This window comes from Cetorhinus maximus, chromosome 12 (assembly GCF_964194155.1).
Source record: "Cetorhinus maximus chromosome 12, sCetMax3.hap1.1, whole genome shotgun sequence".
Lineage (NCBI taxonomy): Eukaryota > Metazoa > Chordata > Chondrichthyes > Lamniformes > Cetorhinidae > Cetorhinus > Cetorhinus maximus.
In genome coordinates this window covers 20151806-20277890 of record NC_135890.1, presented here as the reverse complement: position 1 = coordinate 20277890, position 126085 = coordinate 20151806, and the positions used below count along the sequence as shown (strand labels likewise).

General features: G+C 43.6%; 2 protein-coding genes across 4 annotated transcripts; one reads left to right on the top strand and one right to left on the bottom strand.

Annotated features, from left to right (window-relative positions):
* Window positions 1-4522: 4522 nt before the first annotated feature.
* Window positions 4523-26410, bottom strand: LOC144688033 (Golgi-associated RAB2 interactor protein 1A-like). Of its 2 annotated transcripts, none has more exons than XM_078554685.1 (5): window positions 25748-26410; window positions 11064-11233; window positions 9091-9570; window positions 7439-7518; window positions 4523-4811 (listed from the first exon to the last, which is right to left on the bottom strand). In XM_078554685.1, the coding sequence occupies exons 1-5, from the start codon at window positions 25937-25939 to the stop codon at window positions 4537-4539; spliced, it is 1197 nt and encodes a 398-aa protein (XP_078410811.1). In that variant the 5' UTR covers window positions 25940-26410; the 3' UTR covers window positions 4523-4536. The 2 variants fall into 2 exon arrangements, with proteins under 2 accessions (XP_078410811.1, XP_078410812.1); XM_078554686.1 differs by having other exon boundaries at window positions 4763-4827.
* A 4109-nt stretch (window positions 26411-30519) lies between these two features.
* On the top strand, window positions 30520-74049 carry rbm28 (RNA binding motif protein 28). Of its 2 annotated transcripts, none has more exons than XM_078553115.1 (19): window positions 30520-30801; window positions 37119-37262; window positions 39374-39468; window positions 43373-43448; window positions 45128-45220; window positions 45365-45436; window positions 46117-46264; window positions 48908-49017; window positions 49166-49241; window positions 49769-49878; window positions 51155-51228; window positions 61694-61829; window positions 62630-62694; window positions 63230-63385; window positions 64536-64685; window positions 66432-66506; window positions 67339-67559; window positions 71747-71864; window positions 72535-74049. In XM_078553115.1, exons 1-19 carry the CDS (start codon window positions 30558-30560, stop codon window positions 72670-72672), a joined length of 2301 nt encoding a protein of 766 aa, XP_078409241.1. In that variant the 5' UTR covers window positions 30520-30557; the 3' UTR covers window positions 72673-74049. The 2 variants fall into 2 exon arrangements, with proteins under 2 accessions (XP_078409241.1, XP_078409240.1); XM_078553114.1 differs by having other exon boundaries at window positions 30522-30801; window positions 67336-67559.
* The last annotated feature ends 52036 nt before the right edge of the window (window positions 74050-126085 follow it).

Sequence of the window (126085 nt, the reverse complement as noted above, 5' to 3'; positions counted from 1 at the left end):
AGAGTGGCTTGGTAGCACCACTACTGACTGAGCTGGCCGAGTCCTAAAGGACAAAGCTACTAGACTAGGTCTGCAGCAGGTGGTGAGGGAACCAACAAGAGGGAAAAACATACTTGACCTCATCCTCACCAACCTGCCTGCCGCAGATGCATCTGTCCATGACAGTATTGGTAAGAGTAACCACAGCACAGTCGTTGTGGAGACAAAATCCCACCTTCACATTGAGGATACCCTCCATCGTGTTGTGTGGCACTACCATCGTGCTAAATGGGATAGATTTCAAACAGATCTAGCAACTCAAGACTGGGCATCCATGAGGCACTGCAGGCCATCAGCAGCAGCAGAATTGTACTCGAAAACAATCTGTAACCTCATGGCCCGGCATATCCCCGACTCTACCATTACCATCAAACCAGGGGATCAACCGTGGTTCAAAGAAGAGTGCAGGAGGGCATGCCAGGAGCTGTGAATGGTGGTGGACAATTAAACAACTCATTGGAAGAGGAGGGTCCACAAATAACCCCATCCTCAATGGAGAAACCCAGCACATCAGTGCAAAAGATAAGGCTGAAGCATTTGCTACAATATTCAGCCAGAAGTGCCGAATGGATGATCCATCTCGGCCTCCTCCGGAGGTACTCAGCATCACAGATGCCAGTCTTCAGCAAATTTGTTTCACTCCACGTGATATCAAGAAACGGCTGAAGGCACTGGATATTGCAAAGGCAATGGGCCCTGAGAATATTCCAGCAATAGTACTGAAGACTTGTGCTCCAGAACTTGCCGCGCCCTTAGCCAAGCTGTTCCAGTACAGCTACAACACGGGGCATGTACCCGGTAATGTGGAAAATTGCCCACGTATGTCCTATACAGAAAAAGCAGGACAAATCCAACCCGGTTCGTTACCGCCCCATCAGTCTACTCTCGATCATCAGCAAAGTAATGGAAGGGGTCATCAACAGTGCTATCAAGCGGCAATTGCTTAGCAATAACCTGCTCACTGATGCTCAGTTTGGGTTCCGTCAGGGCCAGTCAGCTCCTCATTACAGCCTTGGTTCAAACGTGGACAAAAGAGCTGAACTCCTGAGGTGAGGTGAGAGTGATTGTCCTTGACATCAAGGTCACATTTGACTAAGTGTGGCATCAAGGAGCCCTAGCAAAACTGGAGTCAATGGGAATTGGGGAAAACTCTCTGCTGGTTGGAGTCACATCCAGCACAAAGGAAGATGGTTGTGGTTTTTAGAGGTCAGTCATCTGAGCTCCAGGGCATCATTGCAGTAGTTCCTCAGCGTAGTGTCCTCGGCGCAATCATCTTCAGCTGCTTTATCAATGATCTTCCTTCAATCATAAGGTCAGAAGTGGGGATGTTCGCTGATGGTTTCACAATGTTCAGCACCATTCGCGACTCCTCAGATACTGAAGCAGCCCATATCCAAATGCAGCAAGACCTGGACAATATCCAGGCTTGGGCTGACAAGTGGCAAATAATATTCACGCCACACAAGTGTCAGGTAATGCCTATTTCCAACAAGCGAGAATCCAACTGTCACCCCTTGATGTTCAATGGCATTACCATCACAGAAGCCCCCACTATCAACATCTTGGGGGTTACCATTGACCAGAAACAACTGGACTAGCCATATAAATACTATGGCTACAAGAACAAGTCAGAGGCTAGGAACCCCACAACTAGTAACTCGCCTCCTGACTCCCCATAGCCTGTCCACTATCTACAAGGGACAAGTCATGAGTGTGATGGAATACTCCACACTTGCCTGGATGAATGCAGCTCTCACAACACTCAAGAAGCTTGACACCCTCCAGGACTAAAGCAGCCCGCTTGATTGGCACCACATCCACAAACATTCACTCCCTCCACCACTGACGCACAATAGCAGCAGTGTGTACCATCTACAAGATGCAATGCAAGAATTCACCAAGGCTCCTTTGACAGCACCTTCCAAACCCACGACCACAACCACCTAGAAGGACAAGAGCAGCAGATAGACGGGAACACCACCACCTGCAAGTTCCCGTCCAAGCCACCCACCATCCTGACTTGGAAATCCATAACCATTCCTTCACTGTTGCTGGGTCAAAATCTGGAGAGGCATTTACTATTCCAATAGCAACTATCCTAATCACATTCATACCTAGTCTGTTCCCACATCCCTTAAACTACCTATCAATTCCTACTCTTGAATATTGGCAGTTTCTGCTTCATTCACTAATCTTGGAAGTAAATTCCATCGCCTAATTACTCTCTGCCTTCAGCATTAAATCTCTTTCATTCAACCTTCTGTCAATAGCTCCACGTTCTTGATCTCCCTTGAGCATCAACTAAATACAATCGGCTTCTAACTACCCTGTCCCAACCTTTCATAATTGTAAACATTTTTATATCACCCTGTAACCTGTGCTATTCTAATAAAAAGAGCCCACCTTTCATGTCTGTCTTTATATTTCTATGTAAAGGGTCTAGACACAGTGAATAGAAAGGACCCATTTCTATTAGAAATAAGGTCAAAAACCAGGGAGCATAAACTTAAAGTAATTGGTGGAAGGGTAAGAGGGGAATTAAAGTGTATTTTTTCCCATCTGAGGGTGGTAGGGGCCTGGAACTCATTGCCTGAGAAGCTGGTAGAGACAGAAACCCTCATCACATTTAAGAGAGACTTGGATGTGCACTTGAGGTGCTGTAACCTACAGGGATATGGACCAAGAGCTGGAAGGTGGGATTAGGCTGACATGTTCTTTTCTGCCTGACACAGTGGGCTGAATGCACCATGGATCTTCCTATATTTTTTACTTTTACTAGGCAGTATCCTAGGAATTTGCGCGATACCGTTATTAGAATCTCAATATCCTTTCCAGAATGCGGGGCCCAATACTGCCCACTACCCTATCTGAGGTCACATTTAGATTTTATATCAGCTCATCGTTACCTCTTGGCTTTTATATTCTACACCTCTCAAGATAAAATATAGGTTTCCATTAGCTTTTTTGATGGCTTTATCAGCCTGTTCTGTGAATCTGTAACCCAAAATCCCCCTGCTTTCTCAGAGCACGTAGTCTTCTTCTATTCAGAGTACTATTCAAAACACTTTTTTTTAACTAAAGTGCACTTCCTGACATTGAAATCCATGTTTCATCTGTAGCCCATTTCTCCCTCTCATCAATATCCCTTCACAATTTCCTTGGGTCTTCAAAAAAAACTAACTAGATATCCATCTTGGTATAATCTAAAAATAAACCACATTAATTTTATCAAAAAGAATCAAACGTGACATTTTATCTTTTGAAAAGTCATACACACAACATCCACCTCATTCTTTTTTATCAACACACTCCATTATTTCCTCAAGGAACTGCATTATGCTTTACCCTGCATTATGGCCTCTAGAAGTTCAATAAGTTAATGCTAGGCTGACTGGCCTATAATTATCTGATATATTCCTTTCTTCTCTTTAACTGATATGTTCCATTAACAAATCTCCAATACTCTAGCACAACTTACATATCTAAGGATGTTCAAAAAGTTTGCTCAGTGTGACTTTTTCCAATGTACAGTACCTTGCATGTGTCTGTACTGGATTTCTAAATGTAAAACAGACATCAAAGAACCTAGTTTTAAAATGAAATGCAGTTTTCTCACAAAGTATGACTTTGTGAAGGCATTTGTGGTTAAGGTAATTGATTACATTTTTATCAGTACTCAAACTTTAATCCATCCCCGTAACTGTCCTCTTGCCCTAGCATTTCTTGTCCAGTTTTGAACTTGGCACAAAAAAGGATCAAGGCACACTATGGGGCAGTGTACAGGAAGCTTTACTTTGCATATACTCAGTTCCCAACCTGACCTTGGAGAGTTTGGTACGATAATGTAGAGGGAGCTTAACTGTGGTTCTAATCTGTTCTGCACCTGACCTGGAATGTTTGATGGAACAGTGGTAAAGGGAGCTTTAGACCACTAGAGCTATCTAACCAATGCTTTACCTGATTTGGCTATATTTGATGGAACAGTATTGAGGGAGCATTACTATACATCTAACCCGTGCTGTACCTGTCCTGGAAGTGCTTGATTCACTGTTGCCATGAATTTCCTTGGGTTTTCTCCCGATAGGCAACTGGAACTTCGGTAAATACACCAGGTAAACACTGATTTACACTGAAGTTACAGGGGCAGATTAAGAGAACTCCTAAGGAAATTTCCAGTGTATTTTGAACCCATACTGTTTCAGACCTGTGAGTGTTTGATTGGACAGTGTAGAGGGAGTTTTACTCTGCATCTGGCCCATAATTCTATCCTAGGAGTGCTTGATGGGACAGAATGGAGGCAGCTTTCTTGTATATTTAATCTATATAATAGTGATCTGAAATTACTTGACAAACTGGGAAAAATGTCCAGCACTGAAATTACTGACTGTGATGGTAGCAAAAAATTGTCAATATATAATATATGTGAAAAATGTCAGATACAGATTTTTTTAATATAAATCAAACAGAATTTGTCTTCCAAAAAACATAAATTCAAAACTATCTGAGGCCAACAGCAATGAGGCTGCTCAGCCTAGAAAGTGGCATCAATGTTGGTCTGTCACGTTCCCAGAGTCCGAAGTATGTACGATCTTCATCTGCCTCAAAGGCATTAGGCTCTCCTTCTCCTCCTCCTCCTTCCTCTTCCTCCTCCTCTTGTTCTCCAGTCCCAGCTTTCTTTTGTTTACAGGGCAGGGTGTGTAGCGTAAGATCTTGGTTACACGTTTTGCAGTGGTCACACGAACATCTTTCAATAATCTGTTCCCACTCGTCTCCTACACATAAAACGAACTGATGTCATCATGAAACACACGAGTGTCAGATAATAGAGCCTCAGATCTTATTGTTCATTCTCATTACTGTCCTAAGTCTAGAGCTTAGCGTAATTACAGGGGAAGGCAAGTCTAGGAAGGGATGTGCTCAGTTTAATGTTCCACCCCATTTATATATAAAAAATACAGATTAACCCAAGTCAATGGGGTGGTTTCCCACCCTACCTGTAGAATTGGCTTGCTGGCCTGCCTAATTTGGTATCCCTACTGCTTTCAATGGAGGTGGTCCAGTAAATATGGAGTGACCCCCCCACCCCCCGACCCCATCCCAATCCTGATTGCCATCATGGACCATCCTAATGGAGAGAAAGACCCAATAGGGACTGCTTCTAAGGAATTCCAAACCTGAAGTTTTATTTTAATAAATTTTGGATTTTTGTGAGTATATGGCTTTTTTTCCCACAGGAGACATGCTTTGAATAAAATTGTTTTTCCTAGACTCACCGATTCCTTTAACAAATATTTTGATCACAGACATGCCTAGTTCTGGAAATAAGTTTAATATAAATAGTGAATGTGAATTAAAACTTTACATGTAGCCATGGAGATACATGTTTATGGAGCCCATAAAGTCAAAAAGGTTGGCGGTTGAGATATTCTGAATGGGGTTAAGAACAGCTCTAAATTCTGTAAGACTCGGAGAAACTGGCATGCCTGTGCTCATCATCTTATTACAGTCACAATCTGTTTTTGTATAATATGCAAAACAGTATCATAGTTTCTAGTTTATTTTACTTGACGATTAAGACAATTTTCAGTTTTGGATGGCTTGCTGGTGAAGGGGACTAATGCTCCTTTCCACAGAATGCTAGGTTTGTGTTAGTAAATACCATGAGCTTCCAACTGCAATCATATTATCAGGGTGGGGAAGGTGATGGTGAGGTACTGGATGATTAACATAGATTCAAGCTTTGACCCATCCCTAAAAGGAATAAATAGACAATGTGAGGGTAGATAGTTCTGGTTGGCCTTGTTCACCCTGCCCCATCCAACACTGTTGTTTCATTCTAGACATAAACTCAACACAGGAATTCCTGATCTGACAAAGAAGCTACCACAGGATCAGGAATTTTCACTGTCAACATGTGGATATGTACAAGTTTCACCTTGTACCTAAGCTGTCTGGATCAGGTCTTGGAATGCTCAATATTAACAAAATAATTTGTACACAACCATAATAAATTATGCATAAAGTCATTATGGCAGAAGGAGGCCACGAACATGAGCATCATGAGCCACAGGTACAAGCAATGAGGTGCTTGTGAATGTGGCCTGAACCCTGGGTCTATGTTACATCTTATAACTCACTACAATACAACCTGTTTTAATAACATACCTGACCATATTGACTTTGAACCAATAAAAAGGTTACAGTAATTAAACTCTAACCTGCTTCTATTGTCTGTGATTGTCACCATGACAGTCTTCAGAGGTAATGGTGGTTGTGATGTGACAAGATAAGCGATCCAACATCCAGTTATAATAAACAATCATCAGTGAATCATGCCATGTGACAGAAAGTAGCAGTAAAACAGGAAGAGAGTTTGTGCTGGCTAGCAGGAGGATTCATAACCACCATTCTGTATTATATGTAATATTTTAATATATTCTTATATGCACACAAAAAATACTTTTTACCCCGAGCATTCTCTTCTCCTCTCTGGACACTGGGCCATTGCTGGCTTACTGGGGAGGCAGTGGCGTAGTGGTATTGTCACTGGACTAGTAATCCAGAGACTCAGGGTACTGCTCTGAGGACCTGGGTTTGAATCAGACAATTGAACTGTAGATAGTACCAGAGCAGAACTTGATCTGGTGTTCACCCATACACATGCTGAACTCAAGTCTGATTGATTCCGTACTTCCAGGGTTGCTGAGGCTAATTAAGTGAACTGGACTGAGTCTGTGTGGCTCAGTATCTAATTGGTTATTTGAAGAGCCATTGGAAGAAAAGCTGATGACGTTATTTAATATTCTACACACGTACAATGCCCACTAACTCAACGCAGCTTAAGCAACAAACAGTTATCCCATTTCATCTTCACAACAGCCAGTAAATAATCCAGATTGAAGCACAGATACAACCCTGTATTTGGGAATAGGATTATAAGGACCCTTAGTGTACTGGCATGGCTGGGTGGAATATGACTAAGCAAAGGAGTGGTACAACATATACCCTCACATCCACCCCGTTGGGCATACTTATAATCATTTTCACATGTGAACTCAAACAAGTAGCCTCGTATATATTCACAGTGTCTTTTACACAAATAAATTTAACCGAGGTTAAAAAGGGTAGGGCAGAAGATAAAATACATTAGGATATAGTTTTAAAAGCCTGTAAATTGTTGGGAGGAAGAGAAAATGGAGGGCGGTGAAAAGTTGCACAGCGTTGAGGCCCTGGGAAAGTATGAGTTAAAGTAGAAAGTAGTATGTAAGTCAGAACAGCGTGCTTCTGACTTGTAGCTATGCACACACACAGACACACAACTATTCAGCTTGCATCCTCCCCTTACAGATCTCAGAAACATAAAGCAAAGTTTAGACATAAACACTGTCTTCTTTGGTACCTGGGCTTTTCTCTTCTTTCACATCAAGCAATTGTTCGGTTCTTGTCCGTATTCTTTGAACCTCCTGAGTATCAGGCATCCTGATGGAAATACATTCTATTATCATCTGACACAAGTTGATTGGGGAAGACTTTGTTAACACTTGTCTGGAGTGAGGCTTTCTGAAATTAAAGCTCATCAACACTAATGGGTTCTCATTTGCAGTGCCCATCAATCGGTGCCAGATTGGTACCATTTGTAATGTCTATCAGTTTGGTACCATTTCTTACATCAATCAGATTGGCAGCATTTGCAATGTCTATCAGATTGACACTAATGCATATCAGTGCTAGGCTGGCAGCTATCTGCAGCATCTTTTGTACTGTCAGACTAGAAGTAATTTGTGCTGTTTGTTGCTTGTTTTCCCATTTAAGAAGCTCTTCTTTACTATTAGGTATGTTTAATCACCTGCTTTATATACAGATGACTGCCATTCCATGAGGAATGAGGCACTGAGTTCGGAGCTGTTTATGCATGCCAACTCCTTTTAGCATGCACTTGTGAACACTGTGTAAACATTTATTACTTAATTAACTGGCATCTATCTATTTTGATGTGGAAAAATGTCCCAGGGTATTTCACACAGGCATGAGGTAAAATGTACACCAAGCCAACGAAAGAGAGCTTAACAGGTGTGACCAATTGTTTCTAATACCAATGGTTTGTCTGGGTATTCAGAAAAAACATCTCTCACCATTGCATTTCGATCTCTATTGGAGTGAGAGGGACAAGTGTTTTTTTTTAAAGTGACAATGACTTTGAAGACCTGAATAAAGGCATCAATGAGTAGTTTAGCTTTTGGAAACTCTTTCGAGTTATCAACAGTCACAGATTGCAACTCTTTTGAGTACAATCACAGTTCTTGGTTTCCCGGAGTGGGACATGAACCCACAACCCTCTGATTCAAAGGCGAGGGTGCTATGAACTGAGCCACAGCTGACACCTCTTAGCTTTTGGAAACAGAACATTGCCCAGGCAATCAGGCAGTGGTTGTGTACTGGTACTGTTACTTGATTAGTAATAAAAACAGGAAATACTGGAAAAACTCAGCAGGTCTGGCAGCATCTGTGGAGAGAGAAACAGAGTTAATGTTTCGAGTCCATATGACTCTTCTTCAGAGCTACTGGATTCAGACTAATGCCCTGGAGACACAAGTTCAAATCCCACCACGGCAGCTTCTGAAATTAAATTCAATTAATAAATAAATCTGGAATAAAAAGCTAGACTCAGTAATGGTGTCCATGAAACTACTGGATTATTGTAAAAACTCATCTGGTCCACCAATCTCCTTTAGGGAAGGAAATCTGCCATCTTACCTGGTCTGGCCTACATGTGACACCAGACCCATAGCAATTTGACTTTTAACTGCCCTCTAAAATGGACAGCAGGACACTGTGTTGCTTCTTCTCTGGCTTTCATCAAGTCTTTCTCAGTCCACATCTCAATATTATTCACCCATCCAATTGGTGCCATAACCCACTTTATATTTCAGGGAATGTGAATCTGAAATCAGCCAAGAATTTGTTGTCTGATTCTAAATAGCTCATGGAGAAAAATACCAGTAAAAGGCCTAATTTTTTTAACTGGAACATTCTATTCTGTGGTTTCCTTACCAGTCTTTCCTGACAACTTTGACGTGGCTCTTTCCGTAAGTTGTCTGTGATCTGAGAGTGCTTCCTGAAGATTCAGTACTGTGAACATCATCAGAGCCATCACGAATCTCCTTCCCAACCAAGAGCTGGTTCTTTTTCCAAAATCCTATTTTAGAATTTGCTGTGACATTGCTCTTGATGGGAATGTTTCGGCAGGATTTCTGAGCATCATAGGCAAATTTCTCAGAGCTGATGACTGAGGTCGAGGAGCTCCTTGAGTCACACACACAGGCCTGGGGGAGGTTGACATTAGTATCTTTGAATGTTATAGAGAGTCCAGCATAAATGATGTGAATAAGTTCTTGCCAGAGCTTGAAGACATGGTTGGAGTGCTTCTCCTGGAGCTGGAGGTAAAAAGTGCTTCGATTTGCCAGGACCAGCTTCAAACATCGACTGACCTTTTCATGGACACTCAATCTGACCAGCTTCATGGGAAGCATCCTTTCAAAGAAAACAAAGAACAAGGAATTATTTCTAAAATCCTTCTCCTGATACTTTTTCACTTCATTTTCTAATATAGATTCATGTTTTGCCAATTCTAACAGAAGGGGAAAATTCCATAGTGTTGGACACCACCAAGGTTGGAAATGGTAGGAGAGATGATGAGGTAAGTCAAGAGCTCAGCTGCAATGGGCAGCATCTGGGGGTATCTAGAGATCTTGTGTCTTGGGCTACCCAAGACATCCTGCTCATCAGCCCAGACAATGCCTGCTGAGAGCAGTAAAGGTCCAAGTACTGAACAATGTAACTGTGTGGGATTGATTACCATTACAGGTTGGCCATTATGTTCCTTACTCAGTTGGTGGATACAGTACTCTGCGCAGAATTGAGCCACATGAATTAGCAAGGCACCATTTTGTAGAAACAAAAAATAAATTGGAGACTTTATCTTCTGCCTTTCCAGGCCTCTGGCTTGGTGCCATGTCAAAATTTCAATGATTATGCAGGGCAGGGGCTTCTGTTGTGTCATACAGATGTGGCTGCTGTCCCTGTTATTTAAATGGCTCCATCCCCAGGTTGTGGGACAAGGTTAACGGTAGGTGCAAGTTCTTCCTTGTAATGCTGCTAGAGGATTACTCCCCTTATATATTAGATTGAGAGATGTGTGCCAAGAATGCAGGTCGGTTTGGTGTCCCTCATTTCCTCTGCTTTAATGGGAGAGATAACCTGTTGAAAAGTGAAGCAAAAATTTGGAACTATCACCTCCCCTCCAAATGGCTGTCAAGGCTGGAGGTCAATTAAAAATTTAGAAAACTGAGATTGATAGATTTTTGACGGGAAGGGGTATTAAGGGTTACAGAACCAAGGTGAGTAAATGGGATTAAGGTACAGTGCAACCATGACCTAATTGAATGGTGCAACAGGCTCCAGAAACTGAATGCCTACACCTGTTCCAATGTTTCTTTGCATCAACAAGTTAATGCCCATGTTAGTATGGACAAACAAGAGCACCAGGGAGATGGTGGCGTAGTGGCAATGTCACTGGACTAGTAATCCAGAGGTCCGGGCAAATTCTCTAGGGACATGGATGGCTGAATTAATAAATCTGGAATTGAAAAGCTAGTTTCAGTAATGGTGACCATGAAGCCATCATCGATAGTTATAAAAACCCATCAGGTTCTCTAATGTCCTTCAGGGAAGGAAATCTGCCTTCCTTACCCTGTCTGCCCTACATGTGACTCCAGACCCATAATAATGTGGTTGACTCTTAACCTAGCAAACCACACAGTTCAAGGGCAATTAGGGATGGGCAAAAAATGCTGGCCTTGCCAGCAATGCCCACATCCCATGAAAGAATACCCTATTCCTTGGAGAATCAGAACCTTAACCTTGTTAATCTGCACAGCTCAGTTCTGCACTGAGTACGCCACTCACCAATTGACTTATCAGAGAGCTAGCCATTAATTTGGGAATACCATCTGTGTCACTGTCACCTGGTTATCTTCATGCATCCTTCTTCTCTCTCTTTTCCTTTGGATTCACTATCTCTGCTGGCAATGATCAAGATATTTGGGAGGGGTAAGAATGGAACGGAGGCTGTTATTCCCAGGGTCAGGAGAGTTGGGATGTTGTGGATGTCCACAAGGTTTCCTCGTCTGGTCACCTGGATTTGAACCAAATTTTAAATTGTCAAAATGCCATCTTCCTGTCCGGATTTTTCTTCCCTCCCTCCCTCCTTTCCCTGGCTTTTCTTGCAGTATCAAGTGATAGAGTGAGACATCTGAAGTGCCACTCTCAATACTGCTTCTAACCAGCGTAAACCAAATGTTAGCCAAACAGCATGAAAGAAACTTCTTCACTCATGAAGAAACAAAGAACTTGCAACAATTACATTTACGGAGTTCTAGGTTCTGTACTGGACACATTTGATAAATGTAATAATATGACTGGATTAGTGCTGAAGATTTTGTTCCTATTCTGTGTAAATTAGCTGAATTCAACCAACATCAGAACAGTAAAACAGAATGTCTGGTAATTTATTATATTGCTGTTGTGGAAGCTGTGCACAAATTGGTTGCTATATTTCCTGCATTGTAATAGTGACTACACTTTTCAAGTGCTTTGGGATGAGCTGAGGTAATGAAAGGTGCTATATGAATGCAATTCTTTTCTGAAATGCAATACAAATTGGTCAAGTTGACAAATGATACTAACTTAGGGAGGATAGTTAAGTCTGATGTAGTAGCCAAGGATCACAAGAAAGATTTGGAAAATTGTGCAAGTAGGCATAACAATAAATAATGTTCAGTGGAAAGTGTTCAAGATGTTGCACATTGGAGGAAAACTGGAGGACACACTTAGTGAATGAATGTGTTGAACTGGCAAAGGGAGTGGCTGAAAGATGTGGAAGTGATAGAATTCATGTTTACTAAGCCTAGTTATTGCAGAGCAGAAATCAATAAAGGAAGCAGAATGTTGAGCTGCATTGCCATTACAGTTGAGTGTATGGCCTGGAGGTGGGGATGGTATTATTACACATTAAAAAAAATCAGAAATTAGATCAGGAAAAGTAGCATTTATGAATACGTGTGTAACCTTTACAGCAACACTCATGATCATTGTCACCATAATTCTAGCTGGCTCACAGCAAGGTCACATGATATTGTTTAGGGAAGTATGCTTAGGGAAGTATCAACTGTGGAAGCCTTTATACTTGAGCACAAGAGAAAGGAAGGATAAGCAAAAGAGGAATGAGTTAACAGATGAATTAAAAACAACAACGAGAGAAAGCATGACAGAACATTGCAGGGAGAAAGACAGAGACAGAAAAATTTAGTGTGAAAGACAGGAAGAGGCAGTAATAGGAGACCTAATTTTTGTTTTTACTTTTGTCCATGAGCAACACAATGGGAGATCAACTAGACGTGGATTTAAAAAAATGAATGTAAATTACAGCCTACATCTCCCACACTGTATTAGTGACTCTGGGTTTTCAGATCACCTGACTGGGACTGGTGCAACTCAACCATCCAAACTAGGTATTCCAGTGATGCTGGTGTTGTGGGCAGAGCCTGTCAGTTTTTCAGGAAACATAGGTCAGGGCAACTGTAAGGGGAGAAGTAACCATAATTTTCCTGACCTGGTCAATTATGGCCCAGCACTCACCCAGCACAGGCTGCACATTCTGTATAATTCAGTGACTGTAGGCACTCTTGATTTATTGTCAGTCTTTTCCAAGCCTTTAATTTGCACATACTTATGTTGTGTGGTACTTTGGGAAATCCTGCAAAAGCATGTTAAGTGCAAAGAAGATGAAGAACCAGTATCTCTGCTCCAATTTCCTCATCCTAACTGTGTGGAGTGTAACTCAATTGTTCAGGGCATTTGCTAGGCTTTAGCTTCCAGCAAAGCTCATAAAATATTCAGAATTCACCAGCCAGGAGCAGACATCTGTGAATGAACATGAGCACATATAGAACTCCCTCCTGCCCTTGGTTTGCAGCCCACAGTACAACTCAGGTGCAGTTGGTGGTTTCAACTAGGTAGGTAGGTAAGTACAGTGCAATTAGAGCATAACATGTCCTATTCCTGTTAGGGGTGAATAGTGAATTTAAAAATGTATTGCATCATAAAATCAATTTTATTTTGTCCCTGTGTGCTTTGTAAGTTAGCATCTGCAGAGACTGTAACATTCAGGGCACAGAATGTTCCCATACTTGTTACATTTGATCCCACCTAGTAACAAGAGTGGGACCCTCTTGGAATGTTTTTCTAGGTCACCCAGATAACTTCACGGGTCAGTGAAGAGCAGTTCAAGAGTCAATCAGTTTTAGTCAGAGAGAGAGTCAGGAGCAGGAGAAGAAGCTCCGTGCAGCTAAAGTACTGCTGTTAGTTCTGAGGAGCTGTGTTGGCAGGCTTGAGAAAAGCACTGGAGAGCTAAAAAGGCAGCAGAAGATCAGTGATTCCGTGCTGCTGGCTTTTGGGGAAAAGGTAACCCTTTGGAGCAGTGGTGTTCTGCTCGGTATGGCTGAAGAGCTGGAGTTATGTCTGTTAGTTGGTGCTGAAGTGCAGTCTAGGTGGGAAATCTTGCTGAGAAATATTTGGGATTTGTCTTGGTCGCATCTGCCATTTATTGTGCAGTGCAGTGTGTTTGACCACAGTTTACCTATTTTTTCACATTTACCTCATGTTAATTCTTAATGTTAAGAGTATAAAATAGATATTGCAATTTGTTTTACTTTTCTAACTTTGAATAGTAATGTTTATTTTGTTTGTTCAAAAATGGTGGAATCTTGTGGCTTTATTCTCTTAGCAATTATCTTGGATCTCAAATTTTGTCTACTTTAAATAAAAAGTTACTGGTCTCTAACCAGATTGTACCAAAAATTTGGGCTCTGGTATGGGATCATAACAATTGTTTGGAACACCCACTCTGCAATTCTTTCTGTGCCAAGCCCTCTCATCTTTTATTTGTGTATCAATCATGGAAGACTACTTTGTGATGTCATGGGGAGAAGCTGCTGTGGACTCAGGGCACTTGCTATTGCATCATAAAAACAGTGCACTTTGTAAATTATCTGGTGCAGTCTCACAGATAAAATGTAACCCCCAGTGCTTTATTAAGGAAGGTAAGGTGTAAAATGAAATGTAAGATCCGTTGAGCCTATAATGGTTTCCATGCTGGATTAGTATAATCCTTTGGAGGACATTGAGTTCATACAAAAAATTGTATTTGATAGAAACATAAATATAAATTGTGTCTCCCTCTGGCTCAAGGGATTTATGTGTAGTATAAAGCTATCTGACAGAGCAAGGGTTAATGTGGGACTGGGAAATAGTACCATCCACAGTATGATGTAAAGAGTCACATGACCTGAGACTAGAGTCAGTTGTGGACTGGACAGAGACCATTGTAGGAGAAAGCATGGAGTTAGCTCATAGCTTAGGCTATACCCTGCACATGGCTGTGTGTTATCAATGAACAGTTAATGCCCAACCATACAAGACTCAGAACCTCTTCGTGAGACCAACTGAACACACATCATGGTGACAGCTAATGGAAAAACCCAGAACCGCAGAGAAGCTGGAGCAGAAATTCAAAAGCTGGAAAATTAAGGAAGCAGCATTCTTACCTGATTGAAAGCACCTGAAGTGAAGACATAGAGGGAGATTGCCTGAAAGAAGCTCTATTGCAGAACCAGAAGCAGAAAGGCAGAAGAAAAATTCCACTGTGCAGCTGAGGACCCCACAAGATCTCGTGGACTTCCACTGTGAATGCCCACAGAGTGCAAAATCAAAGGACCTAGCAGGTGTGAGCAAGAAATTCAGTTCTAAGCCAGAACTGGTTTAAAAAGCCTCAGTGCTGTAAGAAAGTCAGAGCAGCCCGTTTCCAAAAGCATCATGGCCAGGCCAGGTTCAGAGTCAATGCCATGCCACTTGGCGGCTGAGCTTGTTGTAAGAAAAACAATCAAAAATGAATCGGAAGATTTAAAAGCCTCATGCAAAGCCGGAAATCGATCAGAAAAGACTCAAAAATCCTTTGATATCACAGGAAAGACCCAGAATAGTTGATTGAATAAATCGCTGCACAAAGTCGTTGAAAAGTTTGGGACTGCATTGCTGCGGGAGCCCACCAAAATGCAAAAAGCACGGGAAGACTCTTTGAAAAAAGGATTACTGTGGTGACACCTTTAAAACGTGCACAGCATTTAAAGCTGTACTCCGATGGACTTCAAAGCAACTATGGACAACAAGTCAACATTACCAGACCAATTTGGACTGATCCAAGGGCCAGACCAAACACAAAATTGAGGACTTTGATGGAAAAGATTCTTAAGATACCTGATAGCTTCTGGATTAGATAAAAAGACAGGAGCTGAATAAGTGAATACACTACTTTATTCAGTAGGTCCGATAGCCAATGATATTATTGCGAGGCAAGTGATAAACAAATCCTCAGATAAATCTGATGAAGTTCTAAAATCATTTGATACATATTTTAATCTAAGAGGCAACAGAATTTTAGAGAGAGCGAAACTCAATAAACGTCTTCAACAGCCTGGAGAACCGGTTGACTCTTTTATAATTGAATTATACAGCTTGGCTGAAAGCTGTGATTCTGGTGACCTTAAGTCAGAACTCCTAAGGGGCAGAATTGTTGTCGGAGTGACTGACGATGCCCTTTTAGACATACTACAGGCCGAGGACGTTCCAAATAGTCAAACAGTCTGAAGTCTGCCAACAGCACCGAGCCATTGTACAGAGCAACCCCAAATGTCCAGCTGGTAAAGCAACAAAGGGGAAGAGAGTGTCCAGGCCAAGGAAGGCAATACCCAAACAGACCACAAGCTGGTGGGCAACCATGTCAGCGCTGTGAAGTCAAATGACCTCAAAGGGGAGAGCAATGGCCAGCAACCTCAGTGCAGTGTTTCAACTGCAATTACCTGGGACACTTCAGAAAGCTATGCAAAGCTAAGACACCCAAATGGTGGAGGATCCCAAGACAATTAATGAGATTGAGGTACCACACCAGGAAGAGAACCAACCGTGCTTCTTGGATGAGGTCAAGGTTCCTGGATTCTCTTTTTGGAGTGCAAACAACTCAGTAAACATTTGCATTACCAACTTCAAATTGGACACGAGCCAATGGTACGGTCCTCTCGGATAAGGAACCGTGGCTGAGAGACCGCTGGCTAAAGATGTCAGACACATCACTCTTTGGGCCTGGAGAAATCTGACTTCCAGTCATATACATGATCCTAGAATGACTAAGGTATGGCGACAAGCCTAAGACTGGCTAGCCTAACATCAGTAGTAAGGAAAATGCTCGAGTCTATTATAAAGGATGTTTAACAGGACACTTAGAAATTATCAACAGGATTAGACAAAGTCAACATGGATTTATGAAAGGGAAATCATGTTTGACAAATCTACTGGAGTTTTTTGAGGACGTAACTAGCAGAATAGATAACGGAGAACCAGTGGATGTGGTGTATTTGGATTTTCAGAAAGCTTTTGATAAAGTCCCACATAAGAGGTTAATGTGTAAAATTAAAGCACATGGGATTGGGGGTAATATATTGGCATGGATTGAGAATTGGTTAGCAGACAGGAAACAGAGTAGGAATAAATGGGTCTTTTTTGGACTAATGGGGTACCACAGGGATCAGTACTTGCACCCCAGCTGTTCACAATACATATCAATGGTTTGAATGAGGAACCAGTGTAATATTTCCAAGTTTGCTGGCAACACAAAACTTGGTGGGAATGTGAGCGATGAGGAGGGTGAGGCTTGATTGGCACCATATCCACAAACATTCATACCCTCAACCACCGTCGCACAGTAGCAGCAGTGTGTACCATCTACAAGATGCACTGCAGGAATTCATCAAGGCTTCTTCAACAGCACTTTCCAAACCCACGACCACTACCATATAGAAGGATGAGGGCAGCAGATAGATGGGGACACCACCATCTGGAAGTTCCCCTCCAAGTCTCCCACCATCCTGACTTGGAAATATATCACCGTTTCTTCACTGTCGCTGGGTCAAAATCCTGGAACTCCCTTCCTAACAGCACTGTGGATGTACCTACACCACGTGGACTGCAGCAGTTCAAGAGGACAGCTCACCACCACCTTCTCAAGGGCAAATATGGATGGGCAATAAATGCTGGCCCAGCCAGAAAAACTCACATCCCGCGAATGAATTAAAAAAAAGAGGCTTCAAGGCGATTTAGACAGGTTGAGTGAGTGGGCAAATACACGGCAGATGCAGTATAAAGTGGATAAGTGTGAAGTTATCCACTTTGGTAGGAGAAACAGAATGGCAGAGTATTATTTAAATGGTGATAGATTGGGAAATGTTGATGTACAAAGGGACCTGGATGTCCTTGTACACCAATCACTGAAAGCAAGCATGCAGGTGCAGCAAGCAGTTAAGAAAGCAAATGGTATGTTGGCCTTCATTGCGAGAGGACTTGAGTACATGAGCAAGGATGTCTTACTGCAGCTGTACAGGGCCTTGGTGAGACCATACCTGGAGTATTGTGTGCAGTTTTGGTCTCCTTACCTAAGAAAGGATATACATGCCATAGAGGCAGTGCAGCGAAGGTTCACCAGACCGGTTCCTGGGATGGCAGGATTGTCATGTGAGGAGAGATTGGGCCGACTAGGCCTGTGTTCACTGAAGTTTAGAAGAATGAGAGGAGATCTCATTGAAACATATAAAATTCTGAAGGGATGGCAGACAGGATGCAGGGATGATATTTCCTCTGGCTGGGGGGGTTTAGAACAAGGGGTCATAGTCTCAGGATATGGGGTAGACTATTTAGGACTGAGATGAGGAGAAACTTCTTCACTGAGAGGGCGGTGAACCTATGGAATTCTCTACCACAGAAGGCCATGGAGGCCAAGTCACTGAATATGTTTAAGAAAGAAATAGATAGATTTCTGGACTCTAAATGCGTCAAGGAATATGGAGAGAGCACGGGAGTACGGCATTGAGCTAGAGGATCAGCCATGATCATATTGAATGGCGGAGCAGGCTTGAAGGGCTAAACGACCTACTCCTGCACCTATTTTCTATGGCCAGGATTTTCCCGTTGGTGATTTGGGGGCGGGGCCCGCTCACCAACGGAAAAATGATGCGGGATGACGTCGGGAGGATCCTCTAACGTCATCCCGATCCATTTAAATTTTAGGAAGGCGGGCGGACAGCTGATTTCGCTGTCTGCCTGCCGACCTGTCAATGGCCAATTGAGGCCATTGACAGGATAATTAAGATCATTAAAGACCCTGCCCGTCCAACCTTAAGGCTGGTGGGCAGGCCAGGAGCCCCAGAGGGCTTCTGATAAAACATGAAACCTCATCCACTGAGGGGATGAGGTTTCATGTTCGTGTTTAAAAACTTAAATAAAGTTTCAGTGCTTCTTATTAACGTGTCCCATCTCGTGTGACATTGTCACATGAAGGGGACATGTTAATAATGTTTTTATTTTTCTATTTTTAGAGTTTTTAAACCTGTCACAAATCTCCCTGAGACAGCACTTAGTCTCAGGGAGCAGTGCGCTCTTTTGTGCGCATGCGCGAAAGAGCGCACTTTGACAGTTGGGGATTCCCTCTCCCCACCCCCGCACAGGAATCGCATAGCGCTTCCTGTCGGACAGGCCACTGGGAGGGCCTTAATTGGCCCGCCTCTCAAAATGGCGGCAGGCCCCGTTTCGGCAGCGGGGATCGGCTGCCCGCCCGCCACCGAGCCAGTGGGGCCCGCCCGCCCACCAAGGGCAAAATTCTGTCCTATGTTTCTATGTACATCATCCAAAAACAATCTTTTTCTCTCTTGAGCAGAGATGCCTGTGTTGCACTTAAGCTTCTTAAAACAGCAGAAGTTGCCAAGGCAACCTCTGTCATCAACTACACGGAACTGCGAGTTCCTGAGAGGCCCTCCAGTAAAGAGACTCTTTACTGGGACTTCAGCTCTGAATTGTCCTCACTCTTTGCAGAGCCGGTTTGTCCAATTTCTTTGCTGGTGGCAGCAGCTCCTCTTTGGTCAGACCAGCCAAACCTTTCTTGCCTTTGCTTCATTCTTCTCAGCCAGCTGTGAACACAGAGATTCCTTCATGAAATGCTGTATGAAGGCATGAGTTTATGTCTCATATACGGACTCGAAACATTAACTCTGTTTCTCTCTACACGGATGCTGTCAGACCTGCTGAATTTTTCCAGCATTTTCTGTTTTTATTTCACCACTGTACAATCGAGTGTATCTTTTATTGCCCAAATGTCTAGTTAAACAAAAACTTAGCCTGGAAATTAGAACACAGAATCCTTGCCCCATGTACCAGCTACCAAATTATCAATGGTTCAGCCACGAGCATTCTCTACTGTTCAAAGAAAGCAGGCTGAAAAGCACTCTGTTGACACCAGGACACAATTTCAGACCAACAACAGGTTAATTTTTTCATGAAGTATGTGAATGGAATGGAATTTTTCTAGTGAGAGCAATTAATTTTCCTGTGCCCTCAAATGTGAAAAACAATAGCCATTTACTAATTCTTTGAACTTAGCTCACTTCTTCTAACTTAGCTAATTTACAGCTTCTTACCACAGCTATGCCTGAGAGGGAGAGCTTCTCCTTAAATCTATGAGATGATGGGCTTGACCCACTAAGTTTACAATTCTTACTTGTCCTTTGATGTGTGCATGAGCCGGAGGAGGCTCCCAAATGTCTGTTCCAGCCAAGTCCTCAGCTATTGTGAATGGAATGAAATCCCACCTGGGCCCTTTAGGTGGCGCAAGGAATACGAGGAAGAAGTGGCCTGAAATATCTGAGACTATCACGAGCCTACTTTTGTCTTCTCATTAACCCTCTAATTCAGTGTGGTAGTTGACCTGATTTCAAGCTTATTATGGAGAAAAATCCTGAATTTAATCGTACAGAAATGTTACAAGTTAAAAAATTCAACTTGGGAATAATCCTAGCTGCTGCAGTAGACAAAACAGTCATGGAAAGAGATGCACAAGCTTCTTATTTGTCAATCAGTAAAGCAATTGAAGATCAACCAGTGTTTAAAGTAACATATTCTGCTAATGGGTATAATGCTCCCGTGTTCATCAATCCCATGGCAAATTGTATTGGTTATATTTCTGCTTTATATACATATTGGCCAGCATTTTCTGTTCGGCGTGTGGGGGTGGGTCCCGCACACCAACGCGTAAAGTGAAGTGCGGTGATGTCGGGCGTGCGTCCCGACATCGCCGCACGTCATTCCGATCTTTCATTTAGCAGGCGTGGACCAGAGTTGGCTGCATGCCCGCCGAACTGTCAAAGGCCTGTTAAGGCCATTAACACACCAATTAAACAATTTGACAGGGCTGCCTGTCCAACCTTAAGGTTGGTGGGCAGGTAAAAAGCCCAGGCGGCCTTCGCATTTTTCATGAAACCTCATCCACGTGAAGGGTTTATTAAATTGATAAATATTTATTTAACATTTGATAAACATGTCCCAGCTCATATGACGCTGTCACATGAGGGGACATGTGTAAATGAATTTTAACTTTTTTTATTCTGAAGCTTCACATTGAACTTAATCTCTCTGAGGCAGCTCTGTGCCTCAGGGAAATTTTTGCATTCTTGCGTGCATGCATGAAAGAGCACAGGCCCCGACTCTCCCTCCTCCCTCCCCCGCCCGCACAGGTAGCACTGAGCCTTAATTGGCCCGCCCACGTAAAATGGCGGTGTGCAGCCGATCATGGGCAGCGATCGGCTCCACGCCCGCGCCCACTCCCGACTGGCCCGCCTGACGGGGAGAAAATTTTCCCCATTCACGTGTGTGCATAATATACACACACCTAGAATTATTTAAGAACCAATTGGATGTTACAGTGGGGCAAGCTTAGGGCTATTCTGGATGGATGAACTAAGGCCCCTAATGGCCTTCCTCTTCCAGACTAATCGTGTGATCTTGAGTGTGTTATCCTCAAGAGGGAAATTGGTGAGTAAAAGAAGAGCTGTTGTGATCTGTAGCTGTGGTCACTTGAAATACTGAGGTAAAATGGCAAATGGGATGCATAATCAGAAAAGCCAAATTAATTTTTTGGAAAAGAAAAGATTGAGATTGTACAGGGCAAATATCTATATATGTATCGGTCTTGAATGTCACTGTGTGTCTTTTACACATTCGGGTCTTCTGTGGACATCATTTCTGGTTCAGTGGCATCAGTCGTTCCTGCAACTGGTCTAAGCATCTTACATTTGTAGGAGTTGACTCACACTGCCCAATAGCTACTTGTATATTAGCCTAACCTGGAGGGGAGTTGGAGAGGTGGTGTAACAATAGAACATTCATGCAATAATACAAAGTAAAGACCAAACTGCTCCTCTCCACATCAGCAGGATATCTTACCTGACAAACATGATCAGTTCTGATTATTTTCTTCTGCACGACAACCTTCTTGCAGCCTTTTGCTTTTTTTCTCCAAAAGTATACTTTATTCATAAAATTTATAAAAATACATTACAAAACATTTCAACTGAAAATTACAGAAAATGCCATAAAATTGGACTTGTCTCCGTACAGTATGTTCCACTCCTAGGTGCCTCTATACAACTGTATTTCTCCTGGTATTTACAATTTTTAGGTCAGTGGGCAGGTGTGATCAGCAGGCCTGGGATCGGTCAGGAAATGGACCACGATCGGCCCCCGACCACGATTTCATGCTGGCCGGCCGATTAACGGTCAACCAGCGTGAAGCGCGTGCTGAAACGCTCAGTACTGCCGGGGTGGGGGCAGGAGGAGGGTGAACGATGACATCAACATGGGCGTGGGCATGCGCTGAGAGAAAGCTCCCTGAAGGCAGAGAGCTACCTTGGGGAGCTGCAGACCTGAAAATGTTCCAATAAAGTTTTAAAAAGCAGAAAAAAATGTCCGAGCGTCACGATCAGGCACCTGAAAATATAGATGATAAAATTCTGTCCACAGATTTTTACTTTTATTTTGTTTCATTATGGAAGCCTCATCCCGCCCTTGGATGAGGTTTCATGAAAAATGTAAAGGCTGCCTGGCCAATTTGCCCGTCCACCAACCGCAAGGTTGGATGGGTGGTGAAAAATAGCAGACAATTGTGCTGTTAATGGGCTTAATTGCCCTCTTAATTGTCGGCGGGTGAGCTTCCAACTTTTACGTGTGCCGGCCGAGCGAAATATCGCGCGAGTGCGCAATGACATCAGGACGCTCGCCTATTATCATCTTGCGTGATTTCATGCCCACCCGATCAATGTAAAATTCAGCCCAATATATTTTCCATATCAGGCATACCTAATTACCTTGCAGCATTCAGTCTTAGATTCCTCTCCTTGCTGCCCTATCTCTCTCTGTTTTATCTCTAAGTTCACAGCCAGAAAAAGCCAGATCTACTTAGACTTTCCAATACAATGGGTTTGGGATATTTATTGATTACTGAGACAAGCTAACATGGCTTCTATTACTTACTATCAAGTCTATCAAGTAACAACATCATATTAGCATCTAAATTACCTATTGTCTCAAACACACTTTGAAAAAACCTGCGTATGAAATCAGTGGACTCTATAATGGCACCATTTAGAGGGAATTCTTCTTCCCTGCATACATCCAAGAGAACCTCCCGCTGCTGCAGCTTTTCTAATCGTTTGCATATTTGGGGTTCCCAAGCTCGACAGAGCATTGTAATTGTGGCCTTATAAATGTTGTATAGATGTTCAAAATTACCTCCTTCTCTGCCTGTAGATATAAAACCAAGATTCATTTGTCTTTTCTCATGACCTTGTATACTTACACTACCATCCCTGCACATCAAGATCCCTATAACCATTTGAACCTTTACTATTTATTTACAATGTTTTAAATTAAACTGGAATCTGCCACCTATGTGCTCTTACTGCTGGTCCATTTATGCCCACCTGCAATCATTCGGAATCCTTGTCAAAATTTCCCCTACCCTCAAAATGTTCCCATCAGAAGATTTCAATATTATTCCAGAACAATTATATATTGCTGAAAGAAGAGACTTTTTTTGTCAAAACTTTTCATCTTGCACTCATCAAGACAATTCACAAGAAAGTACCAATGTCAGGGGAAACAACATATTTATACTGTATGAGAAAACAGTGCTGATTGGTTGACAACTGGGCTCTGATTGGTAGAAGTGTTGCCATGGAGAAACACACCAGTTGATAGTGACTGACAGTTAACTGCCAAACATTGTTTGAAATTTAAACCACGCAGCTTGAGTCTGATTGGTCAAGACATTGCCCTGGGAAATGAACCAGCGAATGGCTGTCACTTAATTTGTTTAGCTGAAACAGGCACAATGTGTGTACATGTTCTTCCTGTCTGCAAACACAGCCCAGTGTATTAATATATGTAGCTTCCAATACATGCAAATGCACCACTGTGAGTCCATCTGACAATCTTAAATTAGTTGTCAGCGTAATTCTTAGCTCAGTAAGGATTATTTAGCAAATGCTGCCCAATCGCGGAATCACATCCGATGTTGGATACTGTGTTTTGAGTTTTGCAAGCACAGGCTGGTTGGGTACCTTGCCCAATGCGAGCAGCAGAAGGGACATGCTGTTTGACACGATCCACCAGTCTTTGTGACGCATGGCCTACATACCTCGCATCACACTGGCACTGAAATTCATACAACACATTATTCATTTGTGTGATAGGCAGAATGTGTTTTTGGCTTGACGGCAGCATCCTGTTAGTGGTGAATACCACTCATGTTGTTGCTGCATAGTAGTAGCATGAAAAGCAGTTGCTCAACTTTTGATGCTGAACAAGGGCACATCAAAGATATCCTGCAGGATAATGGCTACCCTGATCATATCATTTCACGCTTTATATCACACAAATTCTGAACAGGCCCAAAGCCATCACTTTCGCCTCTGAAAAATGCCCAGTGCACCTCAGGTTACTCTGGAAATGCAAGATAGCTCAAAAAATTGAGCAACAACTGAAGCTAGCTTTTTCACCCTGGTGTTTTGAGGGGAGATGGTGATGTAGTGGTAATGTCGCTGGACTAGTAATCCAGAGACCCAGGCTAATGCTCTGGGGACAAAGGTTCAAATCTCACATGGCAGCTGGTGGAATTTGAATTCAGTTAATAAAGCTGGAAGTGAAAGTTAATCTCAGTAACAGTGACCACGAAGCTATCATCGATTGTCATATAAAAAAAAAACCCATCAAGTTCACTAATGTCCTTTAAGGAAGGAAACCTGACATTCTTACCTGGTCTTGCCTACATGTGACTCCAGACCCACAGCAATGTGGTTGACTCTTACTGCCCTCTGAAATGTCAGTTCAAGGGCAATTAGGGATGGGCAACAAATGCTGCCCTTGCCAGCGACGCCCGCATCCCATGAAAGAATAAAGGAAAAAAATCCCCAACAGGTCCCTATGGAACACTAGTTTTCACTCTACAAAACTTCCCTTTACTTCTGCCCTTTGCTTTCTGCCCTCCAATTATCTATTATTCTTGAAAGCAAATCCCACAAACCTCTATCTGCCATTATCTTTGCTACAAGTTTTTAATGTGGAACATTAGCAAATGATTTTTGAAAATCCATGTGCCTGACTTGGAAGTGTTTGATGGATTGTGGTTGAAGCTTTACTCTGCACCAAACCTGTGTTATACCTGTCCCAGGAGTGTTTGATGGCACAGTGTGAAAGGAGCTTTATTTTGTATCTAACTGTATTGTAATTGCCCTGAAAGTGTTTAATGGGACAGTGAGAAAGGAGCTTTACACCGAATCCATGCTGTACCTGTCTGGGAGTGTTTGACAGGACAGCAAAGTTGGAGCTTTACCCTGTGTCTAACCCAGGCTGTTTGATTGGACAGAGGAGTTGGAGCGATGAGTGCTTGATGTGGCAGTATGGAGAGAGAGATGCTGACCCAGGGTGCCTGGAATGGGAGGCGCTCTGTTTAAAAAAAGTGACAGGAATCTGTGCAATGAGCACAATAGGTTCCCAGCCACTCGTATTCAGTAGTTGGAAAATCCAATCCATTTTATTATGCCATATTGCAATCTAGAATGAACATAGAAAGAAAGAACTTGCATTTATATAGCACCTTGCATGACCTCAGAGCACTTTACACCCAATGAAATACTCTTAAACTGTAGTAACACAGGAAACATTCAAGCAATGTTGCACAAACAACAATGTGATAATGACCAATATTTTTAGTGATGTTGGTTGAGGGATAAATATAGAGAACCCCCCCACTGTTCTTATTTGAAATAGTGTAATGGAATATTATATGTTCACTGGAGGACAGATGGTGCTTCAGTTTGAATCTCATCCAAAAGACTGGGACCTCCGATTCCCTCTGTTTTGCACTGGAGAATCAGCCTAAATTTTGTGCTCAAGTTGGACTTGCACCCATGATCTTGAGATGAAAATGCTACCCACTGAGCCACGGCTGGTACCTGTTTCGTGCACAAGGTAAATACTAGAAAGATGCTGGAATTCTGAAATATAACCAGAAGGTGCTGGAAATACTCAGCAGGTTTGACAGCATCGGTGGAAAGAGAAATTAGGTTACCCTTTCAGGTCGATGGTCTTTCATCAAGGACCTTTCACACGTTTCATATAACCTGTTTCACATTGTGGATTCTTGTCTGAATGTTTGTACCTGAATAAAATCACTTTCAAAGACGGCGGACTGAGCAAAGAGGTTGTATTCCCGGGATCGCAGGAGCTTATGTAGAGATCCACCTTCCACACCGAGCTGTGCAGGGCTGGGTCTTGGAGGTCCAGTACCAGAATCAATGGCTTGTGTTATACCTGTGAGGAAATCACGTCCGTATTGTGTCGACTGATCCATCTTTACTCCTTCTCTCCTCCCCTCTTGATTTTCAGGCCAATTCTCTTTCCAAGTTACTACTCTTCCGTCGTGCACCTGTTGGACTGGTTCTGCATGTAGGGTCCCATTTCAACTCTGCCGTCACTCCTGTAATTGACAGCTGAGGCTTGCACTTGCAAGGATTGCAGACACCAGGAATCAAAGACCTTCTGATTGGATCAGGCTATATCCAACTGGGACCAACTGCATATCAGTATGTGGTACCCAGATTGACTTAATTCATGAGACAACAGCAGATGGAGGTGTCATAATAGTTGTCAGGGAGTGCATCACTTTTACAGTGAGATCACAGACCTGAAGCAGAGTGAAAAACTTGAAACATAGAGCCTACTTCAGATAATGGTTTCCTTCAACTTTATCCAATTTTTTGCTGTTCTTTTCACTTTACATTAATTTCCTTCAGGTGACACGTCACTGATGCACTCAACTTCCATCCTTTTGGCATTGTAGTGCCTGAATCATTGTGTCTCTTCCATGCCCTGCAAATGGGGTAAAGAAAATCTTGGTTTTTTTTTTTCAATTCTTCAAAGCCACAATTTATTTATGCCTCACATAAATGTAATTTATTTTTGCTCTACCTTTGTCTATTTTTAATCTGTTGATATTCTGGGCCCCATTAGCTCCTCAATCTCAAGTAGAACTCTTCTGCTAAAGTTGTGTTGTAAAAAAGGAAAAAAACTTGCAATTACGCAAAAACGGCCTTTACACCCTCAACATCCCAAAGCATTTTACAGCCAATGATGTAGTTTTAATGTTGTAATGTAAGGAAATATGACAGACACTTTGTGCACAGCAAGGTTCCACAAACAGCAGGGCCAAATAATCTGTTTCAGTGATGTTGGTTGAGGGCAAATATTGGCCAGAAAACTGTGGAGAACTCTTCTGCTCTTCTTTGAATAATGCCATGGGATGTTTTTACCTGAGAGGGCAGATGGAGTTGAGGTTTAATGTCTCACCGGAAAGACACCTCTGACAGTGAAGCACTCCCTCAATATTTCATTCAGAGGGTTACTCTGGATGATGAGCTCAAGCATCTGGAGTGGGACTTGAACGCATAACCCTCAATGAGTCTGTAACCCATTGATCCGTGGCTGACACTAGAAAGGTGCATAATGGAAGCTTTCTTTTCTCTTTTGTATCTAATGTTTTTTTCTTACCCTGCCAACTCTTATAAGGGAAAAATAAATCTAAATAAGAACATAAGAACTAGGAGCAGGAGTAGGCAATTCAGCCCCTCAAGCCTGCCCCGCCATTCATTGCAATCATGGCTGATCTCATTTCAGCCTCAACTCCAATTTCCCGCCCTCTCCCCATAACCTTTCAACCTATTACTAATTAAAAATCTGTCTATCTCCTCCTTAAATTTATTCAGCGTCCCGGCATCCACTGCACTCTGAGGTAATGAATTCCACAGATTCGTGACCCTTTGAGAAACGTAATTCCTCCTCATCTCTGATTTAAATCTACCACCCCTTAGCCTAAAGCTATGGCCTCTCGTTCTCAAATGCCCCAGAAGAGGAAACATCCGCTCCACGTCTACTTTGTCTATCCCCTTTAGCATCTTATATACCTCAATTAGATCTCCTCTCATCCTTCTAAACTCTAGCGAGTATAGGCCTAAACTGCTCAATCTCTCCTCATCAGACAAGCCCCGCAACTCTGGAATCAATCTAGTGAACCTCCTCTGAACTGCCTCCAGTGCAACTACATCCTTCCTCAAGTAAGGGGACCAAAACTGTGCACAGTACTCCAGGTGCGGTCTCACCAATGCCGTGTACAGTTGCAACAACACTTCCCTATTTTTATACTCTATTCCTTTAGCAATAAATTCCAAAATTCCATTTGCCTTCCCTATTACCTGCTCTACCTGCATACTAGCTTTCAGCGATTCCTGCACAAGGACACCCAGATCCCTCTGCACTGAAGTATTCTGAAGTTTCTCTCCATTTAAATAATAAGTTGCCTTTTTATTCTTCCAACCAAAATGGATAACCTCACACTTATACGTTAAACTCCATCTGCCAAATTTTGGTCCATTCACCTAACCTGTCCATATCCATTTGTAAATTTCTTATTTCTTCATTGCAACTTACTTTCCCACCTATTTTGGTGTCATCTGCAAATTTAGCTATAGTACCTTCTATCCCTGAATCCATGTCATTAATATAGATTGTAAATAGTTGGGGCCCAAGGACCGAACCCTGTGGCACCCCACCATTTACAGCTTGCCATCCAGAAAAAGATCCATTTATCCCGACTCTCTGCTTTCTGTTGGTTAACCAATCCTCTATCCAAGCTAATATATTAGCTCTAACTCCGTGTGATCTTATCTTGTGTATTAATCTTTTTGTGCGGCACCTTATCAAAGGCCTTCTGGAAGTCCAGATATACTACATGGAATGTTTTATGTTCTGTTTACTCTTCCTTTTTTATGTCAATATTATTACTTTCCCTGTAGCCTGTGCTGCTTGTAAGTGCCACACATAAGAGATGTTAAAGTTTAATAGGAATTGTGAGCAATCCCACGGGTGATCTGCCAGTAATATATTAAGAATCTTGCATAAATGGTGTGAGACATAACTCATTTGGTACCATTCTCGCCTCTGAGTTAAAAGATCATGACTTCAAGTCCCAATCTAATGATTTGAGCACATAATCCAGACTGACAATCCAGTGCAGTACTGAGCAGGGCATTATGAGAGGTGCTGTATTAAAACTGATATTAAAACTGCCTGGCTAAAGTGGCCATTAACAGGACCAGGAAGAACATGATCAAGACTGCTTCTTTTCCCTGACTATGCCTGTACCTTGATGTCACTGGAGAGGAAAACATGCAGTTTCCACTGATACGCTTAAAGCCATATGTGACCAGAAGGACTGGAATGCATAATCGCACAGCCAACATTGTACTTTGGTAAAATTTTTTTTATTTTGGTTATAATTTGGATTTATTTTTTGTGCCGTTTAACATGGACACTTTATGTTAAATTGATGACACTATCACCTTAATCGGCAATTAAAAAGAGATGTTAAAACTAGATCATATCAGCCATCCTCAGTAGACATAAAAAATTCAATGGCACTATTTGATGAAGGACAGGGAAGCTGTCCCCAGTGTCCTGCAAATATCTATCCCTCTATTAACATGACTTAATCTGATTATCTGGTTATACTATTTCTGCGACTGTTTTGCAAATCAGTTGCCATGTTTCTAACATTGCAATCGTAACCACATTCGAAAGTACATCATTGGTTATAAAGCGTTTTGGGATGAATTGAGATCATCAAAGGCACATCTCCAGCAATACTGAAGAAGTTCAACACCATCAGGACAAGGCAACCCGCTTGCTTTGCACCCCATCCCCCACCTTAAACATTCATTTCCTCCACTACCACCACACAATGGCAGCAGTGTGTATAGGGTTGCCAACCCACCCAGATTGGCTGAGAGTCCACCAGAATCGGCATCTATCTCCCAGTAACTAATGAAAGCAATCAGGGAGATTTTAATAAGATATTTTAAGAAAATAGATTAAAGTGGCTTTTTGGATCGTTACACCAACTGGTAAGTTAGTTTCCCCCTAAGGTTTCTTGTATCTGTGAGACCAAAGAACTGCACTCGTTTCCACGAAGGGCAACTGTGAAGGAGGCTTGCTGTGGGTTCAGGGAAGTTTTAACTCAGTATTGAGTTTCTCTAAAGTGAGTTTCAGTCAGGTGAGAGGGGGAGTTGGGAGCAGTAAGTATTGGTGAGCTCACAACGTTCAGCTCAGTGCCGCCATGCGACTTGTACCGATTCATGGTCACACCAAACCGGATGTGCTTCGTTGTCATTTGCCACTGGCTTACAGCTGAGGATATTTGTTTTCACAAAGCTTTTATTTTTTTTAAAAACCTGGTAGATTCTTCCACCCGCCAGTATGTCGGTAAACAGCAATGGGATGCAGTCTGGTTTCTGTGGCGACGTGGCTTTTCAACAGTTTGAAAGTGACACGTTGTGATCAACAGGCCTGATGACCAATAGTAGAAGCCTGGGGGAGGGGAAATTGAAGGTCATGTGATGACACCTTCCACAATATGTGCAGCCAGAGTTGGCAACCCTAAGTGTGTACCATCTATAAGATGCACAGTAGCAACTTGCCAAGGTTCCTTCAACAGCATTTTCTAGATCTGCGACCTCCAGAAGGATAAAGGCAGCTGATGCATGGGAACACCACCACCTGCAAGTTCCCCTCCAAGCAGTGCAACATCCTAACTTGGAACGATATCACTGTTCCTTCAATGTCGTTAGGTCAAAATCCTGGAACTCCCTTCCTAACAGCATTGTGGCTGTTTTACACACACCACATGGACTGCAGCAGTTCAGAAAGAACAAGGACAATTAAGGATGGTGAATAAATGATAGCCTTTCTAGAACGAAGCCCACATCCTATGAATAAAAAATCGTAGGTTGCAATTAAAATGTTACAATGTGATGCCAGAAAAGTTGAGATTTCTCAACACAAGTAGAAATGTGAGAATCTCAGTGATAATTAATGAGAAATCTTCAGTCGAACAATAAACCAGAGAAGAAATCTGTAAGATGGGAATAGGAACGTTTCTCTCCACCCGGACCGTTTGCTGCGGCTGTTTTGCTCCGGTCGGAGCGGTTGGACAGCAGCACATAAAAATGGCCACGCCCATGGGAGAGCAGCTGCCAGCGGTTCGGGGCCGTTTGACGACTCTGTTCGTGAGGAATCTCCCCGCATTTGCGGTCGGCGAGCGGCTGGAGGAGATTTACAGCGAGCTAGGGCCGGTGAAACACTGCTTCGTGGTGAAGGAGAAAGGTGAGGAGAGAAAGGCACACGTGGTGGAGGAGCAGCACGCTGGTGAGAGACGATGTGTTTCTCTCCGGCTGCTTTACCTGCAGCGGATGGTGTTTCATCGACCACTGGTTCAGGCTGGACCCACTTGTATGATCTTGATATCCTATTCTACCACCTAGCCCCCAGCCCCGCAGACTACTTACCAGGCCTGCCTGCCTCTTCTAGCTCGCCTGTTGCTGAAACTTCATCGTTTCCTGAATTAATTGGGAGGTGAAATTGGCCTTTGCCGGTAGCTCCAAACAGGCTTATAAAATCAGAGAATGACTACAGCACAGAAAAGGAGGCCGTTTGGCCAGTCATGTCTATGCCGGCACTCGGCAAGAGCAACCTAACTAGTCCTACTTCCCCCCCCTTTTCCCTAGCCCAAGCCACAACTGAATCTGTCTCCACCACACTCTCACACAGTGCATCCCAAATCCTAACCACTATCAGCATTTAAAAAAAAATTGTTCCTCATGTCACTGATGGATCTTTTGCTAATCATCTTCAGTTGGTTTCCCCTGGTTCTCAACTATCTATTGTGGGAGCAGTTTCTCTCTTTACCAGCTCCCTCATGATTTTGAACATCTCTATCAAGTCTCTTCTCAACTTTCTTCAATATAAAACAAGAGGTACAATTCATAAGGGGGTGCAGGAACAGAGGAACCTGGGGGGCTGTTATGATATTGTAGGTGGTATTTGCCAGGCTGACCAAATCCCAAAGGGAAACTTGGATTTTGCAATTTATATTTATTACGAGAAGGTTTGTGCACTGAAGTCAGAAGGAGTCCAGTACCATCTTTAAAGATTTTAAAGAGTAAATTAGAACATTGATTAACAAAGGAAAAGAAAACTTAAACACATACAAGACTACAGCTACAGTTATATTTAGCTGGAAAGCAGTTCTCAACATTTCTACTTAACTAGACTCCCAACTACACACCCCTTTCAGGCAACAGTCCAAAATATATTCTTAATCTATAAACCATCCAGCAAGATTACCACAAGCACCCACTGTTTCTATAAGGGAGATATTTCACAGCTGCTTTCTCACTGTATCACAGTGTCTTTACGGTGCAGAAGGAGGCCATTCAGCCCATTGGGTCTGCACTGGCTCTCTGAAAGAACATTCCACCTAGTCCCAGTCCCCTGCCTTATTCCCGTAACCTTGCACGTTCACTCTTTTCAGGTAGCAATTCAATTCCCTTTTGAATACCTCGGTCAGACCTGCCTCCGCCACCCTTTCAGGAAGTTTGTTCCAAACTCCAACCACCCTCTGGATGAAAAAAAATTTCCTGTCATCACATTTACTCCTTTTGCCAATTATTTTGAATTTTTTTCCCAAGTTCTTAATGTTCTCCTGAGTGAGAACAGTTTCTCACTACTCTGTCCATACCCCTCAAGATCTGGAATACCTCTATCAAGTCTCCTCTCAGCTACCTTCTCTCCAAGGAAAACAGCCCCAACCTCTTCAATCTATCCTCATAGCTACAGTTCTTCATCCTGGGAATCATTCTTGTGAATCTCCTCTGTACTCTCTCCAATGCCTTCACATCCTTCCTCAAGTATGGCACCCAGAACTGGACACAGTACTCCAGATGAGGCCTAACTAGTGTCTTATACAAGTTCAACATGACCTCCTTACTCTTGTACTCAATGCCCCTATTAATAAAGCCTAAGATACTATATGCTTTATTAATTGCTCTCAACATGCCCTGCCACCTTCAGTGACCTATGTACATAAACACCAAGGTCCCTCTGTTCCTGCACCTCCTTTAGAGGCTCTCCCTTTATTTGATACTGTCTCACCACATCTTTTCTGCCAAAACGAATCACCTCGCACTTCTCTACATTGAACTTCATCTGCCACATGTCTGCCCTATCCACCAATATATCTATGTCCTTTTGAAGTTCAAGACCCTCTCACTCGACAGCAAAACTCCAAAGGCTTTTAACACAACGTTGGTTACTGGAACACTAGGCTTCTCTAGGGAGGCTAGAGGCTTTTCCCACAAGTCTATTTCACACAGTGCACCTTTCAAGATCTCACAGGCCGTACCCCATACAGCTTTCCATCCTTCTTTAAATGTATTTTCTCCCTTTTTGATCTGTAAATCCCATTGTTTCCACCTGTCTTTGGAATTTACTTTTCCCATATAAAAATCTTTTATGTTGCCATTATGGCCAGCACTTTTGGGAAAAATAAACTTAATAACTTTGCCTTATTTATCTTGCCAGTTGTAAGCATTTTACCATGTCCCTTTGAAAAGCCAACAACCACTCATCTAAAAGTGCAAATTCCCCTTTACTTGGCTTATCCATTAGCATTTCAAATACCTGTTTTTTACACTTAACCCCTTTGAAGATTCAAACCTTGCAGTGGAACAGTCTGTAGTTTACTTAAATTATTCTTACACACACACACACAAACATAAGCCTGCTTTAAAGTATCCCACAGTAATATCAGGAAAAATATGATAGTTCCTTTACGGTGTCAATGTGCATAGATCATTGAAAGTGGTAGGACAGGTGGACAGGAGAGAGCAGTTAATAAAGCATACCGTATCCTGGGCTTTATTAATAGGGGCATAGTATACATGAGCAAGGAGGTTATGCTGAGCTTATATAAGACACACGTTAGACCTCAGCTCGAGTATTGTATTCGGTTCTGGGCACCATGCTATAGGAAGGGTGCGAACGCATTGGAGAGAGTGCAGAAGAGGTTTATAAGAATGGTTCCAGGGATGAGAAACTTCAGTTATGAAGATAGATTGGAGAAGTTGGGGCTGTCCTCCTTAGACAGGAGAAGGCTAAGAGGAGACTTGATAGAGGTGCTCAAAATCATGAGGGGGCAGGATAGAGTAGATAGAGAGAAACTTCCCTCGTAAAAGGATCGAGAACGAGAGATTTAAAGTGATTTGCAAAAGAAGCAAATGTGATGTGAGAAAAACAACTCTCAGCGAGTGGTTCAAGTCTGGAATGTGCAGCCTGGAAGAGTGGTGGAGGCATGTTCAATCGAGGAATTCAAGAGGGCATTAGATGATTGTTTGATTAGAAACAATTTGCAAGGGTATGGGGAAAAGGCAGGAGAATGGCACTGAGCCATAATGCTCTTTTGGAGAGCTGGTGCAGACATGATTGGCCGAATGGCCGCCTCCTGTGTTGTAACAATTCTGAGATTCTTTTCTCTGAGGAGAACAAGCCCAGCTTCTTCAATCTATCCATGTAACTGAAGTCCTTCATCACTGGAACCATTCTTGTAAATCTATTCTGCACCCTCTCTGCAGCCTTCACATTTCTTTCTAAAGTTCAGTGCCAAAATTGGACAAAATACTCCAGTTAGGATTGAACCAGTGTTTTATGAAGGTTTATCATAACTTCCTTGCAATTGCACTCCATGCCTCAATTTATGAAGCCCAGGATCCCATATGCCTTTTTAACTTCTTTTTCAACCTGCCTTCTGCAACAATTTGTGCACCTATACTCCTAGGTCTCCCTGTTCTTGCACTCCCTTTAGAATTGTACATTTTATTTTGCCACTCCTCATTCTTCCTACCAAGATGTATCACTTGACAATTCTCTGCATAAATTTCATCAGTCACATGTCAACCCAAATTAGCAATCCGTCTGATTTCTCTTGAAGTCTTTAACTATTTTCCTTATCAATTCATAATACTTGAGTTTTGTGTCATGAGCAAATTTTGAAATTGTGCCCTGTGCACCCAAGTCTAGATCATTAATTTATATCAAGAAAAGTAGTGGTCCTAGTACCAACCCCAGGAAACACCATTGTATACCTTCCTCCAGTCCGAGAAACAACAGTTCACCACTACTTTGTTGCCCATCATTAACTTTGTATCCATGCTGCTGTTCTTTTGATTTCATGGGCTTCGGTTTTACTGGCAAGCCTATTATGTGGCACTTTATCAACTGCCTTTTGGAAGTCCACATACGCCACAGTAACTGAATTAGCCTCATCAACTCTGTTATCTCATCAAAACCTTGATAAAGTTAGTTGAACACGATTTGCCTTTAACAAATCTGTGCTGGCTTTCCTTAATTAATCCCCACTTGTCCAAGTGACTGTTAATTTTGTCTTGGATTATCGTTTCTAAAATCTAACCACTGAGGTTAAACCAACCGACCTGTAGTTGCTGGGTTTATCCATAAACCTTTGTTCAAAAAAAGCGCAACATTTGCAATTCTCCAATCCTCTGGCACCACTCCCATATTTAAGGAGAATTGGGAGATTCTGGCTCATGACTTTTCAATTTCCACCCTTACTTCCCTCAGCATCCATGGACGCACCCCATCCGGTCCTGCTGACTCATTAACTTGCAGTACAGTCAGCTTTTCTAATACAATCTCTTTAATCAACTTTTAGCCTATCCAATATCTTGAACATCACCTCTTTCTCTCCGACTTAGGCAGCATCTTCCTTGGTAAGGACAGATGCAAAGTACTCATTTACTAGCTCAGCCATGCCCTCTGCCTCTGAGTGGATCACCTTTTTGGTTCCTCATTATCCCCACACACCCTCTTGCTACCCTTTCAAAATCTATATGCCTATAGAAGACTTTTGGATTCTGTTTGATGTTCGTTGCCAGTCTCTTATGTTCTCTCTTTGTCTTCAGTTTCCTTTTTCACTTCTTTGAGCTTTCTATATTCAGTCTAGTTCTCCCCTGTATTATCAACCTGATATTTGTCATGTGCCGTGTTGTCAACCTGACATCGGTCATACCCTGTTAACGAATCATTGCATAGAATTTACAGTACAGAAGCAGGCCATTCAGCCCAACTTGTCTGTGCTGGTTTTGATGCTCCACATGACCATCCTCTCATCCTCCTACATCTTGATCAGCTGACCCTTTTCCACCAAGCCTGATTTTCATTTGCAATGTTTAAGGGTATTGGGCTCATCCACAACAAGCCTTTTATCGGCAATAGCTTGGACAATTGTAAATAAAAGCACATGTTCTGTGCACAACAGAATCCTACAAACAACAGTGAAATGATTGACCAATTCATCTGTTTTGACTGAGGGTTGAATGTTGGCCAGAGACCAGAATAATGTCCCTGACCTTCAAAGAGTACCAGAGAATCTTTTAAGATTTACTTGAACAGGCAGATGGGGGCTGGGTTTATTAATTGCTGGAATTGCGCACCTGATGTGAATTGGATTTTTTACCTCACCCTTCACGATAGACATGTGGCAAATTGCTGGAAATGTGAATTGATAATGGTGCGGTGATGTTAGAGTCACAACTGGGGCCTCAATTGTGTCCAATTGTCTACCTCCTTCACCAAGGAAAGTTAATCTTGGGGAAAGAAACAGAGTGAATGATGTAGGGAATGGGTTGGATTAGAGTGAAATTGGATACAGAAGGAAAGCAAAGGTGGATTAAGAGAGAAAAAAACAAAGGAAAAGTAAGTAAGCGTTTCTCTACCTGCTGGAGTGATACTCCATAGTTTCATTTGTTGCCTATATGGGCCTTTAAGGTTGAGTTTTATGTCAGGATCACAAATCACATCAATAACTGAGTACTTATAACATGGATTTCTGTGGAATTAATTTGCATTAACTTTGCAAATCCAGCAATCTCGTGATGCACAATGAGGAGACTCACGGTGAGATGGTGATTTTTTCGGCCCCTGTCACGTTTAATAGAGTGGTGCAAATCCTCTAGTAATCAGTGGTGACTGGAACTTGAGGCACATTTCTTCCTTGCCGCAATTTATTTTTATTCTTTCATGGGTTGTGAGCATTGTTAGCAAGGCCAGTTTTTGATCCATTGACAGTGAAAGAATAGCGATACAGTTCAGAGTCATGATGGTGTGTGACTTGGAGAGGAACTTGCACGTGGTGGTGTTCCCATGTGCTGGCTGCCCTTGCTCTTCTAGGTGGTGGAGGTTGAGGGTTTGGAAGGTGGGTTTAAACTCACTACTAATGATGGGTGCCATGAACTCGCCATTATTTCCCCAGCAATTTTCCGGCCAGTGTCACATACTAAGGCCAACATCTGTGACAATGCAGCACTCCTTCAATACTGCAATGGATTGCCTTCTAGCATTAGGTGCTTACATCCTGAATGGGGATCGAACTCACAACCTTCTGACATAAGCGAGCGCTACTGACAAAGCCAAGTTGACACGATGTAACTAAAACTGCCCTCCTTCAATTTCCAGCGCAATGTTATTGAGTAGAATGCTGCTGGATGAGTGCATGTAGCAATGCTGTCATTCATTTGAGCAGAATTTGTGAAAAGCGGTGACTTAACTTCACCTTTCTTTTACCTCAGGGAGTCAGACTTGTCGTGGTTTTGGGTACGTGACGTTTTCCCTTCCAGAAGACGCACAGAAAGCTCTGAAAGAGGTGAAATTCTATGATGGCCAGAAACTCTCTGCTTCTCTCGCCAAGAAGAAACTTTTGGGAAAGAAAGAGGGTGAGTATTCCAGTGGCCTGAGCAGAGGGCAATGTCTATTCCTCCATTTGGGCTGCTGCTCAGTTAGGGAAGATTTGTATAGGCTTTAAATTCAAGCTGCGGGTAACCTGTGACGCAGTGGATCAGAAATTGACTTTTCACCTCTAGGACTTGGGTCCAAATCTGACTTATATAATTGAGCTGAAAGTCTTCCCTGTCTGCTGAATGACGCCTACATGAAATATATTTCTCAGTCTAAATCCACTTTCTAGTTAGCATGGACCCACAGCATAAATCAGCCTGTAATGTGGCACTGAACTAACAATCTCATTCAGGTCTATGTTGGAAATGGAGAAATGTCATTCTAGGCAGTCTGAGTGCTCTTTGTGAGATTAGAATCATAGAGAATGGAACAGCACAGAGATGGGTACATTGGTCCGTCAGAGCTAAGCCAGTCTTTCTGCATTTGCAGATGGTGCTGAAGCATATGGTTGGGCTCCAGTAAAGGAAGCTTTACTGTGCGTTCAACCTGTGCCATTCTGGAAGTGCCTGAAAGGTAGATGTTCAGTTTCCACGTCTAGATGCCACTTACACACTGAGCATACAAGGAGTGATATTCCACAAGATTCCAACCTCCCGTAGAACCTTACAGACCAGTAAACTCCAAGGACTGATTCATGGGCTGTACTCCCATTAGCTGACCTGAGCTGAGAAGTACTTGGGCTGTTACCATTGTCCTTAGTAGCACCTGGGCTAGGGAGAGGAAGCACAGTGATTGTTCCTACTGCTGGTTAATTATTGATTCCCCTTGCTGCCAATTGTGTGTGAATGTGCCAAGGTTCACACATGATCACTGGGTGAGAACAGGATCAAGCTAGATTGTTGTGTTCTCATGGTTGAATGGCCTGTTGACGCTTGCTGACATAGTATCAGCTGATCTGGTGGAATTATAATCCAGCAAGAATCAGCAACCTTCAGTTGAGTGCAGAGGAAAAGGATACACCATGTGCACCTATGTAAGCTAGTCCCTAACCGTGAACTTTTTTATATAGCACCAGTGCCTCGCACCCTAAAGAGAAAACAGTTTTGAATTCATGAGCTTGTTGAGTCTTTTCTCTGGGCTGCTGCATTACTGCTGAAACCCAATGACAACAATAGATAGTGACCAACTGGGGCCAGGAGATCTTCAGCTAATCCAATTGTCCTGGCAGGTTGGAGCTCGGCACAGTGAAGTCCAACTTCGCAACTCTGCAGTGACCCAGTCAGAGCCCCAGTTACTTCAGATGAGCTTCTGAATGCAGTTACCAGCTAAACTGAACTTTGCACAAGCAATAGTCTGCTATAGGAAACTGCAAATCCACAGAATTTGTAGCTTGGAACAAGCTTTTGGACTATGGCTTCTGATGTCTTCTTTTGGGAACATTCATTCAACGTTACAGTAAAAAGTATTTAGAAATAAATTTTCCTGCATGCTATTACTCCCCTTGTCTTAATGTGAAACAATTTTCATTTCAACTTTTGGAGTGTGTTTGAACAATATTCTTTCACCTTCAAGGGCTAGGTTCATATCTAGCCCGGAACGTAGGAACGAGAATCTCTTGTTCCATTGACTCTGTTGAAGGGTCATGAGGACTCGAAATGTCAACTGTTCTCTTCTCCGCGATGCTGCCAGACCTGCTGAGTTTTTCCAGGTATTTCTGTTTCTGTTTTTGTTTTGGATTTCCAGCATCCGCAGTTTTTTGTTTATATCCATTGACTCTGTGTCCTATATGAGCTTGAGGTCAGTCTCTAACCAGTTCTCGTAGAAAATGAGTTCATTGCACAAAACTACCCCAATATTTGACACAAATCTCAGGTTTCACTCACAGTAAGATAGAAATGAAGACAGGTGCAGAGCAAGAATTCCCTCTGGTGGGGTTAAGGTGCATTGTTGACTTATGGAGGAAGCTTTATTTTGTACCTAATCTACCCATTGTACCTGCCCAAGGGGTGTTATGTTACTAGTGATAGTAAAAAGTAGAGAACGTGCTGCATTGCCCTGTGCTGACATCTTTCCTGGTCTGGTGGAAAGCGCATTGCTTCCTAAACCTTTTTTCATGAATTCAGGAGCAATTAATAATTTTATATTGCAGCCCCCAAGGAAGCTCCTAAAGTGAATACTAAACAGCAAACGCTGAAGAAGTCGCAGAGGAAAGCAAGACTGATTGTTCGAAACCTGAGCTTTAAGGTACTGAGTAACTATTCATTCAAGGGACAACTCATGGTCTCAATATCAATTGTAGTATTAGTCAACCAGCTCTAATGTCCCTCAACCAGTTTCTATGTCTACATATGGGATAGTTGGATTTTAAAATTTTATCTCATTTCCTGGATAGTCATTTCACTTAAAATAAAACTCCTCAGAAACTGGTTGCTGCAGTCTGTTAGTGCTGTGCATGAAAGTTTTGTCTTTGGCACCTATTAAGAGTCCAACAATAAATGTCTCTGGGGTCACCCTTGAGCCAGCTCTTCAGTGTGAATCTACAACATGAAGTTGCCTGTAATGCAGAGCAGTGGTGATATTGAATTGACAGATGAGTTTGAGATTATTCCACAAGTGATTCACTTTGTGGGTCAGAAGTCTGCTGATGGTGTGGTGAATGCAAACATTGAATCAATGTCATTAAGAATTGGTGGAGACGTAGGAATGGAGAAGCAGGAGTAGGCCATCATGCCCTTCACACCGCCTCTGCTATTCAATAAAATCATGGCTGACCTGATTGTGGTCTCAACTCCACTTTCCTGTTTGCTCCCTGTCCCCCTCCCCCCAATAATCCTTGACTCCCTTGTCGATCAAAGGTCTATATAACTCAGCTTTGAATAAATTCAATGACCCAGCCTCCTCTGCTTTCTGTGAGAAGAAATTCCCCCTCATTTCTGTCTTAAAAGGGAGACCTCGTATTTTTAAACTGTGTACCCTAGTTCTACTCTCTCCCACAAGAGGAAACATCCTCCTGGTATCCACCCTATCAAGCCCCCTCAGGACTTTGTGTTTCAACAAGACCACCTTTCATTCTTCTAAACTCCAATGTGTATAGGCCCAATCTGTTCAACCTTACTTCATAAGATAAACCCTTCATCCCAGGAATAAGTTGAGTGAGAGAGACTTTCTCCACTAGCTGGAGTCATAGCTAGCACAAAGGAAGATGGTTGTGGCTGTTGATCCAGCCATCTTAGCTCCAGGACATTGCCACGAGCTACTCCTGCAGCAATGACCTGGACCGAGCCATCCTCAGTTGCATCATCAATGATCTTCCTTCCATCATAAGGTCAAGTGGGAATGCTCGCTGATGATTGCATAGTGCTCAGTCTCATTCGTAACTTCTTAAATAATGACAGTCCATGTCCATACGTATCAAGACTTGGACAATATTAAGGCTCAGGCTAATAAGTGACAAGTAACACTCATGCCATACAATGCCCTTCTCCATTAAGAGAGAATCTAACCACATCCCCATGACATTCAATGACATTATCATCACTGAATCCCTCTCCATCAACACCCTGGGGGCTATCACTGACCAGAAATTTAACTGGACCATATAAATACTGTGGCTACAATGGCAGGGACTTCTGCAACAAGTAGCTCATGACTCCCCAACATCATCTACAAGGTCAAGTCAAGAATATGATTGAACACTCTCCAATTGCCTGGGTGAGTGCCGCTCCAAAGGAACTCAAACTCTCTCACCACCCAGGGCAAAGCAACCTGCCTGATTGGCAGCCTATCCACCACCTAAAACATATACCCTCTCCATCAACAATGCACCATGGCAGCAATATGTACCATATGCAAAATGTAGTCCAGCAAAACACCTTGCCTCCTTCGACAGCATCTTCCAAACCTGTGACCTCTACCACCTTGAAGAACAAGGGCAGCAGGCTAAAGGGAACACCACCACTTGCAAGTTCCTCTCCAAGTCTCTCACCATTCTTGCACGCAAATATATTGCTGTTCCTTTGCTGTCATTGGATCGACATCCTGGAACTCTCTCCCTAACAGTACTATGTATGTACTTACACCATAAGGACTGCAGAGTTTCAAGAAAGTGACTCACCACCACCTTCTCGAGGGAAGTTAGGGATGGGCAATAAATGCCAGCGATGCCGTGAAATACTATTTTAAAAAATAAGTAAATGCTGAAACCGCTCAGCGGGTCTTGCAGCATCTGCACTGTAACCTAGTCTTTGGGTTGTGTTCAACTTGAGAGGCAACAGAAACTGCATCATCGTTGGCTCCTGGGGCAACAGCTGAGGGCAAGTTTGCAATTTTCTCCACATCCTGTGACCCCATTGTGTGGGGCTTTGCTGTGCCCCCTGTGACTCCTATGCCATGGAGATGGAGTAGGTGGTCTTTATGATGTGAAGGATGTGGGGTTGGAAACTTAGCTCAGAGGTAAATTGGTCTGCAAGGTTACACACAAACATATGAATTAGGAGTAGGCCACTCAGCCCTTTGAGCCTGCTCTGCCAATCAATAAGATCACAGCTAATCTGATTGTAACCTCAACCCCACATTTCTGCCTACCCCCGATAACCTTTCACCTGCTTGTTAATCAAGAATCTATCTAGCTCTGCCTTAAAAATATTCAAAGCCTCTGCTTCCACCACCTTTTGAGGAAGAGAGTTCCAAAGACACACTATCCTCTTAGAGAAAAAATATCTCATCATTGCCTTAAATAAGCAACTCCTTATTTTGAAACAGTGACCCCTAGTTCTAGATTCTCCCACAAGAGGAAATATCTCCTCCACAGCCACCCTGTCAAGACCCCTCAGGATCTTAAAGGTTTCAATCAAGTCACCTCTTACCCTTCTAAATTCCAGTGGATACAAGCCTAACCTGTCTAACCTATCCTTATAAAACAACATGCCCGTTCCTGTTATTAGTCTAGTAAACCTTCTCTGAACTGATTCTAACGTATTTACATCTTTCCTTTAAATAAGGAGACCAGTACTGTACGCTACTCCAGATGTGGTCTCACCAGTGCTCTGTACAACTGAAACAACCTCCCTACCTTTGTAATTAATTTCCTTCACAATAAATTATAACATTCTAATAGCTTTCCTAATTACTTGCTGCAGTTGCGTAGTAGCATTTTGTGATTCATGCACGATGACACCCAGATCCCTCTGAATCTCAGAACTCTGCAATCTCTCACTATTTAGATAATCTTTTTTTATTCTTCCTGCCAAAATGAACAATTTTACATTTGCCCACGTTATACAACATTTGCCAGATCTTTGTCCACTCACTTACCGTATCTCTGTTACTTTGTAGCTTCCTTGTGCCCTCTTCACAATTTACTTTACTACCTACTTTTGTGTCGTCAGCAAATTTAGGAACCGTTCCTTTGGTCCCTTCATCCAAGTAATTTATATAAATTGTAAAAAGTTGCGGTGCCAGCACTGATCCCTGTGGCATGCCATTCATCACATCCTGCCAACCAGAAATAGACCCATTTATGCGTGCTCTCTGTTTCCTGTTAGCTAGCCAATCTTCTGTCCATGCCAATGTGTCACCTCCTTCACCATGAGCTTTTTTTTGGGCAGGCAGTAAAGGTGATGGTTTTGGTTTTCCTAATGTTTAAGTGAAGATAATTGCCTTTCATCCAGGACTGGATATCTGGCAACACAGAGGTGATGGAGGAGAATGGTGTGTGGTCAACCTTGCCAAAGACTTCAGAGAGGATGAGCAGGGGTAATGCAACATAATCACAGTAACAGAAAATATGACTTGTGACATTTGATTAAGTCTGTTTCAGTGCTGAACCTGATGGAGTGATTCAAACAAGGAACTGTGGGGAAGGTGGGCAAGGATTAGGGAGAGGAAAGGGAGCTTCGAAATGGGGTGGCAACATAACATAAATAGGTGTAGGCTGTACAGTAATTTGCAAGAACAGAGGATTTGAGCATAAGATTTTTGGAGGAATGTGGTGATTCCCACGTTATTTCAGAAGGAGTATTGAAGGTATTATTGGATTGTTCATCTCAATGTCTCCAAGCGCCCCTGCCCAAATACTTACCCCCTTTCGAGCCTGGCAATTGCCCTCAGAACTGTAACTGTTGCTCTGATAGGGGTTTCTCTTTTTCAGTGTTCAGAAGATGACCTGAAGACTATTTTCTCACGGTATGGCACTGTGTTGGAGGTTCACATCCCTACAAAAGAAGGTTAGTGTCCAGAGGGGGAACCGTCTACTTCAGGAGATTCGACACTGATCTCTTAGTTTTGGTGCCAGACTGGACTGGGATATTTGTCAAGGATGTGCAGCTTTCCAGTCAGTTTGAAGATATACAGACAAGTAAACAAGGAGAAACATGAGAGAAGTTACTAAAAAAAGGTGGAGAACTTGCTCAAAATAATATTGCTATGAGAACTAAAAGGAGTTAATTGTTTTTTATATAAAAGGATGGAAGATTATAAAAGAGACAAGGGAAGCGGAAGCAATTGGTAGCTCTTTGAAAAAGCCAGCACAGGCCTATTGACCCATTTAGCCTCCTTTTGTTCTCCTCATTCCATAACACTATATCGTAGTGTACAGTGTAGTATTCTGCTGCTGTGGGAGATCTGTGCCCTTTAATTCCATAAAGTCTAGTTCTTGCTAAGTAAACAGTGGTTAAAGATAGCCAGAGTTCAATTGCACCTCCATTGCAGCTCAGATCCCAGCTTAAAGTCCCTGCCTTTTATTTTGAAGTATGATTCCTGAGGTTAATCAGAGGTTACAGACATTCTGGGGATTCCCTCCTCCAATGTGGGATAAGCTGATAGGAGGGGACCATGTGGTAAAGTGGTAGTTTGTGAGGCGGCACACAGGCCAGTGATAAAATGGCGGGTGGTGGACAGGGAAAACTGTTGAATCTCCATGGTAAACTAGGTTTGGAATAGTAGGCTGGCAGTAAACTGTTGACGCGGGTGCTAAGCTAATTGATGGTGGGCAGGGCATACTGGAAGCTCACCAACTTGGAGTTGGGTAATCAGATGGTGTGGCTTGCAGTAGCATTTTAAAAGGGAGATGTATGTTTCAATGGGAACAGCAGAAAACAATATCATGGAGCAGTATGAGGAGCAGAAAGCAATATTATGGAGTGGTATGAGGACAGAACCTATAGCAGTAACTATATAAGCTTTCAAATTTATTTAGGTGGAAAATTCACAAATAACTGTCAGGAAAAATGTCTCCAGAATCACCAGCCAGCTTTACCTGACTGCATTTGGAGACCCCTGTTAAGTATGGCTGGCAATGGCCGTCCCTGTCTTTTATCGGCCATGGTTGGTGGTGCAGGAACCAACAGGTCTGCAGAGGTGAAAATGATGCTGCGGTGACAATGGGGGTCTGGGAGGGAGAGGGAGGGAAGGAAGGTGGTGGTGGTGGGGGGTCCAAAATTATGTCATCTGACCACTATTTCCAAGCATGCATGAGGCTGCCTGTTTTCCATAGCTCTGATCACCAATTTTCAAGGTGCATGAAAATTGGAACAGGCACCAAAGATTTGTGAAGCTCCTGGACCTGACCAGCAGCTATGCTTTGGTTCTGTCAGCATGCCAGTTCTGAGTGCAAAGGTGGGATGGTGGTGAACCAAAAAATGGCTTTCTATTTCTCTTTTGTCAATGGCTGTTTATTTCTCCTGTGTCGGAAGTCACAGCTGCTCTGACTCCTGTATGAATTGGCTAAGTGAATTCCTCTGTACGTCCCAAATGTGTGGTTTTCTTTAAGTATGACAGCCGCAGTTTGGTGAGAAGGTGCACAGATGCTTTCTCTCCATTAATGAGATATTATGTTTGATATGATTTTTGCAATTCAGGCTTCGCATTTCTGAATGTTTTACATGTTTCCTTTTCTCTATTTCAGATGGTAAGATGCGAGGATTTGCATTTGTTCAGCTCAGGAACCTTCTGGAGGCTGGGAAAGCCTTGAAGGGAATGAACCTGAAGGAGATTAAGGGTAATGAGAGAATTCAGCAGTGGAGGTGGGAGTTGGAGGGTGTAATGTGTGGGAGCATTGTGGGTGTCACAGATGGGAGGTTGTGCATTGAGGGGGGAAGGGGGTGGGAGTCGATTGTTTCTGATGTCCTTGTTATTCATTCAGGTCGTCCTGTGGCAGTGGACTGGGCAGTGGCGAAGGACAAGTACAGAGCAACAGTGAATCTCAAGAGTGCAGGTAACTGGAACAGCTAACTGCAGGTTATTGATATCCTGGGATTTTCCAATTGATTTAATTTGGGGGAGTTGGAGAGATTGCCTTGGAATTTTCCCTTCTTGACAGCTTTCCTTGCAGTTGGTTGTCCATCTGTACTACAACATCAACTTGCATTTATATAGCACCTTTAACAGAGTAAAAGCCCCAAGGTGCTCCAGAAGAGTGTTGTCAAACATAATTTGACACTGAGCCACATAAGGAGAAATTAGGACAGAAGCTTGATCACAGAGAGATTTTAAGGAGCATCTAAAAGATGGGGTGGGGGTGGGGGTGGGGGGAGGAGGAGGAGGACGGAGAGGCTTAGGGAGAGAATTCCAGAGCTTACAGCCTAGGCAGCTGAAGGAATAGCCACCAATGGTGCAGTGAAGAAAATTGGGAATGCACAAGAAACCAGAATTGGTGGGTAGAGATCCTAGAGGTTTGTAGGACCAGGGGAAGCTACAGAGATAGGTAAGGCTGAGGCCAGTGGGGGTGGGGGGATTTGAAAGCTAGGATGAGATTTTGAAAATTGAGGCATTACCTGACCCAGAGCCAGTGTTGATTAGTGAGCAAAGGCGATGATGGGTGAGTCAAGATATGGGTTTCAGCTAATGTGTCCCCCAGCTGGAATTCTCAATACTGATTGTGATCATTCATGGCAGGAGCTGAGGATAAGGAAACTGATCAGGATACAGATATTGATGAAGAGAGCGAGGAAGAGGATGATGAGGACTCTGGGACCCAGGAGGAAAAAGAATCCATTGAGGAACTGAAACCGACTCTACAGAGGAAAGCGGCACCCAAGAAGGGGTAAGGGAGCATAGTGTTAATCCTCATGCTAAGGACTAATGCCTTGAGCTGTTTGAGAGATGTTCCTGCTGCAAGAGGAGGTCAGACAGTAGCTCTCTCTTCTAAAGGCACTGACTTGTGATGTGTGCCACCTCACGTGGTTGTATGCAAAAGACATACTGCTCTCATGTCTATGTCTAGCTTCCCGTTTAATGCAACTGTATTATTCGCCTCTATTCTTCCTTGTGGTAGTGAGTTCCACATTCTGGGTAAAGACTACTCCACTGAATTCCCAATTATATTAAATAACCAGAATGGACCTGAGGAAACGTTTCTTTTTAAACATAGCAAGTTGTTGTGAGTAGCAGTAAGCTTGTTCAGCTATAGGGGACATTACAGTCACATGCACCCTATTGGAATTCCACATACTTTTTCCAGGAAGCAGTGTATAGCAGGAGGTAGCAGGAGTCCTAATTCACTCATCTCCCCTTCCCTTCCCTGGCCTGAGCCCAGAGGCACTGCAATCTGGTTGTCACATCCCTATTGCTGCCTAGCTGAGATCTGGAGTCAGCAAACTCAGAATCGAACTTGAGGCCTGTTTGGTTATGTGCCACTCAAGTTGGTGTTACCAATGAGCCATTGGGTTAGTCCCTGTTAAGTACACTGAGCAGTGGTTTGATAGGTCAAATGGTATTGGGCACTGCCAGATTAAGGAACTGCAGGAATGATTAATTGCCATATTCATCCTTGACTAAATACCCATATATTTTTCCAGGTCATTTCTGTTTTGCAAGGATGAAGGATCTAGAACCATGCAAATGCAGTAGATTCAGGGCAGTGTGTGTCCAGGTCTGAGTGCAGGTACAACAGTATGACATATAAACATAAGAAATAGGAGCAAGAGTAGGCCATATGTGTCATTGAGCCTGCTCTACCGTTCAATAAGATCATGGTTGAAGTTCTACATCAACTCCACTTTCCTGCCCTATCACCATATTCCTTGATTCCCAAGTACCCAAAAATCTATTGATCTTGGTCTTTAATATACTCGATGACTAAGCATCCACAGCCCTTTGGGGATAGAGAATTCTAAAGGCTCTCAACCCTGAATGAATCTGTCTCCCCTCACCTCAGTCCTAAATGGCTGACCCCTTATCTTGAACCTAATACAGTGAGTTCTAGTCCCTCCAGCGAGGGCAAATAGCCTCCTAGCATCTACCCTAAGAAATTCATACGTTTCAATGAGATCATCTCTCGTTCTTGCAAATTCCTGAAAATATAGGCCCATTCTACTCAATCTCTCCTCCCTCTCATCTCTGAAGTTAATCCTGTGATCTTTCGTTGCACCACCCCTAAAGCAAGTGTACCCTTCCTTAGGTAATGAAACCAAACTATACAGAAATCCAGGTATAGTCTCACCAAAGCTCAGTATAATTGCTGCAAGAATTCCTCATTCTTACACTGTTAACTCCTTGTATTTGCCTTCCTAATTGCTTGACTTTCAAAAAGAGGCCATCAAAATTAGGAAAGGGTTTGACAGTGTAGACATGGAGAAAATATTTCCACTTATGGGACTCTAAAGCATAAATAAAATATATGATTTTTTTATTCTTTCAAGGGATGTGGACGTCGCTGGCTAGGCTACCATTTTTGTTGTCCATCACTAATTGCCCTTGAGAAGTTGGTGATAGAATGATACAAGACAGTTGTAGGCCATTTGATCTATCTTTCCTTTTGATAGTGCTATCTAATTGATCCCATTCATTTGCTCTTTCACCACAGCCCTAGAATTTTTTTCCCTACAAGTATTTATCTAGTTCTCTTTTTGAGGGTTACCATTGAATCTGCTTCCATCACTTTTGAGACAGTGATTTCCAGATTGCAACAACTTGCTATGTTTAAAAAGAAACGTTTCCTCAGGTCCATTCTGGTTATTTAATATAATTGGGAATTCAGAGTTGCCTTTACCCAGAATGTGGACCTCACTACCACAAGGGAGAATAGAGGCGAGTAATACAGTTGCATTCAATGGAAAGCTAGCCATAGACATGAGAGCGAAAGTAATAGGAGGATATGCTAATAGGGTTAGATGGAAGGAGACTTATGTGGAGCATCAACGCTGACTGAAATTGATTAGGCTGAATGGCCTGTTTCTGTGCTTTAAATTCTATGATTCCAGAACCGCATGAGTAGATGGACCAGAAGGATTCCACAGCTAAAAACGGCTGCATGGATTTGGCTTGTGTTCTCTTGGTTACATAATCTTATGCGGCAACCTAATTAGAATCATAACCTCTCAACATAATTAATGTGCTCAAGTCCCCGCAGTGGGACTTGAACCCAGAACCTTCTGAGCCCAAGGTGAGTAATGGATGATATTACGCTATAATGACTACTGGTGCTAATTCTTGGGTCAGTCTGATTTACTGAACCATGCTTTACCTGTTGCCTACGACATGAAGCATGCCATTCGCCCCAACTAATAAGTGTCATTGTTTACGCCCCATACAAGCCATTGATTTGCTTGAATTGAGATGAATTCAGCTTTGCCCTCCCTCCTCATTCCCACCTGGGAATTTGACACCATGTTGTAGATGCAGGTGTCAGGCTGATTCCACACCAGCCTGGAATGCTCAAATCTCACCAGAATACCTTGGCTTTCAGATCAATGATGAGGGAGGAGGAGGACACGACAGAAGATGAAATTGGTGATGATGAAGATGTGTCAAATGAAGAAGATTCGGAGGATAGTAATTCAGAGTCAGATGATGAGGGTGAGTGATGAGTTTAAGCCCTATGCAAACATTTTCTAAAGTTGGTGGAATTTGGAGCCTTTGCAGATAAAGGAGGGCAAGGAGGTTATCTAGAGTTTGCACCCTAAGGGGCCTGTGATCTTCAAACAGTTCCATCTTTCTCCTTCAGATGGAAAGCCTGCGAAGAAGTTGAGAAAGTCCAATCACCCAGCGGATGTTCATGAAGGGCGAACGATCTTCATCAGGTCAGACCAGAAATGTTTCCTAAGGAGGTGGTGGTGTGTGGTGAGGTCGTGGGCAATGTAAAAGCAATTGTATCCTATTGACCGCGAGTCTCCCTGCTGATGAGATGCAGTAAAACAAATGTTCAAACACCTTTGCTGAGTTACTGACCAACTGCAAAAAGTCCAAAGAACAAAACAACTTGCTGACTGCCAAGGAATATTTACGCAGCTGATCATGTCTTTTGATTTCTGGGCTGGGAGTGGTGGGGAATGCATGTGCATCCAGTCCCCTGGGAAGGGGGTGGACTCTGAGGCAGAGGATGTCACTTGGGTCACAGCTGCTCCTTGATCCTCTTGCCCCTCAGGTGGGCCAACTCCCCTTCCTCAGTCTCTGACCCCTTGTGGTATATGCGTATTATTGCTCAGTGTGTGTTTATCCCTTCGGGATCAAGCCTGATTAGGCTTTAATTTGTTACCAGCTGGTTTTTCCATACGCTCTCTTGAGTTATCTGATAATTTCCTGCTTTCCTCCTCAATTTCTCCTGCAGGAACCTGTCCTTTGACACTGAGGAAGATACGCTGGGGGAGATGTTGGAGCAGTTTGGAGACCTGAAGTATGTTCGAATTGTCATGCACCATGATACAGAACACTCCAAAGGTGAGGCATGGGGCTCTGCAACAAATGCTTGTTCGTAATTGCAGACGTCAGTGTATAATAGACCATCTAGTGTGGTGTAGAGAAGTAGACACCAGGAGGCTGTTGAGGGTTGGGGTGCGCAGTTGTGGAGGCCACGCAAACCAGCTTCAACCACTCCCCTGTAATGTGTTAGTTGATCGCAGGCGGGGAGGTTGGGTGGTGCTGTTATTGGCCTCATTGAGCCTGAGTTAAGGAGGGAGAAAGCAGCAAGGATTCCCGGCCCTAATCACTGTTCCCTCAATGCTGCTGGTATATGAAAATAGGGCATTTATGGCTCACCTCATAATCAAATGACCTGTTTCACAGGAAGGATGTCAAGATTTTTGATGCCTGTGCAACTAGCATCTCAGCTGAAAGACGGCACCAGTGACAGTGCAGGACCCCGTCACTATAGCACTGGAAAATTGGAGTAGGTTATCTGCTCAAACTTCTGGACTGTTTTTCTTCCCTAATCTGTTGATTCCTCCTGTGGTGGTTGTCAGTAACTATACAACCAGAAGATACGTTTATGGCCATGTGCAGGGCACAGCCTGTACTGAGAAGCATATTATCTAAATGGTGAGAGACTGCAGAGCTCTGAGATACAGAGGGATCTGGGTGTCTTAGTGCGTGAATTGCAAAAAGGCTAGTATGCAGGTACAGCAAGTAATTAGGTAAGCTAATTAGAATGCTATCATTTATTGCATGGGGAATTGAATACAAAAGTAGGGAGGTTCTGCTTCAGTTATACAGAGCAGTAGTGAGACCACATCTGGAGTACGGTGTACAGCATTGGTCTCCTTATTTAAGGAAGGATGTAAATGCATTGGAAGCAGCTCAGAGAAGGTTTACCAGACTCATACCTGGAATGGGTGGGTTGTCTTATGAGGAAAGGCTGGACAGGCTAGGCTTGTATCTGCTGGAGCTTAGAAGAGTAAAAGGCGACTTGATTGAAACATATAAGATCCTGTGGGGCCTTGAAAGGGTGGATGTGGAGAGGATGCTTCCTCTTGTGGGAGAATCTAGAACTAGGGGTCACTGTTTAAAAGTAAGGGGTTGCACATTTAAAACGGAAATGAGGCAAAATTTTTTCTGAGGGTTGTGATCTTATTGAATGGTGGAGCAGGCTTGAAGGGCCCACTCCTTGTTTGTATGAGTGCCTATTAGCTGTGTTTATAGTTCCTTAGTTAGGAGAGAGAAGCTGATGTGTGCTGTCTGACCTTTTATGTCTCACCCTCTTGATTCCCATCTGTTGTAGGTTGTGCCTTTGCCCAGTTTGTGACTAAGGAGTCGGCACAGAAGTGTGTGGAGGCAGCAGAGAGCCAGTGCGAGGTGAGGATCTCCTGTGTTTAGAGGCAGTATTGCATGGTTATCAGACTGGGTGCCTGCCTGCCTCCTTACTGAAATTGAGACTCATTACACCATCTCTGATTTTAGCTCATTCCCCCACAAGGAGCTTAATGAGGGACCATCACCATGCCCTGCACCCATCCACCCCACCCCAAGCCTTCCCTTCCACTACAGGCTTTTAGGCTTTTAAAATGAAAACTTGTATCATTTGAGCTCTACTTCTTAATTTAGGGCATCTGTTTTCACCCATTGGCGGTATCCTACACTGCAGACCCTGGTCATCCTCTAGTTTCCATTGGAAATTGAGGGGGAGAGAAGACTGTTTGGCCAACATGCTCATTCATGAGGTAAGATTGACTGCCCCTGACATTGAGGCTGTGTTTGACCGGGTGTGTCAAGGAGCCCTGGCCCTGTCAGTCTCATTCCTCATCATACATCAGAATTCCCATCCTCTTCTGTAATTTCTATTCTTTGGATCCTATCTTGCCATATGCGGGTCCTTCTCATCTCCATCTGTCCATTGATGTAAGTACATCATAATCCCCTCACACCGAAGTGCTTCCTAAACTATCTCTCTCTACTCACTAACATCTTCCCACCTCCTCAAAATTTTTCTTTTTGCTCATCCCTTTGGTTACTTCTCTGAACTCTGATTGCACCTGCTTCCTTTCTTCCTTGGAATGTGGGCATCAATGGCTAGGCCAGCATTTAATGCCCATCCCTAATTGCCCTTGAGAAGGTGGTGGTGAGCTGCTTCCTTTAATCATTGCAGTCCATTTGATATGGATACACCAACAGTGCTGTTAGGGAGGGAGTTCCAGGATTTTGACTTGGCAACAGTGAAGGAACGGCGATGTATTTCCAAGTCAGAATGGTGTATGTCTTGAAGGAGAAAATGCAGGGTGGTGGCGTTCCCATGCATCTGCTGCCCTTGTCCATCTAGGTGGCAGAGACTGCAGGTTTGGAGGATGCTGTCGAAATAGCCTTGGTGAGTTGCTGCAGTGCAACTTGTAGATGGTACACACTGATGCCACTGTGTGTCAGTGGTGGAGGGCGTAAATGTTTAAGGTGGTGAATGTAGTGCCAGTCAAACGGGCTGCTTGGCCTGGGTGGTGTCGAGCTGCTTGAGTGTTGTTGGAGTTGCACTCATCCAGGCAAGTGAAGAGTATTCCATCACATTCCTTACTTTTGCATTGTAGGTGGTGGTCAGGCTTTGGGTAGTCAGGAGGTGAGTTCTCACTGCAAAATTCCCAGCCTCTGACCTGCTCTTGTGTCCACAGTATTTTTATGGCTGGTCCAGCTCATTTTCTGGTCAATGGTAACCTCAAAGATGTTGATAGTGGGGGATTCAGTGCTGTTGATGCCATTGAATGTCAAGGGGAGATGTTTGGGTTCTCTCTTGTTGGAGGTGGTTATTGCCCGGCATTTGTATGGTGTGAATGTTCCTTGCCACTTAACATCCCAAGCCTGAATGTAAACCTAAATGTTGTCCAGGACTTGCTGCGTTTGGACACAGGCTGCTTCAGTATCTGAGGAGTCGCAAATGGTGCTGAATGTTGCACAATCGTTCGCAAACATCCCCACTTCTGACCTTATGATGGAAGAAAGGTCATTGATGAAGCAACTGAAGATGGTTGGGCTAAGACAACTACCCTGAGGAACTCCTGTAGTGATGCCCTGGGACTAGATGATTCACCGTCAATAACCATTCCTTTGTGCTGGGCATGACTCCAACCAGCAGAGTTTTCCCCCTGATTCTCATTGATTCCTGTTTTGCTAGGGCTGCCTTGTTGTCAAGGGCAGTCGCTCTCACCTCACCTCTTGAGTTCAGTTCTTTTGTCAATGTTAGTAGCTGAGTGGCTCTGGCAGAACCCAAACTGAGTATCAGTGAGCAGGTTATTGCTGAGTAAGTGCCATTTGAAAGCAATGTGGGCGACACCTTCCATCACCTTGCTGATGATTGAGAGTAAACTGATGGGGCGATAAGTGCCCAGGCTGGACTTGTCTTGCTTTTTGTGTACAGTACATACCTGGGTAATTTTCCACATTGCTGGTTAGATGCCAGTGTTGTAACTGTACCAGAACTGCTTGACTAGGGGCATGGCTACTTCTGAAGCACAAGTCTTCAGTACTATTGCCAGAATGTTGTCAGGGCCCATAGCCTTTGCAGTATCCAGTGCCTTCAGCTGTTTCTTGGTTTCTCTTGGAATGAATTGAATTGACTGAAGACTGGCTGGCGATCTTGGGAGGAGGCCAAGATTGATCATCCACTCAGCACTTCTGGCTGAAGATGATTGCAAATGCTTTAGCCTTGTCTTTGGCACTGATGTGCTGGGCTGCCTCATCAATGAGGATGGGGATATTTGTAGAACCTCTTCCTCCTGTGACTTAGTTAATTGTCCACCACCATTCATGGCTGGATATGGCAGGACTGCAGAGCTTAGATCTGATATATTGGTTGCGGGATCGCTTAGCCCTGTCTATCGTATGCTGCTTCTACATGTTTGGCATGCAAGTAGTCCTGTGTTTATATCTTCAGAAGGTTGACACCTCATTTTTAGGTATGTCTGGTGCTGCTATGCTATGGTTAACCAAGGAAGTTAAGAATAGTATCAAATTGAAAGACAAATGTACCATGTGGCAAAGATTAGTAGTAAGCCAGAGGATTGGGAAAGTTTTAAAAACCAAGAAAAGACCAAAAAAACAATAAAAAGGGAGAAAATAAACTTTGAGGGTAAACTAACAAGTAATATAAAAACAGACAGTAAGAGCTTCTTTAAATATATAAAAAGGAAGAGAGAGGCCAAAGTGAACATAGGCCCCTTAGCAAATGAGGCTGAGGAAATAATGGGGAACCAGGAAATGGCAGAGAAGCTGAATAAATACTTTGCATCAGTCTTCACGGTAGAAGACACTAATAGCATTCCAAAAATACTAAATAATTAAGGGACAAAAGGTGGGGAGGAAATAAATACATTTTCTCTAGTGATAGTTATTGTACTAGGGAAACTAATGGGGCTAAAGGCTGATAAGTTCCCTGGACCTGGTGGGTTGCATCCTAGGATATTAAAGGAAATAGCTGCAGAGTTAGTGGATGCACTGGTGGTAATCGTCCAAGAATCCTTGGATTCTGGAAAAGTCCCAGACAATTGGAAAACTGCCAATGTAACACCCTTATTCAAAAAGGGAGGGAGATGAAAAACAGGCAGCGATAGGCCGGCTAGCTTAACATCTGTCATTGGGAAAATGTTAGAGCCTATTATAAAGGATGTAATGGCAGAGCACTTAGAAATGCATAATGTAATCAAGCAGAGTCTGCATGACTTCATGAAAGGGAAATCATGCCTGACAAATTTGTTAGAATTCTTTGAGGAGGTAACAAGCAGGATAGATGAAGGGGAACCAGTAGACGTAATATATTTGGATTTTCTAAAGGCGTTCGATAAGGTACCGCACATAAGTCTAGTTAAAAAGATAAGAGCCCATGGTGGTGGGGGTAGTATATTAGCATGGATAGAAGATTGGCTAACTAATAGAAGACAGAGAGTTAGGTCAGGGATCAATGCTGGGGCCAGTGAATGTACTATCACCAAGTTTGCAGATGACACGAAAATAGGTGAGAAGGCAAGTGGTGAGGATGACATAAAGAGTCTACAGAGGGATATAGACAGGTTAAGTGAGTGGGCAAAAACTTGGCAAATGGAATATAATGTGGGAAAATGTGAGGTTATGCACTTTGGCAGGAAGAATAGAGGAGCTAAATATTACTTAAATGCAGAAAGCTGCAGCACAGAGGATTTGGGGGTCCTTGTGCATGAATCACAAAAAGCTAGCATACAAGTTCAACAGGTAATAGGGAAGGCAAATAGAACATTGGCCTTTATTTAAAAGGGAATGAAGTATAAAAATAGGGAAGTCTTGCTAAAACTATACAAGGCACTAGTTGGACCACACCTGGAATACTGTGAACAGTTTTGGTCCACTTATCTAAGGAAAGACACATACTGGCATTGGAGGCAGTCCAGAGAAGGTTCATTAGGTTGATCCCAAGTATGGAGGGATTTTCTTATAAGGAGAAGTCGAGTAGGTTGAGCCTGTACTCATTGGAGTTTAGAAGAATGAGAGATGATCTTATTGAAGCACATAAGATTCTTAGGGGCTTGACAGGGTGGATGCTGAGAGGTTGTTTTCCCCTTGTGGGAGAGTCTAGGACCAGAGGGCATAATCTCAGAGTAAGGGGTCACCCATTTAAGACAGAGATGAGGAGGAATTTCTTCTGAGGTTAGTGAATCTGTGGAATTCTTTACCGCAGAGGGTATCGAGGCTGGGTTGTTAAGTATATTCAAGGTTGAGATAGACAGATTTTTAATCAGAAAGGAAATCAAGGCCTAAGGGGAAAAGGCAGGAAAGTGGAGTTGAGGATTATCAGATCAGCCGTGATCTCATTGAATGGCGGAGAAGCCTCGATGGGCCGAACGGCCTCCTTCTGCTTCTGTTTCTTTTGGTCTTATGCTCCTGGCATGCCCTCCTGCACTCTTTATTGAATCAGGGTTGACCCCCTGGCTTGGTGGTGATGGTAACGTGGGGTCATGCTGGGCCATGAGGTTATAAATTGTGATCGAATACAGTTCTGCTGATGGCCCACAATGCCTCATGGTTGCCCAGTTTTAAGTTGCTAGATCTGTTTGAAATCTATCCTGTTTTAGCACAGTGGTAGTGCCACACAACATGATGGAGGGTACCCTCAATATTAAGATAGTAGTTTGTCTCCAGAAGGTCTGTGCAGTGGTCACTCCTACTGATATTGTCATGGATAGATGCATACGACAGGGAGATTGGTGAGGACAGGGTCAGATAGGTTCTTCCTCCTTATTGGTTCTCTCACCACCTGCCTTAGACCCAGCCTAGCATCTTTGTCCTTTCGGACTCGGCCAGCTTGGTCAGTAGTGGTGCTACCAAGCCACTCTTAGTGAAGGGCACTGAAGTCCCCCATCCAGAGTACATTCTGTGCCCTTGCCAACCTCAGTGCTTCTTCCAATTGGTGCTCAACATGGAGGAGTACTGATCCATTAACTGAGGGGGGTGGTATGTGGTAATCAACAGGAGGTTTCCTTGCTCACATTTGACCTGACCTTGGGGTCCGGATTCAATGTTGAGGACTCCCAGGACAACTCCCTCCTGACTGTAACCACTGTTCTGTCGCCACCTCTGGTGGATCTGTCTTGCCAGTGGGGCAGGACATAACCAGGGAGGGTGATGGTGGTGTCTGTGACATTGTCTGTTAGGTGTGATTCTGAGAGTATGACTTTGTCAAGCTGTTGCTTGACTAGCCTGTGGGATAGTCCCCCCAATTTTAGCACCCAGATGTTAGTAGGAAGAACTTCGTAGAGGGTATTTAAGAATCAACTACATTGCTGTGGGTCTGGAGTGACATGTAGGTCAGACGAGGTAACATAGAAACATAGAAAATAGGAGCAGGAGTAGGCCATTCGGCCCTTCGAGCCTGCTCCCTGATCATCATGATCATTGCTGATCATCCAACTCAATAGCCTGCTCCCGCTTTCTCCCCGTATCCTTTGATCCCTTTCGCCCCAAGAGCTATATCTAACTCCTTGAAAACGTACAATGTTTTGGCCTCAACTACTTTCTGTGGTAGCGAATTCCACAGGCTCACCACTCTCTGGGTGAAGAAATTTCTCCTCATCTCAGTCCTAAATGGTCTACCCCGTATCCTCAGACTGTGATCCCTGGTTCTGGACTCCCCCACCATTGGGAACATCCTTCCTGCATCTACCCTGTCCAGTCCTGTTAAAATTTTATAGGTTTCCATGAGATCCCCCCTCATTCTTCTGGACTCCAGCGAATATAATCTTAACGGACTCAATTTCTCCTCATATGTCAGTCCCGCCATCCCAGGAATCAGCCTGGCAAGTCTTTGCTGCGCTCCCTCGATAGCAAGAACATCCTCCCTCAGATAAAGAGACCAAAACTGCACACACTATTCCAGGTGTGGTCTCACCAAGGCCCTGTATAATTGCAGCAAGACATTCCTGCTCCTGTACTCGAATCCTCTCGCCATGAAGGCCAACATACCATTTGCCTTCTTTACCGCCTGCTGCACCTGCATGCTTACCTTCAGCGACTGGTGTACGAGGACACCCAGGTCTCGTTGCACATTCCTCAATCTCGATTTATAGCTGTTCAAACAATAATCTGTTTTAAGCAAAAAACTGCGGATGCTGGAAATCCAAAACAAAAACAAAAATACCTGGAAAAACTCAGCAGGTCTGACAGCATCTGCGGAGAGGAACACAGTTAACGTTTCGAGTCTGAATGACTCTTCAACAGAATTAAGGAAAAATAGAAAAGAGGTGAAATATAAGCTGGTTTAAGGGGGGGGTAGAGCTGGATAGAGGGCCAGTGATAGGTGGAGATAGCCGAAAGATGTCACAGACAAAAGGACAAAGAGGTGTTGAAGGTGGTGATATTATCTAAGGAATGTGCTAATTAAGGGTAGAAAGCAGGACAAGCAAGGTGCAGATAGCCCTGGTGGGGTGAAGGGAAGGGATCGAAATAGACTAAAAGGTAGAGATAAAACAATGGATGGAAATACATTTAAAAATAATGGAAATAGGTGGGAAAAGAAAAATCTATATAAATTATTGGAAAAGTGGGGGATCGGAAAGGGGGTGGGGATGGAGGAGAGAGTTCATGATCTAAAATTGTTGAACCCAATATTCTGTCCGGAAGGCTGTAAAGTGCCTAGTCGGAAGATGAGCTGCTGTTCCTCCAGTTTGCTTTGAGCTTCACTGGAACATTGCAACAGGCCAAGGATGGACATGTGGGCAAGACAGCAGGGTGGTGTGTTCAAATGGCAAACGACAGGGAGGTCTGGGTCATGCTTGCAGACAGACCGAAGGCGTTCTGCAAAGCGGTCACCCAGTCTGCGTTTGGTCTCTCCAATGTAGAGGAAACCGCATTGGGAGCAGCGAATGCAGTAGACTAAATTGAGGGAAGTGCAAGTGAAATGCTGCTTCACTTGAAAGGAGTGTTTGGGCCCTTGGCCGGTGAGGAGGGGGGAAATAAAGGGGCAGGTGTTGCACCTTCTGCGGTTGCATGGGAAGGTGCCGTGGGAGGGGGCTGAGGTGTAGAGGGTGATGGAGGAGTGGACCAGGGTGTCCCGGAGGGAATTATCCCTGCGGAATGCTGCCGGGGGGTGGGATAAAGGGAGGATGTGTTTGGTGGTGGCATCATGCTGGAGTTGGCGGAAATGGCAGAGGATGATCGTTTGAATGCGGAGGCTGGTGGGGTGATAAGTGAGGACAAGGGGGTTCGGGGAGGGAGAGGAAGGTGTGAGGGCAGATGCACGGGAGATGGGCCAGACACGGTTGAGGGCCCTGTCAACCACCGTGGGTGGAAAACCTCGGTTGAGGAAGAAGGAAGACATGTCAGAGGAACTGTTTTTGAAAGTGGCATCATCAGAACAGATGCGACGGAGGCGAAGGATCTGAGAGAATGGGATGGAGTCCTTACAGGAAGCGGGGTGTGAGGAGCTGTGGTCAAGGTAGCTGTGGGAGTCAGTAGGCTTGTAATGAATATTGGTGGACAGTCTATCACCAGAAATTGAGACAGAGATGTCAAGGAAGGGAAGGGAAGTGTCAGAGATGAACCACGTGAAAATGATGGAGGGTGGAAATTGGAAGCAAAATTAATAAATTTTTCCAGGTCCAGACGAGAGCATGAAGCAGCACCGAAGCAGTCATCGATGTACCGGAGAAAGAGTTGTGGGAGGGGGCCGGAGTAGGACTGGAATAAGGAATGTTCCACATACCCTATAAAGAGACAGGCATAACTGGGGCCCATGCGGGTACCCATAGCCACACCTTTTATTTGGAGGAAGTGAGAGGAGTTTAAGGAGAAATTGTTCAGTGAGAGAACAAGTTCAGCCAGACGGAGGAGAGGAGTGGTGGATGGGGATTGTTCGGGCCTCAGTTCAAGGAAGAAGCGGAGAGCCCTCAGACCATTCCAGCAGGGGATGGAGGTGTAGAGGGATTGGACGTCCATGGTGAAGAGGAGGCGGTTGGGGCCAGGGAACTGGAAATTGTTGATGTGATGTAGGGTGTCAGAGGAATCGCGGATGTAGGTGGGAAGAGACTGGACAAGGGGGAGAGAGAATGGAGTCAAGATAGCAAGAAATGTATTCCATGGGGCAGGAATAGGCTGACACAATCGGTCTGCCGGGACAGTCCTGTTTGTGGATTTTGGGTAAGGGGTAGAAGCGGGCCGTCCGAGGTTGGGAGACTATGAGATTAGAAGCTGTGGAAGGAAGATCTCCAGAGGAGATGAGGTCAGTGACAGTCCTGGAAACAATGGCTTGATGTTCAGTGGTGGGGTCATGGTCCAGGGGGAGGTAGGAGGAAGTGTCTGCGAGTTGACGCTCAGCCTCTGCTAGGTAGAGGTCAGTGCGCCAGACAACAACAGCACCATCCTTGTCAGCAGGTTTGATGACAATGCCAGGGTTGGACCTGAGAGAACGGAGTGCAACAAGTTCAGAGAGAGACAGGTTAGAGTGGGTGAGAGGAGCAGAGAAATTGAGACGACTGATGTCACACCAACAGTTCTTAATGAAAAGATCAAGAGCAGGTAAGAATCCAGAGGAAGGGGTCCAGGTGGAGGGAGAATATTGGAGGTGGGTAAAAGGATCCGTTGAATGGGGAGAGGACTCCTGCCCAAAGAAGTGAGCACGGAGACGAAGGCAGCGGAAGAAGAGTCCAGCATTGTGCCGAGCCCGAAATTCATTGAGATGAGGGCGTAAGGGTATGAAACTGAGTCTTTTGCTGAGCTCTGAACGTTCAGCATCAGAGAGGGGAAGGTCAAGGGGTCTGGTGAATACACGGCCGGGGCTGGGATTGGAAGATGGGATGGGGACAGATGTCTATGACATCTTTTGGCAATCTCCACCTACCACTGGCCCTCTATCCAGCTCTACCTGTCCCACCCCCACTTAAACCAGCTTATATTTCACCTCTTTTCTATTTTCTCTCAGTTCTGTTGAAGAGTCATTCGGACTCGAAACGTTAACTGTATTCCTCTCCGCAGATGCTGTCTGACCTGCTGAGTTTTTCCAGGTACTTTTGTTTTTGTTAATAATCTGTCTTCCTGTTTTTGCTACCAAAGTGAATAACCTCATATTTATCCACATTATACTGCATCTGCCATGCATTTGCCCACTCATTCAGCTTGTCCAAATCACACTGAAGCATCTCTGCATCCTCCTCACAATTCACCCTCCCACCCAGCTTTGTGTCATCTGCAAATTTGGAGATATTACATTTAGTTCCCTCATCTAAATCATTAATATATATTGTGAATAGCTGGGGTCCCAGCACCAATCCCTGTGGTACCCCACTAGTCACTGCCTGCCATTCGGAAAAAGACCTGTTTATTCCTACTCTTTGTTTCCTGCCTGCCAACCAGTTTTCTATCCATCTCAATACACTACCCCCAATCCCATGCGCTTTAATTTTACATGCTAATCTCTTATGTGGGGTTTTGTCAAAAGCCTTCTGAAAGTCCAAATAAACCACATCCACTGGCTCCCCCTCATCAACTCTACTAGTTACATCCTCGAAAAATTCCAGTAGATTTGTCTAACATGATTTCCCTTTCGTAAATTCATGCTGACTCTGTCCGATTCTGCCACAGTTTTCCAAGTGCTCAGCTATTAAATCTTTTATAATAGACTCTAGAATTTTCCCCACTACCGATGTCAGGCTGACTGGTCTATAATTCCCTGTTTTCTCTCTACCTCCCTTTTTAAATAGTGGGGTTACATTAGCTACCCTCCAATCTGTAGGAACTGTTCCAGATCTATAGAATCTTGGAAGGTGACCAGCAATGCATCCACTATTTCTAGGGCCATTTCCTTAAGTGCTCTGGGATGTAGATTATCAGGCCCTGGGGATTTATCAGCCTTCAATCCCATCAATTTCTCCAACACCATTTCCCAATTAATACTGATTTCTTTCAGTTCCTCCCTCTCACTAAACCCTGTGTTCCGCAACATTTGACAACAGATTAAACCTTCCTAAAAGGACATTAATGAATCAGATAGGTTTTTATGCCAATTGTCAATGCTTTCATGGACCCCATTACTGAGACGAGCTTTTGAATTAAATTCAAATTTCATCACCTGCCATGGTGGGATTTGGATCCATGTCCCCAGCGTATTAGCCTGGGCCTCCAGATTGCTGGTCCAGTGACATTACCACTATGCCACTGCCTCCCTGTAGTCTGCTGTCTGAATTCTTCTTGTCAAATTTTTGAGCCACCTTGCTATGTTACGGATGATGTATACCAGTGTAGCCCAGAATTGTGTTTACTGTTGGCTTTTCTACGGTTATGCCCACGGTCATCTTGACATAAACCACACACGTTTGACTTCTAGAGCGGAGGCCTCTGGTTGGACAAGCGGAAGCTCACCGTGACCTTGGCGGTCAGTCGCGAAGAGGCCAAGAAGCTTGCCCAAAAGAAGACGAAGAAACCATCTGGAACACGGAACCTGTACCTGGCTCGAGAGGGTTGTAAGTATTTTGGGCAGAGCTGTTTGGTCAGGAGGATTCCTGTTCCTTGTAACACACACAGTTGTTTGTAATCAGATGTTGGCCTGTGGCTCAGTGAGTAGCACTTTCACCTCTGAGCCCAAGGGTCATAGATCAAGTCCCACTCCAGGGGCTTGAGCGCATGATGCAGGCTGACACTCCCAATGTAGTGCAGTATTCTCTCAGTGCTATCAGAGATGCTGTCTTTTGAATGAGACATTAAACCATAGGCCCTTCTGCCCTTTCAGGTGGATGTAAAGATCCCCTGGCACTATTTGGAAGAAGAGCAGGGATATTAATCCAAGTGTCCTGGCCAATGTTTTCCCTTGAGCAACATGAATGAAACCTATTATCTAGCCATTATCTCTTTGCTGTTTTTGGGACCTTGCAATGTGCAAATTGGCTGCCACATTTCCTACATTTTTTTTTTAAAAAAAGTACTTCATTGGCTGTGAAGCACTTTGAGTCATCCTGATGTTGTGAAAGGCACTAAATGAAAGTCCATTCCTGCTTTAAGGACTAAATTCTCTCTAATTGGAATGGGAGGCGTTAAATGGCATTTTCATGCAATGGGGTTTTGAATATGGAATACATGATCACAAGGGTTTGTTGATGGGCATCAGATACACATGTGAAGAAAAATATTGAAGCCTTTAGAGAAGTGGTATCAGAGCAGAGATCTGCAGTGTGAGAAATTGTACCTGTGGCCTGTGCCTGTTATGCCTGTCTCTCCAGTAATGGGACTGGCTTTCAGAAGTTTACCTCTTTCCTATTCCTTTCAGTGATTCGGGCTGGAATGAAATCGGCAGAGGGCATGAGTGCTGCAGACGTTACCAAGAGAACACGGGTGAGTTATCTCATGGTCATCCTTCAGAATGTAAATGGAACTACAACATATCTCAGTTTCTTTTAATACTGTTAACAGTTGACTGTTTTTCTCTCTTTTTCCACCCTTCTCCTGATTCTTACTGGGAAAGTGGAAAGAAGGGTTTCAACCAGGGTTTTTAGCAATATATATGGTTTAGAACAGGCCATAACAGCAATTTTAACAAGTTTTAAGTGTCCCATTTCACCATGGGACAATGCATTCAATGCCGACAGAGAGCAGTGTACCCATTGCGCAAGCTCAGAAAGGGCATGGTGAATGGTGAACAAGCAGGTCCAGATTTACTTACTTCATACAGTGAGTGTTTGGAGTAGATTACCTAAAGCAGGGGATAGGGTCAGCAAGTCAAGAGGGAAGTGGATAAATATTTGTGTAGACCTGATGGGCACCACGTTCCACCCTCTTATTCTCACTCCCCGCCAACCATTCTTCAGCAAAACGCATACAGGTTTTATAGAGGACTCTCACCCCTCGTTTGCTCTTGTTCTGTGTTTAGTTTGAGGAGCTGAAGCGTCAGAAGCTGAAGGACGTAAATATCTTTGTCTCGCAAACGAGGCTGTGCATCCACAACATTCCGAAGTCAGTGACCGACCAGCAGCTCCGGAAGCTTTGCTTAGAGGCCACGGGCATGAAGGGCGTGCGGATAAAGGAGGTAAGTGGGAGGGGCACCTGTGGGGAGATTTCCACAAATGAAATAGGGGAGTTTCACCACAGCCTCCCCCCAGCCCCACACTGACTATGCATCAACAGCATGTGGTGCTGCTGTTTGAGGGAGCGAGTGCGGGGAAAGGCCCCATCAAGTAATTTTGTCAATGCTAGAGAATTGCCCAGTGACATTGCTCACAGTAAAAAATGATACCTGGTTTTAGAGGGATGAGAGCATTATTACCATAGATTGCACTGTTCTGCTGCTGTGTCTCTTTTAAGAGCTCATAAATATATTTACTGTTCTGAGATAGGTCATCCAGAGTTTGTTGTTGTTTTTGTTTTTTGTGGTCTGGAGGAAATTTGAAGATTGGTAGGTTGTTGTAAGTCAGAATCTAGAGACACAGATTCCAGATATTCAGGCTGCTGTATTAAGAAAGTATTTTTTGAAGTACATTTGTTTTGAAAGATGGCAAATGTTTGTCCGTCAGCAACCACATCAACTTGCAATCATATTGCACCATTGGACCTCCTGAAGTTGTGAAACGTGTGATTATAAAAATAAGTTGGCTCTATTTTAAATCAATAGATTGACTGTGTTACTTGAACAGATAGTCAAAGACGATTTGCATTTATATAGCACCTTTTAATGTTGTGAACCGTCCCAACATGGAGCATAATGAAACAAAATTTGACTCAGACCCACATGAGGTGTTAGGACAGCCAAAAGCTTGGTCGTAGAATTCGCTTTTAAGAAGCTTCTTAAAGGAGGAGAAAGAGGCAGAGAGGTTTCAAGGGGGAATTCGAGTTTAGAGCCTTGGCAGCTGAAGGCTTGGCTACCAGTGAAGAAGTGATTAAAATCGAGGATTCACAAGGGGCCAGAATTTGAGGAGTATAGAGTTATTGGTCGGTTGGAGTAGTTTACAGAGATAAGGAGGGTTGAGGCCTGGGCGGATTTGCAAACAAGGATGAGAATTTTAAAATCAAGGCATTATTGAGGTGTGACCAGACCAGGAGCCAGTTTTGTTCAGTGAGTACAGCGGGTAATTGGTGAATGGGTCATGGTCTGAATGAGGATACAGGGCAGATATACCTGTGCATTGGACGAGCTGTGTTCTGCAGCCGGCTCACAACTGTCTTCCATGTCTTCCGTTTAGTGTCGGATCATGCGGGACTTGCGGACAGCGAAGACAAAAGCGGGCGCTCGTTCTCTGGGCTATGGGTTCGTAGAATTCATGGAGCATAGCCACTCCTTGACAGCTTTGCGCTACCTGAATAATAACCCGGACGTTTTTGGGCCAGAGAAGGTGAGTGAGATCATCTGTGGTGTGCCAGTGTAACAAATCGGATTGTTTGGTGGTTGTGGAGGCACTGGGTTTTGGCCAGTGCCCTCCATTCTGGAACAGTACTTCACAACTTTTTGCCTGGGGGCTTTGCTCTCTTCTAACCAGTGAGGTATCGCAGGTTACATCCCACATGTTTTTTGGTAATGTAGCGGATTAACTACTAACCCCTCGCCTCCTGGACCGAAGTCCAGTTGCAACTCAGACAGATGGGGTCAAAGTCTCTGTCTACTGGCTGCACGAAATGGACTTGGGCAATCTTGGTCTCAATCTCAATCTCTGTTCCCATCAGGCCTACAGATTTGCTCACTCTCCCAGGTACTAATTCTTGCTACTAGGATATGGTTCCAATGCATCCTCCAACAATTCATCCGTTCTCTCCAATGCGAATGCTGCACTGTATTGATGCTGGGGCAGTGAATTGGTGGCCTCCATCAGATTGGTGGCATTGCATAAGGAGCAATGTTGAGTCTCAGATGGCACGTTGGGCATAGTAGAGTTCACTTAGCTTTGCCCGACTCAGCACTACTAATATAGGACCACTGAAGCTCCAATCCCATTGCAGTGAAATTCCTGACTGCCAAATCTGCCAGCAGAAGCAGGGGGGGGGGTGGTAACCCCAGCATTGGCTGTGTAGCCCCCCTCCCCACCCCCCTGCGGCATGCTGTTGGGGCTTGCTGGGTTCAGGTAGGTCCTTGTCTTGGATGGTGCATGATGGTGGTATGGGAAAGTAATAAAATGCCTTGGAAAGCAGAAGAGCTAACTCCTCCTAACCCAATTGAGGTTTGCAAGAATTCTATTTGTGGAATGTGTAATCCCACTTCCTCTGGTGGCACAGTGTTGTGCACACTTAGCCAAGCTGCAGACCAGAATGGTCCAGGACTCTGTCCTCCGTCTTTACTGCATTAGATTATGTCAGCCTGGATATTCCTGGTTTGTAATGGATTTCTCACTCCTGATCATATCTAGTGGCTCCTGGCTGCAATGCCCCGAAATATCCTGTCAACACTTATGAAGTTATTTTGGTAGAGCCACATGGAGAGAAACTGTTTCCTCTGGTAAGCGGATCGGTAACCAGAGGTTGTAGATTTAATGGGAAAAGAATGTGAAGGGTCATGAGAAATTTTTTTGCACAATCAGTTGTTAAGATCTGGGATACACGACCTGTAAGTGTGGTGGAAGCGGATTCCATAGTAATTTCAAAAGAATATTGAACGTGTACTTAACTAATTTTGTTAGGGTTATGGAGGGAAAAGGTGAGATGTGGATGGCCCTCCTGTTGATTCTATATCAGCATATGTAAAGAGAGTCTGCTAGAGAGGGTGAGGTACTGCCTCATATCAACCAGAGCCGGTGCTTTCAGGAGAGACAAATTAAGGGAGGGAAGAGGGAAAAGTAAAATGCACAATCTAAATAAAATAGATTTAACGTTTCTAGTTTTTCTTACACCTGTTCCCTGCTTGCCCATTGCCAGCAGCACAGAGCATCTTAAGCAGAGTGAAAAAGGAGCTGTTGTGGTGATAATACCTTAGTGTTGGTGGGATTGGACTGCTTGATGATCAGCAGCACCAGATCTCACTTTATTGATGCTGGAGTCATCTTGGTGGCCCATTGCAGGGACTGGTTCAAGGTGTGTGGCTTTTATGTTATATCTGCACAGGTTACCTAACCTGATTCCTTCGTACTTTTTTCTCCTGCCCCTTGGCACAGAGGCCAATCGTGGAGTTCTCGCTGGAAGATCGGAGGAAGCTGAAAATAAAAGAGATGCGAATGCAGCGCAACCTGGTAAGGGAATCTCTACTGGGCCACGATTTACTCATCAGTCGTTGGAAGTTCCAACACTGAAAGGGAAGATTAGCCTCGGGGGTGAGTTGACAGGGCGTGGGATTATACCGTGGCTATTCAGTTTGAGGACCAGTGGGCAATTTATCGGACAGTGGGGATGCCTGGATTCTTCAATGTTTGGCTAATCATTTAAATTTAGAACACAGAAGGTAGCCATTTGGTCCATCGTGTCTGTGCTGGCTCTTTTAGAAGAGCTATCTAATTAATCTCTCTCTCTCTCTCTCTCTTTCCAGTAGCTCTGCAAATGTTTCCCTTTGAAAGTTTTACATCTAATTTCCTTCTGAGAGTTGTTATTGAATCTGCTTCCTATTCTTTCAGTGCACCGAGGCCCCTGCAGTTGATTCTGTGGGGCGAATAACCAGTTAATGTTCTCGGCTGTAAAGTGCTTTGGGATATACTGAGGATGTGATGAGACGTTATGTATATGCAAGATCGATCTTTCTCGCTTAAAGTTCCTTGCAAATTTTTCTTGCTAACCACTTGAGTAAAGCCTCAACTGCTAGGGTTCTGATACCATATTGCCCGGTTTGAATCGGAGCTCCCTTTTTAAATGTAAATGCTGCTGTATCTCGTTTGAGCCACTGGAGGGTGCTGTCACACAGTCTAGCTTAGTTGGAGCCTCCAGTGAGCAACAACTGAACCACAGTTTAATTCTGAGGTTAACTCTAACCCCAACAGATTTCGTCGACTGAAACTTGTACGTTTAAGAGAAATAACTTGGTAGACAATTGGAAGTCTGTAAGTCCTTTTATGGTTCTTCTTTTGACAGCAGATGCAGCAGCTTAAAGCGGGAGCAAACACGCAGGTGCAGACTGGGAAACTCAGTACACGTCCAAGCGACCAACAGCAGACCAACCCCAAAACTGCACCTCAGGGCCACAAATCATGGTCTGGATTTTGTACCAAGCCCGAAGTTGAGGTGGAGGAGCTGGCCAACGGGAAGAAACGGAAGAAGGTGCTGCCTCTGCCATCCCACCAAGGCCCCAAAATCCGGTATGAGTTTGCCCCGGGGTGTGTGAGTTTGCCCCGGGGTGTGTGAGTTTGCCCCCCGGGGTGTGTGAGTTTGCCCCGGGGTGTGTGAGTTTGCCCCGGGGTGTGTGAGTTTGCCCCGGGGTGTGTGAGTTTGCCCCCCGGGGTGTGTGAGTTTGCCCCGGGGTGTGTGAGTTTGCCCCGGGGTGTGTGAGTTTGCCCCGGGGTGTGTGAGTTTGCCCCGGGGTGTGTGAGTTTGCCCCCCGGGGTGTGTGAGTTTGCCCCCCGGGGTGTGTGAGTTTGCCCCCCGGGGTGTGTGAGTTTGCCCCCCGGGGTGTGTGAGTTTGCCCCCCGGGGTGTGTGAGTTTGCCCCCCGGGGTGTGTGAGTTTGCCCCGGGGTGTGTGAGTTTGCCCCGGGGTGTGTGAGTTTGCCCCCCGGGGTGTGGGAGCTGCCCCCCCCCCCCCCCCGGGGTGTGTGCCATTGAATCTTACAGCTCAGAAGGAGGGAGTTTGCTCTGTTGTTCCTGTGCCGAATCTTTGAAAGAACCGTCCAAATTTAGTTCCACAACCCTGTAAATTAGCCGCCTTCAGATACATGCCCAATTCCCCCTGGAAAGTTCCTATGGAACCTGGTTCTGCCACCCTGGCAGGTAGATAGTGCATTCCAGATCTTAACAAGCTTCTGTGTTGGAGCAGGAGGGGGGTTGGAATCCCCCCTCTCTTCCCTCTCGCTCTTTTGCCAATTAATTTAGATTTCTGATCCCTGGTTACCGAGCTCCTTGCCAAAGGAATGATTTTCTGCCGACTTGCTCTATCAAAACAATGCCGCATGGGTGGGGCCCCTGGTCACAACCTCCTCCTGCCTCTGCTAATAATTTGTGATATTAGGGTTGGACACAACTGCAATTTAAGCACTTGTTTGCTTCATGCTACTACATAAAATACATTCCTCGCATTACAATGGGTGGTGAGGCTCCTGGATATAGAGAGAAACATTCTGGCCATTTATTTCCTAACTTTACACAGGTTTGAAGGGTGACCTCATTAGCGTCTGTGTGAACCACTCCCCAACCACCAGGAGTTGTGGAGGATGCTCTCTGAAGTGTGAACACAGCTTTGGTCACCTCACCACAGGAAAGGGTGTTGCTGCCACCCAGAAAGGAATAACTAAGACGATTCCAGGAGTTGAGAGTTTCAGTTAAGGAAATTGGAGCCTGTTTTCTTTGTTGGGGGCGGTGGGAGCGGGGCGGGGTGGTGGGGAAACAAGAGTTTGAGGTTGAATTGAATGTTTTCCAGGTCATGGAGGAAGCCGGCACAGTTTATTTTAATTTTTAAAAAAAATTCATTCACAGGATGTGGGCGTCGCTGGCTGGGCCAGCGTTTATGGCCCATCCCCAGTTGCCCTTAAGAAGGTGGTGAGGAGCTGCCTTCTGGAACCTCTGCAGCCCATGTGGTGTAGATACACCCACCATGCGGTTAGGGATTGCTGTTGCTGATTTCGTAGGCAGCGCACGCACACTTTCAGAATTGGGAGACTGTGGGTTCAAGCCCCACTCCACAGACATGGGGCGGAATCTTCCGGTCGGCGTGCGGGGGTGGGCCCGACGCGTAAAATGATGCGCGATGACATTGGGCGTGCGTCCCGATGTCATTGCGCACTATTTCGTTTGGTGGGCATGCGGCCACCGAACTGTCAACGGCCTATTAATTAAAGCCATTACAAGAGTAATTTAACTTGTTAACAACGCTGCCTGTCCAATGTTAAGGTTGGCGGGGCAGGCGAAGAGCCCAAACTGCCTTCATGTTTTTCAGGAAACCTCATCCACAGGTGGGATGAGGTTTCCTGAAGGTTTTATAAAATAAAATAAATTTTACTAACTTCACAAACGTGCCAGCTCATGTGACACTGTCACACGAGGGGACATATTTAAATAATTTTTCACTTTATTTATTAAGTTTTTTTCAACCATTCAATCTCCCTGAGGCAGTTCCGTGCTTTGGAGATTGCTGCGCACAGGCCCCTCCTCTCCCTCCTCTCTCCCATTCCCCCCCACCCGCACAGGTAGCGCTGAGCGCTACCGGCCATGGGTTACGCCGGGCAGGCCTTAATTGACCTGCCCACGTAAAATGGCGGCGCGCAGCCAATTGCAGGCGGCGCCATAGGAAAAATTCTCCCCATGATCCCATATTCCAGGCTGACACTCCCTGTGCAGTGCTGAGGGAGCACTGCACTGTCGGAGGCGGGATGAGACATTAAACCAAGTTTAGCTGTTAAAAAGATCCCATGTTAGTCATATAACAAGAAAAGGGAAGTTCACCTTGGCAAACATTTATCCTTCAAACAACATCACTAAAACAAAGATTATCTGGGTGTTCATCTGACTGCTGTTTGAGAGAACTTGCTGAACATAAGTTGGGTGTTGCAGTTCTCCACGGAACAGTTGTGCTTCAATGGCCCATATAAGGCATCATATGAGTAGATTGGTTGGTGTCCCACAAGTTAAAGGGACACTAGGTAAATTTAGCAAGTTGTGCATGTGAAGGTGTATTGGGGGAGTTTTCTCAACCAAAGGGTAATCACTTTGCGCAGTAGGTTTTCAGGGAAGCAGACAGTGTTAGTGAAGCCGAGGGAGCAAATCGGCTTCTGAGGAAAGAAAATTGAGCCAGTGTCTCGCTTACATGGACCATCACCGTGTGACGGACTTGAACCCCTGGAATATCATCTCCGCACAGCATCCCAATGTGTAACAACATTTTGAATATCTCACCTGCTGAAACATGCATCCATGACTTGGATTATTCCAACGCACCCTTGGCCAACCTCCTGCCTTGTACCCTGCATAAACTTACACTCTGTCCAAAACACACTTGTTTATGTTATAACTTGCATCAAGACCTTTTCACCCATTGCTGTGAGCTCACTGGCCTGCATTGGCTCTCAGTTGAGCACTGCCTCAAAAAATTATCCTTATTTTCAAATCACCCCAGAACTTTGTTTCCTGCCCCTCCCATCACCTCCCAATTATCTTTGTAACCTCCTTTAATCTTACAGCCCTCTAAGATCGTTGAGCTCCTCTGAATCTGGCCTCTTGGGCATCACCCATTTTATTTGCTGTAGCATTGACAGCCATGCCTTCAGCTGCCTAGACCCTAAGCTCTGAAATGCCTTCCCTAGTGTCGGCATCTCTGTGTCTACACTTCTCTTCTTTTAAGATACTCCTGAAAACCTACCCCTGATCACACTTTTGGTGGGTCATAATCAAAAATATATTTGATTATGCTCCTCTGAAGTTCCTTTTGACTGCTCCCTATGTTAAAGGTGCTATATAAATGCAGGTTGTTATATAAAGACCAACAAACATTGGGGATACCTCGCCTGTGCTTGACCTGTATTACTAGTGAAGTTGGTTCCCTCTGGTGGCTGGTGGCAGCACTGCAGCTAATGGTTCTGCTGAGGGAGTGTGCTCCCTGTCTCTTTCTTCCCTCTCCATTTGAACAGGATCTTGCTGATGTTGCCCAGCCTCATCCTTGAAGTTCCAAATTTTGGGCATTTCTCCTTGGGGGTGGGGAAGTATATGCTCTCGCATGCTCCACATTTCTCTGAACTGGATTGGTGTGTGGCTGTGGGATAATCTGAGCATAGAGAATGGTAGGGAATAACTTGGGAGCGTCAGCCTTCATCAAAATTCCTGTAAATACCATGAGCTATCCCCATATCCCTTTGTTACCTTCTGTTAGAGGGTGTGGGGTGAAGCGGGTGGGAGTGTCAGGGAAAGGGGTCTATCTGTAAACTTGTTCAAGCCTTTTTCAGCTGAAGTTTAGGTTGAGTTAGTTGGTAAAATGGGTGAAGCCGGACCCTGCTGTTGATACCAGGTTGGTGCTGAGATAGTTGGCCTCAGCTGAGACAGATCTCAGCTCCTACCTGCTCCCTACACGGGAGCCTCCTCCCACACACCCCAGCCACCCCCCTCCTGTGCCCCTCCACAGGGGTCTCTGTGTCAGTGGAGAATTAGGTGCTACTCTCCCGGACCCAAGCAGTTAGCTAATGTCCATCATTTTGGCAGTGTGGGGAGATTCTGACACAGGGCAGGTGGTCTGAGCGCTGAGGGGGAAGGAAAGCTGACAATGAACGGTATCATTAGCCCCCACATCCCCCACCCAGAATGCTCGTTAGTATTAACCTGAATTTTTTGAATCATTTCTTGTTCCAGAAAGCGGGATAAAGGGAAGCAGCTGCAACCACAGCCCAAGAAAGTGAAAATGCAGCTGAGCCGGGCAAGCAAAGGGAAAAATGCAGTCAAGGTGAAGCAGGCACTTCCCAAGAAACAGGTGAGGGACCATAAAGGGGTGAGAGAGGTGAAACTGCAGGGGATGGGATGTGTGTTTGGAGGGGAGAGCCACCAGGAAGAGCCCAGAGTTGATTCATGACCTATGTTGTGTTAGCTGATCTCCGAGGTAGCACTAAAAATGGCTCTCAGTGCCGCTAGGCAAAGACGGAGGGGGTTATATTAGCCAGCCAGAGTTCCCTGCTCTGCATCACTCTACTGTGGAACCATCTTGAAATTGCTCCATCTGAGGATGTTGGGTACAGCCACCATCTGGCCTGACTATTACAGCCTCCATTATCAAATGTCCTGCCAATCTCTGCGCTCAGTAGTGAAGGAGGCAAATTTTGCTGAGGTCTTGGGGTTGGGGAGCTTCCATATGTTGTGAAATTGTACCTTGGCCAGATTGCAGGCCTTCAGTAGATGGCGGAGAGGGAGTAGGAGGGTGGAGGGGGACGCACAAGGAAGCATTTTAAGTTTTCAGATGAGTATGAAAATGATCCCTGGCTGGATTCCTCACCCTGCCCTAGGAATGCTCAGGTCTATTGCGGGCCTGGGTTGGAAGCTAGACCAGGAAGTTAACTTGCCTATTCATAAAATATTTCTAAGGGCCTTCATGTATTTTTTAAATAACCCTTTTTAAATAAAAAAAAATTTTCCTTTCAAACCCTAAGGGCTCAAAGATTGACAAACGTGAACGGAACAAGGAAGAGAAGAGGTTTAACTCCCTGGTCGAACAGTACAAGAAGAAGCTGCTGGGCACAGCCCCTGCCTCCTGCCCCATCAAAAAAAGCAAATGGTTTCAGGATTAGCGTGGGGGACGAAGAGCCTGGGCCCCACCTTGGACTGACTGTGGGACCGACCTGGGCTCCACTTCAGACTGACCGCTGGACCAACCTGGATTCTCCCTTGGACTGACTGGGACCGACTTGTGCCCCACCTCAGATTGACCGTGGGCTAGACCTGGGCCGTGGCTTGAATTGCAGATCTTGCATAAGACACCTTTTATCACCCAGACATTAGGAGTCCCTCCTTAGTGGGATTCTGTGAAGGTCATGAGGTGGTCTGTAACGTCATGCTTAACTTCCTCACTATTCATAGGGAGGGTTCAGGTCAACGCCAGGGGAGCTGTCACTGTTTGAGGGGGTTTTGAACTGGAGACCGCAGCCCAACCTGGAGGTCTGACGGGGGTGGAGGGGGGGAGGGAGGGTGGATGGAATGGAGGTGATGTACATGTGTTTTGTGCTTGTGTTGCGGGTATTTCTGCTGTCTACTCTTGCTTCCCTGAACCCCCTATCCCACCCAGCTGTCGAATTGGAAGTTGCTGGGAGTTATGGGGCTCGGTCTCATTTCTCTGTAACCAATACCAGCCCTTCAGCACAGTAAGAAAATAGCTGCCTTTGTTTTAGTTTATTTTAAATTTAATAATGTTAATGCGGGAAAGGAACAGTTTTAAATGAGTAAGCCACCTTAGCCACAGCCCCTTACCAGTAACAATCTGTCATTTCCAGCTCCCTTGGTTTCATTATTGTTTCCTTAGATGCAGATTGTGGAATCCCTGAGCCTGATCTGAAATATAAATCTCTGTCCCCCTTCACTCCTGTCAGTCCCAATTTGCATATGCTGATCCTCTGATTTAAATTCCCCTAACAGTAACAGTGCTATGAGAGGAGAGAAGTGTGGTGGCTGGGGGAGGCTGGGTGTGGAGCAGGAGGTAAAGAAGTTAATTTCACGGTGAAGGAGTCCATGGAATTGCAGTCAACTAAGGTGAACATTTTTGCATCCTGGCTGCTGGTGATATGCATCTGCCTGTGTATCATTGAGTATAGCCTGTCCCATGAGTGTGAGTGTGGATTTGTAAATGAATGCCTTTCTCACTGAAATGTCGTTACTATTGTGAGCGCGAGGCTGTGTCAAGGGCAGCATTTGCACTACGCTTGGAATGTTAAGTGCCGGCTTGCACCTCGCACCATTCTTGGAGTGAATCTGTCAGGCATCAGCCTGACGCAACATGAAGTAGGGTGGGACTCCCTGGAGTTAAATCAGGTCCTGACTCCAGATTTACTTTGCACCAGCTCAGTTCTGAATGAATCTGATACTGCATCACAGCAGAACTAACTTGCAGTGTGAGTGCAGTTTAAATGTACAGTCTCTATCTTTATACAATACAAGTTATTCGTATATTTCTATATCTTGGTTAGTCTGTCTTTATTCCAGAAATTGTCGCAATAGCAAGAAGGGGTTGCTATCAGGAATAAAATAAGAAAAACTGGTTCTCCTTTCTCCCCACCAAACTCAGCACACACTTTGACCCGCTAACACATGTAAGTGGCTCTGTATCCAGTTATTCCAGTGTCCTCCTGCTTGTTCACTGTCCCAATCCTCTGCCGTCCTTACTGACATCTCACCCTCTCTCTTCCATATACTCATTTTCTCTCTCCTCCTTATCTCTTTTTTTCTCCCCCTCTCGCTGACTTTTGCATTTTCTCTCTTTGGCATATCCCTCCTAGTTACACCCATGTGAATTTTTTTCTGAGAGGCTGATCTTCAAAAGCATTCACTGTAATAGGTAAATTCTTCAACTATGTCCCAGTCTGTAATATGAACAAATCCTTGTTATTGTAAAGCTTGACGCTAGCTATGACTTTATGGGTTATGACAGAAAGTGCTTTTATTTATTTTTCTTGCTTTTCTGGTGCTGAGTGGCTCAAATTGTCACTGTGTAATGATGTTACTCAGATTCTTTCCCTTCCCTCAATAGACTTCCTTATAAATAAACAACTTAAAATGGAAAAGGCCTAATCTTAAACCTCTTCGTCACAGGCACACATTTGGATTGTACTGATGTGACTCTCAGACAGTGTACATCCAGCACATTGAACTCTTTTTATAAGAACAAAGCATGGAGGGAGAGGCATCCTATCTAACCACTAACTGCACATATTGTGTACAATGTGTGCTGTTGTGTACTCCATCCTATTCACAGCGCACATTGTGTACAATGTTCCCCCTTGTGTACTCTATCCCATTCACCTGCACACACTACGATCTGCTGTTTCGCCTGAAGGAATATTCTGCAAGGATTCCCCCAGCTTGAGCAAACTCCAGATTACTGACTCAACCCATATAATTCATCCTTGACCAATTCCCTGCCTCATGGGAGCCATCCTATTTCCTAACTGACCCCATGGATGATCCAGTTAGATCCACAATGCCATATTTCTAAGAGAAGAGAGTTCTCCCCAGTGTCCTAGCCAACATTCCTCCCCAGGCAGACAGGAAACAAATTTATGATAATTTACTTTGTGATGTTTGCTGCAAATAAAATAGCTGCCACTTTACCTACATATCTACATCAGACCTTCAAAATGAGCAGCTCCATGTGAAGCACATGGAGACATTTCTGATCCAGGATAAAGTTCATCTCTCTGTCTGTCCTTCCCAAACCTTACCAGATATTTATACAACTCCAGCTAAATACTCCCAGGCTCTTAAGTGCAGCAAAGAATGGATAATATATAAACTCTGTTTAACCTGATCATTGAATGTAACCTGTGAGGACATGAATCTATAATTGAAAGAGCTTAAGCAAGATTATAAGATTTCTCTGGCGCACACAGGTTAATTACCAGAGCAGACCCCCAGCCAACAAGTTAAAGGAGTGCCAAAAAACATTGGCTAAATATCTGGTTAGGAACTGGATTTAATATTATAAAGATTAGCAGTGATTGTGATCTATAAAATGTGTGAAATGGTAGAATTTCCTGAATAGCGGGGACCACAGAACTGAATCAGAATGAATGATCTTGGATAGGGGTCAGCCTCGCCTCAGTCAGAAGGTTTATGGGTTCAAGTCCCACTTCAGAAACTTGAACATAAAATTTAGATTGATGCTCAGGGGGAGGTGATGGCGTTGTGGCATTGTTGCTGGGCTAGTAATCCAGAGACCCAGGGTAAGGCTCTGGGGACCCGGGTTTGAATCCTGCCACGGCAGATGGTGAAATTTGAATTCAAGAAAAATCTGGAGTTAGAAGTCTAATGATGACCGTGAAACCATCGTAAAAACCCATCTGGTTCACTAATGTCCTTTTAGGGAAGGAAATCTGCTATCCTTGCCTGGTCTGGCTGACATGTGACTCCAGACCCACAGCAATGTGGTTGACTCTTACATGCTCTCTGAATGGCCTAGCAAGCCACTCAGTTGTATCAAACTGCTACAAAGTCACAAAAAAGGAATTAAACCGGACGGACCACCTAGCATTGTCCCTGGAAACAACAAGGGCAATCTCAGCCCTGTCGACCCAGCAAAGTTTCCCTTACTAACACCTGGGGGTTGGTGCCAAAATTGGGAGATTAGGCAACTGCGTGATGTAGTCATCCTCACAGAATCATATCTTACAGATAATGTCCCAGACACCACCGTCACCATCACCACCCCTGGGTGTGTCCCACCGGCAGGACAGACCCAGCAGAGGTGGTGGCGGCACAGTGGTATACAGTCAGGAGGGAGTTGCCCTCGGAGTCCTCAACATAGAGTCTGGACCCCATGAAGTCTCATGGCATCGGGTCAACATAGGCAAAGAAACCCCCTACCGCCCTCCTTCAGCTGATGAATCAGTGCTCCTCCATGTTGGACACCACTTAGAGGAAGCACTGAGGGTGGCCCCAGCTTCACATTGAGGATACCCTCCACCGTGTTGTGTGGCATGGCCACCGTGCTATATGGGATAGATTTCAAACAGATCTAGTAACTCAAGACTGGGCATCCATGAGGCGCTGTGGGCCATCAGCAACAGCGGAATTGTACTTGAACACATTTGGCATATCCCCCGTTCTCCATTACCATCAAGCCAGGGGATCAACCCTGGTTCAAAGAAGAGTGCAGGATGTCATGCCAGGAGCAGCACCAGGCATACCTAAAAATGAGATGTCAACCTGGTGAAGCTATAATACAGGACTACTTGCATGCCAAACAGCAGAAGCAGCAAGTGATAGACAGAGCTAAGCGACCCCACAACCAACAGATCAGATCTAAGTTTTGCAGTCCTGCCACATCCAGTCATGAATGGTAGTGGACAATTAAACAACTCACTGGAGGAGGAGGCTCCACAATTATCCCCATCCTCAATGATGGAGGAGCCCAGCACATCAGTGCAAAAGATAAGGCATTTGCTACAATCTTCAGCCAGAAGTGCCAAGTGAATGGTCCACCTCTGCCTACTCTGGAGGTTCCCAGCATCACAGATGCCAGTCTTAATCCAATTCGATTTGCTCCATGTGACATCGAGAAATGGCTGAAAGAACTGGATACTGCAAAGGCTATTGATCCTGAGAATATTCCAGCAATAGTCCTGAAGACTTGTACTCCAAAACATGCTGCGCCCCTAGCCAAGCTGTTCCAGTACAGCTACAACACTGGCATCTACCTGGCTGTGGAAAATTGCCCAAGTATGTTCTGTACACAAAAAGCAGGACAAATCCAACCTGTCCAATTACCGCCCCATCTGTCTACTCTAGATCATCAGTGAAATAATGGAAGGGGTCGTCAATAGTGCTATCAAGTGGCACTTGCTTAGCAATAATCTGCTCACTGACGCCCAGTTTGGGTTCTGCCAGGACAACTCAGCACTTGACCTCATTACAGTCTTGGATCAAACATGGACAAAAGAGCTGAACTCCCGAGTTGAGGTGAGAGTAACTGCCCTTGACATCAAGGCCGCATTTGACCGAGTGTGGCATCAAGGAGCCCTAGCAAAACTCGAGTCAGTGGGAATTGGGGGAAAACTCCCTGGTTGGAGTCATACCCGGCACAAAGGAAGATGGTTGTGGTTGTTGGAGATCTGTCACCTCAGCTCCAGGACATCACTGCAGGAGTTCCTCAGGGTAGTGTCCTCGGCCTGACCATCTTCAGCTGCTTCATCAATGACCTTCCTTCCATCGTAAGGTCGGAAGTGGGGATGTTCGCTGATGATTTGCACAATGTTCAACACCATTCATGACTCCTCACCTACTGAAGCAATCCATGTTCAAATGCAGCATGACCTGAACAATATCCAGGCTTGGGCTGACAAGTGGCAAGTAACATTCGCACGACCCGTGTCAGGCAATAACCATCTCCCAACAAGAGAGCATCCAACCATCGCCCCTTGAAGTTCAATGGCACTGCCATCACTGAATCCCCCACTATAAACATCCTGGGGATTACCATTGACTAGGAACTGAACTGGACTAGGCATATAAATACTGTGGCTATAAGAGCAGGTCAGAGGCTAGGAGTCGTGTGATGAATAACCCACCTCCTGACTCCCCAAAGCCTGTCCACCATCTACAAGTCACAAGTCAGGACTGTAACGGAATACTCCCCACTTGCCTGGATGAGTGCAGCTCCCACAACACAAGAATCTTGACACCATCCAGGACAAAGCAGCCCACTTGATTGGCACCATATCCACAAACATTCACTCCCTCCACCACCGAAGCACAGTAGCAACAATGTGTGCCATCTACAAGATGCATTGCAGGAATATACTGAGGCTCCTTCAACAGCACCTTCCAAACCCATGACCACTACCATCTAGAAGGACAAGGGCAGCAGATGGATGGGAACACCACTACCTGGAAGTTCCCCTCCAAGTCACTCACCATCCCGTCTTGGAAATATATCACCATTCCTTCACTGTCGCTGGGTCAAAATCCTGGAACCCCCTTCCTAACATCACTGTGGGTGTACCTACACCACATGGACTGCAGCAGTTCAAGAAGGTAGCTCACCACTGCCTTCTCAAGGGAACTAGGGATGGGCAATAAATGCTGGCCCAGCCAGTGGTAGTGCACATCCCATGAATGAATTTTAAAAAAACACATGCAGTATGGAAGGGGTGCATCAATGTCAGAGATGCAGTTATTTGGATGAGATGTTAAAACTGAGTCCTGGTCAGCCCCCTCGGGTGAATGTCGAAGAGACCACGGCACTATTTTGAAGAAAAGGTGGGGAGTTTGCCCAGGTGTTCTGGTCAGCTTTTATTTATTTATTCATGGGATGTGGACGTTGTTGACAAAGCCACAATTTATTGCCTATCCCTAATTGCCCTAGAGAAGGTGGTGGTGAGCTGCTGCCTTTGAAATGCTGCTGTCCTTCTGGTGTAGGTACTTTTTACAATGCTGTTAGGTCGGGAGTGCCAGGATTTTGACCCAGCGGCAATGAAGTTCAGCAATATAGTCCCAAGTCAGGATGGTGTGTGGCTTGGAAGGGAATTAGGTGGTAGTGTCCCCATGTGTCTGCTGCCCTTGTTCTTCTAGGTGATAGAGGTCGCAGGTTTTGAAGGTGCTATCAAAGAAAGCCTTGGTGAGTTGCTGCAGGACATCTTGTAGGTGGTACACATTGCAGCAAGGGTGTGTTGGTTGTGGAGGGACTGAATGTTTAAGGTGTGGATGGGGTGCCAACCAAGTAGGTTGCTTTATCCTGGATTGTGTCATGCTCCTTGTGTGTTGTTGAAGCTGCACTCAGGCAGGCAAGTGGAGAGTATTCTACCATACTCTGACTTGTGCCTTGTAGGATGTGGAAAAGTCAGAAGATGAATTACCAGTCACAGAATTCCTAGACTCTGACCTGCACTTGTGGCCACAGTATTTATATGGCTGGTCCAGTTAGGTTTCTGGCCTATGGTGACCCCAGAATATTGATGGTGGGAGAATCAGCGATGATAATGCTGGTGAATGTCAAAGGGAAGTGGTTAGACACACTCTCATTTGAGATAGTCATTACCTGTCATCCTGTATCGTAAATATTACTTGCTACTTATGCTTATCTAATGTGCTATGAATGTAGCTGAACACAGCAATCATCAGTGAACACCCCCACTTCTCTTGGAGGAAAGGTCAGTGATGAAGCAGCCAGTGATGGTTCCCTGAGGAACTCTTGCAGCGATGTCTTGGGGCTGAGATGATTGGGCTGTAACAACTATGTTCCTTTGTGCTTGGTATGATTCCAGCCAGTGGAGAGTTTCCTACTCGATTCCCATTGATTTCAATTTTCCTCAGACTCCTTAATACTACACTCAGTCAAATGCTGTCTTGTCAAGGGCAGTCACTTTCATCTTTCTTCTGAAATTCAGCTCTTAGTCCATGTTTGAACCAATGCAATAATGATGTCTGAACCCAAGTAGGTCTGGTGGAACCTCGCCAACGTCACTGCAAAAAAAAAGACCTGATTTGGTAATTATCGCATCTTGTTTGTGAGAGTGCTGCTGTGCACAAATTGGCTGCCTCATTTCTAACACTTCATTATCAGCTGCAAAGTGCTTTGGGCCATCCCTAAGTCGTGAACGTGCTGTACAAATGCACCTTAATTCTGGATTTGCGTTTAGGAGAGGAGGAAACCTAGGATCATCTTTTGGGAGCATGCAATGGGCTGGGCTGTGGAGTCCGTGGGGTTGTGTGGGAGATGGCGGAATTGATGTGTAGAGCGGTTGTTTTGCACTGTGCTTCTTGAGACACAAGGGACAATAGTTGCCCAGACCAGACCTGCAGGTTAAGGAGAACAATCACATGAGTGGAGAAAGTTTGCGTGTTTAAAAAAAAAACATACAGGTAATTAAAGTAAGGTGTGGAAAGTTGCCTCAATTCCCTACAGGGCGGTGAGTTGGGGCCACTCCCACGGCAGCTGGATCCTTTCACTAACCACAGGAAGACACACCTCCTTTCGCTTTTATTCACACATTCCAGATATATGAGATAAATGATGTGGGCCTTTTAAATCTTACCTACACCACTGTGGGCTCCCACACAGCCACTAAGTTATGAATTAATTGCAATAACAGCTATATTAGGTTTTTTTTAATCATAACTCAAATGGAACCACACCCTGTAAAGTGAGTGTTCCCATTGAATGTGTGATCTTCTAAAGTTTCTTTAAACCTTGAGGACCCAGCCTATTTGTTTTTATTTTGGCCTGATTTTTGAGTCATTCAGAATTCTCACTGCCCTAAGACCCTCCTGCCATCAGGACCACTTTGAAAGGCAGACAGCAAATGATTATCAAAAAATTGTTTGAGAGCGAAAATGACATGAGCGCGAACTAGCAAGGAGTATAATACAGTATGTAAAAAGGGAGAGTCACTAAAATAAATGTGGATCCCTTAGAGGCTGAGAAAGGAGAAATTATAATGGGGAATAATGAAATGGCTGATTTTGTGAACAAATATTTTCAGTTTTCGCAAATATAAGACAAAACATAAATAGTGGGACACCAAGGGTTTAATGAGAGTGAGGAACTGAATAATCAATATAAAAAAAAAGTAATGGAGGAATTAATGGGACTAAAAATTGACAATCCTCTGGAATTGAAGGGACTTGCGTTCTAGGTGCAGAGATGATGGGTGCTTTGGTTGTGATCTTTCAAAACTCCCTAGATTCTGGATTGGTCCCTGTGGATTGGAATGTAGCAAATGTAACACTGCTATTCAAGAAAGGGAGGGAGAGAGAAAACGGAACTACAGCCAGTTAGCCTATGTCCTAGAAGAGAAAGTGCTGGAACCCATTGTTAAGGAAGTGGCAACGGCATTTAAATCAGTTTAGATTAACTTTGTCTAATGTGGTTTTTATGAAGGGAAATTGGGTATTACAAGTTTGTGTTTTTTGAGGATGTAACTAGCCTGGCAGATAAAGAAGAAACAGTACGCCATGATATATTTGGATTTTCAAAAGACATTCTAAATAAGCTCCTGCATTTTGAGTCTAAAAGTGTGACTATTTAGAACGTATGGGAGCTAGATGATGTAACATGGTGGCAGCGGGTGGTCGTTTGTTAAAAAAAAAACCCCAAGGAATCCAAACATTTTAAATACATTTAATGGCGAATTAGATTATGAATCAACATGAATTAGGCCAGAAAGAGAAAAAAGGGCTATAAAAGCAAAATGGTCACTACTATAGCAAAAAACAGACAGCTGCAGTTTATGATGATATTGTAGAGCCTCTTGAGAAGTGTAAAAAAAAAAGTGCAGAATGACATTCGGTAACTTTGTAAAAAGCACTCGTGAAGAAGAAGAAGGGCAGGAGAGGAAGGGTTAAATTTGTTTAATAGCTGGGAGCTGAGTGAAGACAACAGAAACCCAGACAAAATTTTTGAAAAATCTCCAGCCAAAGTCAAATCATCGGACCTACCAATGTGAATTTCAAGGCCTCAGGCAGGAATCAGGTGAGTCAATTGAGAATTTCCTAACAAGACTGAAAAATGCAGCCAGAAAATGTAAATTTAAGGATGTAGGCCGCTAGATCAGCTCATTTGGAGTTCTGCACACCCTGAAGTACAAAAAGAATTGACTGGAAAGAGCAAGCTCAATATCACAGCCTGTAGATACTGCCACAGGACAGGAAGCCACAAGTAGACAGATGAAGATGATGATTGCCCAAATAGCTAGCTTCCAGTCAAGTCAAGAGAAAGGCACCAGGGTTGGTACAATGAAACAGCAACAAAATAATTCGCACCAGACAGGAAGATGTGCAGAAGATATAAGCAACCAGGAGTTCGCAGACACCAGGGAATGTTCTGCATATGGATCAAACTGCAGAGCTTGTGGAAAGGCAAATCATTGGGAAAGATGTGCAGAACAAAGAAAATGGTAAACAAGTTATCAGAGACAGAACAATAGGGCAAATGAGAATTTAAAAAAACCAAAATATCCATACTGTAGAAGATGATATACAATAGGCATAGGAGCCATACAGCTGCATGAAATGGCTAGAAGTGAGACAGTTCCTAGAGGAAAGAAATTCACAATCATTCAGATCAGGAAGAGGATGAAAAATTAGCTCACAGTCATAAATCTGAAGCGGATGCAGGCCATCAGGTCCTGGGAACTAGTCAGCCTCTCGATATAGTAGCTTACCCAGTTTTTCTTGATGATAGTGGTTGTTTTAAGTTCCTCTCTCCCTTTCATCTTTTTATTTTCAAGTATCTTTGGGAAGTTTTCTCAGTCTTCTACAGTGAAGACAGACAAAAAAATACCTGTTCAATGCCTCTGCCATTTCCCTGTTTTCCATTATTAATTCCCCGGACTCTCTCTCTCTCTAGAAGACCAATACTCACTTTAGTTACTCTTTTCCTTTTTAAATACTTGTGGAATCTATTAATATTTTTATAATTCTAGCTAGCTTTCTCTCATACTCTAATTTCTCCTTTATTACTTTTTTAGTCTTTATTTTTAAAAATCTGTCCATTTTTTTTGTCTGACCTACCACTAACCTTCGCAGAATTGTAATGTTTCTTTCAATTTGATATTTTCCTTAATTCCCTTATTTAACCACGGATGATGCATCTTTCTTCAGGAGTCTTTCTTTCTCACTGGGATAAATTTTTGCTGAGAGTTAGATATCTCCCTAAAAGTCTGACACTGCATCTCTACTGTCCTACCTTTCAATCTAGTTTCCTAGATCGCTCTAGACAACTCTGCCTTCATATCCTTATTATTTACCTTTATTCAGGTTTAAAACACTAATCTTTGAGCCACACCTTCTCACCTTCAAACTGAACATGAAATTCTATCAGGTTAAGGTCCTTTACAATGAGGTTATTGATTAATCTTGTCTCATTGCACATTACCAGGTCTAAATTAACTACTCCCTGGTTGGTTCCAGAACATACTGCTTTGAGAAATTGTCCTGAATACACTCTATGAACTCATTTTCAGGCTACCTTTACCAATCTGATTCACCCAATCTTCATGAATATTAAAGTCATCCATGATTATTGCAGTACCTTTCTTACCCCATTGATTTATTCCTGTATACGCTGTCCTATGGAGTAACTACTAAACATTACTCCCACGAGTGACCTCTTGCCTTTCCTAATTCTTATCTCTACCCAAAATGATTCTACATCTTGCTCTTTCGAGCTAAGGTCATCACTCACTACTGTATTAATGACATCCTTAATTAACGGAACTACCCTACCACCTTTTCCTAGCTTCCTGTCATTCAGAAATGTCAAATACCCTTTGATATTCAGGTCCCAGCCTGGGTCACCTTTCAACCATGTCTCTATAATGGCTGTCCGGTCATACTTGTTTATTTCTATCTGTGCTAACAATTCATCCATTTTGTTACTAATGCTGCATGCATTCAGATACAGAGTCTTTAACTCTGTCTTTTTACCACTTTTGCAATCTGTGCCATTATTCACCTGCCACGCTCTGGTAATCATTGCCCAAGTTGCTGCCCTGCTCTATTACCTTGTTGTTTCCCTTTAATTTCCCATATCTCCCCTCACTTGATCCCTTCCCCCTTCTATTTAGTTTAAGACAATTAAAAACAGCGAATGAATGGCAGAAAGAAATGATAGCTACTGAAGTACCACCCAGACATGGCATACTGTGGGAGCCAATTTACTTACACAAGCTCAAGAATGGTGTCTCATACGAACATATGAATTAGGAGTAGGCCACTCAGCCCCTTGAGCCCCCTCTGCCATTCAGTAAGATCATGGCTGATCTGAATGTAACCTCAACCCCACATTCCTGCCTACCCCCGATAACCTTTCACTCTCTTGTTAATCAAGAATCTATCTAGCACTGCCTTAAAAATATTCAAAGACTCTACTTCCATTGCCTTTTGAAGGAGAGAGTTCCAAAGACACTCACTTCTCAGGGAGAAAAAAAATTCTCATCTCTGTCTTAAATGAGTGACCCGTTATTTTTAAATAGTGACCCCTCGATCTAGATTCTCCCACAAGAGGAAACAGCCTCTCATATTTGCGGACTACTACTCAAAAAGTTCCCTTTTATCCAAAAGTTGAAAGATTTGAGAGCTACAATAATCATCTCAGCAGTATGTGTCCTGTTTGCTGAGCAAAAGATTCCTGAAAGAATAATATCTGACAATGGAAACTAATTCACTTCCAGAGAACTGGAGGGACTCGTTGAGCAGTATGGGTTCTCACCACATTACTCAAGGGGACATGGGTTTATAGAAAAACACTTCCAGGCGGTCAAGAGAACCCTCATGAAATGCTGAGAGACAAAGGAAGATCCAAATCTTCTTGTCACTCCGATCTACATCTCTCAAGGCCAACATGAAATCGTCTGCAGAGCTTTTGAATGGAAGAAAGTATAAGACAATTCAGCAAAGCAAGATGCTCCACGTGATTGGAGGAAATAGAACAACAATTCACTGATGCACAGGTAGAAGGAGGTCAGCACTTCAATTAGCATACTAAATCCCTGCCTGAGCTGTTGAAAGGGCAAACTGTACATGTACAGGATCCAATCATGAAAATCTGGAACCTAGAAAAAGTTGTTAGTGAAGCAGAGACTCCATGGTCATAAATCATTGAGACCGAAACCAGTAAGCAACTGAGAAAGAACAGAGTCCATATTCGACCTATATCTGAGCTGGCAAAGCAGAAAAGATCATCAATAGCACCAGCAACATCACCAACCAGTGAGAGAACATCAACAACATTGCTAACAAGTGGTGCAACATCAATAACATCACCAGCAATTGACGCAATATCAAGCCTAACTCCTACCACACAAGGAGCAACATGCACAACATCACGTATGCAGTGTGCCAACTCACCACTGAAAGTGATGAATGTCAAATCTACAAATTGGAGGCACAACATCCTACCACCTAAGCGATCCCATAAATAATAATTTGAGAAAAGAAAGCAAGCTGTAATAGACTCTTTAGTTGCAAGTTTCTAACTAGACCTACTATGTTTAACTCATCACACCAGCTTCTGGTCCTTGGTTTCTTTCCCTGTACCTCAAAGCTTAGGCCTTTTCACATTTCTGTTCCATCCTTTTCATACAATTCGCAGGCTCTTATATTCAAGTTTGACCTTCTTAACAGTACTCTTTATTTATCTTTCTCTCCTGCTCTTTCAAGCACCAATGCTCCTTTGGTATTTTGGTAAGTGCCTATACTTTATATGTGAGGCTTGACGTTTAATTTAGGCAGAATATTTGATGGTGGTGAGCATTATAATTCAATTCTGCCCTAACTTGGCATCTACACATGAGCATTCTATAGCAGGGTCACTTGTTACAGATCACATACTCTCAATTCACCACAAATAGTGTTACATTGTTTCACTTAGGTGTGCGATGAGATATAAATTTGGATTTGAGACTCATTGAAGGAACAATACTCACTATCTAACCTATGCTGAACATTGCTCTGTATCTAATCCATGCTGTAACACCTTGGGAGTATTTGAAGGGACAGTATAAAGGGTGCTTTATATCTGGTTTGTGCTGTCCCACCATGGGAGGGTTTGATAGGGCTGTGAAGAAGGAGTTTTACTCTGCATCTTACCTGTGCCGTAACTGTTCTGAGAGTTAAAAACAAAAAACTGCGGATGCTGGAAATCCAAAACAAAAACAGAAACACCTAGAAAAACTCAGCAGGTCTGACAGCATCGGCGGAGAAGAGCAAAGTTGACGTTTCGAGTCCTCATGACCCTTCAACAGAACTAAGTAGAAATAGGGAAGGGGGTGAAATATAAGCTGGTTTAAAGGGGGGGGGGGTGGGGGGGAGGTTGTTGGGACAAGCAAGCAGTGATAGGAGGAGATAACCAAAAGATGTCACAGACAAAAGAACAAAGAGGTGTTGAAGGTGGTGATATTATCTAAAAGAATGTGCTAATTAAGAGTGGAGAGCAGGACAAGCAAGGTAGCTCTAGCCACCCCCACTAGAGCTACCTTGCTTGTCCTGCTCTCCACTCTTAATTAGCACATTCTTTTAGATAATATCACCACCTTCAACACCTCTTTGTTCTTTTGTCTGTGACATCTTTTGGTTATCTCCACCTATCACTGCTTGCTTGTCCCAACAACACCCGCACCCGCCCCTCCCACCTTAAACCAGCTTATATTTCACCCCCTTCCCTATTTCTACTTAGTTCTGTTGAAGGGTCATGAGGACTCGAAACGTCAACTTTGCTCTTCTCCGCCAATGCTGCCACACCTGCTGAGTTTTTCCAGGTATTACTGTCCTGAGAGTGTTTGACGTTGCTGTTAGATGCAAAGAACACAAAAATATTTCCATTTGTTCATGCATAACAACCCTAATCTTGAACAGATTCCAAATATCATTCTATATTTTTCAGTATCCCTGGATACCATCATAAGCACACTCCCAACCCCCACCCTGCTAGCGTGGAGACGACAATATCACTCAGTCACTACGTGTTGACATTAAGTAGTGCATTTAAGCGATCTCAATTTTGTAGTACAGACGTCCGGTGACTAAAATGTACAGAGGTAGGTCTGTAACTTGCATTGTGACACTGCTCACGGTTTATTGATGACTAATACTCACCACTCATGGACCGAAATCTCCGGTTCATGATCCAGAAGATCAAACAAAAGTGACGCAGGACCGATCGTGCAGGATATTCCTCCCGCAGGCAAATATTTTTACAGTTATGCTTGTCTCTGGCAGCTGATTGTCTCAGTCAATCCGGGCAGAAACTAACTCAATGGCTGCAGGCCAGCAAACACAGGAAGAATTAAGTTGCTGGGAGTTTTAACTGGTTACTCTCCGAAACCTGAGGCCAAAGTTTTAGTTGACTGCACTCCTCAGAATATGATTTGTTTGTCAGCAAAATACATCTTGCATGTGTATTTAACTAGAATACCACCCAAATCCCTGACCAAACTCTGTAACCATCTCCAGCTCTACAACTGCACTCTTCCAATTCTGACCTCTTGCACATCCCCAATTTAAATTGCTCAACCATTGTCAGCTGTGCTTTCAGTTGCCAAGGCCCTGAACCAATTTTCCCTCTGATTTCCCCTTGCTGTGTGTGGCCTATTTGTCTTTTTAATTCATTAACAGGATGTGGGCTTCACTGGCTGGGCCAGCATTTTTTGCCCATCCCTAGTTGCCCTTGAGAAGGTGAAGTCCATGTGGTGTAGGTACACCCACAGTGCTGTTAGGAAGGGAGTTCCAGGATTTTGACCCAACGACAGTGAAGGAACAGCGATATATTTCCAAGTCAGGATGGTGAGTGACTTGGAGGGGAACTTCCAGGTGGTGGTTTTCCCATCTATCTGCTGCCCTTGTCCTTCTAGATAGTAGTGGGTTTGGAAGGTTATGTTGAAGGAGCCTTGGTGAATTCCTGCAGTACATCTTGTAGATGGTACACACTGCTGCTACTGTGTGTCGGTGGTGGAGGGAGTGAATGTTTGTGGATGTGGTGCCAATCAAGCGGGCTGCTTTAGTCCTGGATGGTGTCAAGCTTCTTGAGTGTTGTGAGAACTGCATTCATCCAGACAAGTGTGGAGTATTCCATCACACTCCTGACTTGTCCCTTGTAGGTAGTGGACAGGCTTTGGGGAGTCAGGAGGTGAGTTACTAGTCGTGGGGTTCCTAGCCTCTGACTTTTTCTTGTAGCCATAGTATTTATATGGCTAGTCCAGTTCAGTTTCTGGTCAATGGATGTTGATAGTGGGGGATTCAGTGATGGTAATGCCATTGAACATCAAGAGGCAATGGTTGGATTCTCTCTTGTTGGAGATGGTCATTGACAGACACTTGTGTGGTGCGAATGTTACTTGCCACTTGTTAGCCAAAGCCTGGATATTGTCCAGGTCTTGCTGCATTTGGACATGGACTGCTTCAGTATCTGAGGAGCCACAAATGGTGCTAAACAGTGTGCAATTATCAGCGAACATCCCCACTTCTGACCTTATGCTGGAAGGAAGGTCATTGATGAAGCAGCTGAAGATGGTTATGCCAAGGACACTATCTTGAGGACTCCTGCAGTGATGTCCTGGAGCTGAGATGACTGACCTCCGACAACCACAACCATCTTCCTTTGTGCTAGGTATGACTCCAACCAGCAGAGTGTTTACCCCCTGATTCCCATTGACTCCAGTTTTGCTAGGGCTCCTTGATGCCAAGCTCGGTCAAATGCTGCTTTGTTATCAAGGGCGCAGTCACTCTCACCTCACCTCGGGAGTTCAGCTCTTTTGTCCATATTTGAACCAAGGCTATAATGAGGTCAGGAGCTGGCGGAACCCAAATTGGGCATTAGTGAGCAGGTTAATGCTAAGCAAGTGCTACTTGATAGCACTGTTGAAATACCCTTCCACTACTTTACTGATGATGGAGAGTAGACTGATGGGGTGGTAATTGGCCGGGTTGGATTTGTCCTACTTTTTGTGTACAGGACATACCTGGGCAATTTTCCACATAGCTGGATAGATGCCGGTGTTGTACCTGTACTGGAACAGCTTAGCTAGGGGCGCGGCAAGTTCTGGAGCATAAATATTTGGTACTATTGCCAGAATATTGTCAGGGCTCATAGCCTTCTGCTGTTTCATGATATCACGTGGAGTGAATTGAATTGGCTGAAGACTGGCATCTGTGATGCTGGGGAAGCTGGGATGTGCTGCTGAAGCTTTATAAGGCCCTGGTCAGACCACATTTAGAATATTGTGAGCAATTTTAGGCCCCGTATCTCAGGAAGGATGTGCTGGCCCTGAAGAGGGTCCAGAGGAGGTTCACGAGAACGATCCAGGAATGAAAGGCTTAACATATGAGGAACGTTTGAGGACTCTGGGTCTATACTCGATGGAGTTTAGAAGGATATGGGGGGATCTGATTGAAACTTACAGAATGCTGAAAGGCCTGGATAGAGTGGACGTGGGGAAGATGTTTCCATTAGTAGGAGAGACTAGGACCTGAGGGCACAGCCTCAGAGTAAAGGGAAGACCTTTTAGAACAGAGATGAGGAGAAACTTCTTTAACCAGAGAGTGGTGAATCTATGGAATTCATTGCCACAGAAGGCTGTGGAGGCCAGGTCATTGAGTGTAATTTAAGACTGAGATAGATAGGTTCTTGATTGGTAAGGGGATCAAAGGTTATGGGGAGAAGGCGGGAGAATGGGGTTGAGAAACTTATCAGCCATGATTGAATGCCGGAGCAGACTCGATTGGCCGAATGGCCTAATTTCTGCTCCTATGTCTTATGGACCTCTGGAGGAGGCTGAGATGGATCATCCACTCGGCACTTCTGGCTGAAGATTGTTGCGAATGCTTCAGTGTTATGTTTTGCACTGATATGCTGGGCTCCTCCATCACTGAAGATGGGGGTATTTGTGGAGTTGCATCGTCCAGTGAGTTGTTTAATTGTCCACCACAATTCATGACTGGATGTGGCAGGACTGCAGAGCTTAGATCTGATCCATTGGTTGTGGGATCGCTTGGTACTGTCTGTCACTTGCTGCTTGTGCTGTTTGGCACCGCACGTGGTCCTGTGTTATAGCTTCACCAGGTTGACACCTCATTTTTAGGTATGCCTGGTGCTGCTCCTGGAATGCCCTCCTGCACTCTTCATTGAACCAGGGTTGATCCCCTGGCTTGTTGGCAATGGTAGAGTGGGGGATATGCCGGGCCATGAGTTTACGGATTGTGTTCGAGTACAATTCTGCTGCTGCTGCTGATGGCCCACAGCGCCTCACGGATGCCCAGTAGTGAGTTGCTAGATATGTTCTCAATCTATCTCATTTAGCACAGTGGTAGAGCCACACAACATGATGGAGGGTATCCTCAATGTGAAGGTGGGTCTTCATCTCCACAACGACTGTGTGGTGGTCACTCCTACTGATACTGTCATGGACAGATGCATCTGCAGCAGGCAGGTTGGTGAGGGTGAGGTCAAGTATGTTTTTCCCTCTTGTTGGTTCCCTCACACCTGCAGTAGACCCAGTCTAACAGCTATGTCCTTTAGGACCATAAGACATAGGAGCAGAAATTAGGCGTTTCGGCCCTTCGAGTCTGCTCCGCCATTCAATCATGGCTGATAAGTTTCTCAACCCCATTCTCCCACCTTCTCCCCGTAACCTTTGATCCCCTTACCAATCAAGAACCTATCTATCTCGGTCTTAAATACACTCAATGACCTGGCCTCTACAGCCTTCTGTGGCAATGAATTCCATAGATTCACCACTCTCTGGTTAAAGAAGTTTCTCCTCATCTCTGTTCTAAAAGGTCTTCCCTTTACTCTGAGGCTGTGCCCTCAGGTCCTAGTCTCTCCTACTAATGGAAACATCTTCCCCACATCCACTCTATCCAGGCCTTTCAGTATTCTGTAAGTTTCAATCAGATCCCCCCTCATCCTTCTAAACTCCATTGAGCATAGACCCAGAGTCCTCAAATGTTCCTCATATGTTAAGCCTTTCATTCCTGGGATTGTTCTCGTGAACCTCCTCTGGACCCTCTCCAGGACCAGAACATCCTTCCTGAGATATGGGGCCCAAAATTGCTCACAATATTCTAAATGTGGTCTGACCAGAGCCTTATAAAGCCTCAGCAGCACATCCCTGCTTTTATATTCTAGTCCTCTCAAAATAAATGCCAACATTGCATTTGCCTTCCTAACTACCGACTCAACCTGCAAGTTAATCTTTAGAGGATCCTGGACTAGGACTCCCAAGTCCCTTTGCACTCCAGATTTCTGAATTCTCTCCCCATTTAGAAAATAATCTATGCCTCTATTCTTCCTACCAAAGTGCATGACCTCACACTTCCCCACGTTGTATTCCATCTGCCACTTCTTTGCCCATTCTCCTAACCTGTCAAAATCCTTCTGCAGCCTCCCCGCCTCCTCAATACTACCTGTCCCTCCACCTATCTTTGTATCATCTGCAAACTTAGCCAGGATGCCCTCAGTTCCTTCATCTAGATCATTAATGTATAAAGTGAAAAGTTGTGGTCCCAACACTGACCCCTGCAGAACTCCACTAGTCACCAGCCGCCATCCTGAGAAGGACCCCCTTATCCCCACTCTCTGCCTCCTGCCAGACAGCCAATCTTCTATCCATGCTAGTACCTTGCCTCTAACACCATGGGCTCTTATCTTACTGAGCAGCCTCCTGTGCGGCACCTTGTCAAAGGCCTTCTGGAAGTCCAAGTAGATAACATCCATTGGCTCTCCTTTGTCTAACCTACTCGTTACCTCCTCAAAGAATTCTAACAGATTTGTCAGGCATGACCTTCCCTTGATGAAACCATGCTGACTTTGTCCTATTTTACCATGCACTTCCAAGTATTCTGAAATCTCTTCCTTAATAATGGACTCTAAAATCTTACCAACGACCGAGGTCAGGCTAATCGGCCTGTAATTTCCCGTCTTTTGCCTCACTTCCTTCTTAAACAGGGGGGTTACATTAGCTATTTTCCAGTCCTCTGGGACCCTCCCTGACTCGAGTGATTCCTGAAAGATCACCACTAACGCCTCCACTATCTCTTCAGCTATCTCCTTCATAACTCTGGGATGTAATCCATCTGGTCCAGGTGATTTATCCACCTTCAGACCTTTCAGTTTTCCTAGCACCTTCTCCTTGGTAATGGCCACCATACTCACCTCTGCCCCCCGACTCTCTTGAACTTTGGGACTTTTAGGACTCGGCCAGCTCCATCAGTAGTGCACTACAAGGTCCCTTTAAGATTGCTGCGCAGCCTCACTTGCGCACATCTTAAGACCACTTGTGGCTTGCAACCTGTTTGTTCCCTGCATGGTAAGCTCTGGATTGCTGTGCAACTGAGCACCCATGGAACTTAGAGGGAACATTGCCTTGACCTCTAGAACTCCCTCCCTTAGCTCTTCTCTTCTGTTTAAGTTCTTATTAATACCCACCTTTTGATTAAGCTTTTGGTTACTCCTCCTAAAATCGCCTGATGGGGCTTGATATCAGTTTTTTTTTCTGACAATGCTTCTGTAGGGCATGTTGGGTTGTTTTATTATGTTAAAGGTGCCATATATATGCAACTTGTTGTAGAATCGATATTAACACAAAACTATGTTTTCCAGGTGCCACTCAAACATTTTTCCACTGTCATTTTTGCTGAAGATATATCTCACTGGAGGAATCACTGGACTGTTTGGTTTTAGGAATTTTACACCTGTGTATTTTGTCAACTTTTTAATTTCAATTAAAATGGTGATCAGTTTCGGTGAATCTCCACCAAATGCCTGTGGAGATAACTTAGTAGCTGGGAGTACTGATCCAAAAAAGTACAATCCAGGTTCAGTTAGAACAGATCAATAAAATTGATCACGGGCTTACATCATAAGATTGATAATTGACAATGGGGGCAAGGGCATGCAGTGTTATATTTAATACATGCAGGAATGTTGCGCCCAGTGACAAGTGGTGCTACAATGTTATAGATTATCTACACAGCAGTGTTATACTCAGTGTCATGGCGTGGCTCAATGTATATGTTGTTAAAGATTTTATATAGTGCATTTCATGACCTCTGGATGTCACAAAGTACATTACAACTAATTAAGTAGTTTTGAAGTGTAGTCACTGTTGTACGAAACCTGGCAGCGAATTTGCACACAGCAACATTCCATACACAGCAATTAAATAAATGAGCAGATAATGTCTTTCTTAGGTTTTGGCTGAGGGGTAAATGCTGGCCAGAACACTGAGAGGACTTCCCTGTTCATCTCCTAAGGCAGTTGGGACCTTGGTTTATCATCTCATCCAAAAATCAGCACTTCCGTCAGTGCAGCACTCCATCAGCACTGCACTGGAGTATCAGCCTAGATTATGTGTTTAAGCCTCAAAAATGGGTCTTGAATCGACCACCTCCTTAGAGGTAAGAGTGCCACAGCTAAAAAATGGCTGACATGCATTCACATACACATACATACGTACACATACATATGCACACACACATTCAGGTGGAAGTATATGCATTAATTCATTTATTTCCTTAAGTTTGAACAATAGGTGTTGAGATCAAGTGCAGTCTTTAAATCGGGTTACAGTGTGAGGAATAATTGGTCTAGGACACACACAATGTAATTTAATTCCACTGTAAAGTTAGTCATTGGGCCCTTTTTTTATAGCTATATCTCATTAAAAATCCATGTTACCTTGTACTTCCTGCCAATGAAACTTTACTTCCTGTTGTTAATCCATTGTAGCATCCTGTGTCCCTGTTTCTAATAGAATCACCTATGTAAATTATCACATTATAAGTACACAGTTTAGCTTTTTAAATTACTTTGTTCAAAATACTTTCTGAAAATTTTGATTGCCATTTTTCATCAGTAGCTGCAATTTCTAATCTTCAAAAAGTGGTTAAACATTGAAAAAAAAAAGTACATATTTCAAAAAAACATAATTACTTTGTATAACCTCTTGTGCTATTTCATGTGCCCTTTAATGCCTTCATTAAAGTTTTACTTGAAAGATAAGACGCCTCCCAAAAACATTAACCTGGATTTAATATTTCTGCACAGAGCTGTGGCACTGGAAACTGAGTATGGATTGTGCAGACTCAGCATGCTCAGTGTATCTAATTTCTCAGGACACATTCTCAAATAGATTGGACAGCTCATTTAAAGATCTGGCACAGATGATGGGCAAAATGACCTCCTTCTATACTGTAAGACTCTATGGGTTGAATTTTGAATTTTCATTCTGTAAGTTGGAACCTGAGTTAGGAACCAATCCTGGATCCTGACCCTGCACAGTGTGTTACAGACATGCCCAGCACTATATTTTAAGGGGTAGCCAATTAAAGGCCAGAGAGATTGCATGTCATTAGGAATGGCAAGCGGTCTCCTGAGACTTGCGAGCCCCACAGGCCAATCTGAGGATGGCGGGAAAGAGGGAGAAGATAAGTTTTATTTTGAAAATGGTCACAGCTGCCTTGTTGTGATCTTGGAGGGGCAGCTGCAGCTGTCGCATGCCAGCCATTGTAGGGGTGGGGGTCGGTCCCTCGAGGAATTGATCGTGGCTACCGCCCCACCCACCCTCCCCAACCTGAGCCCACCATGTTGACTTGAACGTGGCCCAGACCAATGTGGGCTGCCCACATGCTGACTGACATTCCCGTCGATGGGGAACAGAGCCTTAATTGGCCATTTAATTACATTAATTTGATCTAAATTAGATACCCACTGCTTGTGATAAGACCTGGCCTCTCCAAGTGAGATGGTAGTGCCACACTGACATTATGGCCGGTGGCACCAAATTGTGAAGCCACTCACCCCTGTTCCTGACCACAACCTGCTTTGAAAATTCCGCCACCTGATTGCACATCAGTGCAGTTTAGTGAGTCAATAGAATATCATGGCACTTTCATGGTGTCAGAAACTATCATTCTATTCATCAGTAGTGGTATTCTCACTGGGCTGGTAATCGAGAGACCCAGAGTAATGCTCTGGGGACCTGGTTTTGAATCCCACCATGGTAGATGGTGAAATTTGAATTCAATAAATATCTGGAAATAAAAGTCTGAAGGTGACTGATGAAACCATTGTCGATTGTCGTAAAAACCCATCTGGTTCACTAATGTCCCTTTAGGGAAGGAAATCTGCTGTCCTCACCTGGTCTGGCTATATGTGACTCCAGATCCACAGTGTGTGGTTGATTCTGAAATGGCCTAGCTAGCCACTCAGTTGTATCAAACCACTACAAAGCCTAAAAGGAATGGAATCGATCTAGGCATCGGAAGCGACCATGGAAAATTCAGCGCTATCGACCTTGCAAAGTCTTCCTTACTAACATCTGGAGACTAGTACCAAAATTGGAAGAGCTGTCCCACAGATGAGTCAAGCAACAGCCTGACATAGTCATATTCAGGGAATCATGCTTTCCAGACAATATCCCAGACACCAACTATCACCATCCCTGGATATGTCCTGTCCCACCAGCAGTGGTGGCAGCACAGTGGTATACAGTTGGAAGTCCTCAACATGGACTCCAGATCCTATGAAGTCTCATGGCACCAGGTGAAACATGGGCAAGGAAACCTCCTGCTGATTACCATATACCTTCCCCCCTCCCCCACCATCCTCCCTTAGCTGTGCTCAACATGGAGGAAGCACTGAGGGTGGCAAGGGCACAGAATGTACTCTGGGTGGGGGACTTCAATGTCCATCACCAAGAGTGGCTTGGTAGCACTACCACAGACTGAGCTGGCCGAGTCCTAAAGCATATAGCTGCTAGACTGGGTCTGTGGCAGGTGGTGAGGAAACCAACAAGAAGGAAAACATACTTGACCTCATCCTCACCAACCTGCCTGCCACACATCTGTCCATGACAGCATTGGTAGGAGTGATACCGCTCAGTCCTTGTGGCAATGAAGTCCCGTCTTCACATTGAGGATAGCATCCATTGTGTTGTGTGGTGCTACCACCGTGCTGAATGGGATAGATTTTGAACGGATCCAGCAACTCAAGACTGGGCAACCATAAGGCACTGTGGGCCATCAGCAGCTGCAGAATTGTACTCAACCACAATCTGTAACCTCATGGTCTGGCATATCCCCCACTCTACCATTACCACCAAGCCAGGGGATCAATCCTGGTTCAATGAAGAGTGCAGGAGGGCATGCCAGGAGCAGCACCAAGCGTACCTAAAAATGAGGTTTCAACCTGGTGAAGCTATAGCACAGGACTACTTGCATGCCAAACAGCATAAGCTGCAAGCGATAGACAGAGGTAAGCAATTCCACAACCAGCAGATCAGATCTAAGCCCTGCAGTCCTGCCACATCTAGTCATAAATGGTGGCGGACGATTAAGCAACCCACTGGAGGAGGAAGCTCCAAAAATATCCCCACCCTCAATGATCAGGGAGCCCAGCACATCAGTGTAAAAGATAAGATTCAATTATTTGCAACAATCTTCAGCCAGAAGTCAGAAGTGCCGATTGGATGATCCATCCCGGCCTCCTCCCAAGGTCCCCAGCATCACAGATGCCAGTCTTCAGCCAAGTTGATTCACTCCACATAATATCAAGAAATGGCTGACGGCACTGGATACTGCAAATGCTATGAGCCCTGACAATATTCTGACAGTAGCACTGAAGACTTGTGCTCCAGAACTTACTGCGCCCCTAGCCAAGTTGTTCCAGTACAGTTATAACACTGGCATCTACTTGACAATGTGGAAGATTGCCAGGTATGTCCTGTACACAAAAAGCAGGACAAGGCCAACCTCACCAATTACCGCCCCATCAGCCTACTCTTGGTCATCAGTAAAGTGATGGAAGGGGTCATCAACAGTGCTATCAAGTGGCACTTGCTTAGTAATAACCTGCTAACGGACGCTCAGTTTGGTTTCCGCCAGGGCCACTCAGCTCCTGACCTAATTACAGCCTTGGTTGAAACATGGACAAAAGAGCTGAACTCCAGAGATGAAGTGAGAGTGATTGCCCTTGACATCAAGGGAGCATTTGACTGAGTGTGACATCAAGGAGCCCTGACAAAATGGGAGTCAATGGGAATCGGGGAAAACTCTCCGCTGGTTGGAGTCAAAGGAAGATTGTTGTGGTTGCGGCCAATCATCTCAATTCCGGGATATCACTGCAGGAGTTCCTCAGGGCCAACCATCTTAAGATGCTTCATCAATGACCTCCCTTCCATCATAAGGTCAGAAATAGGGATGTTTGCTGATGATTGCACAATGTTCAGCACCATTCGCGACTCCTCAGAAACTGAAGCAGTCCATCTACAAATGCAGCAAGACCTGGACAATATTCAGGCTTGGGCCGACAAGTGGCAAGTAACATTTGCGCTACACAAGTGCCAGGCAATGACCACCTCCAACAAGTGAGTATCTAACCATCATCCCTTGACACTCAATGGCATTACTATTGTTGCATTCCCCACTATAAACATCCTGGGGGGGTTACCATTGACTAGAAACTGAATTGGACTAGCCATATAAATACTGTGGCTACAAGAGCAGGTCAGAGGCGAGGAATCCTGTGGCAAGTAGTTCACCTCGCGTCTCCCCAAAGCCTGTCCACCATCTACAAGGCACAAATAAGGAGTCTGATGGAATACTCTCCTCATTTAGAAGGATGTTGGCAGCAGACAAATGGGAATACCACCACCTGCAAGTTCCCCTCCAAGCCACTCATCAAACTGCCTTGGAAATATATCACCGTTCCTTTAATGTCGCTGGGTCAAAATCCTGGAAACCCCTCCCTTAGAGTACTGTGGGTGTGCCTAAACCACATGGACTGCAGCAGTTCAAGGGGGCAGCTCACTATCACCGTCTCAAGGGCAATTAGAGATGGGTAATAAATGCTAGCCTAGCCAGCATCCCCAACATCCGTGAATGAATGAATGAAAATTGTTTTTTCCTTTAAGGTGTGTTATTTGAGATTATAAATTGATTCAGTCAATTCCACACATCTAGCATTATGTCAGAAAAGATTTCATCCAATTGAATTTCTTACTTCAGACTTGTTAATTTGTGTTCATATTCTTTAGTTCTTTGCTGCTTGTCCAAGTTAAATGACTTGTTTGTATCTATTCCTCTGGCTAGACAGCAATATGATTGAACTGTCACCCCAGTACAGTTAATGTAAATGGATGTGCTACATTTCCCTTCCTCTAAATGATTGTCAACAATGGCTGCCCATAGTGAACAGAATCTCAAGTTACCAGTTACCAACCCTTCAAGATTGCCCTGCGGTCTTCAGGAACTGAAGATAATCTGCCAGCAACACCCAGGAGAATAATCATAGGCAGACAAAAAAAAATCTGTGTGCTTTTTTTTTTCATTTTCCTTGAACATTTTCAGTTGTTATAAAAATGCTGTAGATCGAAATAAATAAGAAAATGACTGTTTGACTAACAGTCAAGAGTCATTCAATCAGGTAACAAAGAATCCATTCACTGTCCAATTGATGCGGGAAGGCTGTGCCTGTAAGCTGAACATGTCAGGCAACCCATGGTGGGCAGTTCCACTAGAGACCAATATCATGAAATTAATTATCATCTGACTATACATGGACATTATTCATAACCTGCATTAGGCTGTGCTTTGCAATTTTTGCTCCCACTAACTGGCAGAATCAAATTTGTTAAATGTGTATAATTGTTGGTTCTCTTTGATAGCATGCTTGCCTGACAAATAAAGAAAATGGTCAGCCTTGGAAAGTGAAGATCTTGTAGTGTGCTAAATATTTTAACCAGATAGCCAAGGTAAACTCAGAGAAATATGCTGAGGGTCAGAGAGGCAAGAGGATACAGTTTCAAAGCTGTGAAGGGCAAATTTTGGACCAGTAATAGGACCCTTTACATGGAAAGTGGTCAATAACTGGAACTGGCTGCCAGGAAGGGTTGATGCTAGGGCACTGGACTCATTTCAGAAACTCATAGAAGTTGTACCAGGAAGATGATCAGATTGGCATTCTACAACAATGGTTTAAATTAGTTGAAAGACCTTTTTTATCCAAATCTACTGTGTGACCCAAACTCTATTCACTGTTCTAGTCAGGTGGAGATAAATTTTACATAAACAGTTATATAACAGATGTACATATTACATATGTGTGTATACATAACACTCATACATATACATGTATGAATAGGCATATAGAGGGGCAATTATGCTACTGGGTATCTACTATAGGTCACCAAATGTTGGGCAAGAGAAAGAGAAGCAAATTTGCAGGCAAATTACAGAAAGATGCAGTAACTAGAGAGTGCTGATAATTGGAGTTTAATTCAAGTGTCTCAAATATATACTGGGATAGTAACAGTGTAAAGGGCAAAGAGGAGAAGGAATTCTGGCAAAAAAATTATCTTGATCACTATGTTTCTAGCCCAACAAGGAAGGAAGAGGTTCCAGACCTAGTTCTGGTGAATGAAATGAGTCAAGTGGAGCCTGCTTCAGTGGGAGAGCATTTAAGGAACAGTAATCAAGATATCATCAGGACTAGAATAGTTAAGGAAAAGGACAAATAACAATGAAGCATAAAGATATTTAACATAAAGGAGGGCTGACTTCAATGTATTCAAAAGGGATCTGGCCCAGATGGGCTGGAATCAAAAATTGATAGGCCAAGCAGTAAGTAAACAATGGAAGGCCCTCAAACAAGAGATGGTTTGGGTACAGAGCAGACTCATTCTCATGAGGGGAAAGGAAAGCATCCAAAGTTAGAACATCCTGGATAACTAAAGATAGCGAGATTAACATGAGGCAGACATTGTAGGCTTATGACTATTGTAAGGTTCATAATACAGTAGAGATCCAAACTGAATATGGAACATACAGTGGAGATCTCAAAAGGGGCAAAAAGCGCGTTTGAGAATAGATCAGTGGTTAACATAAAAAGAAACTCAGAAGCCTTTTATAAACACATAAATAGTAAAAAGGTAGTCAAAGGAAGGGTGGGACAAATTAAGGACCAAATAGTAGATCTTCTTGTGCAGGCAGAGGGCACAGCTGAGGTAGTAAATGTATACTTTACACCTGCCTTCATGAGAGAAGAAGATGCTCCTATCAATGTAGCAGTAAAGGAGGAAGCAGTAGCAATACTCAATAGGATACAAATTAATAAGGATGGAAATTGCAGTGGCATTGACCACAATCTTTCAATTCTCCTTGGAAATGGGGGTGGTGCCAGAGGATAGGAAGATTATAAATGTTAAACTAAAGGACAGTCAGATTAATGTTGTTTCAATACACAATCTCTTGGGATGCCTGCGGTCACAGCTCCTGAACTGAGTGCTGTGTCAGGCACAAAAGAAAAACCCAACTTCCAATTTGACTTGCCAGTCAGTAACCACAGGCATCAATCCTAGGGATTGCGTGCAAAGGCCTGGTATTGGAAAATCCAGCATCACAAAGCAGTGAAACCAAATATCATAGCCATGACTCAGAACACCTCATTATTTAGGATGATATGAAGCAGGAGACAGTTACATTCTGATGTGGAGCCAACAATGCCATTAAAACCCAGGCGGAAATTGGGAATGTTTTGAGTCAAAACATCTTCCATATAGCAATAAAAAAATGAAGAGAATACACAGTAATCCAGCCTTGTCCAACTGCTGGCCTGTGGGCTGCATTGTGGCCCACGAAGCCCCTCTCTGTGCCTTGGAGCCACTGATCAAAATGCCAGTAGGACCGGTTGGTGAAATTGAAGATTTCTGAAAGGGCCTGCTCCTCCAATCACAGCCTGTTTCTCTCCCATGTTTGCTGCTGATAGGCTTCTAGCAGCAAACATGGGAGAGAAGCAGGCTGTGATTGGAGGAGCAGTGAACACTGGCAGCTGCGAACATGTGGAGATAAAAAGAGTAAGAGACTCTGGGGCTCGTAGGGCCACACTTTCCCCCCACCCTCTCCCCATTTCCCGGCTCTTGCCCCACTTCCACTCAGCTCTCTCCCTGCTTCCCATGGCTCTCACCACACTTCCTTGGCTCTTTCTGCATTCCCCCAGCTCTCACCACTTTCCTCAGGCTCTTGTCACTTTTCCCTGCTCTCTCCCTGCTTCACCTGGCTTATGCCATATTCCCCCGGCTCCCACTGCTTTCCCACGGCCCTTGGAGTGCAGCCATGCTCGGGCGCTGCTCAGACCTTGCTCCAGGTTTCTCTTCCCCTCTCATCACATCCCCTCTGAGGATTTAGTGAGGGAGGGTAGTTGAGTGAGTGAAGGTGAGTGAGTGAGGGTGAATGGGTGAGTAAGTGTGTGGGTAAGGGTGTGGGTGGGAGGGTGAGTGAGGGAAAGGGGATGGGTAGGGAGGGAGAGTGAGCGGATGGCTTACACACAGACAATGTCCCTGAACCATATAATAGGTGGATTTTCAACTAAGATTATGTTGCAGCACCATCCAATTTGTCTTAGCAAAACTGGAGCATTGAACACCCAACAATATGGATTACTGACATCACTTATACTGTAAAAATCCAAACCAGATATCTGATTGACTTCACGTCTACTATTATTACCCATCCAAATACAGGACTGACCATTCTTAGGATGTTGATTATAAGTGTGTGTGTGAGAGTTGTGAGTGTATGTGTGTGAGAGGGGTGAGTGTGTGTGTGTGTGTTGTTTCTGGGTCACTCTTAGTCTCAGGGTCCTCATTCACCTTCAGCCTCTCACCCATTCTCACGGTGGGTGAGGGTGAGTGACTGAGCACCCGAGACTTGGAGTGAGCTGGACACATACACACTCTCACCCTTCCACACTCTAATATGGAACTCATTTTTTATAAAGTTATCAATTTATTGTTTTGACATTGTTTTGCTCAGCAAGTTGTTTCTTTTCATATGTCAGCTTTCTTTTTTTGAAATTCATGTTTAATGTTGTGCCAAACCTCAGCTTTCAGAAATTGGCTTATCAGCCCCTTGAGTGAGAAAAAAAATGAAATGTGGCCCCCCACACAAGAAGGTTGGACAAGCCTGCAATAATCCCATTCATTGAAACTTCTTTTCAATCTCTATAAGGTCAATTGGTGTTCCTATTTCATTGCTGTCTTCAAGCCATGGGATAATTTATCTTAGATATTTGGAATTTCCATGTAAAGCTGAAGATGACAGTAAGTAAAAGGTCTTTTATGCAAATATTATTTCGTACAAACATGCAAAAAGGATTGGGAAAACCATTTAGCCTTGTTTATCCAGGCATGATGCCAAGAGGAAAATCTGACCCACCTTCTTTCAACTCCCTAAGGCAAAACAACAAAGCCCCAAGAGACTGCGGTAAACCATAATCTTTCTCAACCCAACTTAGTGTCTATAGCTGGAAATGTCTTACTTGCTCAGGAACTTTTGAAAGATTGTAGGGAATCCATATTCACTGTGCCTTTTGGTAATCTATTCTAAAGGGTAATTATACTTCCTCACAGCTAACCTAGGTCTTTGCCAAAGGATGCAAAATCTCCTGGTTCTATCATCCCTAACCATCTCAAATAACCTATCCATTGGACGGAAACCTTCATCGTTCAAAACATCTCAATCATGTCCCCTCTAAGCTTACAGTTTGTTAATGAAAATCTACTCAACTTCTGAAATCTATCCTAAGAGCCCTAAGACTGGGTATCATTCTGGTCACCCTGTTCTGTATCTTTTTTTAGGATCTCGATATCTCCCACCATGTGTGAAACCTCAGTATAGCATTCTTGGTTTTTATATTGTACTCTCCTAGCAATAAAACCTTAAAACTCCATTTACCTTCTCAGCTTAGTCACGCTGTTTGTGGAGCTTTAAAGGTTTACCAGCTCTGACCCCTAGCTCTGTTTCTTGACCTGTACTCTTTAGCAGGTAGAAACATAGCTGGAGTTTACTAAACCCAAATACATACATCTCTCTTGATCAAATTGATCACATTGATCAAATCTGCCACATATTTCTCTAACTTATCTAAATAACATTACAACCTCCTCATACACATTTTTGTACCATCTGCAGTCTTGTGAATTGTTCCATTATTTCCTTCATTAAAATCCATAATGAAGATGATGAACAGCACTGAACTCAACACAAAGCACTACGGGAATCCACCTTCAGATCCACAACATTTCCCATTGATGATGACTCCCTTTGCCTTTCCTTTGAGTCTGTAGTTTTTGGTTTCAAGTCCCATTTTAGAGGCTTGAGCACAAAATCTAGGCTAACACTCCAGTTCAGCACTGACAGAGTGCTGCACTGCCAGAGGTGCAGCCCTTCAAATGAGATTTCTACACTCTCAGTTGGATGTTAAATAGTCACAAGGCACTATTTGAAGAAGAGCACAGGAGATTCACCTGGCAATACATAAAATGTTACTACACAAGATAAGAGCTTATGGCATTGGGGGTAATACATTAGCATGAATAAAGCTGACTAACAAACAGGAAACAGAGTCGGGATAAAAGGGTCATTTTCAGGATGGCAAACTGTAACTAGTGAAGTACCACAGGGATCAGTGCTGGGGCTGCAACTATTTGCAATCTTTGTTAAAAGATTTAGATGAAGGGACCAACTGTAGGAAAGTAAGTTGTGAAGAGGATACAGAGTCTGCAAAGGGATATAGATAGGTTAAGTGAGTGGGTAAAAATTTGGCAGATAGAATATAATGTGGGAAAATGTGAGGTTGTACACTTTGGCAGGAAGAATAGAAAAGTAGAATATTATTTAAATGAAGACAGACTGCAGATTAGAATGTTTAGGTATAGACTTCTTGATGGACCTGGGTTTCCTTGTCCATGAATCACATAAGTCAACATTCATGTACAGCAAGTAATTAGGAAGGAGGGTGGAGTATAAAAGTAGGCAAGTCTTGCTACAAGTGTACAGGGCATTGGTGAGACCACACCTAGAATGCTGTGTATAGTTTTAGTCACCTTACTTCAGGAGGGTCATACTTCCTTTGGAATCAATTCAGAGAAGGCTGTTTCCTGGGATGAGGGGTTTGTCTTATGAGGAAAGATTGAGCAGGTTGAGCCTGTACTCATTGGAGTTTAGAAGAATGAGAGGTGATCTTATTGGAACATACAAGATTCTGAGGGGGCTTGACAGGGTAGATGCTGAGAGATGTTTCCTCTCCTGGGGGAATCTAGAACCAGGGGGCATAGTTTAAAAATGAGGGGTCTCCAATTTAAGATGGAGATGAGGAGCAATTTCTTCTTTCAAGGGTCGTTAGTCTGTGGAATTCTCTTCCCCAGCGAGCAGTGGAGGTGGGGGTCATTGAGTATATAAAGGTTGAGTTAGACAAATTTTTGATTGACAGGGGAGTCAAGGGTTATGGGGGGCAGACAGGAAAGTGGAGTTAAGGCCACAATCAAATCAGCTAGTACCTTATTGAATGGTGGAGCAGGCTCAGGGTGTCGGATGGCCTACTTCTGTCCCTATTTCTTATGTTCTGGCGTGTCCTGGCCAACATTTATACCTTAAATAACACTTAAAGCCTGTTCATTTATTTCATTGCTGTTAGTGGACCTTGCTGTGTGCATAATGGCTGCTGCTTTTCCTATACTACAACAGTGACCATGCTTTTAATGCATTTCATCTTGAGGTTGTGAAAACTACTAAAAATGTAATCGTTTCTTTTCTTTTTCCGTCTATTAAATTATAACTGATTGCCTGCCCAACATAGGACTGAATTTTACAAGGGGGAGTAAATGTCAGTGGTGACCCCACCTCCACATGGCCAGCTTGCCTGTAGTCATTTAACAGCCGCCAGGCCATTAAGTGGCTTGAGGTGGGACGTCTTCCCCAATCAGGAAGGAAGTCCCGCCTCCGAGAGCTGCAGCCAATCAAATGGCCATCAGCTCTCCGGCCTCAGTAGCACCACTGGCACTACCACAGTCCCGGAGTACCTGACCACCACTCTGCTTTCTCTGGACATCACAATGGTTGAGCACTTAAGCGGCTATGTTTTTGACCCTGATCAAGTCAGCACTGGTTTTAGCCCCTGACTGGCTAATATTAGTTTGTTTTGGTCTTTTTCTCTGAGTCTTGGTGTTTTTGCTGTCACATCAGCATATTCTACAGCTTGAAAGTTCAGAGTAGTTTGAAATGTATGCATTTAAAGCCTCTGCTGGTTAGTAGTCCATAAATGCTACTATCTAAAAACAACAAGGAAACATTTGCAGCTGGACAACAATCTTACTGAGTGCCCTCCACAGTGGTTTACAAGACCCCTGATGGTGTCTTTCCCATTTCCTGCATTTCTGTCTTCATTGTTTCCTCCCTCCTAGAAACTTGATAGGATCCCCCTTGACTTGACTTTCCAACCCCCCAGCCCCTACTTTTAACAGATTGCACCCTGCTATTTGCACCTCCTTCAGCACAACATCACCACCAAGCACACCTTCCCCGTCTCTCCTGCTTCATCATTTTGACTCCAACATAACATTCTTATTGACCCAGACAAATCAGATAAATATTGGCCAGGACACCAGGGAGAACTCTTTGGTTCTTCTTCGAAATAGTACCAAAGGTTCTTCTAAATTCATCAGAAATGGCAGATAGGTCCTTGGTTTAACACATAATTCAAAATCTATCCTTTTCTGTCTAAGCAGTTGTATAATGTGTCCCTTGTAATTCGTTCAAGAATCTTCCCTACCACTGACTATAAAGCACATTTATATATGGGAGGGAATCTAATTATTTTCACTATTAAACCTAGACATACACTGATAACAGTTGAAGAATGCACTGAAGGATAGTATTAAAATATCATTGAACAGTGTCCAAAGAAATATGACATTTTCCACCAGTATGAATCTTCCCCATCCTTCCCCACACCCCAACCTGAATTCCTTAGGACCTTTCAAAATAAGGTTGACATTTTAATGTCAATTCAAATTAGGAGCAGCCTCATGCTGGAGCCCAATCCGCTAGGTACTAGCCACAAATTGTCCTAGCCTCAATTTGTGCAGCACCTAAAGACCATCAAAGAGAGGGATCTTTAAACCGCTACCCCACCCCCCCACCCCTCAGTCTATCTATACTGAAGTCAAACCTGGAGGTGGGGATGAAAGAATATAGGGTAAACCAGGGTCTGCTATGAGAACACTCTGGCCTAGCCTGATATCTTTTGAGTGATCTAATTGTGATTGAGTGTTGTTTAGTTGGATGTTGAGAATATTTCTCATATCTCAATAATTACAGCTACTTACATTTATGCAGCAGATTTAATGTAGTGAATTTTCCCCAAAGTGTTCAATTTGGGGCCAGAGCCCTGCTGGGGTACCAGTGGTGTTAGTGGAGCCTGATCAAAGATGTAGCTACTGAAGAAACCAGGATAAAGAGTCAAAGCAAGGCAGAGGTGATTGGGGAAAGAACTCAAGAGTCTCAGGGCAAGAGATTGAAGGCTTGGTGATAGATTGAAGGGAAGAGAGTGCAGGTTCAAGAGATCAGAGTTGGAAGGTCAGTCAGTGCAAGCAGGATGTGAGGTGAAGGCGATTGTAGGGTTAGATTATCAACAGACATGAAACATAGGAACAGAAGGAGGCCATTCATCCCCTTAAGCCTATTCCATGCCATTCAATTATACCATGGCTAATATGTATCTTGACTCTATTTACCTGCCTCGCTTCCATATTCCTTAATATTTTTGCCTAACAAAAAACTATCAGTCTGAAAGGTTTGAAATTTTCAATTGACCCTCAAACTCAACAACTATTTGGGGCAGGAGTTCCAGATTTCCATTACCCTTGTGTGAAGAAGTGCTTCCTGCATCACCCCTGACAGACCAAGTTCTAATTTTAAGGTTACGCCCCCTTGTTCTAGACTATCCCACTGGAGGAAATAATTTCCCTCTGTCTATCCTAACAAAACCTTTAATCACCTTAAACAGTTCAGTTAAATCATCTCTTAATCTACTCAAGGAATGCAAGCTTAATCGATGCAACTTGCCTCATAATTTAACCATTTAAGCCCTGGTTGAAAGGAAATGATTAAATTCTATATCTTAGCTGTAGCTTTTCACCGAGTTTCTGTTAGAAGGCTGGACATATCAGTTTTGTTTCCACTCAAATATTCAGTGGAAAATTTAGTTTTGCTTAATGACAGAAACTTTAGCTGATAAGCACTCATCTGCAAATTTTCTTTCGCTGAGCCCAACAGACACAAAGGGACAAGAGTGTCACTGGAAAGCCCCTTGAGAAGGTGGTGGTGAGCCGTCACCTTGAATTGCTACAGTCCATCTGGTGTAGCTACACCACAATGCTGGTAGGAAGTGAGCTTTGGGATTTTGACCCAGTAACTGTGAAGGAACGGCAATATAGTTCCAAGTGGAATGGTGTATTGCTTAGGAGGTGATTAGGACTTTGAAAGTGATATTTGTGGTTTACTTTCACTCTTCTGTCACTGTACTGTGCTGTTGTATGAGACACACATCATTGTGGTTCAATTGGTAGGTCAGAAATGTTGAAATAAATCAGTTTTTCTATGACTATGATAGTCAGCGTAAGTTAATATAAAATAGTTAATACTGACTAAAAGGATATCGTTCAATTGCACAGTTTAAATGACATTCACTAATCATTTGGTATTTGCTTTGTGGCTTATAATATACCATCTACCGCCCTTGGTTGAATTACTGGCTGATTAATCACCTGCAGCCATCCATGATTCCATCTGTAACTCACTGTTGGGTTATGAATGGTCTCATTGGTATTGCTGGCTGAATCCTGGCAGGATCCACATTTCCTACCCGTCCCCCAATGTGGTTTCTCTTGATCCCTTTCAATTCTTGCCCTCCATTCCAACATTTTAAACTGTTGTTGTCAACTTAGATTCCTATTTGAGATGTAGACCTAAGTCAAATGGTGGGACAGGCTAGAAAGACTTAATGTCTGCCATTCAGATTGCTTTCTGATTATCTACTTTTCCAAGAAGATCTTACACTGAGGGAGTCACATTTTAGTGGATGGGAAGATTGAGGCCAACATTAACATGATATTTTGTTTACAGTGCCAGGTTTTCTTAGAGTGGATATTTGGCACAGTTGTCCATGTCCAAACATATGTTCAAGAGGCCTAGAATTTTGTTGAGGCATGAAACTGGCATCTAGGCATCCAATTTGGCAGCTTGTGTTCATGTGGACATTTTGCAATGCCCGCCATATTGGTAAGTGCCCCTATTTAGGTGTACAGAGCCCTCACCTGAAACAGGCACAAAGGCATTTACATATGCAGATTTAGGAATGAATAAGAAATTGGCTGAAGATTAGAAAGTATTGGGGACTTGTTAGAGGAGTTATGTTGTAGATGGGGAGAAGGGACATTCTGAGCTGGGCGGCTAAGGGATTGATGTTGGATTCTCTGCTGTTTTCAGTTTACATTTTCGTAACTTGGGTTCAGAAATTCAATGCAAACTCATGAAATTTGTGAACAGATCCAACCTGATGGGTGAAGCTGAAACCAAGACACTGAGCTTTTCTTTATCAAGAGAGCTTATTGGCTTGTTCAGTTACACAGCTCTCCTCCCATTCTACCAAGTGTCCCACCTATTCCCTATTTATATGTGCTCAAAGACAACTAATACCATCACCTGTTCCTCTTAACCTTAACAATAACATTAACAAGCCTTAACAATGTAATTAACAAGTTAACCTTAAGGAGGCAGCTTAGAAACTCAAATATGAGTTAGACCAAACACAAAAAGAATGGAGCAATGGCAGATGAAATTTGGGATAGACAAATGCAAAGCCTTGCACATATGAAGGAAACGTGGAAAATAGAAATTAGGTCAAAATAAGAAAGGCTGATGCTGAAAGAGATCTGGAGGTTTCAGTAGATGCTACACTCAACCTGGAATGTTGAATTATAACCAATACCGGCAAATAGAAGTCAGAGGATGTCATTAAATTACTGCTTTGGCCAGACCATAACACGAGCGGTGTCTATAAACCTGAGCTCATCCAAAACTCTGTTATTTGTATTCTAACTCACAGCAAGTCCCATTCACACTTCACTCCTGTGCTCGCTGACCTACATTGGCTCTTGATCTGGCAATTGCTCGATTTTAAAAAATATCACCTTTGTTTTCAATTTTCTTTATGGCCTCATCTCTCACTGTCTCTGCAATCGCCTCCAGCTCTATAACCCTCCAAGATATCTGCACTCCTCTAATTCTAGCCTCTTGCACATTCTCTGTTTTATTCACTCCATTATCGGCAACTATATGTTCAGCTGCCAAGGCCCTAAACTCTGAAACACCCTCTCTAAACCTCTCTGCCGCTCTACCTCATTCTCCTCCTTTATGGCGCTCCTTAAAGCCTGCCTCTTTGACAAAGCTTTTAGTAACCCGTCCTCGTACTTCAGTTTCAAATATTATCAGGTAACGCTCCCATGAATGTATGACATTTCACCACTTTAAATGAGTTATATAAATACAAGTTTTTGTGTATTTTATTCATTCACAGGATGTTGGTGTCACTGGTAAGACCAGCTTTTGTTGCCCAATCCTAATTTCCCTTGAGAAGGTGATGATGATCTACCTTCTTGAGCTTCTGCAGTCCATTTGGAGTTTGATGTATGGATGAGAATATGCACTCATGGTGGGACTCACTGAATGATAATTTGAATATATTGTATTAGTTCTTAACACATATATTAATTAAAGTTAGATCTCTGTAACAGGGTAGTTTTCTTTCTTTTATTGATGTCATTCATTTATAGGTAATTTTTAAAGAACGAGCAATGTACCTGAAATTAATTTCCGTATGGAGAATAAAGTGAATTGAAATTGCAATTCCAGGTCATAACAGCTCACTGTGTAAAAAGTATGTTTCCTCATGTCACCTCTGGTTCCTTTGCTAATCACCTTAAATCTGTAACCTCTGGTTGCCACTAGAAACAGTTTCTTCACTATATCAAAAATGTTCACAATTTTGAACATCCCTTTCAAACCTCCTAACCCTCTCTGCTCTAAAGGGAACAAGCCCAGCTTCTCCAGTCTCTCCACATAACTGAAATTCCTCATCCTGGTACCATTCAAGTAAATCTCTTCTACACCTCTTCAAGGGCTTGACATCCTTTCTTAAGTGCGTTGCCCTGAGTTGAACATATAACTCAAGTAGAGGCTGAAGCAGTACTTTATAAATGTTTAACATAACTTCCTTGCCTTTGTACTCTATTCTACCATTGATAAAGCCAAGGATCTCATATATTTCTCATTAACAGGAGAGAGGACTTCAGATTCCTGGGACCTGAGGGTCAGTTCTGGGGGAGGCTGGACAGGTTGCATCTGAACAGAGCCAGGACCAATGCCCTCACAGTTTGCTAGTGCTGCTGGGGACGGTTTAAATGAACTTGGCGGGGTGTTGAGAACCAGGATGTAACATTAGAGAGGAAAAGCAAGGTGCACAAGGATTGGGAGAAACAGATAACACTAGAGCGAGACATAGTAAGGTATTAGGTGGGGTCAGACTAAGAGAGAATGCAGTGAGGTCTAAGTTAAGTTTACAGTGTAGATATGCAAATGCACAAAGCGTGGTAAATAAGATTGGTGAGCTGCATGTGCAGATAACCACAAGGGAATATGATATGGCATTAACGGAGACATGGCTCAAAAAAGGGCAGGACTGGATACAAGGTATTCAGGAAAGATAGGAAAGGAAAGAAAGGATAAGGGGTTGCAGAAATGATTAAGGAAAATATCAGTGCTGGAGAGAGAGGACGTCCTGAAGGGACCAAAGACAAGTTCTTTTTGGTTAGAATTAAGTAACAATAGAGGCACCATTATATTAATGATTATATTCTGTAAGCCACCATATAGTAAGAAAGTACAGTGGAGCAAATTTGTTGGGGAAATTACAGCGAAGTGCAAAAACTATATAGTGATAATGGGTGATCTTTAATTATCCTAATATAGACTGGGATATTAATAGTGTTAAGGACAGAGGCAGGGGAGGATTTTCTGAAATGTGTTCGGAAGAACTTTCTTGGTCAGTATTTTTCCAGCTCAATAAAGGATGAGGCATTGCTGTATCTGCTTCCGGGGAATGAGGTGGGTCAAGTGGATCAAGCGTCAGGAGGGGAACATTTAGGAAACACTGATCATAGCATTATAAAGTTTGGGTTAGCTATGGAGAAGAACAAAGAGCAATCCAGAATAAAAATATTTAATTGGAAGAGGGCCTATCTCAGTGGGAAGAAAATGATCTGTCCTGGGTAAATTGGAATCAAAGATTGGCAGGCAAAACAGTAACAGAACAATGGGCTGCCTTTAAAGAATTGTTGTGGTACATTCCCACAAGGGGAAAGGTTGGGCAAGCAAATCCAAAGCTCCCTGGATAACAAGTGAGATAGAGATTAAGATGAAATAGAAAAAGGGAGCATATGACAGATACCAGGTTGATAATACAAGTGAGTCCCAGGTTCAGAGAGGAAGTGAAAAAAGAAATGAGAGGCAAAGGGAGAGTATGAGAAGAGACTGGCAGCTAAGATAAAAGGGAATCCAAAAGTTTTCTACAGGCATATAAAAGGGTAGTAAGAGGAAGTGTGTGGACTGATTATGGACCAAAAAGGGATCTACACATGAAGGCAAAGGTCATAGCTGAGGTACTAAATGAGTACTTTGCATCTGTCTTTGCCAAGGATAAGATGCTGTCAAAGGCATAATGAAAGAGGAAGTAGTTGAGATACTGGATAGGCTACAAATTGATAAAGAGGAGGTAGTAGAAAGACTGGCTGTACTCAAGGTTGATAGGCCATTAGAACTAGATGGGGTACATTTGGGAATGCTGAAGGAAGTAAGGATGGAAATTGTGAAGGTACTCGTCATAATCTTTCAATCCTCCTTAAATACAGGGGTGATGCCAGAGTACTGGAGAATTCCAAATGTTACACCCTTGTTCATAAGGCTGTAAAGATAAACACAGCTAATACAGGCCAGTCAGTTTAACCTTGGCGGTGGTAAAGCTTTTAGAAATGTTAATTTAGGACAAAATTAATAGACACTTAAGGAAAGCCAGCACAGATTTGTTAAAGACAAACTGTGTTTAACTAATTTGAATTTTTTGATGAGGTAACATAGAGGGTTGATGATGGTAGTGTCATTGACGTGGTATACATGGACTTCCAAAAGACGTTTGGTAAAGTGTCACATAATAGTTTGTCAGCAAAGTTGAAGCACTTGGAAGAAAAGGCAGCATGGATACAAATTTGGCTGAGTGACAGGAAACAGAGAGCAATGGTAAACATTTGTTTCTTGCATTGGAGGAATGTTTCCCCAGAAGTCAGTACTAGGTCCATAGTTTATCTTGATAGAGGACAATGACCCAGGCTTGGGTGTTCAGGGGACAATTAAAAATTTTGAAGATGTCAACATTTGGAAGTATTGTGAACTGTGAGGAGGGTAGTGATTGACTTCAATAGGAATTAGACAGCCTGGTGGAGTGCTCAGATTCATGGCAGATGAAATTTAATGCAGAGAAGTGCGAAATGATACAATTTAGTAGAAAGAATGCAGAGAGGCAATATAAAACAAAGGGTGTATTTCTAAAGGGGCTGCAAGAATGAGGAGACCTGGGGGTATGTGTTCACAAATCATTGAAGGTGGCAGGTTGGCTGAGAAAGTGTTGAAAAGGCATATGGGATCCTGGCCTTTATAGAGGCATAGAGTACAAAGATAATGAAGTTATGGCAAAAGTTCACCTTGACCTGAATTGTTAACTCTGTTTATCTGTACAGACGCTGCCTGACCTGGTGAGTATTTCCAGCAGTTTTTATTTCAGATTTCCATCATCTGCAGTATTTTATTTTTGTGTTGAAGTTATGATGGAGAACACTGGTTCAGCCTGAACTAGAGTATTGTGTCCAATTCTGGGCACCACACTTTAGGAAGGACATAAAAGCTTTAGAAAGGGTCCAGAAAAGATTTGCGAGAATGATTCCAGGAATGAAGGACTTCAGTTGCATGGATGGATTGGGTGTTTTCCCTGGAGAGGAAATTTGATAGAGATGTTCAAAATCATGATGGGTCTAGACAGAGTAGATAGGGAGAAACTGATCCCAGTGGCAGAAGGGTTGAGAACCAGAGGACACAGATTTAATTTTTAAGCAAAAGAACCAATAGCAATATGAGGAAATGCTTTTTTACACAGTGAGTGTTAGGATCTGGAATACACTGCCTGAGAGCCTGGTAGAAGCAGATTCAATTGTGTCTTTCAAAAGGGAATTCAATAAGTATCTGAAGCGAAAATATTTGCAGGGCAAGAGGGACTAGCTGTTGCTCTTACACAATGGGCTGAATGGCCTCCTTCTAACCTGTAACCATTTTTTAATATTCTAATAGCCTTCTGATCTGGCCCTGCCCCTTCACAGATTTATGTCCACACACCCTGAAGTTTCTCTGTTCCTTCACCACTTTAAAGTTGCATAATTTAGATTATACGACCTGTTATGGATAGGAAGGGGTTTAATTTAAACAGTCCTGATTTTTCCTCTCACCACCCATCCATAAACAGAAAGGCGTTTTGATTTTGATTTTCCCCTTTATGAATGGTGGGATATTTTCTCAACCCTTTGGTTTTGGTGTGATCCAATTTCTATTAACATCTCCACAGAAAACTCAAGTTAGGGTAAACTCAGAGGGGTAGTTTATTTGTGCACACTCAAACCTGAGGGGAGGGGTTTCAATGTAGCCTCCTTTTTCACTCAATCAATTAAAGAAGGGGGGAATAGAGGAAGAAAAGGATTTTTAGGGCAAAAACCACAGGATAAAGAATTATTGTCTCACATGAGTCCAGAGCCCAGAATCAAAGTCCAATGGTGTATTCTTTCACAGAGTTGTCAGGCTGAAGACTGATGCTGGATAATTCACTTTTCCAGTGGAGATGACTTCCACGTTGGGTTTGGCACGTAGAGATGAATTAGTCTTGTAGGCGTTGATATGGAAATTCAGAAGTTGCAGAAGGAACAGCATAGAGGGGGTCAGACATTTAAATCTGGACAGAGCTCTGGTCCTGAGCTGCCACTTGTTAGATGGCAGAATGCTTTGTAGCTCCACAAGGCAATATTACAGGTTCCACCAGTTTGTTGTGAGGGGTGGGGGGTGGGGGGTTAAGCAAAGGATATATATTCCTTAGTTTGAGTTCTTGAGATGGTTAATGTTTCAATCATTAAGGATTTCAGAAGAGGTTTCAAGGTTCTTTGTCCTATCAGACTAGTAGTCTCCATTGGCCAGGCCTGGCCTTAGAAATGTAAATGGCCTTTGTACAATTCCCTTGGATTTGATCTCCACAGTCACAGGGGTCATTAGCATCTCTTCAGAGATAATGAGGTGTCAGTCTTTCTGAATGCCAGAACGTTCCTTTTTTTGAGTCATAGCCTGCCATAGCTCAAGTCATTTTAAAACTTGTCTAGTTTTAAAATTTTTTATAAATTAGCCATGATGAAATATAAACTAAAATATAGAATGAGGTCTTAGCCCCCTGGCAGGCCTCTCCTCATTTTTCCGACTAAAATGTATCACTTCAACACTTCTCTTCATTAAATTTCACCCAATATGCGACTTCCTCTTTCACTAGTCTTTCTATGTCCTCTTGAAATCTGCTGCCATTGTCCTTGATGTTTACTATATTTCTGGATTTTGTCTTTTCTGAAAACTTTGAACTTTTGCCCTGTATACCTAAGCCCAGGTTATTAATATATATCAAACAGAGCCAATTCCCATCCACATGATTACTGTCATTTTAATCTCATTGGCTTCAGTTTTGCTAACAAGACCATTAAATTGGAAAAATTAGCATGACTATGGGGTAGAAGTGGGAAAATGGGACTAATTGGATAGCTCATTCAAACAGCCAACATAGAGACAATGGACTGAATGGCCTCTTTTTGTGTTCAATGATTCTATGAACAGATAGCTTGGATTCCCACATAAATTAATGAAGAGAAAAACCTTGGAATAATCTAAGAAACAGTTGGATAAAGTAGATGTTCTTCCTCATCCTTATCTATTATGGGTTCCTGTGGGGTACACCCTGTGTTGTAGGATGCCTCTGATTCGGAATGTTGTCTGCAGAATACAATTTGCCCCAATTGAATAATATAGCTTGGGAACCTGGAGTAACTCTGGAGAAGCTCTAGTTTGAAAGGAACTCGCTTCCCCAATATGCTGTTGAGGTGGGGGGTGGTGTCAAGTGAAGATTTCGAAGCTGAGATTGATAGATTTTTGCTGGTAAGGTTATTAAAGGAAATGGAGCCAAGGTGGAGAAATAGAATTAAGACACAGATCAGCGATTTTGGAGTAGGCTTGTGAGGTTGAATGGCCCCCTCCTCTTCCTATGGTCCTACTTCTCCCACAGGGCCACAGCATCAGGATGAGGAATTGCACCCAGGACAAGTGATGAGTTAAAATTCTAGATGTCTTGCACGTCAGTAGAAGTGGAAAACGAGGAAGTTCCATTGCTCATTGTCCCTTTACTCATACTTTTTTTCTCAATACCCTAATCCCCACTTTGCATTCCCAAGACACTGAGTGTTGTTAATAAAAAAGTAATCCCCAAAGCGTATTTCCCTTTTCTATTTTTTTAAATATTGACGTAGATCTATTGCAGCCCATGTGACTCAGTTTCCTCAGACCTTCCCCAAACTGTGTGAACTCTTCATTTTGCTTTCCCTTCCCCAAGAATGTTGGCAGTATTAAAAATGTTGCTCAATCTGTGCAGTTGTATGTTAGGCTGACTATTCCCTGCACTTGCCAAAAACTATGAAACTAGGTTTCAGACTGACTGGGAAAGGGTCCAACAGGACATTCCAAACACACTTTCTCTCTTGTGGATGACCATGTACAGAACACAGACTACAAAATAAACCATAGACATCACCACACAGGGGAATCACTTGAAAACTCTTCCATATACTCGCCTTTCATTTGGCAAACTGTTTCATATGAATGGAATATGTTTCATTCATGGTAGAACTAAAGAACACAAGAACATAAGAATTAGGAGCAGGAGTAGGCCATTCGGCCCCTCAGGCCTGCTCCACCATTTGATAAGATTATGGCAAACTTGATTGTGGCCCTCACCTCCACTTTCCTACCTGCCCCCCATAACCCCGGACTCCCTTGTTGATCAAAAATCTATCTAACTCAGCCTTGAATATATTTAATGCCCTAGCCTCCACTGTTTCCTCGGAAAGAGAATTCCAGGCAAACAACCCACTGAGAGAAAAGGTTAATCCTCATCTCAGTCTTAAATGGGAGACTTCTCATTTTTAAACTGTGTCCCCCTCGTTCCAGACTCTATCACTGGGGGAAACATTCTCTGAGCATCCACCCTGTCAAGTTCCCTCAGGGTCTAAAGGGTTTGGTTGAAAATCTTTAGATGCATTAAGTGCATTTTAATATGATCTTATAGTTGGATTTATGGTTTTGTGTTTGTTGAGTTTATGGGGAAGGGAAAGTTTTCTATTTGCATCTTCTGTGTCAGAAAAAGCACTGGTTAGATACAAAGTAAATCTTCCTCTACACTCTCTCAATAAACACTCCCAGATCAAGGACTGCCTGAGTTAGATATAGAGTAAGACTCTCTCTACATTGCATAACAAGTACTTGCAGGGCAGGTACAGCTCAGGGATATCAGTGGTGGCTTTGGAAGATTGACGTTAGCTGGCATCATTTAGAATCAGACTACTGGGTTTTGTTTTTAATACTGTTGCCATGGTGGAACCAGATGTTAAACAAGGAAATGCTGGCAGAGTGAAGGCTAAATTTTACAGAAATTTTCTTGGCAGTTGAGGACAGAATTAATTTTCTCTCTAGTTTCTCTCCCATCTCCCCCACCCCCACCCCTTCCAAGTTTATCTCGTCCGTGAGACCCACCTCCATTGATTCCATTCTTACTACAGCGAGATTAATTGGGTGGGTTGCATCCAAAATCAGGTCGAATGAATTCTCAGCCCATGTTCACTCTTTCCTATAATGGACTCTACTTATCCATCTAATCCCCTCCCACACCCCTTTACACTCCACCCTATTGTGAACTCTACACACCAATTTAATCTCCTTGCATAGTTTATGTAAACTCTAGGCAATCGTGGTCTCTATCTCTGCATCAATGTTGCAAACAATAGATTTTTTAAAATTAAAAAATATTGACAATCACTTTTAAGCAAATAAAATTTACTGGATTCATAAATTGCTCACAGAACAAAGTTTAAAATATTGTCTGCAGTTGGTGCATTTAGGAAGGGTGGGTGTCGATGGAGAGGTACCATTTCCCACCAGTGAAGGGCACTGTTGAGTTAGGTAATTCTTTTGCCTGGTTATTTGCCCACTTGTGTAAAGAGCGCTAGTGCATCCGGTGGTGGACAGAAGTACTGCAGGTTAGGTCACCTCACTCCCCTTGGTCATATTTAGCTATAGTTTTGTGACAAGTCTGTTATTAAACTAGAAGAGGTTTGAGAAGCAGCATGAAAAAACAGGATTCTAATGATGCAACTTTATATCGGTTGCTTCAACTGAATAAAATACATTTCTCCTTTTGGCTCAAAATGAAAAAAAGTCACAGTACTGGTTTGTGGCTGTTCAAACTCTTTCGAGTTATCAACAGTCACAACTCTTTTGAGTACAATCACAGTTCTTGGTTTTCCGGGAGTGGGACATGAACCCACAACCCTCTGATTCAAAGGTGAGGGTGCTATGAACTGAGCCACAGCTGACACCTCTTTGTGGCTGTTCAATGTGACCGGGATTGGGCACCAATCTGATCACTTCCACAATCAGACTGCTTAACTGACACTGTGAAGTAAAGTTACTCGCTTGAGATATTGTAGGGCAGCAACGCATGTGAACAACATGAGTTAGCACCTTCAGGAAAGGAGAGAGTGAAATCCAACATGAGTCAACACCTTCAGGACAGGGGAGAGAAAAACTAATTTGAGAAGATTTGATCTGATGAAAAAATCCTTGGATTAACTCCATTTTCTGCACAATTGTGAATAAATATCCCAGTTACTAGGCTACACGATCCCTTGTCATGAATAATAACCGGCAGTAATTTGCAGCAAGTTGCAACAACTTCAGATTAAATGAGGTTTTCCTGCTCACATGTAAGACAAACCTTTCTACTCCAATTAGTGGTCAGATCAGAAAGTAGCAATGATCTATCAAGGGCTGGTGACTAATTCAGTCGCCAACTAATATTTTTCTTTTGAAGTAAATTTTCTTCTTTGAGCATCCACTTGACACAACTCCTAGAGCCAGACAGGAGAGTGCGCCCATTACACTAAACGGATGCATTAAAATGACCAGGTGCTCACGGGAAGTTTTGAATGCAGTTTTTAAGCTGCTAACCCGACCTGCATCTTTTATGGTCCACTACACTAAACCATTGAATCAAGTGGCCATACAGGCCATCATTCCTCTACCAGCTCTTTGAAGGAGCAATCCAATAGCCCCCACTCCCCTACTCTTTCCCCATAGCCCTGCATATTTTCTCCCCTTTGAGTATTTATCCAATTACTATTTGAGAGTTATTACAGAATCTGCTTTCACTGCCCTCTCAGGCAGTGCAGTGCAGGTCACATCCAGATCCAGAGTACTACATTAAATAAAATTTCCCCATCTCCACTCTGGTTCCTTTGCCAATTATCTTAAATCTGTGTCCTCTGGTTATACCTTGCCAGTGGAAAAAAGTATCTCCCTATCTACTCTAACACAATCCTTCATGATTTCGAACACCTCTATTAAATCTCTCCTTAACTTTCTCTGCTCTGAAGAGAACAACACCCAGCGTCTATAAACTCTCCAAATGATCAAAGTCTTTCAGCCCTTGTATTATTCTAGTAAATCGCTTCTGCACCCTCTTCACGGCCTTGACACCCTTCCTAAACTGTGATGCTTAGAACTTGACACAATATTCCAGCTGGGGCTCAACCTGTGATTGAGCTATATTACAAAGTTAAACTGCTTATAAACTCCAGAGGTCAACCAGAGGGCAAGCAGAAGCTCTTGTCAATTCCAAACTTCAGAATAGCAGTTTTTTTCCTTTTTTTTCAAAGATGGAACATAAGACTAGCAGTAGGGCATTTAACCCCTTGTGCTTGTTCCACCATTCAATGAAATCATGGCTGATCTGTGACCCAACACTATATGCAGCATCTGCCTTTGCCCCATTTCCTTTAATAGCTTTAATTAACAAAAATATATGCATCTTCATTTTAAAATGAATTGACCTAGCACCAATTGCCATTTGCAGAAGAGGATTACAAAATCCTAACGCCCTTTGCATGTAGAAGTGTTTCTTAAATTCACCGCTGAAAGGCCTGGCTCTAACTTTTAGGCTATGCCCTTTAGTCCTAGTCTCTGCAACCACCACAATCTCTCCATCGAGCCTATCAGTTCCCTGAATATCTTGAAAACTTAGATCAAATCACCTCTTAACCTTCTAAATTCCAGGGAATATAGCCATTTTGTGTAATCTTTCCTTGTAATTTTATCCTTGGAATCCAGGCATCATTCTGATAAACCTACACTGCACTCCATCCAAGGCCAATATATTCTTCCCAAGGTGTGGTGTCCAGAACAGCTCATGGTACTCCTAGTATTGTCTAACCAGGGCTTTACATAGCTATAGCATTACAGCTGCCCTCTCATATTCTAATCATCTAGATATAGAGGAGTGCATTCCATTAGCCTTTTGGATTATTTTCTGTACCTGTTCATGACATTTTAATGATCTATGTACCTGGAACCCCACCACCGCGCCCCCCAGTCTTTTTGGAACTCCACTGTTTCTTGCTTTTCACCATTTAGAAGGTACTCTGTTCCATCCTCCTGAGGATTGAAATCCATTTGCCACAGTGTTGCCCATTCGCCTAATCTAATAACATCTTTTTTGTAATTCTGCTACCATCTACACTGCTTACAACGCTGACCTGACTATCTTTGTGTCATTGGCAAACTTGCATGTGTGGCATTCTATCCCATCATCTAATAAACAATTAATAAATATGGTGAATAGTTGAGACATGGAGCACTCAGCACAGATCCTTGTGGGACACCATTATTCACGTCCTGCCGATTAGAGTACCTTGTCCATTATCCCCAAAGTCTATATCCTGCTGCTCAAACCAATTGCCTATTATGGTGAATAATTTCAATTCCATGAGTTTCAACTTTACCTAATAATCTCTTATGAAGGACTTTATTGAAAGCCTTCAGGAAATCTATATAAATAACATCCATTGACATTTTCCTGTCCATTACTTTAGTCATCTTTTCAAAAAATTCAATCAGATTCGTAATTCATGCTGGCTCACTCTGATCAGGTGAAAGTTTTCGAGGTGTCCAGTCATTCTATCCTTAAATATAGATTCTAGTAGTTTCCTGACAACAGGTGTTAGGCTAACTGGTCAATAATACCTTTACTTCTCTCAACTTTATAAATGGTAGAGTGATATGTACAATTTTCCAATTTAAAGGAATGGCTCTTAAATTGAGAGAACTTTGAAAGATTATAGGTAGGACATGTATAACATCCTCACCTACTTCCTTTAGCAGCCTGGGATGGAAACAATCTGATCCTGGGATTTGTCACTCTTCAATACCATTATTTTCTTCATTACTATTATTTTGCTTACATTAATTTTGGTGAATCCACATTCCTGATTCAATATTAGTTTGCTTGGGCTATCTGGCATGCTGACCTCCTCCTCCACTGTAAATACAAAGATTCAAAGCAATTATTCAATATGTTTGCCATTTCCTTACTTTCACTGATAATATCACTTTTGTCACTTTTTCAAGAGCCCACATTTTTTCACGTTATCACCATGTCTTGATGAGATTTTGCTTACTCTGTGGGTGCATTGAGATAGCCGGTATATAGTTTTTCTTTAAACTATTTACTAAGAACTCTATACAAAGATCTCACAATAAGTACATGGTTTTCTGGACACAGTGTATTCTATGTCTTGGTCACCTGACTTTTGATGACATGATTACATCTTTATTAACATCACTGTCTCATTAACACAACCATTAACCCTTAACTCTACATCTCCCCCCAGGTATAATCTCAAAACATACATTCTTCTGTTTAACTATTCACACTGCATTCCCACCAACTGTAAACCTCATGTACTGTTTAGAGTTTCCATCCAACTCTTACCTCCACTCCCACCCACCACCCACCTCCCCCCTCCCCAACAAGTCACTGTCACATAAGGCATCAAACCCCAACAGTGTGCCTGGCTCTCATGGAAGATGTGTCTGATATATGTGTTGCGTTTTCTTCTCATTGCAAGGCAAACACATTGGTGGAGTGGGTTACCAGCTTCGGACAACAGCTGATTCCTGGGCTGTGACTCTTATGACAACCTGAATGTAAAGGCAATGAAAACCAATCAAGGAAAAACTGATTCATCAGAGAAATCTTCAGGACTCAAATGATCACAGCCTCTTGAAAAGGAAGACAACAAACTGACATTCTGAAGCTCTGAAGAAGAGTCATATGGACCTAAATATTAATTCTGTTTCTATCTCCACAGGTACTGCCAGACCTGCTGAGTTTTTCCCAGCATTTTCTGTTTTTATTTCAGATTTTCAGCATCTTCAGTATTTTGCTTTTAACTTAGTGTTTAATTCACTTCCACTTCTCTTCCAGAAATGCCTACCTTGAAGAAGCACTGCTCTTCTCTCCAACGGAATTTCCATTTGTCTCTTTCGCTATGTTCACCTTCACTGCTTTTGTTATGACCGGTCCCCGGGCGATGTTTCCTCAATTTGTCATAATCCCGGATAAGGTACCCAAATTATGCTCCCGGGTGAGGAGGGATGAACTGGCTCCCTTTCTTTATTCAACCCCCTTGGCTGGTGGCAACAAGGTTAATTTAAAAGAGATCCCTTCCCTCGTTGATACCTTTCCCCAGTCCAAATGTGTTTATGTTTTAAAAAGGAGCCAGTTTAACCAGGCTGTCTTGAGTCAAAGAAAGAGTGAGTTTATTAGTTGCCAAATGTGAGCAAAAATAATAAAAATGCAACACACATACGCACAGATTAGAAATGAGAAATTGAGTCCAAAAATAAAAGTTAAAAAGATATACGGATCAATCCTTTGGCTTGTTCATAAGGAGTAGATGGTGAAACATTGCTGCTGTTAAGTTGGGGTGATTCCGGTAGCACTGACTTTTGCAGTTGAGCAGTTTGTTTGGAGATTCTTGGTCTTCAGGTTAGCTGAAAGGAGCTGTCCCGTTTCCTTTTCGAATGTGGCTTTGCTGACTTGCACCTTGCTTTCAGCAATCAGTGAGAAACAGTTTTTTTACCTGCAAGTGCAGGGATGCTCAGATGGTGTTCTTCAGCTGTGACCTTCACAGCACACAGTCACGCAAGAACAGAACACCAGACTAGCTCATAGAATTAGGGTTGCAGTTTTAAACCCCTTTCCTTGTGTATTCCTGGAAGGGAAAAAACAAACATGTCTTTTGCCCAGATCTGTTTTCTTTTCAACTCAGTTCATGTTCATAGTCTGGGATATAACTCAACAGGAGGTGGTTTCAGCTGGGATGGTAATCATTTTCCAATATATCTGCAACCATAGGAGATTACAGCTCAGTTTGCATTGTATCTTTCCCTTTGAAGTGCCTCTGCCTGAAGTAGGCCATATCACACCTTTCAGCTGCAATATATTGTTCTCTCTAACTAGTTGGTCAAGTAATCCACATAGGAATTTTCCAGCAAGTGGTTACTTTACAGTCTCAGCCAGCGTTTTCTTGCAAGTCCTTTTTAAAAAAAACACATTTTATACTTAAAAGTTCAATATGTCCAGAAGTATCTAGGGGATAGGCTCCGCAGTCATGGCACTTTCCATTTCCCTCCTTGTGTTTGACAAGATGTTTACCAAAATATCCATATTTCCTTCCTCAGCGACCGTCTCTGTCTCTGACTTACCCCACGTGGATTCCAACTGAAGTCTCATCCCTCATATTCCTTGGAATGCTGTTCTCGCCGCATCCTGTAATCTACTCTCAGTGCCATGCCTTGCCATATGTACACACTCAACCTCTCCCGGCAGCAGTGCTGACTCACCCTATCTCAAAGCTGTCCTTGTTCCCAGTTTCATTTTATTCTTCATCTCATTTGACACCTTAACAAGAAACTATTCCTCTTCCTTTCAGATGTTAAGGAATGCAAGCTCCAACAATTTATTGATACCAATGCCCATCCAGGACCCTCCGCCCCTTCCCGCCCTTCTGACCCCATCCCTTCTTCTAATCCCAGCCCTTGCCATGTATTCACCATACCCTCTGATCTTGCCCTCTCTGATGCTGAGCGTTCTGTACTCAGCAAAGGATTCAGTTTCATTCCATTGCGCCTTCACCTCAATGAATTTCGTGCTCAGCATGATACTGAACTCTTCTTCTGTCGCCTTTGTCTCTGTGCTCACTTCTTTGGGCAGGGGTCCTCCCCCCATTCAACAGATCCTTTCACCCGCCTCCAGTATTCTCCTTCTGCCTGGACCCCTCCTTCTGGCCTCTTACCTGGTCTTGATCTTTTCATTGAGAATTGCCAGCGTGACATCAGCCATCTTAATTTCTCTGCTCCCCTCACCCACTCCAACCTGTCTCCTCCTGAACTTGCTGCACTCTGTTCTTTCAGGTCAAACCCTGACTTTGTTATTAAACCCACTGACAAGAGTGGTCTGTTGTTTTCTGACGTACTGACCTCTACCTTGCAGAGGCTGAACACCAACTCTCAGACACTGCTTCCTACATCCCCTGGACCATGACCCCACCACCGAACAGTAAGCCGTTGTTTCCAGAACTGTCACTGACCTCATCTTCTTTGGAGATCTTCCCTCTACAGCTTCCAACCTCATAGTCTCCCAACCCCACACAGCCCGCTTCTACCTCCTTCCCAAAATCCATAAAAAGGAATGTCCTGATAGACCCATCATGTCAGCCTGTTCCTGCCTCATGGAACTCATTTCTTCCTATCCTGACTCCATTTTCTCACACCTTGTCCAGTCTCTTCCCACCTATGTTCGCAATTCCTCTGACACGCTTTGTCATATCAACAATGCTAAGTTTCTTGACCCTAACTGCCTCCTCTTCACAATGGACGTCCAGTCTCTCTACCCCTCTATCCCCTAAAGGCCGGTCTGAGGGCTCTCCACTTCTTCCTTGAGCAGAGGCCCGTACAATCTCCATACACCACCACTCTCCTCCGCCTGGCTGAACTTGTTCTCTCACTGAACAATTTCTCCTTTAACTTATTTCACTTACTCCAAATAAAAGCTGTGGCTATGGGTACCTGCATGGGCCCCAGTTATGTTTGTCTTTTTGTGGGTTATGTGGAACATTCCTTGTTCCAGTTCTACTCAGGCCTGCTCCCACAATTATCTCTTCAGTACATCGATGACTGCTTCGGTGCTGCTTCATGCTCTCGTCTGAACCTGGAAAAGTTTATCGATTATGCTTCCAATTTTCACCCCTCTCTCACCTTCACATGGTCCATCTCTGACACTTTGCTTCCGTTCTTTGACCTCTCTGTCTCCATTTCTGGTGATAGACTGTCTACCAATATTCATTACAGGCCCACTGACTCCTACAGCTACCTGGACTACAGTTCCTCACACCCTCCTTCCTGTAAGGATTCCATCCCATTCTCCCAGTTCCTCCGCCTATGTCATATCTTTTCTGATGATGCCAACTTCCAAAACGGGGCTCCTGACATTCGGCTCTGAAGAAGAGTCATTTGGACTCAGAGCATTAACTCTGTTTCTCTCTCCACAGATACTGCCAAACCTGCTGAGTTTATCCAGCATTTTCTATTTTTATTTCTTCTGTGTTGCACACTAGGGGAAGGTAAAAGCACTGGTTTGAGACAATGAAGCACTTTCAACTCCATGAAGAACTTTGCAACTGTATCATTCATTGCTGCTTTGACATCGAGAGAAGTATTCAATACCTGAGACATGAACAAATCTGGTAGATACTAAGAAGAAAGAAGATCATCCTGAAGACATTGCAGGATACGAAGAATACGAAGAACTCTTAGGGTAGTATTTTCACTTTCTGTAGGTAATGGTATCATTTGCACGCTTGCTTCAGCATGATGCTGCTCCACTGTAGACAATGGGATTAGGGGTTAGCCTGAGAAAGGAGGATTGCACTATCAACAATGGAATAAATCTCCAGATCTAGATCTACATGAAGTTCCTGCGTAATGTGCTTCAGCTGTAGAAGCTCTGCAGTTTGGGCCTCTCCTGCTTCTTTACTGAAAGAAGACTTGAGTGTATCCATGACTTGCTGGTGAGATCCAAGCTTACACTCATACAGATTGATAAGCACTGAACTTCCTCCGATAGTTTGATCCAACTTGGAGTTAAGCATCTCGTTCTCCCAGGATAACGTTCTGCTGGCTGTATGCAATTGTTGATGTATGTCATTGGTGGGGTCAGTGGAATCAGCAGACAAATTCATCTCTTTATTACCTTCTTCAATGAAAGGATAATTCATTTAATATTTTAACATTTTAAAATAGGTGGAAGTGTTCTGCCCCCTGCTTCAGTGGTTTTGATGGGCTTTTTTGTCGGCTTTTCAGTGGGCAGAGTTCCCAACTTTGAGTCTATATATTGGATCAACCCCTCCCAACCCTCGATGCCCCCCCGAAGTACACCCCAATTCTGCTGTCGCAGCTTCACCTGTCTTACAAACTGTTCGGCCTTCTCTAGCATTAAATCCCCTTTGGTTTGTAATAAGTCTGATAACGCATTGTCGAGCATGCTGACTACAATGCTGTCACTAGTTAACTCATGCTTTAAAGCTCCATTGCTGCAACTACTGGCCAGTCAATACAAGTCTTTAATAAATTCATCAATGGATTCACCCAAATCCATTTGGCTCCTCTGGTTGAATCTCACCCTTTCAATGACTAGATTCTTCTTAGGGCTGAAGTAATTATTGAAGGCCCTCATAACCTCCTCACAGGATGTTAAGGTCTCCTCAACTCCTTGTCGCACCAGGACATCATCAGCTATGGCCCCAATTGTATATAAAAGGA

Bases quoted from the DNA above. Each gene is read 5' to 3' on its own strand.
- LOC144688033 (XM_078554685.1), bottom strand. From the start codon at position 25,939: ATGGATCAGTCGACACAATACGGACGTGATTTCCTCACAGGTATAACA. The intron at 11,234-25,747 runs GTACAAACATTC...GTTCAAATCCAG, and splicing joins TTGAAAGTGATTTTATTCAG to GTGACCAGACGAGGAAACCT. The intron at 4,812-7,438 runs GTACCAAAGAAG...TTTTATGTGTAG, and splicing joins GAAAGAAGAGAAAAGCCCAG to GAGACGAGTGGGAACAGATT.
- rbm28 (XM_078553114.1), top strand. From the start codon at position 30,558: ATGGGAATAGGAACGTTTCTCTCCACCCGGACCGTTTGCTGCGGCTGT. The intron at 49,879-51,154 runs GTGAGGCATGGG...CATCTGTTGTAG, and splicing joins TGATACAGAACACTCCAAAG to GTTGTGCCTTTGCCCAGTTT. The intron at 67,560-71,746 runs GTATGAGTTTGC...TTCTTGTTCCAG, and splicing joins CACCAAGGCCCCAAAATCCG to AAAGCGGGATAAAGGGAAGC.